General features: G+C 40.3%; 1 protein-coding gene across 1 annotated transcript; it reads left to right on the forward strand.

Moving 5' to 3' along the window:
• Positions 1 to 11,029: 11,029 nt before the first annotated feature.
• frem2b (FRAS1 related extracellular matrix 2b) lies at positions 11,030 to 103,363 on the forward strand. The gene is made up of 25 exons (XM_066677534.1): positions 11,030 to 11,059; positions 11,163 to 16,167; positions 19,921 to 20,010; positions 54,893 to 55,039; positions 63,301 to 63,531; positions 67,164 to 67,289; positions 69,309 to 69,557; positions 84,577 to 84,726; positions 86,643 to 86,852; positions 87,296 to 87,493; positions 88,038 to 88,202; positions 89,763 to 89,945; positions 91,095 to 91,225; positions 91,494 to 91,649; positions 92,623 to 92,926; positions 94,364 to 94,495; positions 94,688 to 95,019; positions 97,737 to 97,929; positions 98,264 to 98,368; positions 98,810 to 98,937; positions 99,139 to 99,273; positions 99,396 to 99,522; positions 100,741 to 100,928; positions 101,194 to 101,340; positions 101,565 to 103,363. Exons 1-25 carry the CDS (start codon positions 11,030 to 11,032, stop codon positions 102,072 to 102,074), a joined length of 9,372 nt encoding a protein of 3,123 aa, XP_066533631.1. The 3' UTR covers positions 102,075 to 103,363.
• The last annotated feature ends 390 nt before the right edge of the window (positions 103,364 to 103,753 follow it).

Below are 103,753 nucleotides of genomic sequence, written 5' to 3' on the forward strand. Positions count from 1 at the left end.
ACTGTTAAGTCTGCTGGAATGAAACTTGACTTTTGGAGCACTGGGCAAGATTAGTGTTCCAGTCAATTACAGGCGAGCAAAGAATGAGGAGAATATTTTTGTCATTCCAATAATACAGGCGGCAATAGCTATGAGCTGTTAATTTAGCAGAGGTCATCTTTGTGGCCACTATCACCAAGTTTGTTTCTATACAGACTCTTTCTTCCCTGATCAAACGGCAGCTGCTCTAAGCGTGTTTTTAAAGAACAAAGCATTAACAGCTTCTCTTCACTGCACTAGAACAAATGGACATAATATTTGTACAAAACCTCTCCTGAGACTCCTGAGAACCAACCATATAGAGTGAGAACCACATATGAGCAAGTGAGTTCACTTAATAGTATCTGTCCTGCAGATACTCACTTTATGGTACTTAATGAAAACAGGTTATTAACGTCTGGTAAATACCAAGTATTTAATTGGTAAATAATTAGTAAGTAATTCTCTAGTAGCAGATACATAGTAAAGTATCTAAAAATATGACGCATGGATAGCAGTACTTACCCTGAAGTCATGATTAAAAACATATTTATAAACTTAAAATCCACAGAAAGGGACATACATGCTTTTAATTGGACAGCAGAATCACCACAAGACTCCATCCAAATCACAGGGGCCAGCAGAGTCAGGCAAGAGAGAGAGAGAGAGAGAGAGAGAGAGAGAGAGAGAGAGAGAGAGAGAGAGAGAGAGAGAGAGAGATCTCATCTTTGTAATAAACTTGTCTTTTATTTTAAGCATGAATAAATACGTAGGATTTATTTGCATTAAATGCTGTGAAACGTCACCTATCTGCAGCTCTAAATATATTTCTGATTTTACTGTAATTATTTAGAAATGTTAACACTTCCAGTTGTTTTCAGGTACAACAAAGTAGCTAAACAATTTGGTTACCATAGTAACAACATGAAGAAGACAGAGAAAATAAGAAAAATGATCACATTTTTTTCATTTATCAGAAAAATAAAAGAGGATTTTAGACAAGGCGATAGTTACCAGGTGGTCAGATGTAGCCACAGAAAGCTGCATCAGATCATATCCCTTATTTATAGTGTTAATCTAATTCATAGAACCCCAGGAATAATAATAATAATAATAATAATAATAATAATGCATTAATTCATTTTTTGAAAATGGATTTAATCCTGATTAGGGTTGCGTAGTTTCCATAGCCTACCAAATATAATTAGGCACAAGGCTGGAACACACCCTGGATAGGGCACCAGTCCATTGAAAGGGATTGCACCTTCACACCTTCACCTTCAATTTCACACATTTACAAAATCAATCACGCTCTACCATCTGTAGAAACTTCACACACTCAACACTTTAGTCACCCACACACTCTTTCTTTAAAGGTGAACACACACACACACAAACATACACACACACAGTTATCAAAAACAGCTCTTTGCCAAGAATAATTAAAATGCTTGTTATGGAACCAATAGTGTTTTGATCAACTTTATTTTTATCAATGTAATCTAAGCTAATTTATATTGAAGACATTTTGCATAGAACAAGAAAATACTATTTTAAAAATCAACTATTTCTAAGTGAATATTTATTTTCAGGACAACATTTATTACTTTTTTTCTTACACTGCATCTCAGTGCGTTCTAAACCTAAAAGCGATGCAGATGTTTTGTTGTTGTTGCCCTTGGAGCATGGCCTGAGACATTTTAGCAGCACCACCTCAAAGCAAACTTTGTAATGAAAAATGATAACACTCACACAACCTTGTCTGTTTAGCCCACCATGTTTTTCTGCATATGAGCAAGACCCTGGGTTGTGTTAATCTCTTCTTCAATTGTCAGTTCTGTGGCTTTTTGCTGCTTAAAGGTTTAAAAAAATATTTTGGTGTGGAATGTCAGGCCAAGAGAGCCTTACCCTGTCAGTGTAAACAGGTTTAATGGGTGTTTATAGTGCATGTTTGGACATCTTTTTTGTCTCTGAAAAGCTCTGGCATGCTTTTAGGAGAGCACAGGGCCGACTCGTGAAGGACTAAAATGCTCCGGAGGATATCTCAACTAATCCTTAAAGAATGCATTAATTTATCCTCAGAGAAAATCCATTTCTATTCAGCCTTTCATTTTCTATTCCCCTTTGTTCTTCAGCCGGCCAGTTTTACTTAAAGCAATATGTGATAAACAAGGCTTTGTATTCAATATTTATGTAAATATGTTGTTTCATATTCAAGCGCGATGAGTGTGATGTTATTGGGCTATTATCAGATTCCACTATCATTTTCTATTAAATTCCTTCAGTTTTTTGCCTGCTGTTATCGAGTATTAGATATAATCAAGCATTTATATTCAAATGTGTTATTTTGTATGCAACATTCATTTAACCTCTTGGTAACTTTTTTAATCGCTTGTGAAGTCCTAGCTAACAAACGTGAGACACTTCAGGTCCTCACTTGCTGAGCTATATATATATATCGTTATGTCCACAGCATTCAACTCACTCTGGAAGTGTTTGTTGGGACGTTTTGGCATGTTTTGGTTTGGTATCATTTTTTGGGATTGTTTTATGTGTTACTGAGTGTTAGGGTTAGTGGGTGGCTAGTGTGTAGAGAGGAGTGTGTTTGTGTGTGTGTCAGCCAATTTACTGTCATCAATGGTTGTGAGGTATGGGATAAGACTCATTTCTCAACACATGCTCTGTTCCTTTGTTCAATATGTCCTTTTAAAGGGCTCCCTAGAGCAGAATGGCTGTGTTTCTTGACGGCCATCTTTGACGCTACATTGTTATCATTCACTTTGTAAATGTTATCATTACACAGACTATTTTATATTTACCATCATTTCATTGCTGACAGTTTATATCTATATATAATGTCATGAATAGCAAAAAATATTGAGTTTAATTGACCAAAGAGCTGTGTTATTCATGTGAAATATAATTACTGAAGTATTACTGAAATATAAATGAAAGACGGTGTATAAAGCGAACATTGAACATTGAACATGAAACGCAAATGCAACTATATTTTTTCCGCTCAAATACAGCACAGCACACAGCAGCTCTATGGGGACTTTCCATGAGGATTAAATATCTGTTAATATTAATCAATATTAGAACTGACTGTTTACAGATACAGTGTTCTGCATCTTATTGATCTGCAGCAAGCTGTTAAAGAAAATATTATCAGAATACACTTATATTATGGCATATTACGGTCTGGAATAACTTGTTTTATTATATACACGGACACTAAAAATCTGCATCATTTCTCTGGCAAGTACTTTGTTACCCATTCTAATCTTGCAGCTCTGCCTCCTTCACCTCTGCCACGCTGACGTTTGGCCTTGGATAGCTAAGCCTGCTGGCAACAAAAATTGTTTTGACAACTTCAGGGGAAACAGGCCTCCCCCCAGCCTGACCAGGGCAGTGCTCCATCAAAGCCTGCGGTCAGTCGGTGAAGTAATTAACTAAAATAGCACTAATGAGATCAGAGAGGGTTGTGGCCTGCATTGTCACCATGCAGAGCTTTCAGAGGAGAAAATAGACATGATAAGCTCCTCAATTGTTTCAGGGGAGAGACAGACGGACAACTGCAGCGTGTGGTGACCACAGGACCCTGCATTCCGTGAGCGGTCATCAGCAGGAGAGACCACGGCTTACACTGACCTTTACAGTGATTAACTGTACAGCAGTATTGCTAATCATGTTTGCACATATAAGTCTAATGTTAATGATCTAATACACTACACTAACTTTATAAAGTTATATCAAATATGTATCCTATATAAAAACATACCTTATGTTACACTATACTTATATATAATTGCTTCAAGGGTGGCACAGTGGTGCAGCAGGTAGTGTCGCAGTCACACAGCTCCAGGGACCTGGAGGTTGTGGGTTCGAGTCCCGCTCCGGGTGACTGTCTGTGAGGTGTTTGTTGTGTTCTCCCCGTGTCCGTGTGGGTTTCCTCCGGGTGCTCTGGTTTCCTCCCATGGTCCAAAAACACACATTGGTAGGTGGATTGGTGACTTGAATGTGTGTGTGTTGCCTTCACAGGACTGGTGCCCCCTCCAGGGTGTATTCCTGCCTTGTGCTCAATGATTCCAGGTAGGCTCTGGATCCACCGTGACCCTGAACTGGATAAGCATGCAATGTTACAGCAGACAGTTGTTTGCACTTGCTCTTGCTTTATTTTAAGCTGCTGTTGTAAACATAAGTTTGATGGCCATCCGTATGTAGTCCTGCTGTCTTGTTGATGGCTTGAAGAAACACAATTCATTCTGATGTATACAAGTTATACTGAGGACTGACAATAAAGACACTTGACTTGTCCTGACTAACTAACTTAGTTTCATTTGTAGTAAATCAGTACACCCAGTCCTGAATATGAGTTTGGGGATGGGTTGGGCAACTGTGCACATTTAAAATTCCAAGGATCAAAAATTCTACTGCGCAGGATTAATTTGGACAATGAGAGACTGTAAAAAATGTCTGCACCTATGTTTCTGATGTTTATGTAAATGTATATGACCATTTCACAATCCCATTTACCTCTTATAGCACTTACTCAATAATGTCTGCTGTGAATTGTGAACGTTACACAATCCATGGAAGGGCTGTGGAAACCCTTTACTGAGGATGATCTTGAAGGCGGAAAAAAATCTGGACGGGGAGAACACACTCAAACCCCTCATAGACCTTCACCCAGAGCGAGGCTCGAACCAACAACCCCAGGGTCCTGGAGCTGTGTGACAGCAACATTACCTGCTGCACCATCATGCTGCCTAATGTGTTTATTAGCCTATACTTAAAAGAATATACAACACTTAGATTAAAAAATAACCTGATGGTCTGATAAAAAGTTTTTTGTTTCCAAAAAACAAATAGTTTTACTGTCTTTATTTATTGGTTCTTACTTCCAGGTCAAAAGTGATAAAACCACTGGATATCATTATTTCTTCATTTTAAAAAGCAACAGCAGAAACACTGTATAATGGTCACATCATAATGGTCACCACATAATGGTCACATCTGACCCTGGCCCTCTGTTCTTGATAATAAATTTGTTTTCATTGCTTAGTCAAGGTAACCCAGATGGCCCTATGAGATGTATGCTCATGAATGTGATTCCATCAAGGCCGGTCATCACTTCCAGTGACCTCTGGGGTAGCTATTGCCAGTCTGAGTGTAATGAAGAAATCAGGTGGAGTCAGCACAGAAAAATTACACATTGTCTTTCACTGTTTACCTTTTGTCAGAAACATAAAGGTTCTAAGATTCTCATAAATAAGCCAGTTTCCTTTGGAAACTTTCTCTCTCTGCATGGAGTTATTCATTTCCTGTTTATCACTTTATTATTAGTTTGATTAGTCCAACAGCCAGCTGTGGCAGGTAGCACATGCTAATTACAGGCAAGTATAGGCACAGATTCATTATACAGAGAAAATAAGCATGCTCTAAATGCTCCACACAAACCAATTAGTTGTGTAAATAATACAATTCATAGTACAGTGTGTTATATGTAACAATAGTATGAGACACTGCAATATGTTACTGGAAAAAACAATCAACACAATGCTTTCTTTTATACTATGTTACCCCTGTCACTGTTAAAAAAACATTCAAGGAAGACATTAAATATTACAATATTAAAGTTCTTTTTCTCATCAGCTGTTTGGCGGAGAGGCCAGGAGAGAGAGAACGACTGAGACAGTTTTTGAAGATGGGGTGATTAGGGAGCCAGAATTGTTCACAGTGCTAGATTTAGCAGGAAATCAATGTAAATGGATCTTCTCCAAGAATCTTTTATGACCAGAGATTCAAGACCTCTGCTTTATGTCTCATCTAAAGGATGGTGCTATATATTCAGTACAGTGTCCCTGTCACTGCACTCAGGCTTTGGGATCCTCACAGATCATATAGGGACAACGCCCCCTGTTGGGCCCACCAATACAACCACTAGCAGGCACCTAAACTGTCCTAGATCTCATGCTACTGGGCTTGGTTCCAGTGGACTGGCATGTTCTGATGTTCACGTGCATGGTGTCATTGATAGTGCCCCTTGTGGAGCATTTCCTAAAAATGTGTGAGTATCTAAAAAAAAAAAATTTCTATTATTTTCTTTTGTGTGTGTGTGTGTGTGTGTGTAATCAATACCAAAAGTATTCCTTATATTATAATTTGTTGCACTTCATTCATTAATTCAGTCATTCAGTCAGTCGTTCTCGAATTACAGGTACAGTTAAAAGAGAATGTTCTCTAGGGAACTAACCGTAGATAGTTTTTAGTGTCTTTCAAAAGTGTTTTAAAAGTGTTTAAAGTAACCTTTATCACAGTGTATTTTGCCGGAATTAACAACAAGATAAAATGCAGTAAAGCTTAAATTATGCATAGAGTAAGGATTTATTTGCATATCACTGAAATAACCACAGTGGGCGCTTCTGCTGTCAAAAGACAAAAACCCTGTGTTGAGAAAACGATCAGCTTCGCAGGATGGGTGCTTTCTTCCTGTAACAAAATGGCATTGAAGAGTTATCTGTAGATCATAAATTTAGATTAAAAGACATAGGAACAAAGCAATAATTATGGGAATGTACGATGAAGACGGATGGAGCCCAGATAACGTCTGGTCTGCAGTGTTATGGAGAGGATGGTGGAATGCTCTGAGTCACACTTTAATTGAAGGTTGGGATCAGTTTGTTGAGACGGATGGCGTTGGGTATCAACAGATTAGACAAATTACTTTCTGTCAAAGTTGTGTTAAAGTTTAATCTTTGGGCTGTATTCCAAAGTAAATGTGTATTTTAAGGACCCACTGCACAAACTGGATTAAGAAACAACAAGAAAACCCATTATGGACTATAAGATGTGTCTCTTTGTAGTTATCTGTATGGAAGGGTAAAGTACAGACCACAATAGTTGATTACTGTCTGATCCTCAGGGAACATCTGCAGTGGTTTCAAAACATCTGATTTATTTTGCAGTGAGGGTAGAACATGGATATTTAGGTGTTTCCAACAGTAATGTGTTTTACTCTCTCATTAGGCTTGGCTACACGGTGTGTTTATGACCATTTTTGTCTGAAATCAGAACCTTTCTGCAGTTCCAGGAAAGCATTACACATCTGACTATTGCTGTGAGGATATGATTGCAGTAAATACATTTGTGGGGTCAGGTACTGATGTTGGAGGATTAGTTGTGGCTCTTATCACTCTCAAAGCTATTGAATGTTCCACTAATCCACAGTCCAGTGATGAGAAGTTTGGAATTTCTACAGAGATTGTAAAAGGTAATCATTCATTCATTCATCACCTGTAAATGCAGGCAGGAACACACCCTGGACAGGGCACCACACACTCACTCAGTCACTCTTACACTCAAAGCTGTGGCACCAGTGGGCACTTTCACTCAGCTAACCCCGCTACCAACAGGTGATTTTGGACTATGGGGGTGAACCAGAATACCCGGAGGAACCCACACATACAAGGAGAACACAACAAAACTGGGTGGCACGGTGGCGCAGCAGGTAGTGTCGCAGTCACACAGCTCCAGGGGCCTGGAGGTTGTGGGTTCGTTTCCCGCTCCGGGTGACTGTCTGTGAGGAGTTGGTGTGTTCTCCCCGTGTCCGCGTGGGTTTCCTCCGGGTGCTCCGGTTTCCTCCCACAGTCCAAAAACACACGTTGCAGGTGGATTGGCGACTCGAAAGTGTCCGTAGGTGTGAGTGTGTGAGTGACTGTGTGTGTGTCTGTGTTGCCCTGTGAAGGACTGCCGTCCCCTCCAGGGTGTATTCCCGCCTTGCGCCCGATGATTCCAGGTAGGCTCTGGACCCCCCCGCGACCCTAAATTGGATAAGCGGTTACAGATAATGAATGAAAAATGAATGAACACAACAAAACTGCTCACAGGCAGTGACCCAAGGACAGAAGCGAATCCAGGACCCTGAGACTCAGAAGCTGTGTGTTAGTATCACTACCTGCAGTGCCACTGAGCTGCTCAAGAGCTGCTCAACAGATGGAACATTGTATATTTGGAAACATAGTGTGTATTAAATGTCTCACAGGCAACAAGGAAACAGGCAATGAATATGATCATTTTTAACAATGCTGCAGAATAAAAGAGTAACACTGCAGCTGTGGACTGAAGAGTGTCCAGTTTGTTGCAGTACCAAAATTGCCTCATGCCTCTTGGCATAGAGATTAACTTAAGAAGCGCTGGCGGTCCAGGACTGGGGGAGATGTGGTGATAAATCACAAGACTACACAATAGGTCTGTAAATCAGACCAGGCCTACGCTAATCTTCTGAGACTGAATCAAACCATGGCTGTCGACAGCATGGAATTCTGGGAGGATTTAAGGAAACCTTTCTTTTCTTATGAAACTGCTAGATGCTAAATCATTTAAAAAAATAATGAATAGCTCTTTCTTTGTGCAGCAGTGAATAAGTCATACAGAATTAAATAATTAAATAAATAAATAATAAAATAACATTGGGGTGTGAATTGCTTGTGTGAAATTGTTCACAGTTGTGAATGTGTGTGTGACTGGGTGAGTGGTTGATATTGTCCATGGGTGTGAGTGTGAGAGTGACTGGGTGAGTGTGTGATGCCCGGTGAAGTATTGACACCTTGTCCAAGGTGATTTCAAGCCTTGCACCCAATGATTTAAAGTATGCTCTGGTACAACTGTGACCTTGAACATCATGAAAACATTACAACAAATGCATTTATATATGTGCTTTCATTCAAATCTTATCTGGCTAACTTTTTATTTCTTGATTTTCAGATAACATGATGATGGTGAGTGTAGGTGTATAGTGAGCCAAATCAGTGAAAATTGTCTTGATGTTAAGGGCACTGTAATAGAATCATGTATTTCTCCTCTGCCCACAGATGAAATCCAGTGGAGAAGTGGAACACAAAACCCAGAAATAGCGTCCATCTTGGGCTGTTTGTGACTGTTTAGATGAGATATGGATAACAGCATAAAGAAAACAGTCTGTCAGATTCAAAGCCAGTTATAACAGAACTAGTGATGTGTTTATAGTGCTACTGATTATGAAAAATCACCAAGTGAAATGAGAAGTACATTTTCTTAGAAGCATTATTTCATATCAAGATGATATGGTGTTCTTGTGTTTACAACAAGGTATTAATAATTGTCATTCACTAGAACAGGCATGGCTGCTTTTTAAATTTATATTATAAGATTAAAAATGATCAAATGCTTGTCCAACTTTTAGGTATTTTTTCTGATATCATGGGGTAAACTCATTCGCTAAAGTTACAGCATCTCTTCTTCATTGAAGAAAGATCTCTAGTTGATTGAACATTGCTGTGAAGATTTTAGGTACATCAGGTTAGGTACTGATTGTGTTTAATTAGTTCTAGATCACAAATGCAACTCCAGTTCACGAAGGTACTGGATAGTTCTCCATTAATTCACATTCACATTTACTGATTTACTAATTAACTCCACAGACCAAAATTTTGGATTTGTAATATTGTTTCTTTATATTGCTAACATTGTCTTTTGTGTATATATATATATATATATATATATATATATATATATATATATATATATATATATACAAATAATATTGATAATCTCTTTACATTCAGCACCTGTCCCCATTCCTCATGCCCCTGCCAGGAGCCCCCACAAAGAGCTGTGCATAACTTATCACTCAATAAAACACATCACATGTGCAGAGTACAGTATGGAAATATTTGACCTAAATAATTGGAATGCCTCTGTTGATACAGTTCCATTTCAATAAAATGCTGAGACTGTAGGTAAAAATTATACTAACTTAAAATTGCAGACTGGAAGGACATAAGAGGAGACAGTCTTTCTGCATCTTGAACAGTCTGAGCGGTTTTCTGTAGCTTTGTCTGTGAGTACAGTGATTGATATTAAGTGATGATACTGATTAAAATGTCGATGATATTAAACAATATGTTTACAACAAAGTGTCATTCCACACATGGATTTGAGCCAAACTTGTCCACAACCAATCACTTAAAAAGAAAGCAATTAACACTAACAGTGACAATAATAACATTGTGCAAAGACTTTGGAAACATTGTCATATGAAATTGGTCATATTTTCTAGATGAGAATACAATTTAGTTCAGAGTTTCTGTGTAAGTGCTGAGTATCATTTCATTAATTCAATCCATTCATTAATTTTCTGTATTGTATATATTTTTTTATCCTGTTCACGATTGCCAGTGGGTCTAGAATCACTGGGTACAAGGCATGAATAGAAGATGTAATTGAATGGGGGTTGTGGGGGAGTGGTTGGTGGTGGTGGTGGTGGGGGGGGGGGGGGTGCGCCTGCCTAAACATTCACACGTATCTCTCACATAGAGTGTACTTTCTTTTTCTAGCAGTAGGGGGAGCTGAAGCATCGAGCAATGAACCCCCACAGCGTCAAATAAATAAATAAATAAAGAAAACAAACAAAAAAAGAAAAACATACACTTACTCTTCAACTGATTGTCAATGGTTATTTAAGTTTAAACTGTTTATTTCTGTTTCTTAATGTGAGTTTTTAATTATTATTTATATTTAATGTTTAGGAACAGAATAAATATATATATTAAAAATAGAACTATTTTTTTTAATTATTTTTTTTACTTTCAAATATTGTTACTATTTACTACCAGCACAACTACTACTACTACTACTACTACTACTACTGCTACTATTACTACTACTACTACTACTAATAATAATAATAATAATAATAATAATATAAGCATGCAAAATAATGTATATTTCGAGTGTTTTTATTGTGTAATTTTCTCTCTCTCTCTCTCTCTCTCTCTCTCTCTCTCTCTCTCTCTCTGTCTCTCTCTCTCTGTGTGTGTGTGTGTGTGTGTTTTTGATGTGCCCCGCCTCCCATTGTGACGGAGCTTTGGTGCCCCAATCACAAGTTGCAGAGCGCAGTCCGGCGTTTGCTCTACGCCAATGGAGATCATATGGGGCACGGCCTCCGTAGTCCCGCCCCCGCTCTCGGAGCATGAAGTTGCTGCAGGAGCGCAGCGGCGGGGTTTGAGAGAATGGTGAAGCCGCTGAGATTAGAGGCGTGGAGCAGCTTTCAGTAACACGCCGCTTTTTCGCCACTAACTTTTCACGCTCTGGATCTCTCTCAGCTCGGCTTCCACATGGAGAACAGCAGCCTCTTCGTGTGTTTGTTTCTGACCGCACTGACGCTAATGCACGGCACCCGCGCGCAGCTTTTTGACAGCTTCGGACTAAGCTATGGTCTGAGATCTGAACTCTCTGAGGATGCCATTCTCGTGGCCAACAATGGAATACGAGTTCCTTTTGGCAGGTCAGTTTTCATTGATCCTGTTAATGATCTGGTCATTCAGGTCCAGCCTGGTGACAAGTGCACTTTGACAGTTCTGGATAATGACCCTTTGTCCCAGAGACCCGGGCAGCTGTCCCCTAAAAAGTTCCCATGTGAATTCGGCCCCAACGATGTGAAGTACTCACACTTTGGATCAAGAAGCCCGTCCAGAGACAGAGTCCGGCTCCAGCTGCGGTACGACACCCAGAGCCACACTGTAATCATACCCTTCATGATGGAGGTGGAGGTGGTCTTCACTCAGCTGGAGATCCTTACGAAAAACATGCCCCTGACTGTGGACAAGCTGCTTGGACTCAGTAACCCCATTGACAAGAAAATCCTGGAATTCACTTATGACAGGAATGTGTATCAATGCAAAGTGACCTCTCTAGCCAGCGTCAGTACTCTGCCCAGGTACGGAAAGCTCATAGATGAAGGCAAACTGAGCAAAATGATTGACTGTGATGAATTTGTCAGACTCAATATCCGTTATCAGCACACATTTGCCCACCGCTCTCCAAACCGAGATTACATCCCCATGTATGTGGAGCTCCAAGACAAGGAGAGTAACATCATAAAACAGGAGTTTTTCCAGATTATGGTGCGCATCAAAGAAGGGGAGGAAAACACTGCTCCGAAGCCCAGCTTTGTGGCAATGATGATGATGGAAGTGGACCAATTTGTGATGACCGCCATAACTTCAGATATGCTCGCTGCCGAGGATGTGGAATCCACACCTGACAACTTGATCTTCAACATCACCTCCCCTCTGTCTTTCGAGGAGGGCTACATTGTTAGCACAGATGACAGGAATCTGCCTATCACCTCCTTTTATCAGGGAGATCTGAAGGATCTCAAAATAGCCTATAAGCCCCCATCTGTGGACTCGGACAGTGAGCGAATTTTCCAAATTGAATTTGTTGTGGTAGACACAGAGGGGGCCGTCTCGGACCCCTTTGCTTTCATGATCGTGGTTAAGCCCATGAACACTTTGGCGCCTGTTGTGACTCGAAACACAGGACAGCTGCTCTATGAAGGCCAGTCCAGACCGCTGTCCAGCTCCCAGAACCTGCAGATTAGTGATGAGGACAATTTAGATGATGTGAGAGTCACGGTGATAGATGGACTGAGGCATGGGGCGCTGACTGTGCTGGGATCTACCAGAAAATTCTTCACAGCGGCTGATCTGGATCTGGGCTCTGTCATCTACCAACACGATGGCAGTGATACCTACAGCGACAATATCATTTTCCGTATGACGGATGGCAAACATGAGGTGGAGTTCCTCTTCCCCATCACGGTGGTGCCAACTGATGATGAGCCACCAATCATCAACGCTAACACAGGCTTAGTGCTTTTCAAAAACCAGATGATGCCTATCTCTGCTTTAATGCTCAGCGCTGCTGATATCGACTCTGAGGACTCAACCATTAAATTTATCATTGAGCCTCCGTTCTCCACTATAGGGGAGGTGCTGCTCCGTCAGTCTGACGCACCAGAGGATCCATCCACGTGGAGGTTCAATTCTGAAGATGAAATGTACGAGAAAGCAGTGACGGAGTGGCTCCAGGAGGACATTACAGATGGGAAGCTGTTCTATAGACACGTCGGGCCTCACAATACTGAAGTCATAATGGATCAGTTCGTCTTCCGAGTTCAAGATGACAATGACCCACCAAATGAGTCAGATCCAAGCTCGTTTGTGATCAAAATTCTCCCCATTGATGACATCCCACCTGAGCTTTACCCTGGCACCACCTTGCAGCTGACAGTCCATGAATACCAGCTCACGTTCTTTCGCAAGAAATACTTACGCTACACGGATTTGGACTCTGAAGACCGAGATTTAAAATATATCATCACTCAGCCACCAACAGACACAGATACCAACAGCCCAGGGATACTAGGGACCATAGTTTTGACTGAGAGTCCTAATACAGAGGTCACAGAGTTCACCCAAGCACAGATCAATCACCATAAGATAGCATACAAGCCTCCAGACCTGGAGTTGGGAATTACACCACATGTAGTGGAGTTCCAGTATACAGTGGAAGATACAGCTGGGAACAGTGTTGATGGATCGTTTACCATTTTCCTGCAGCCTGTCGATAACAAGCCCCCTCAGATCACCAACACTGGCTTCACTGTGCTGGAAAGAGGAACACACATCATCACACACTCTGAGCTTCATACTACTGACCCAGACACAGACAGCACAAAGATATCCTTCACCCTCACCCAGCCTCCGCTTCACGGTCACATCAAGTACACCTTCACAGTCCTCACCAAAGGGGACTCTTTCAATGCTCAAGATATTTCTAATGGTAGAATATCCTATATTCACAATGGAGAAGAGTCAACCAGTGATTTCTTTCAACTGGACGTGAGCGATGGTGTCCATGTGGTTACTATTACTATCAAGATATCTGTAAAGCCTATTGATGATGAGACCCCAACCATCAGCCTTCCAGAAGGCACTATCGGCTCCTACATTGACGTTTTGGAGAATGGAGCTACAGAGATCACAACCAATGTGATCCAAGGACGAGATGAGGACACTGATGACCTCCGGCTGACCTTTATAGTGGAGGACCCCCCAGTGTTTGGTGAAATACTGCTCAATGGGGTTCCCTCCAATAGGTTTACTCAAGCAGACATCATCAGTGGCTTAGTGGTATACGCTCACACAAGTGGAGAAATCGGCCTCACTACAAAAGAGGACTACTTCAACCTGACACTCACTGATATGTCTGATGAGTGGACAGTAGGAGGCAATAAAATCAAGGGTGTTCGAGTGCAGGTAACCATTCTGCCAATAGACAGCCAAGCCCCTGAGGTGTTTGTAGGCCCACAGTTCAGCGTCATTGAAGGAGAGAAAAATGTCATTCAGATATTGCACATAAGTGCAGATGATATTGACACTCCCAGTGATGACCTTTTGTGTACAATCATCGTCCAGCCCACTTCAGGCTACTTGGAGAACATTTCCCCTGCTCCAGGCTCTGAGAAATCCAGGTCAGGGATTGCTATCAGTGCCTTCACCATCAAAGACATCAAGCAAAACCATATCTATTATGTACAAAGCATTCACAAAGGAGTGGAGCCGGTCGAGGACAGGTTCACTTTCAGATGCTCGGATGGCATCAATTTCTCAGAGAGACACTTTTTCCCTATTGTGATCATTCCATCCAATGATGAAAAGCCAGAGATCCACATGAGGGAGTTTGTGGTGATGGAGGGCATGAATGTTGTCATTGACACTCCCATTTTAAATGGCATTGATGGAGATGTTCCAACAGATGAGCTGACTTTTATTATCACCAAACCCCCTAAACATGGCTTTATTGTTAATCAGCTGACCTCTGGAACTCTTCCTGTGACTAATTTTACTCTAGACCAGATAAGAGAGGCCTCTAGTATTGTTTATGAACACGATGATTCAGAAACCACAGAGGACGGTTTTGTTGTCCTGCTCACAGATGGTAAATTCACAGTGGAGAAAACAGTCATCATTATGGTTATCCCAGTGGATGATGAAACACCAAGGATGGCAATTAATGACGGCCTTGAAATTGAGATCGGAGACGTCAAAATAATCAGCAACAAAGTTTTGAAAGCCACAGACTTGGATTCGGAGGACAGTACATTAACTTATATCATCCGTTATGGTCCCAATCAAGGCATTTTACAAAGGAGAACGCCATTGGGAACACTGGAAAACATAACCATTGGAATGAATTTTACACAAAATGAAATTGACCAGAGCTTGATCATGTACTTCCACAACGGACAAGAAGGAATTCGTGACCTCATCAAATTTGATGTCACTGATGGCATCAATCCACTGATTGACAGGTATTTCTACATAACAGTAGGTGGAATTGACATGGTGTTCCCTGACGTTGTTAGCAAAGGCGTCTCTCTGAAAGAAGGTGGAAGGGTGACCTTGACCACTGACCTGCTCAGCACCAGTGACCTCAACAGTCCCGACGAGCATTTGGTCTTCACCATCACTCGTGCTCCTACGAGAGGTCATCTGGAGTGTACGGACACCCCTGGCATGCCCATCACTACTTTCACTCAGCTCCAGCTAGCGGGCAACAAAATCTACTACATCCACACAGCTGATGATGAGGTGAAGATGGACAGCTTTGAGTTTGAGGCGACGGATGGCTACAACCCGGTCTTTCGCACCTTCCGAATATCTATAACAGACGTGGACAATAAAAAACCTGTGGTCACCATTCACGGGCTGGTGGTTAATGAGGGTAAAAACAAGCTAATCACCCCTTTTGAATTGACTGTGGAGGACCGTGACACTGCTGACCGTCTCCTGAAGTTCACCATCACCCAGCTGCCCATCCATGGTAAGATTCTCTTTAATAATACAAGGCCGGTCACTACTTTCACCAAGCAGGACCTGAATGAGAACATGATCAGCTATAAGCATGATGGAACCGAGTCTGCATATGACACCTTCTCCTTCACGGTCACTGATGGAACGCATACAGACTTTTACGTCTTCCCTGACACGGTTTTCGAAACCCGCAAGCCACAGGTGATGAAGATCACCATTCTTTCTGTGGACAATGGAATCCCACAGATTGTGGTCAACAAGGGTGGTACGTTACTGCGAACACTGCCCACTGGTCACCTGGGGTTCCTGATCACCAGTAAATCCCTGAAGGCAGAGGACAGAGACACTCCATATGGAGCAGTGACTTTTAGGGTCACTATTGGGGCACAGCATGGATATCTCATCAACATGGGCAGAGGAAACGCCACCATTACTACATTCACACAAGGTAAAATTATTATTTATTTATTTACTTTAACTGCATCAGATGCAGCGGCACTCATTTCTTATGAGTTTGAGAAAATGAGATTTCTTTTTTTTTGGTAATGAAATGACTAGCTGTAGAGAAACAGAATGTTTCAGAGTGTTACAGGGGTGGTGATAGGAACCAGTTATCTGAAAATATTTAAAATCCTCCTCTTGCAAAGGTATCACATGAAACATAGGAATGTGTTGCCTAGAGCCTGAGACATTGTTTTGCATTAGTTTTGAGTTGAGCTTTCCACCTAAAATGTATTTTAAAGCAGTCATTCCTGGCAGGGAAGTACATGCCTGGGCATGAAAGGCAAAATACACCCCCCTCCCAACCCAATTCATATTTAATATATTTCCTGTTATTAGCATCTATATAAAACACACAAAACGCATGTTTTATGGTGTTACATAGGTAAATATGCTAACTGTTTATTTTTTTTTAATTTTTGAAAAAATGTTGTAGACATAGGGGCCCTTAGCTCCTGTAAATCACTGCAAAATAAATCAAAATGTGTGACTTTCTCTACATTTAATAATGTCATATCATATCCCTTTGAATGTCTTTGTTTACAACTCAAGGATTCAATTATTCAGAAATGTACAAATCAGTACATGTCCTCTTTAACTCAAGGCTGTGAGGAACAAATCTTCAGATTCCTGAGCATCTTTTGAAAACACATTCTGAAACCTTGTACAATTCCTCGTCTCTTTCATGAGGCAGGATAACCTCTAAAAGACAAATGTAATGTGCAAACTTGATATGACAATTATTTTTATATTTTGTTTTATTTTTTTGGCCAAAACACAAGGCTGACCCCAGGGTCACTGCTGGACAGACAGCCACCCACAGACAGAAATTCTTTCAACAGAACTAGTAGCAGACACGATTATTCCAGCACCATTTCTCCTTTTTCAGAAGCCCTCCTTCTTTCTCATGATGCTGCTTTTTTTTTTTTTTTTTTTTTTTTTTTAATATTTCAAGGACATATAACCCGAGTGGGAACCAAGAGTAAATAAAGTTGTTGCTCCCTGGTGGGTATTTGAAAATGATGGGGTTTACATTTTTATGAGCTAGCCTCTTTGAAGAGAACTGTTTTGACATCAAATATTGAAGATAGCCTCAGCTGTAAACTTAACTCTTTCTCCAAAGTGGGGGGTGGTAGAAAATCCAGTCCCATTCAAAAGCACACGCTCCAAAATTCCAGCTTAGAAGGTGCTGAGAGAGACAGATAAGTGCTGTTGTGCCAGCAGGAATCCGGATGTTCTTTAAGGACCCTGTCATTCTGTGGTAAAATTGATGTACCAAGGTTTTAGTGACTCATATTTTTTTTCCAAATGATAAACCCCAGACATCACGCAAAATCGATGCTGCGTAGATGCCAGACAGAATAACAAAATGTACCAAATAAAGTGTAGTACTTTGAAAATGTTCTGGAACATTTGTTAGAGTTTTTGATGCTTGGCTTTCATGTCTTCTTGGCTTTGATACATCAGGTGTACTAATACTTTACATCTGTTATCCCTCAATTTGTCATTATGGAGGATCATATTTAAGAAAGAAATTACTGTAATACTTAAAATAACAGCTTCTTAAATTCTAAGTATTAACCAGGCAATTAAGACATACTCCTCAACACTGTCTAATTAAAGTACCATGAAATATGAAGCAGGTTGAAGACATTAACTGGTAAAGAGTGCAATGTAATTACACTGGCTAAAATAAAGGTCTAAAGACTGTTAATCAAGTTACACTGAGTCTACAGATTCTAGATATTAAACTGATAAAAGACACAGGAAATCATTTGTAGTTGTAGTTGAAAGTATAAACTGTATAGTTATATTAGAGCAAGAAGGTCTCAGACAGATAGATGCATCAAGCAACACTCCTGTGGTACCAGAAACACAACAGAGTGACAGGTGACCGGTCATTACCTACAAGAGCAGGAGATCTTTAGTCATGATTTGGCGACAGGTGGCAAACAACATGGCGACATGTGACAAATCATGCAGGATTTCCACTCGACAAAATGGTTTCAACAGCTCCTCGGGCCAGTCACTGTTTTCATCTGTCTGTCTGTGGTCCCCACTCTGTACACACTCATGAACAAAATGTCCATCCCTGAATACACCCACCAGACACAAACCAAGAGTGCCATGAATGACTTGTCACATTTTGTCAACTTATGGAGCGTGTACAGTAGTGTATAGATGTTTTAGGCACCTGAGATAATGAAAATAATAATACTACATTAAGAATGGGTTTAATTTGAATTAATTTAAGGTTTAAAATCTATTTTTTGTTCATAATACAAACAAACAAACTTAAAACTAATATTAAGATAAAAACACACAACATACCTGTAAGTAGATACCTGTAGTTTTACTTGTTAATAAATATTTTGTTATGCTAAATAAAGTGTTGGACACGCCCACTCAGGGAGGGTTTCCTTTGTTTTGGGCCATTTACCACTGTGATTGTACAGTACCAGTCAAAAGTTTGGACATATCTTCATATCCAAAAGTTTTTTTTTTCTACATTGTAAATGAATATGGAACACATTAAGACTATGAAGGAACACATGGAATTATGTAGCAAACAATAAATTGTTAAACACACCAGTTTTATATTTTATATTTTAGACTCTTTTGCTTTGCACATGATGCTCTTAGCATTCCCTCAGACAGCTTCATGAGGTCATCACCTGGAATGGTTTTCAGTGAACAGCTGTGGCCTCATCAAGAGTTAATCTGTAGAACTGCTCACCTTCTTAATGTGTTTGGGATTATAACTTGGGTTGTTCAGAGGCAGGGGCTGGTACACAGTTCTCTACAATGAACAGCCCTATTCCACCAACAACTAATGAGAAGATGTGTCCAAACTTTTGACTGGCACTGTGTGTGTACATATATGTGTGTGTATATATAAAATGTGTGTGTTTGTCTGTAGAGAGAGAGACAGCACCATACTTATTGAGAAGATATATTATTCGTATTATTATTTATATATAACAGTACAGTACTTCTCTGTGGGCCAGGGAGATAGAGCAATGGCCCTAATTTTGGCTTTACCAGGTCCTTACCTCTAACATTCCTGCCTTTGGCATTGCAAGTTAGCCCGAGCATGTTTGTGCATATCTGCTTGTTGCTCCAGATAATTATCCAATTATAACCTATTTCATCTGATCCTTTATCAGCATAATTGCTGAAACCTGTTATTATGTGTATTTTACATTCAATTGTTTGTAGACGCCTCTTCAAATGAATGAAATCAGCAACTTTAAAGTGCAACTGTTACTGACAGGTTATCACAGGTATCTTCAGAGATAAGCCTAGCCAATATAGCTGTGTTTGACATGGTCTCCCATTGTCTCTGAGGGTTTCTTCTGGGTGCTCTGCTTTTCTCTTACCAACTTGTTTTTGGATTGAGGTTGGATTTCTTTGAAAATTATAACCAAAGGGAAATTTCTCATATATTTTGACATGGCTAATACCTAGCACTTAGTGTACAAGATGGTGTTAGGAATGCTCTGTTCCTCATTTTATTTTTAACCCAGGTTGTTCGTGGCATTAGATGAAAACAGTAACTTCATAATGTGTTTTTCACGTGTCAGTAGAGCCACCAGTATTCAGAATAAATTGTGTTCAAAAAATAAAAACCCTCATCTCAATAGAACATTATTTATTTTTCTGGCGCTGGTGTATTAATGCATTTCAATCTCTCCTTTAGCTGACATTGACGACATGCACGTGTGCTACGTTCTTCAAGATGGAGACAATGCCACGAGCGACACCTTCTATTTCTCCATTGAAGACAATGGTAAGGATTTTTTTTGTCCTGATATATATAGATCTCGGGTCTCTCTCGTTTTTTTCCTTGTTCTTCTTTCTCTCTCTAGCTCTCACTCTCCCTCTCTCTCTTTCTCTCTCATTCTCTCTCTCTCTTGATCTCACTCACAAACTCGAAATATGTGTTGATCTGTGGCTTTCTTCAATAAAAATAAAAAAATGGAATATTAGCCTTATCTCAAGTTTCCCATCAGTGTAGAGGGCTCTGACGTTATTGTAGATTGTGTGTGTGTGTGTGTGTGTGTGTGTGTGTGTGTGTTTATAGGCATGCATTAGAATGAGCATGGTTTTGGAGACCCATACCCAGCATGTTGATATTCCTATCAGCTCTGCCTTCTTTGACTGACACGTGCTCGAATTCTTGGCAACTTCCTACACTCTGGCTTGTTTTTAATCATTTTCTAGTGCAAGCCATTAGCAACTCAGTGAATCAAATGAATGTTCAATTACTAAGCTGCCATGTCCACTTAGCCACTTATTTGCTGGCCTCAAATAGCGCTCCAATACTGCAGTTATTACCTCAGTGCCAGTCAGCATATGGGTTTATAGAACGCTGGAAGAAAACGACAAAACATCAGGCGTTAGAAGTTAATTAATTTTGTGTCAGATAGCCTTAGATTTTGAGACTTTAAAGTGCAAAAGTCAGAGATTTCCATTCTTGTATTAAGGCCAGTCAAAGAGACCATTATAAATAAGTTATTTTTCAATGTCAGAAAAATCATATATTTACTGTAAACCTCAGTGACTACACTGAATTTCACATTTATCTGTATTTACAGTTTCCATTTGTTTAGCATTTATTGCAGTTAAGGTTAGGGTTGGATTAGGCATGGTATACTATTTATGATTAGTCTCTGTATACTGCATACTGGAAGATTTTGGATATTTGTGGTTGGTGGACTATTCTCAGTCCAGCAGGGACAGTGATGGGTTTACAAACTCCAGCAGCACTGCTGTGTCAAATCAGATAATAATTTCTAATCTCATTTTCTAATCTCGTTAGAAAATTAAATTGCTTATACTTATTGGCCATTGTGATTAGAAACTAATAGAGTGATAGGTGGTCTGTGCCTTAAAATAATTTGAGCAAAATTACCTCATTTGATAATATTTTCATCTTCTAGATCATTGTTAAAGGAACACTATGTCATATTTTTTAACTTTAAATTACAACATCAAAATCAAAATGATGCTTCACTGACCTGTAATAGGGAGAACAGAGCCTCTATCATTGCTACTCTGTGCTCAGCACTGCAGTAATTGCTTTATGTAGATTTTGGAGGAGGGTAGGAAACTAACTCCCCTCCCTATGTTTAATTTTAAATTACAGCTTCAAATTTGCCATGATGCTTCACTGACCTGTAATAATGTGGATAGAGTCTCTGTTATTACTACTCTGTGTTCATCACTACAGAAACTGCACTATGTAACTTTGGGAGGACGGTAGGAAACTACCCTTTCCATTAACTAGTGGTCCTTTAATCATACTTTTTAATCATATCACAGATATTATTGTAGGCAAAAATGGTAGCTTTGATGGCAGCTTTCATCACTTTCTGCATATTTTTTCCCTGAGTAGAGCCGTGATGTTTTTTTTTTCCCCACATGTACGGGGCCCACTTTAAAACATTAAAAGCATCCTACTTTTAGGTCTGTGAGGGGTGATGCGGTGATTGCTTCTTTGAATGGCTTTCCGATGACGCTGGTGATGGCATTTAGGTTTGAGTGTCCCTTCTGACAGCTCACCCATTCTTCTCCTCCGTTATGGCTGTGCAGAAACACAAAGCACTTCTCCGATATGGCCCCTTTTTTATCCCTTCATCCGCTGCTCAGCGTGAGAAGATGAGCGTGTCCTCACCTCCCACCAGCAGCAGGGATCTGGAGCTTCTCTGCAGTCACCAGCCTACCATCGGCTGCCTTTGATTCGACTGCTCGAGAGCTAATGCAGATGTTTACCAAGAGGAATTGCATTGACTTTTTAAAATGTTTGTAGAGTGCAATTATGCGATATGTAAACAAATTCAGTCAGGGTGGCTTGATGTGTGTTTGGCTTATAGACACCGATTAGTTTACAGTGATGACAGGAAACAGTGAGTACAATGCCAAAATGCCCATTTCATCTGCTTTTCAGGGCACCCAGGGAACAATTTAGAGCTTTTGTAATATACACGTGAAGCTGGGGGTCAATATTGCTTCCAAGAACCTTGCATGTAATTCTTCCGCCATGAATGAAATAAAAAAAAAGCTAAAATAAAATAAAAAATAAAGAACTAAATATAGAAGAATATCATCAGTTTCTAGTAAATTTGGCATGTTTTCACATCATTGGAAAGGCATGTGTAAAAGAACACTCCATTTCAGCAATGATTCTCACTTATCCTGTGGTCAAATGACCACGGCTCACTTTTACAGAATGCAAATCAAGCAAATTTGTTTCTTAAAAGTCTTATCTTTTAATCTTAGCATTATACCATGGCAACCACTAGACTAATGCACTTATTTTTCACACGTCTGTCAAAATTAGCCAGACATCAGATAACATAGACCTTTTGATCATGTGACCCAACTATGTGACACATTCAGAAAGAGCCTGTGACCCACTTTTGGGTCATGACCCACCAGTTTGTTCTGACACACAGCCCTAGTGTCATGGGGTCCTGGATTCAGTCCTTATCTCAGGTCACACTCGACTACAAACTTGACATCTAAACAATAGAGGAACCATTCTTGGTGCCATATAGAACCCTTTTTTAATTCTCCAAATTCTCCATCAATCTGAAGACCCCTTAAATAATGCAAAAAAGTTCTTCAGGTGTTCAGAGTCCTATTTAGAACCATTTTCTTTACCAAAAAAAAAAAAAAATAATAATTCAGCCTTCAGTCTTAAGTCTTCAAGCCCAAACACGTCACAAGCTCGGCTCATGAGCGTGTCTGTGTGTTTTGGGAAATGGCTTCATGTGAATGTGTGCAGAAGGGTATGAATAGATTTTTGAACAGAACTAATGCACGTCTCAAGTGGCTGACCTCTGTGTTTCGTTGCACGGTGAGGTTTTATTCGTTTTTTATTAAAGTTTACAGTAAGTCCTGCTATGTCCTAAACTACACTGACATACTCTGAGTGTTCTCAGTGAGTTGGATGTGGTTTGACTGAGCCGCGGGAGGTTTTGGGGTTGTATTAACAGAAAGGATTTGGGGAACTATTGAGTTATAGTGTTTGTTTGCATCGTCAGCTTCATTGCTCCAGCACTAAACTACAGAAGCAAAACTGGGACACCAGGCGTGTCTCGGCTGATCGCATGTATCTGGGATGAGTTGGAAAACTGTGTGTGAATCGTATTTTTCCTTTAGTCTTTTTAAAGATTTGTTTATGTCCAAAAGTTTGTAGACATCTTCTGTTTAATGATTACAGCTATATTAAAGTGTACTAATTCAAGACACGTACATTCAGTTACATTTAGTTGTGCATACATAGCTTGTATAAGACATAGAACAGCATGAAATGAAATGGGACACTCCAGAACAGCTGCACATGAGCCCAAGGTTCCTGCACTCAATTGGCTGTAATTGGGGTTGTTGGAATGGGTTTGTGATCCATAGCTAAACATCTAACATCAGTACTTGACTTCATTTAAGGAACACTATGTAAGGTTTGGTCATTTGGCTCCTGGGCTCTGATGCAGAGTGCAATTCAAGTGCAAGTCCTACCCTCCTTTACATAGTGCGGTTTCTGCAGTATTGAGCCCAAAGTAGCAGTTGCAGAGGGTCTATTCTCCCTATTACAGGTCAGTAAAACATCACAATTTTGAAGCTGTAATTTTAAGGTAAAAACTTTCTGAATTATAGCATTAATCTCAGAAGAGAAGTAAAATGAAAACATTGGCCATAGAGTGGATATTTTTCAAACTATCAAAGTTTTAGTTACCTGATAACACCACTCAAAGTTTAAACAGTGATTACACTTTTTCAAAAAGGCAAATTGAAATTCTCAACCCTGAAAACGGAACTGAGAAAGCGCCCTTGAATGTGCACCATTTCTTTAGACAGGATCACTTCTCACCTCCGTAGAGCTCCTGTGGATTCTGCCTGATAGGATCAAGGGGATTAGTGCACGACGGGCCCTGAACAATATGTTTTACCGCTTGCTCACTGATGAGTGTTTAGATCTCCCCCCTGGGACGTCTGGCTTCTCAGCAATTCATGAAATGGTGACCTCCGTCTGAGCCAGTTGTTGGTTGAGTGAGGCTCATGGAGAGGCTCAAACATGCAGACCATCCTGAAAATGACCTTATGTGGGGTTGACCCACACATACTTGTGCTACTCATCACTCATCTTCAGCAGTGGCGCATGGGGCGTACTAACAAATGACCAGCGTTGAAGTATCTTGCAGACATCCAGAACACACACATGCTGCAGAGCAAGGGTCAGAGTGCTGCAGAGAATTGTAACACACAGTTCAGCTCACTAATGGCTTTGTAATTAGCTGTTGGTGATTATTTAGGATGGATCTGATGTGTTAATTCAGGGAGAACACACACTGGCCATCCAGGAATACACAGTGACAGTTGTGTTGTAGATGCAGTGGTTTTAAATGTTACACTGGAGAACATTTTTGGGCCATTGGTTTATTTTGAGCAGAACTGTTACTCATTGAATTCAGTGATATTGAGCCTCAAATCTCAACACCACAAAAAACATCTCTTATTGGATCTTAATCTCATCACATTATGTGATGTTTATGATTTTGTTATTTTTCTGGCACTGAACACAGCTGTGCGCTTCAGTTAATACAGATTAAATTCTCACAGCAATGTCCATTTATCTATTGTAAAGCATTCTCCGAAGAGCAGAAGCTGTTTCCTAAGCAATAAAAGAACTGATTTCCTTTAAATACCTTTCATTTTAGATGCCATTGCGTCTACAGGGTAATTCTTTACATTTGGAAAAATGGTATAGCATGATTTCTTATTAAATGGCAAATTAGCAACTGAATGATAATGAAAGTGGATGCAGCAAAATTAATACAAAGCAATTACACAAATGTGCCCTGCTTTATCAGATTTTTAAGGGATTTTTAGATTAATTACTGTTCATACCACACCATCAGATACTGTCTGGTTTGTGTTGTTCTTGCAGTAGCGCTAATCTTGGGGAGAGAGTGGCAAAATGTATTTTCTCAGGAGCTCAACTGAAAATAATTAACTGTAAGAAACTGAAGGAGAAATACATATTTTTCTCTGCCGCAGCTACATCGCTTTTTTTTTTTTACATTTCTATTCATTTGTGGTGTTGATTTTGTAATTGAAATCCATGTTAAACCTCTCACACTTGCAGCACACTCCAGTGTTAATCAGTGGAGTCTTATATTCCCACTGAATGTGGAAAACTGCAGACATAGGCTATTAATGCAAGATGTGTAGTTTTAAGCTTTGAGTCTATTTTTTTTAATCCCACTTGCTGCCAGTGGCATACTCCTAGATGGATGTATAACTACTTCTGCCATTTTGCCCATTTTTTTATTCTGAAATCACTGTTGCAGCAGGGTATTTGTTACTCTTCTGCAATCTTTAGACTTTTAAAAAGGAACTACACTAGATATCCATAAAACGTTTTCAGGATTTCATTGTGTTTAACTACATAAACATTAATGAGTTCAGGTTCTGATGTTGGGAATTAGTTTTAGACCACAAATTCCTTCACTTATTCCCAGAGCTACTAGATAAAGCTCCATCTGTCCAGATCACACAGTTCCACTGCTCCACAGCCCAATGCTGGGGGATTACTTCCACTCTAGCCAGTGCTTGGCATTGGGATTATGATTTAAGGCTCATTTGCAACTGATTTAGCGTGCTCCATTCTATTGTCAATGCTTTTCTATGAAAGTTTGTGATTTGTGTTCTCTTCCAAGCATGTTGAGCTGTGGTGCTATGTCCTACCCTTTTCTCTGGAAGTACAACAGCCTCTAAACTTAGAAAAAAATATAATAAAAATTCTGTCTGTTTACAATGTCCACTAATCAATTATTTAAGAAGGACCATCCAGTCCTGGGTTAGCAGTACACAAATAAAGCAGCTTGTGTTATTTGGTGACTAGAGAGCTGCTCTGGCATCTGCAGTTGGCTCTTTGAGGGGCTGTGTTGTCCAGCAGTAGCTCTGGGCACAGGTGCATTCGGTCATGTTCCTTTACTCAAAAGCTCTCTGCCGTTGGCCAGGAGTGCTCTCCCACTTAAATAGGGAGGATTGAGGGAGTAGTGTTACTCTACAGAACAAGCCTAAAGTGTACTGCAGCATTGTTGAGCTAGTTTTGCAATGATGTTGGTAAAAGCTTGCATAATATTATGCTGCATCTGTGGGATTATGTGCATAGTCTGAATTGTATTGGGTTTGGACTTTTGAAATTTGTCAAAAACCCAGATGTCCTTCTGAAGTAAGTGAAGTATATGTTGGTAGAACTGTTGAAAGCACTCATGGAAGTTGGAGTGGTGTAGTATATTGATCCACTCAAAATGTTGGCCATTTACTGTAATATATAGTAAGTACCAACATGTTGCCAGACCCTAGTATACACTTTTTCAGAAAACATTTTCCGAGGCATTGCATGTTGTTGAAATGTCCATCGAGTCTAAAACTAGTTCAAAGTTAAAATTTTCTCAATAACCTTCGACCTTCTACAGCTTGAACACTGGCCAAATTCCACCCAGTGGAGATAATTAATCAACATCATTTCATGAAAGCAGCTGAAATTGGCGGCCAGAGAAAAGCTGGGAGTTGACAGCAGGACGTTTGGAGGACTGCCCTGAAGGCTAAAGTCTGGATACCTGATGGGCAGAATAATGAATTTGGTCTTACAGAGGATTATCGACACTATGAGTAAAATATCACTCCAAAAATTTACTCAGATTTGCATACTTTTCTGCTAGTCTCCTAGAGCCTGTGCGTATTAAGCAGAGATGTACAATACTGGCACCATTTCTGTATCAGCAGATCTTTATTTAAAATATATTATTGAGGCTGCACAGATGCATACGTTTCAAATCAGTATTAAATGTGTGCTTGCTGGGCTACTACACTATAATGCATATGCACACTTCAGAAATAAGAGTTATATATTTTTCTTCATAATGCCAGTCCAGGTAGATGTCATTGGCATTGGCAGATGGATATCAGAATTCCAAAAATCACTTTCTAATGATGTTGGATATTTTGTTTTGTGTTTTTCTGATCCAGAATTACTCGTTCAATATAAGTACCTCACTTAACTAAGGTTAATATGGCTGTATGGATTCAATTCCTGACAGCAATATCCCAAAGAAGGGACAGATCTGTCTAATCAAAGAGGAATATACTCCATATTGATGCCCTTTTGATTGAGTCAGTGGAGCTCAATAAGTTTTATCTTTATAATGTAGACATATATTTTATTACAAGTCCCCATCTGATTAGTGATGAATCTTCTATAAACTGTTCAACAAAATGCCATATTTAGAGGTTAACTATCCACTAATGATTTTAAGGTGGTTACGATATAACTCTACACATTTGCCATCATTCAGTATGTGTGGATTTAAGAATAAACAATTCGTTCCTGTCTCTACCTCCACATTGTGAGTTAAACAGCTTGGTTGCTTAGGTTTGTCATGTAATAAACACTGGATATCTGAATCTGCTAGTTTGAGATACTGCAACTGTAAAGCTGAAGTGCTCAGCCATGATGTTAATGGCTATTTTTCACTCATGATACGGCTTCTAGTGTAAAACAGCACCATACAACCTTGCATTTCAATGGAGGGTGTCTTTAAGGATATACAGATTTATATAATTGTCTAAAAATAAAGGCTAGTTTCAACACATTTGAAATGGTAAAGACCTTTAATACACAAACTGTATTTATTCCTCTCTTTTTTATTTATTTATTTTTTGTATAAATGGATATTGGTTTAAAAATGAACGTACTGCTTATTTCCCACAAGATATATATTCTAACAGCACACAGACATTTTAACAAGGTTAAACACTTCACTTTCACTGGAGGGTGTCTTTAACAAGTGGGTAATTAAAGTGTGAAATCAGGATTCTGCTGTACTTTCTGTGGAGAGGTCTGTGACACAGCTTTTTCAGAGGTAATAAAGTTCATAGCTCAACTTGCCTTGCTCCTGCTGAATACCGTCAAATGCTACAAATACAGCACCGTCAACCAAATTATAAGCCAAGTTTAAATGCAGAAATCTACAGTTCAATTCTTGTTTCCATCGAAATGATGTATTTGTTTTTTTTTTTTTTTTTTTGCTTCTTATGGGATGAACAAAGCAAAACTACAACAAACACAGAGACCATGATAACATGGAAGGTTGTCATACGTCTGTCAGGTGTTCAGTTAAGATGTTGAAAAGGCAGAGAGATGTGTCTTCTGCTGAGTTATTGTTTTATTATTACCGGAGAGTTGTTGCTCTGAGGTGAGCTGGAGTTAAGGGAGCATGCTGGGCTTTGAACAGTGGCAATAAGGTGGGGATTAGCTGAAGAATAGGAGATGACGGAGATCCTAGTCTGAGAGGCAGGTGTCATTTGTCATGCTTGTCAGCAAAGGCGATTCACTTTTATTCAGCAAGATCTCTCTTTTAACCCCTGATAATCCTAGCCATATTATTCTGTTATTTACTTTAAGACTAGTTTACCCCTGGTTTTGTTTTGTAGCTAATATAAAGATAATATTCTACTTTAAAGCATTTGTATTGGTTTTGTTTTATAATAACATATATTTACCCCCCCCCCAATAAATAAATAAATAAATAAATAAGAAAATGTATCAGTGAAATAAGCGGTTAACCCCATAGCTGAACATTTCTGTTTTGAAACAGCAGTGTTTAAACAGGCAGATTCAGATAGCTTCAGATAGGTTTTCGTTAAACATAAACCTGATGAACCAACCCCCTCAGCATTTGAGAGGCAGCTTTCAAGCTGTTGACCAATGCTGTAGATGGATGGACTACATAATCTTACACATATTTTTTTTTCTTTCCAATGCAAGGTAAGAGAGATATTTATTCACAAATGTTATGATATCAGATTTTCCTAGTCTCACGGAGTAGCTCCACCTGACTGATTGATCTGATCTGACTCAAAAACTACATTTTATGTTTCAGTATTTGTTATAGTGCCATTGATATAGGCCTTGCATCATGGCCACTTGGTGTCTTCTTTATGATGCAATGCCCTGCACACTCTTTCTTTAAAGCATGTCAGAATAAAAGACTTTTGTTTTGGGTTATGGTGCTGTGCAAATACAAATTTACAGGCAGATGTAGTTTTAATGAGTTGAATACTTATGTTTGTCTTACTTTTTTTCATTACTGACATGATTTGAATGCTTCCTAATTTAAATTCATGCTAATCTATTGTATATGACTTGATTACATTTTTAGAATACAGCAGTTTACACAAACTGCATTTAAGGCTGTGCTATCAACTGAGGCTTAAATGCCTATAATATTTGTAGGACTGCAGAACTGGAGTACAGTACTTTAGTTTACTGTAAATGAGTGGGAATTGTACTGTATCTAAGTGTCTATGTGTTAATAAACTGTGTTCTCAAACTTTTAACCAGCAGTTTATTAGTTTTATAAGTGATTATATCTGTGCAGACACAGTCCCTTAGAGTCCAAGACCTTATCTGTCGTATTCTCGCTGACCCATGTTCTGGAGAGTGAGAGAGGTCAGTTTTGGGCAGTGGATGTCCAGGGGAGACTCTGAGGTTTTTCATTTAGATGTTTGTCTAAGTTTAATTGTGCTCCTTGGTGTCTGAGCTGTCGAAGCTGAACATACCTGAGCTCACTGAGCCCTAAAGGCAGGGTCTGTTTGTTGTTTGTGAAGCTTTAGCTTTAGAGAAACAGTCTGCCTCCAGCTTCTAATCCACACAGGAGACATTCCTACTGACAGATCTCTCACTCTGTTTTCCATTCCTAACGTCTCTCTCTCTCACTCTGTCTGTCTGTCTGTCTGTCTGTCTCTCTCTCTCTCTCTCTCTCTCTCTCTCTCTCTCTCTCAATCTCTCTCTCTCTGTTCACATTGTCATACCTTTGCCTCCACTTTTTCTTTTTCATCATTTTCTCTATAATTTTCCTTTATTTTCCTATGTCTCTCTCTCTTTGTTTTTTTCTTGCTTGCCTCTATTTCATTAATTTGTTAGCCAATCATTAAATCAATTAATACATGTATTAACAAATTAATCATTTAGCTAATTAATTAATTAATTCATTCATTCATTCATCCATCAATTCACCCTTCCATTCATTCACTCATTTGTCTATTTATTTACACATGTTCCCTTGTCCTTTTTCTTTCTTTCCTTTTCTTTCTTTCTTTCTACATACCTTCTCTCTCTCTCTCTCTCTCTCTCTCTCTCTCTCTCTCGTGACTCTGCTGGCCCCAATGGTTAGGATGGGAGTCTTGTGGTGGTTCTGCAGATGAACCTGTGTTTAACACATGTTTAATTATGTGATTAATTAAGAGTTAAAATCTCGTTTTGAGCCAGATTTTCAGTTATTCTCTGAATATTAACTGACTGAAACGGCTTATTTCCAATTTGGCCCAGCAGTGTTTTCAGGTACGCGTCCAATAAAGTGCCAGTGTTGTGTGGGCGCTCTTAAAATATGAAGCTTTGAAACGGTGTATCCTCTTACCCTGTCACTACCTTTCTCATGCATCCGCCAGCAGCGCGGTGTTATTTTTGTGCGCAGAAATGAGAGATGCTCGGGTCACTGTGAAGCGCGTGCGTCTCCCAACACTTCCTTCCAAACTGCCACACACAGCGCCAAAGCCTGTCAGGAGCTGCCTTCTCTCTGCAGGGCTTTCACATGTGAAGCTTTCAATCCCAAGCAATCCCTGACTCCTACTGTGACGTTAAGGTCTGGGCGCTGGGGGGGATCAGTCCATTATTCTGAGAACACCCGACCAGCAGCTTCTTTGCTTGATTTGCAGATGTTTTTGGACTGAGTAATGTTTACAGGAGCTTTATTATTCTCTGCTTTCTCTCAGCTATGAAAGCTTTAAATATTTTTTTTTTTTGTGGCTCTAGAAAGTTTTTCTTGGTTGTTCAGAGTCACTTTTTAACTCAATAAATAAAATTTATCAAAGTTTTGATTTAAGCATCATTTTGCTTATCTTTTATTGGATCGCAGAAGAATTTTGTTCTTTGTTGTTTGAGTGCTGCAGCGTCACAACCACACAGCTCCAGGTCCAGGTACTAGGGCTCAAACCCCAGAGTCATTGTCTGTGAGGGGCGTGTTCTCCCTGTGTCTGTGTGGGTTTCCTCCAGATGCTCAGTTTTCCTCCCACAGTCCAAACGCACCTTGGAAGGTACACTGACTGTGTGAAATTGCCCATGGGTGTGAGTGACAGAGTAGGACTTTTGGACAGTATTGCACAGCAATTCTATCAGCTTTAAATACCCTGTGTAGATTCTTACATCTTGGTGTCTTGCTCCAAAGACCCTTTCTTAGCATTTTTAAAGTGTGTATTCATAGCTACAGAGTGCAGAGTGTGTTTATGAATCTAGCAGTTTGCTCTGTGCTGTAATTTCAGACGGGGAGGGTTTAATTCAGGTTGTTTTTGCAGGAGAACGTGTTCTCTCATGCACCTCCGGGGTCAGTCGGAGTCCCTCAAGCTCCTTTCTCCTTCAGTCTGAGTGCGGATATGTCGACATCAGCATTTTCCCATTCACTCTCTTGCCTGTTTGCATCCTGTTATTTGTCAAACCACTACCTAGGGTTTGGCAGAAAGAGTGTCTAGTGCCATCCTTTCCACTTCTGATGCTTCTTGTCTGGGTTAAAGCCAGGATAATTACAGTTTAGCCCTGGATGGTAAATGCTGGGGGGCCTCTTTGCGGGCCATCTATGCAGGGGAAGAGGAAGTGTATCCTTTCCATCAGCACCTTTCCATCTGCACCCATCCCAATAAAACATTAAGGTGGGATTCCTGTAAGGCATGTGCGGGATTATAGACTTTGTGCAGGTAACAGCTGTTGACCTCAGAGCTCTCATCATCTATTTTTGGGGTCTGTGCACTTAAAACATAAAGAGATAATCTCTCACTGTAGTTTTGTTCCTTGAGCTTGGAACAGAAAACTGTCGACCACAGGTGCCCATGGCCTCACTCTAGGGCTACATTCACATTACCAGGCTGAAGTGAATTAGATCTGAGTTTTTTTATTTTTAATGTGACACAGGCCTGATTTTTTTCACGTTTGAGAAGCAGCTTTGCTGTTCAAGTGTTTTGGTATCATATCTAGTCTTATGTAAATATTTTATGATATAAGTTTCTCACTTATAGCTTTGAATATTCCCATTTTATTCCCATGAATTCCCATCCTTACCCATTCATTTTCATGGTAAATTTCCCAAATTCCTAGAATTTTCCTACCCGACTAATGGCATCGTGTTTGGGGCAGTCCCAGCTGAATGTGGTTGGGGAGAAAATGGTTATAAAAAGTATATCAAAAAAAGAAAGACATTACAAATGGTCTACTTTGCATGGACTTACCACAGCTTATATATTGTTTGTACATTACTTGTGCATTCACTGCCCTCCAGCACAAACTGTTAAAGTCCTACCACTTAATAAATATTCTGCCGTATCCTGGGGCTCCTCTGCAGTTTACACACTGCAGGGTTTAGCAGCTCGGGTCATAAACATGCCTTTAGTGAGAGGAGTTAGCAGGAGGGTTTCAGTGCTGAGTTACAAACTCATCATGGCTCAGCTCCAGACATTCGAACCCCAGAGTCTAGCACATGAGACACTCTCTCTTTTCAGCTAAACTCATTAATTCTCTGTCTCAGTCTTGTGAGCGTCCAGCTGCTGGTAGTAACATTTGTGGCATCTTCAGTGTAGCATTTCATTTCAAACTCTCACGGAGACCACTTTCAGGACCTCGTCTGGAAGCCCATCATTTCACTTACATCATGTTACGAAAGTACTGCTCATTATGGAAATAAGATTTCTAAGTTGTGTTTATTTTGACGTCTCTGTGGTAAATTCTTACCCTTAGTCCAAAGTAGTAACACAGCATATTCAGAGTAGAGTAGTATATTTACACCAGTCAGTAACAGCATCAAAGCCTCTGCCTTGTTTCTACACTCATTGTGTATTATATCAGCTCCACTGATCACATATAGGTGCACATTGTATTTTAACAATAAAAGACTGTAGTCCCATTTGATGCAATTCATACTTTCTTACTCCTTTTTCACCCTGTTTTAAATAGTCAGGCCAGAAAAGACCACTGATGAAGGAGTAGAAGAGTACTGACACAAACTTTGAAAAAGTGTAGCCACTGTCTCTGACTTTACATCTGCAAAGTGGACCAACAGGGTAGGTGTATCTAATAGAGTGCTGAAAAACTCCAGCAGCACTGCTGTGTCTGATCCACTCGTCTTTTGGGGCTCCTGACCATTGAATAACAAGATGAAATGGGGTAAACAAAGTGTGCAGAACAAAGTTTTGTGCCATGTTTATACATGAATATTTATTATTAATGCACATTTTTTATCTGAAATGAATGTGGGATTGAAGTTTATAACGAAAATCAGAAGCATTTTGTAGTTGTTCATTAAAGACTGTAGTCTACCAGTTGCTCTGCATACTTTGTTACCTCGTGTTGACCCTGTTCCTCAATGATCAGGACCTCCACAGAACAGCTGGATAAAAACAAATGTGATTGCTGCTTTTTGTAACAGAGTCTGTTACTTTTTGCTTTATATATGGTTTATATTATGGGGTTTGTTGTACCCACCATCTATAGTGTTAACCATTCCTCCATCAGGGAGAGGGGGCTCACATGATCATGCTGTGGTGTCAGTCTCTCCTTTTAAGGCCCCCTAGGGTGCTCTTACTGAAGAGACATTCTCCAGACGGTGGTAAAGCCCAGGTCTAGGCTTGTCCCACTGAATTATTCCATGTGCCGTCACCACTCGCCTCTGGCAGAGGCCTGTCCCGCTCCAGGAGGGGCTTTACCTGAGCCCACATTCCTTTGTAACTTTAAAGTAGGGCTTCTTTACCTGGGACAGTCATTTCATTCCACTCCAACATGTTCCCCACAACACAAATATAGTCAAATAAATATGATCAGATACCACATGTTTGGTGCATGTAGCTTATTGGAAAATGACAAAAGTAATGCAAGCATTGAAACTTACAATTGTAATGAGTTTTTTTTTCTCAGGAGGCTTGGTGCAAACTAGAAGCTAGTCTTGCAATGTGATTGTCTGAGAGTCCTTCCAGGAGTACCAGAATTGCATGAAAATGGCACTCTGACTTAACTATGAAAGTATTACTCACCGAAATACACGCAACATGGACGGCAGCGGTTACAAGACAGAGTGTGTGGGGAGGGTTGTGGTGCCTGATCGCCTGATAGCCTTGCTCCACCAACGTGGAACTGGTTTGATTCCTGATCACGTACCTAATTTTGCACCAACATCAATAGGTTCCGCAACTCAGATACTGATGTGAGAAGATTAGTTCTGGTTAGATTAGATCCATCACTCCAGACCTGCTTGGCAGTCCAACAATATGAAATTATAACCCCAAGCGCCCCCCGCATGTCATTCAGCTGATTCAGAGCATCCCGTTTTCATCATTAGCTGGTTTCACTGTTGTTTATGTAGCTGAATGCATGCATTCTGAATACTGCAATCAAAATATAAAAGCACTGCTCCAACTTTTAGTGTAAAGCTTTCCTAGAAGAGCAGAGGCTCTTATGATTGTTACATGATAAGAAGTGTGTAAGAAGTTGCTGTGTTTAACTGATGTTTTCAGGGTCTTGTGACATGTTTTTTTTTTTTTTAACTTAAAGTGATTGCATTTCTTTAAGACTGTATTGCAGCAGCTCCATTGGTGCTGTGTGTGTTTGAGAGAGAGAGAGAGAGAGAGAGAGAGAGAGAGAGAGAGAGAGAGAGAAAGAGAAAGGGAGAGAGTGGGTTTGGTGCTATAACTCAATAAATCAGGCTTCCTAATGCTCCTCTGGCCCTCAGGGGCTCCCCACTGCCTTCCTGCTGCCTTTGAGGCTGTGCTGACAGAGGCTGTGCTCTCTCTCTCTCTCTTTCTCTCTCTCCGTCTGTATCTCTCTGTCCCTTGGTCTTTCACTCTTCTTTGCCTCTTTAGTGACTCACCGCCCCCTTTCCCCTTCCCTCTCTCTCTCCCTCAGCCTCTATATCTTTTCCTCTTTCTCCCTCTCTCTCTCTCTTTCTTTCACAGACTTCTTTCATAACTCTCTTTCTCTCTTTTTCCCTTTCATTGGTTTCTTTTCTACTTTGCTTTATCTCTTTCATTGGGTTTCTCTCTCTCTCCCTCCCTCTGTTTTACACACACACACACACACACACACACACACTCCTGAAAGTGATACCCTGCTGTATGGTGACTCACTGGCTTCAGCCTGAGCAGCACTTCAGGGTTCACAGAGAAAAAATCTTTTAATAAAGGGGTGCTGAGCACTGCAAGCGCTCTAAAGCTGTGCCCTTCTCTGCCTCTCTTTCTGAGAGTTGACAGGAAGGAGATGCTCAAAAATGTTGAAAAGAAACTGCAAGGTCCTATAAGGACTCGCTGAGCTTATAAATACTTGTAGTTACAAGCTTCTTTCTGATACATTGTGGGTTTCACTGAATGTTTTTTGGCACTACTGCAGGTTTTTGATAGAATAATCTCTGCTCATGCATTTCTCTAGCCTCTTAACACAGCCCCCCGAAGGCTTATAAGGTTCTTATTGTCACTGTCAGATCAAAACCTTCTATCTGTGACATTCATTCATAAACCCCAGTGCCCTTTGCATAGGATCAAATATTTTACACTAACTTCCAATGAAGTTTTACATTTTTTTTCTAACAGCAAGGATCGAGTACATGATGTGGAATACAGCCAAAAATGCTAATGAATTCCTGGAAGTTCTGTCAGCATGCAAAGTCTGAATATTGAATTGTGATAGGATGACACAAGAACTGTGAAAGATGCAAAAAGTGTGAAAATATGAATTATGGATATGTATCAGTCAACTCAATAATTCAAACCTCAAAGTTAGCAAATAATCAGCACCTGACTCCAGCTCTGTTTCTTGGGCTGTTAAAAATAGTCAGGTGGTCATTGTTAAATGATGAACACATCATTATCATGAATTACATAAATAGGCTGAAATTATGTTATACCTTTATTTCTGAAGGGGCCTTTGTTGACAACAATTTCATAAGCAAAAATACAGTGATATATTTATTGATTTATTCATGTATTGAGAATTACACATTCCTTGTCTTTCTGAGTTCCACAAAAGTCTGTTTTAGGGCCACTACTGTTCTTACTCTACGTTACTTCTAGCAGCTGGCAATTGGTGATTTGTGTTTAATCATGTTTGTTTATTTATATATATATATTTATGCACTTGCCATGCATTTCCAGTGTTTTGTGGTGATGCAAACAGGCTGTACAAGTAAGATTTTCTTCTGCTTGATTTTGCATAAAGCTTCTGCACAAACAGATTAACTCAATACATAATTTGTATGCATGATGCATTGCTAGGTCTATACCAAACACAGCTATACTGGACTTATTGCGTGATTTGCTCTCGAAGTTACTTCCTTGGCCATGTTTATGTACTGTTTGTTTGAGGAAAATTGGTGGTCTGATTCATATCTAATGATGCACAGGAAATCAGACTGGATTATGATGAACATCAGGTGCCAAAGAGAATAGCTGGAAACAATGACAATGTGGCTTCTCTGAGAATAGCATGGGCATACACATACACACGCACACACACACACACACACATACACACACTTGCTTTTTCATTGTGTGTTTTGGCTGTGTGCCATGAAACAGACATGACAGATGCATGGATCTCCGGCACTCTCAGGGGATTCAGGCGAGAGACACTGGAGGAGCATCTGCTATTGAGTGCCCTCTCCTGGGATCCAACCTGTGAGAGCCCCCCCTTCTCCCCCTATATCCCTTCTTTCAGGATATGGAAACACTTTGGGATGTGAAATGAAACGGAGGAAGAGACTTAACTAGAGCGAGAAACAGGGGAGAACATGAAAGATAGACTTGCCTCACTGTGGCAGAGAGCAGCTTCCCAGATCCAGGGCCCTGCTTCAGTATTCCTGCTGTAGTCCCCCACCATCTAGTCCCTGTCAGATTACAAAGGGTGTTTGTAGTGGGTGGGTCGGTGGCACTTTTGGGCCTGTTTTCAGTTCAAAAGATAGTCCTTACCTTTTCACATGGTTCGGAGATGTGTGACTAGCATGCTTCAGTAACTGAGTGATATTTTAGAGTTGTTTGGAAATTGTGTTTTCCCTTACAAAAAGTATAGTAATATCCTCTATAGAATTGGTAGTAATTACATTAGACAACTGTAAATATGGAAATTACAAAAGTCTACCTCTATAATAATCTGTCTTTTTTTTTCTGTGATATTATATTCCTGATGTGAATGCAGTTTGGTTTCCATTCCACATTAGCGTTGTAGCCACACAGCCTCAGGCTTCTGGGCTCAGTCCTTGACTATGGTTTTGTGTGTTCTCCATTGTGTTCTGTCTGTGTGGCTCTAATCCGGGTTCTCCGTTTTCCTCCCATGGTCAAAATACACATGTTCATATATTGAATGGCTACATGAAACTAATCACAAGTGAGAGTGTGTGAGTGTCCCTGCTGCTGTGATTGCATGTCCCTGTGCGCTTTTGTAGTGCTAGCCAATGGGAGGGCATCCAGCATAACACCTGTGCCAAATATATGGTTTTATTAATTTATTTTCTTGTCTGTTAGCTGATGTACAAAATTGTCAGTTAGCGTTCAAGCGTGTTGAACTCTCTAATTACGCTGCAATATTGTCACTGATGCTCTACAATTCTCAGAGGGAGTAAGTTCTTCACTCTTCCAGTTTAGCCATGCTTGCATTAAAGGAAAACTATGTAGTATTTATAACTTGAAATTACAGCTTCAGATTTGATGCTCCACTGACCTGTAATAGGCCGCTTAGACTCTGCTGTTGATTACTCAGCACTGCAAAAACTACACTAAGTAACTTGTAGAGGAGGGTAGGAAACTGCCCCTCACGTCTCCTCCCAACTGATTTCAGGAGAGTTGTGTAAAAGTGAATTACACTCTGCAGCTGCAGGGGGAGCCCAGGAGCAAAAATACCAAATCTTAAAAGTTTGGGTTTGAGTGTTTCCTGTAGCTGAAAGAATGTAATACACCCATACGTTTAGTGTTTACATTATATATATATATATATATATATATATATATATATATATATATATATAGTGCTGATACTCGTTTGAACCTTATCATGTTATTATTTTCACAACTCTTCATCATTGCACTCATGACATCATTATGCCCTCAAAAGTTCACAAAATGTTGCCACCTACATTGCGTCATATCCCTTAAAACTTTAGAGATAGAGCCAAACAGTCAGCGGAATAAGAGTGTGGAAATATAAGGTAGAAAAATAAAATTATTTGTTCACTTACTTATACTTATTATCACTCATCAACTGACATTAGTGTCCCCTCCCCAAGCCTACACTAAAATAAACCACACTAATCAATCAGCAGAGAGCTTTATGCCTTTAAGAGCCTACCATCAATCATGAGGGAGAGCGTGCTTTCAGACTGAATTCTAATGCACTTTTAGAGCCTCTGTCTGCAAAAGTGTAGGTCGCACAGGGGTTTTACAGGCAGCTAAAGGGAGTTTAGCACGTCTCTGACCATGGAAGAGCCATCAACAAGTGCTGTACATTCCCAGCAAGTGAAAGCCTATCTGCCAGACTGTAAATGTAGCCAGCTTGCTGTAAATCGAAGTCATGTCTACTAACTGACCCACAGACAGCAGTGATAAAGCTTTGACTGGGCTGTGATGTTTTATCTTTCTTGTCCAGTGTTTCTTGTGTACTCCTGACACCAGATTCAATCAGAAGTAATGTAAGTAAGAGTTTAAAGCAACACTAGGTGGTATTTGTACTTTAAAACTACAGATTCAGAATTGTTGTAATGATTTACTGACCTGAAATAGGGAGAATAGAGCTTCTATCATTGCCACTCTGGGCATTGCACTATGTCATATTTAGAGGAGGGTAGGAACCCCAACCCCACACACACCCAAATCTCCATCTTGATTTCTGAATATTATGACTGTGCTGTAAATGTTAATTACACTCTGCATCTCAGGGGAGTCCAGAAGCAAACATACCACAATCTTATCTAGGGTCCCCTTAAAGGAGCAATTAGCCATTCCCCTGTATGTGCTACCCCTATATGGGGCACACAGTGTGGAGCAAATAGGGTTTTATTCAAAGAGTACAATTTGATTCTCATGTGAGTTGGTGGTAAAAATTACTTACTGCTCCTTTAATCCTGTCTGAAGGATTCATCATCCCCTTTTTTCCACCCAAAGACATTGGGAAAAAAATCATCCCTGTAATTCAGTCACAAATGATCTTCCCACAATTAACTAGCCTTTGCTCTTTGTGTGTAAAGGAATGGAGTTAAACATTTCACCATCATTTCATTCTAGAAAATGTAGGGGGTGGGGGGACAATTACAGAACGAAAGGTACATTTCCTGCAGCAAAATGGCCTTCGGAACTGTCAGACGATTGGCCTTCTGCTGCCAGCGGAGTTATTATTAGTGTTTCATTTCCACGGTTATTAAAGAAACAATTATTTCACAGGATTGAGATGTATTTCTTAGAGTCACGAAGCTCAAAACCCATATATTCACCCTCTGCTTTAGTTCTCGCCACTCCCACCCAGCTGAGCTGCCATTGTATTTAACTCAGGCCTCAGAGCAGAGTGCTCTCTCTTCAAATGGCACCCCATGTCGCTGAGTGCTTTTCTGTGGAAAGGTCACAGACCGCCAAGCATCACTTTAACACCCCAGAACAGGACTGTGGCGTCTCTCTCTGATTAGATCTGGCCTTTAACGTATACACAAGAGGAAAATGAAAGTGTATAGAAAATGTTCAGTCCAATTTTGATCTCTGTTGAGGTTTTGTCAGACCTTTTTCGAATTTGCTTGTCCATGGTGGTCCAAATCAGGACAGTTTTAGAACCTGAAGCCCTTTAGTAATGCATCTAGGCTTGTGAAAGCATCTGTAATATAATGTCACCCCCATTATGGAGGTATGTATAAACTTTGCAAGGTCAATTCCTGGTGATTCCTCATCTATTGTATGGCCTTGCTCTGAGTGGTATTGGCTGGAGCTTCATAACTCCAATGAATGTGCTTCCACATGCACTGGGCCCCATTCATTCAGAACAATGCTACCCAACATTGCTGTCTGTTAAATTATAGAACAGAGCTGACCTCAGATGATGTGAGATGGTGTTAGCAGAAGTAATATATAAAAAAGCAGTCTCTGGCTTAAGATCAGGCTAATCGAGCTACGCCAGGTATAATTAGGGTCATTCTAAGTGCTGCAGTGACACTGACATGGTAGTGGTGTGTTAGTGTGTGTACTGCTGGTATGAATGGATCAGACACAGCAGTGCTGCTAGAGTTTTTAAAGCTCTCAGTGTCACTGCTGGACTGAGAATTGTCCACCAACCAAAAATATCCAGCCAACAGTGCCCTGTGTCTACTGATGAAGGACAAGAGGGCGACCAACATACACTGTGCAGCGACAGATGAGCTAGCTACTGTCTCTGACTTTACATCTACAGGTAAGAGTTTCTAACAAAGTGGACAGTGAGTAGACACAGGGTTTAAAAACTCCAGCAACACTACTGTGTCTGATCCACTCGTACCAGTCACTGCAGTGCTGAGAATGGTTCTCCATCCAAATCATACCTGGGCTGTGGGGGTCCTGGCTATTGAAGAACATGATGAAATGGGGATGCAGACTATAGTCTATAATTGTAAAACTACAAAGTGCTCCTGTGTGGCCAGTGGAGCTGATAAAATGGAAAATGAGTGTAGATACAAGGTAGATGTTCCTAATCCAGTGATTGTTCAGTGTAAAACCCTATACATTGCATTCCCCATCAATTTGAAATATGCTTTCACCATGGAAATGACACTATAGTGCTATATAGAACCACTGCCTTTACGTAAGAACCATTACAGAACGTAAATGCACTCACATGCCTCAGTGTCCAATATAGGACTTGAGCCAGCAATCTTCCCAGGGCTGGTACGGAGCCATTCCCAGCACACTGTCACCTCTTCCCCCTTAAATTTGTCCACCTAGCTATAACTGTCATTGTTTATATGGGTTCCTGACCTTCTCCCATTTTCAGAGATGCTGAACTGCTGACTTGGTGTTTTCCTTCATGTTCTACACTGCTGCGTTTCAGTGTGTGGGTGCATTCTGAGTTCATCACATTGCTGGGGAGTGCCTCTTCTCATGAACCCATTCTTAACCTTGTGTCCCACATCCATGGCTGGGAGCCCACCACTCTGGTGTGACAAAGGTTCTAACCACCCAGCCGCCTGTTCTGAGGTCAGAGGAAACCAGGAGCTGATGCGGGGGGGATGTTAAAGGTTTATAATGGGTCTTTGGGTGAGATGTGAGAAGCTCTGATTTTCATAGGCAATGGGCCAAATAGGGGCCCGGATTGCTGCAAATCTCCAGACAGTCCCAGACAGATCTGTATAAATGATTACAGGTGTGGTCTGATTAAACACTGATTCTTGCACATAAAACAGGGCAATACAGGGCATAACAAGCGACTAACAAGTGACCAATACTATTCAGGCATGCCCTGGTGGGTCAGACTGCTATTTAGGAGAATGGGGGTCTGTACACATTAGCGTGAGGCCCTCCAGTCACAGGGGCCTTCTCTTCTCCCTCTAAGTCCTCATGTTGCCAGCATTCAGCAAACAGCCGGCCTTTCTTCCGCCTGACCAGCTAGAAAAAAAAAAAAACCTTCACGGTCAAGGAAAAGCCTGGCCTCTTGCTCATTGTTCCAGCCCTTTTTGTTAGGTTCTGCATTATTATAGGCTTGTGGGTTTTATATATTTGTTTTCTTTGTTCTCACACCAGATCTTGCAGTTCTAATCTTAGCCACTTCTCAAATATGTATCTGTCCCCCAGTCTTTTGTATGTGCAAACAGGTCAGTAAATGCATTGTGTGGTAATGGTGAGATGTGTGGTGTTATATTCTGGTCCATTCTGACTACTGTGCCATTTAAGGGAGGATGTTGACACAAATTTTGATATTACACTGTAGAAAATTGGCTCATAAACCAATTAGAATGATCAGGGCTCTGACAAATCACATTTCTTGCTACAAAGAAAGTCCAAACACCAATAAACCAACTAAAAGAATCATTTATATTACTCCCACCCTCACAGCACACAACAATGAAAATAAAACCTCAAGCTGGGAGCCCCTCCTGAGCGTACCAAAGCCTTGCCCATAGCCATAACTCACAGTTTCAAGTTCATTTCACTCCTTCACATTTCCTCTTCACTGGAGTCATTTAAAAATTTGAGTTCAAAGGATGAAAACTTATAAAATCTAGTTGAAATCACAAAACTTACTTTGTAAATGACAAAAATATGTTGTCATGGCTTATAGCTTAACAAATGTTTAGTAACAGTTAGTATCAACAGCAGCATAGTGGCCTTACAGGTAGTGTTGCCGCCACATTGATCTAGAATCTCTAGGTCTTGGGTTTGATCCCTGTTTTGGGTCACTGTCTGTTGACCAATTATGGAAGGTTGATTGGCTATGAAAAATTGTCCAGAGGTGAGGTGTTAGTGTGTGTGTATGAGTGTGTGAATGTGTGTGTGTGAGTGACTGGTTGAGTGTATAAAATTGACCACAAGTGCTTGGAGTAACAGGTTGAGTGTGTGAAATCATCCACAGGTGTTAATGTGTGAGTGACCGGGTGTGTGTTTGTGTAATACACTGTGATGGACTGGTGCCCGGACCAGTGTATTTTCTTGCATTTCACCCAATGTTTCTGGCTAGGCTCTGGACCTGGTGCGACCCGGATGAGGATGAACTGGGCTGAATCGGATACAGAAGATGAATGAATAATTGAATTAGTATAAGCCTCACAAAGCACAGGCCAGTCCATCTTTCCCTTCCCTGCAAACACATGGCCATTCACTAATCCCCAAGACTAACAGCTTCTTGGAGCCTGTCCACCACAGTGTGACAAAGCACTGAATTTGACCTGGAGGTTTCTGTTTGTTTGGCAGAGTAAGTGCTTATGCTCTGTCAAGTCGCCTCAGCAGTCTTTCCCCTGTGCACTAAAAGCCAGCTTGACCCCTCTGTGAAAGATGCAGATCTCTGTACTCATTTGCATGCCTCTTATGCTGTGCAGAAGTGAATGGATATCATAGATAAGTGTTTGTGATTCAGCAGTAACAGTGCAGAGCTTTGGTGAAGTGTTTAGTTAATGTTAACATCGGTGAGTGTGGCCTTCTGGCAGCCCCAGCGGTCATGCATAATTGACTGGCAATGAGCAAGGGACTTTCAATATTTAATCTTCAACGACCTTTGTGTGTGAGCGAGCGACGGCGAGTGTGCCCCCCCCCAGCTGATAAAGAGCCTTTTTGTTGTTGTTTTTTTTTTAGCTCCATGGAGAATTCAGGCTCTCTTCTCTTACTACAAAGCTTCTTCCTGGCTGTAATTAAGGAACTCTGTGGGAGGACTTTCCAGAGAAGCTGAATAGTGCAGAAGGGCAGAGAGGAGTTCTCATGTGACCTCGCTCACTTACTATGACATCTAGATTACTTAGTTTGATCCAAACAGTGTTCAACATCTCCTGTCATCAACTTTCTTTTCTGTTCTTGTCCATGCCCACCTTTTCTGGGACCCCCATACTCATGCACAGTGCCACCAGCCTGGGAGAGTGAGAGGGACAACACATGTTTCTAAGGAAGAACACAGCTAGGCAGTTCAACACGCTTGGAGGAGAACCCTAACTGGCCAGATATGCTAGCTAACAAATGCCTGTACTGATTCACTGTTAATGTGTGTGTGGTGTGATTTAACAAAAAACATCAGTAACTTAATATCCTTTCAGATTGATACATGCAAATGAGCGCTCTGATTGCTTGATTGGCTGCCCTCAATCAAGTTGAGCCTCTATAAAAATCAGTGGGAGGATTGAACACACTTGATTCAACCTGAATGGGCGGAGCTAAACTGCTCTAGATCAAACTGGAGGATACATATAAACAAGTGCAAAATTAACTGAATTTGTATATTTATTTCTGTGCATTTATATTATTCAATATAATGCTTGTAATAAGTAAATATTTTCTTTACTTACTACATTTTTTTTATTTAAATATACTATTGGTATTATAATGTTAACGGTAATGTTGTTTGTTTGTTTGTTGGTGATTGAAACATTATATTGGCCCTTTATAATTTATTCCATTCAAACGTGTAACATATAAATAATCAGTGTGATGCAGCTTCACCAGATTTCAAATAATATATTCTTCATCGTTTATTTATTATTCAGACACATCATCATTTAATCCATGAGTAAATGGACTCCCATGGTAGGTTTGAGCATTTAATTAAGTATAAGGAAAGTATGTAGGTTACCACGGATTTTGCATCATTTGATAGAGGTCTCAGTGTGTTGTACCTCAGCTATTGATGCAGGCCACTTTTATTTTATTTATTTATTTATTTTTGGTACTGGGTTTAAGCAGAGCTTGGCCTTCCAGCAGCAGTTCATGAACAGCGCATTCACCTATGAACAGATACAAATCCAAAAGAAAGAAAACATTGTTGAATAGCTTGTGCCCATTCAGGTCTGGCCTCTAATCTTCCTCTTTTAATGAGCAGCAGCAGGGATAAGGGCAGAGCAAGGGGCTTTGGAAGGACACTGTTTCTCTGAGTCCCCTCGCTGCCTCTTACTGCCTCTCACTCCCTTTATACCTCCCTTTTTTTTCTTGCTGCTTTTCACTGCCATTTGCTGCCTTTGAGCCTTGCTGCCTTTCTCTGCCTCTTCTGCACTTCCTTACACTTAGAACCTGTGTAAGTTCAGGGCATCAGTGATGTACAGATACATGATAATTGTCTACATTGGAAAAGCTGGGGCAGTAGGAAATTTCTGACAGTGGAAAAGTGTGAATTCTTCGTGTTAAATGGCATTTTTGTTTATTTTTGTTGAGAATAATATACTGAAAAAAATATAACAGTATAAAATGGTCCATAAATTTTGCCCATACCATATTTTAGGGTATATTTATTTATTTATTTATTTATTTTTATTTATTTTTTATTTTTTTGAAGACCAGGGTGACAGACTCTTTATTGCTGCAGTAGAGTTTAAATGATTGCTGTGAGGATTTTATTGCATTCAGCCATGAGAATATTAGTGACGGACTGATTCTGTTTCTGTGATTTCAGTTGCATAAAAATCAACTTTGGTGCTTGAAATACAAACAATGGTCATGAGTGAAATAAACTCATGTATAACGTAGGATATTGGTCCTTTAACTTTGTTCTCCGTGCATTGTTCTTACACAGCTGCATTCAAGAACCATTACAAACTACTGACACACATTAAAACCATGTTTGCTTTTTCAGTTCACTTAGACATTCATTTTAAGATTGAAACACCTGCAGAAAGTGGAGGGCTAATCCTTAGGTGTTCTCTGACTGCTAGCATCGAGCTGATATGCTGAGGCTAATGCTAATAGGATTAAGCTTCAAATTACGGGATTTTCTTCTTTTGTGCCAGTGTTCTCCAGGCATATGCAGAGCACTGACCTTCATAAAAGTCCCCTCCTTAGTGAGTTAGCAAAGTGTAACTGAGTTTAAAAATGAGGAAACCTAGTACTGTGCAAAAGTCAGAGGCCACTCGTCATTTCTAGTCAGAACCAGCATTAAATCAGTGTAGTTAACAAGGCATTTCTAAAGAGATTAGACATATGATACCTCACTTGCATTAATATAATACTAAAACTTTGTGAAAATTGCAGCTTCCAAAATGGAATTAAAAACACTTCTTAAAATTCATAGGCAACCCAGGACAGTCTGAAACAGTAAAACTAACTGTGAGTTCCATCAGATTAGAAACTGTATTATTTTGTGTTTGTGTAACACTCTCACAAACCGATCAGAGCATTGTTTTTGTACCTCTCTGTAACATAACTATCATAGTTATGAAGAAACTATATTACAAAAAATTTCAAAGTGTATCAAAATGTACATGTTATAAAACATGCTTACCATTATTTAGTCAAATATATGCTTATTTTTGGAGATCTTATTTCTGTGAAAATGTCATTTTTAAAAACCTAACCTAAAACCTAAAAACCTAAGTGTCTATAAAAGAATAGAAACTATAATAATGGCAAAAAGAGCTAAGTACTGAATCAAATGTAATTATATTTGTTATTAAGGCTAATGTGTAATTTTCTAGGGATTTTTTATGTGGTTATTTTGAATGGAGAGACTTCTACACAGCAATGTAGCATGGGTATTTTGATTAGAAATAATGGTCTTTTGAGGATTAAATATAATACCTTAAACCTAAGTGTTGATTTATATCTTTTTTTTTCAAGTAGCCGATAGCTATTTCACAATCTGTATTTTAGAATAATGAGTGAAAAGATAAGCTTTGTTTTTTTGATGAGCTGACTGTACTTTTTAAAGGATTAAGCAGTTTTGAAAAGTGTGAATGTAGGCAGTTTCTCTGAAACGATAACAAAGGAAGATGTACCCGCCTCATTATGATTGGGGTCAAGTGAAATCATCGCAGAATGCAGAGTTCTGTAAAACAGGCAAAACCTAAGAACAGCTCTACTTTCCCAACATTATGACACTAAATTCATACATATAAAACAAATACAGTTGTAACATTGCAGTATAATTAATATTGTCACTGTTGGGATAAAACCACATATTTAAGAAAGGAAACATCACCGGAGAGAAAATCCTTTTCACTTTAAATGCGAATTAATGCCACTGGAATGTTCTCCAAGGAATTTAAGCCAGCTATTGGGTATTTATCATGAAATTTTATCACAATGTAGAGAACAGGTTGTATTTCTGAATTATGTCAAAAAAGGAGATAGAAGGTTATGATTTGATAGTGACTACTGATAAAATTTGTAGTTAACTTTGGAATTTCATGCTCTGTAGTCTTCTCCAATGGATTTTCTCCATCCATGTCAGTGGGATGTTAGGCAGTGTGTCAGTGAGCGAGAGCTGGACTTGCAAGCACTGGAGCATGGAGCAAACTCCCAGGACCAAGACTGACCTTTAGCCACATCCACACTGTTCTATTCCCTCTGTTTCCTCAGCCACTCACACATTAAAGTGCTTTGCTGAAACAGGAGCTGTGTGAATTCCACATGGTTATTCCCCACAAAGGTGACCCACCAAGTTTTTGTTCATCTATACTGTTCTTACTGGACATGTACAGCAGGAGTTTTGTATTACACAATTCTGTCTAACAAGAAAGAGTTTGTTATGCTGAATTATTGCCTCCCCCACCCCCCAGAAAAAAAAAAAAAAACAGATATTCAATATTTTAATATTTCTAAAATTGCACATGCCTAAGTATGTGTATGGGTTGTACTTTTCCCATTGTTTATGGTGATATTGTGATCTCTGGGATAAAGAACAAAAGAATCAGTTTTTAGTAGCAAAAAATATAATTTAAATGTGGTAATATCCTAGCAGCTGGTTAGTGAAGTGGATAATACCACTGTCTTCCACACAGTAGATTTAGGGTTCAATTCAAAGCTTAAGCAGGAAATCCATATTACACCAGTAGGAGTCCTCAGTCAAGAGTTTAAAAACTGAATTAGTCAAAATTTTAAATATTTCTCTATAAGAATGTCTTGGATCACATTCTATGAGGAGTTTGGTGTGTTCTCCCTGTGCCTGTGTGGGTTAACTCTGGGTGCTCCTTTTTCCTCCCACAATCCAAAAACTCATTTTAGTAGGTGGACTGGCTGTGTGAACTTGTGAATGTGAGTTTGTGAGTGAGTGGATGAAGCAGTTACAGAAGATGTATGAATGAAGTACTTAATAAATTAATGGATAAGAACATCTGCTAAGTACCCTAACAACAAATGGTAGTTAAATGAGATGGTACCGTGCCACCGTGAAACACTTCTTTGAAGTCTGAAGAACCTTCCAATAATGTAGAACCAATAGCAGAATAAGGAACTATTGAGGTGTCTCAGGGATACACACTTATCAACACCAGTTCTTTGGCAGTTTTACAGGAGCTAAAACTGAAGGGCTGGTCTGATGTGTGTGGTAAGAGGTGTAAATGAGATTGCTAAGGGGTGTTAACATTTAAATTACACCTCTTGTTCACTGCCAGAGCCATTTAGGAGTAGATACTTTTTGATTGAGAGCTCTGGTGTTGACATGAATTCTAATACATTCCTTTGTTTGCAGACTAGGAAATAGTCATTTTGTTACACTGACTGAAATTCAAAGTTCTAGATCTCTAAACTTGTGGGATCATTTTGTAGTTGGCATCATGCCCATATAAAGAAGGTAACACATTTTGTCCTCTGTGCACTCTTGCCCATATTTCACTTTTATCTTCAGGATGGTTTTCCATTAAGAATCTGTAGATTGCAGTTTATTTATATAATCAAAACAGACCAGGAATAACTGTTGCAAGTGAGTTGTCTGCATCTACACTCTGTCTTCCAGCAGGCAGGGTCTTAGCAAATCTTGTGTGATTGAGTGTGACCAGGGGCACCAGGGGCCCTGCCTCTACACAGTGACCAAATATGGTCAGTCCCTAGGCCCTCAAAAAAGGAGACAGAACTGGCACAGCTCCCACTGCATGCTCTTCGTCACTGGCATTCATAAGTAATCTGTCCATCACATTTCCATGTGGTCTGTATCATTTAGAGTAGACTATGCAGACTCAGAGAGCCTGGAGTCAGGGTCTCTTCCTTTGAGAAGTCAATCAGAAACTTTTGAACAAGTGAGTAATCATGAATACCTGATTACAGCATGTGTTTGTTTGGTCATTCACTTTGCATTTGAAGCGGCTCTTCCGGTGTCATCTGTTACAAATGTCTCACCACAGATGGCATACAAGACAGATCAAAAGGTGTTTCACTGAAACGTGGTCAAATCTGAGCTCCACTTCTCCATCGTTGCAATTTGGGTAGCGCATGAAATACATTCGTATGCAAAACATCCATTTAACAACGACATATGTTGTTGATTTTCCATGTAAATTTAAGTAAACATTCTCAAAGAACAACCTGTAAATATTAATGCATTTTTTTTCTTTCTGCCCATTTGTTGAATTTCACATATTAATTTGATGGCATTCAGCCATAAAAGCAGGTGAGGTCAGCCTCTAAAGTTAGATCATTGGTTCTGCATCCTAAATAGCTCTCTAACTTATTATGATGGTATTGAGAAGTGGTCCACAGCTCCAGAGAACAGATTCTCTTCTCCACAAGCCAATTCTTGGGAGCACTATGCCCCTTCTTCAATGGCCAGGACCCCCACAGAGCAGGTATGATTCTAGTGGTAGCTCATTCACAGCACTAAAATGACACTTGACGTGTTGGTGGTGGTGTGTTAGTGGGCATTGCTCTGGTACAAGTGCATCAGACACAGCAGCTCTACAGCAGTGTCACTTCTGGTCTGAGAATATTCTTGTGGTCAGTGTTCTTTGTCCAGTGATAAATGACTAGGTTCATGGTGGACCTATTAGGTAGATGTCTAACAGAGTGGACAGTGAGTGAACAGTTTTCACAGAGTTTGGCTTAAATTAAAGTTATATTAGGGATCCTTATAGCTTATGTATTCACCTTTGAAATATAACTAACTAGAAAGAGAGAAATGATGTAATATTTGACTGACTGATATGCCGTTCTTGAAATAAGTAGCTTGGGAAAAATCCTGGATATGATCAGTGTCAACCAAAGCCGTGTTCAGCAGCTCGAACCAGAGTTACACATTAACTCAGACGCTTTCTCTCAGCGCCCTTTGAAGTGTCTGCTACTACTGTCTCACACGCCGCGGAAAGGAACTGAGGGGAGGGAACCTGAGAGGCTGGTTTAACATTATGCTTAAAGCATTCTTCTAGATTAAGCGCCTCAAGAGGATCAGCGTTCGTCTTATGCAACCGTACAGACTTTGAAAACAGAGGGACTGTCCTCTCAAAGGGTGGTCTAGATCTCAAAAATCCTTCCATGGTTAGCATGGTGAGTAATGGCGTTAGTGCTGGAATATTTCTATAAGTCCAAATGTTTGTAGACACCCCCTCATAATTGCAGGCTGCATGGCAAAGCATGGAACACACTCGGCAAGAGCCACACAAGTGCTTAAACTCACTGACCTCAATGCCAAGGGTCTGCCAGAAGGATATAAAGCAACCTATCTCCTGTATAGCCTTGGCTAAAGCCAGATAAAGCTGCTCTACCATCAAAGTATACATATACATCTCACTCTGGTCATTTTGTTTATATGAGGCAGACCTATAAATGGTCTTAGAATGTCCCTAGTGTGGATGTTTGACCAGGCACCTCACTCTGCGGTGAATATTCTCCTCCTTTTGAAGTCCTGTCTGGCTAATAAATGCTAAAATGAAGGTTTCTTTTTAAGCCAGAGCAGCCCCCCATTACCCAAAGAGCATGAGTTCGTTCAGTTCTTCTGCTGGTACTCACTGAATGGCATATCTACAGCAGCGCACTTGGCTTTATAAGGAGATTACCCTGGCTCTGCCTCAGGCTGAGAATGCATTTACTGGCTGGAATGATTCAGAGATCACTAGGGGTGGAGGATAAAAAAAATCAACACAGCAGTATTTGGGGTGAGAATGTAGTATGGATACATGTAGAAAATGTCATCAAACTTGGAACTCTGTCACCAGATTAAGTAGGACAAAGTTGGTTCTGTGTGGGAAAGGTTGTGATGCTGTGTTGAGCTGTTAGAGAGCAATGAGGGAGAGACGTGCTAGAAACCCACTGCAGTGAAAATGAGTTGCACTTCAGAAATCAAGGATGCTGAATGAAGAAAAGCATACATTGCATAATACAGCTACTGTCAAATGTATTGAATTTACTTAGTATAACATCTCTTCAATTTTTACTGTGCTATTATCATTATTTTATTATAGCTATAATTTCCTTAGTTCACACCAGAGTTTATCCCATAAATCCAAGGCTTATACCCTCAACCTCTAACATGAATTTCTCAAATTCAAAGAGTCCAGCTTGACCTTCAGGAATATCATAGTATCTTGCTTTTGGCCAGACTTTTACCCTAAATGGACACATGAATACAAATTTCTTCAGGCCACTCTCCCTCTTGAGTTCACCTGAAGCTAAAGCAGAAAATCAGCTGAGATCTTCCATCCTGTCTCTTCCGCTCTAACACTTTATAATTGAGGTCAAATGTTACTCTCTTTAGCCATAAGTTTGTGGACACTTGCTTATCCAACATTTCTTTTGTTAAAGGCATTATTAGGGCATGTGTCCTCCTTTCTTTCTAGGCTCTAAAACATCAATTTTTTTTTTTAGATTCTAGACTAGACCTTAAGACATAAAGCCACTCTAAACCATTTCAAAGCGTAGGGATGCGCAGCCTTGGGCATGGTGACCTTTGACTTACATGCAGCTGCATCAGAGAATCCTATTCACTTTTTTTCTTGGACAGTGTATTTTGGCTGATGTTTTTGTTGGAATAAAAAACAAATGTCATAGGAAGATTCCTTGGCTTGTTTTTTCTTATGGTGCACAATGTGTTTAAAACCACAACTCGTGCAGCAACTGGAAATCTTTGTATTTGGAGAAATCTTGGATTCTCTTTCATCGAAAGCCTTTTGACAAAGTCAATTTTTTTGCAAATAGCAGACTTTGAAGGGGAGCCAGGTAGCTCACCTCACGCCCGAACCTTTTATCATCCACATTTTTTCTGTTGTCTGGAGGAGCATTTTGGAACTCTCTTTGTATTTTTTTACACCTCTCAGCAGATCTTTGCTCCTACAAGTGCTCAGTTGAGGGACTCAGGTGGGGATTTTTTTGTCAGGTTTGATCTGAAAGAGTGTCTTCTGATCTTCAAGAGAAGAAATATCTTCTGTTAGATGCTAAGCTGTATTTGTCCTATTTTGGGTGTTGGATTTTGCTGGTGACACGCTTCTCGATGTGAATTTTCATAGTACCCCAGAGTCATTGTATTTAACCCTCTCACCTGTTACGTTGCTGTTAACATTTGTCTTTGTGCCCTACAGGATTCATATGGCTATATCCCAGTGAATTCCTGTCAGGGAAATATGCTTTGCTGTGCTGATCTAACAGAACTGTATGCTATAGGACAACACTCATCCACGCATTCAATATATGGCCAAAAATGTTTGCACACCTGCACATCCATTTTTATAGGATACCGTTTGGGTTTCTCCCCCTTTTACCCATCTGGGAAGACTTTACATGAAATATTGGACCATTGCTGTCAGGATTTGATTGCATTTAATCTAAAGAACATTGATGAGGTCAGATACTTATGTTGAATAGTAATGTTCTGTGTCATAAAGCCCACTCCAACTCATACCAAATATTAAAGATGTTCCATTCTATTACAGCAGAGATGAAAGGTCTCGATTTAAATTCAACCAAGGACCTGTGCTAAAAAATAATGCAGTTCCACTGCTCCGCAGGCTAATGCTGGGGGCATTATTCACCTTCAGCCTAGGGCTGGACGATATGACCAAAATGTATATCATGATATAGTACTTCATTTTGGTTGAGTTGATATAATTCAGATATCAAAACCAACAATATTAAAGCCACAGAAAACCTGACAATAACAAACAAGAAACACGACATCACGGTCAAACATTAAGCTTGTGGCTTTGTCAATATTAATCATTTTAAACTAAATTTAAAACTTGGTGCAATGAACTGAATGTCAGTCAGTTACATATGCTGTAAATAATGCATATTGAAATATTAAAAATGTGTTTAATTAAATATTAAAAATTGTTATTGAAGCATTTTACATTTCAATGTATATTGATATAAAATTACTGTCCAGTCCTATTTTAGCTTTATGCTTGGCATTGGACGTAGTGAATATGGGCAGCTGCTCCAAACTTTTCCTCTATGTTGAGTATTGAGTTCGCCTTAAAGTTCATGAAAACACTGATCAGAGGAGGTGTGTGTGTGTGTGTGCGCAAAGTTGTGAAGGCTTCTGTGAAATGTTCTGTTCTGTATATTTCTCATGTTTTTTTTTTTCTTTTTTTTTATTTATTTATTTATTTTTTTTGACCGTGACTTTTGACTGGACGTGAAATGAAAGGGTGGTCTCTTACACTGACCCTGTGCTGTACACAAGCATTAAACTATCCAGACACAGTGGGACGTGTGTGTCTCGCCCTTTTCATGAAAGAGAAATGGGCATAGTGGAACGTGACTGGTTTATCAAGCGTGACAACTGGGGGGGGCATGAAGGGGGGCCTGTGTGAGGTTAAAGTCTGTGTAGTGCTGCCAAACTCAAACAAACCGCAACCCACTGATAGACTGGAACAATGCAGGTGGAACTCTGCTCTTTTACTATCTCTCGCTCTCAGTCTATCTCTCTTTCTCTTGCTCTCTCAATGAGTGACCAGGTCAATCAGGTGGATCATTCCTCGCTCTATTCAAGAGTGGAAACGTGTGTGTGTGTGTGTGTGTGTGTGTGTGTGTGTTTGATGTCTGTGTGTAGCCATGTCTGTGTGCAGATTGTAACTGGCAGGGATGCCCTGCAGGAGCCAGCTCCGGCTTTGAATCCTACTTCAAACAGGAATGATAAAATAGAGGAAAAGCAGATAGGAAGCACACAAACCTTTTGTTTCTAGCCTTAATTAGAAAAGGAGCAATTAGATCAGAGAGCCTGCCTTTCGGCTGCATCAGGCCTTTGGAGCGATAGCACATGGTTCACGCTGGACTGAATCAGGTACCAGCAGGAGAACTCGGCTAGAGCAACTTTCAGTGGATTGTATTAGACATAGAATGCTATACGTCCAAAAGATTGTTGGCATTAGTTACTAAGGTGGTTCCGTTGTGGACACAGATGTGGACTCAGTGGCAGGTGTCAGCTAGAGGAGTATGAATAACTGGGGTGTGGGGCAGTGGGATCGTGTGTTTTTCAAAGTCATCATCTAGCATCTGTTCCTGACCTCACAACAATCGCTATTGTTGCTAAATGCTATCAAATCGTCACCTGGATGTTCATATAATTTGTTTAAAGCCCTCCCAGAAAAGTTGTTGCTACTTCCAGTGGTGAAAAACTGCCTGTTAATACTTTTGATTCCATGATTCGATGACCATACAGTCTAGATTAAAGAATGATCATATCCTGGAAGATACACACTTTGTGCTTTCCTTTGTAAAATAAAGTGTAACTAGATGCCTGAATTTAATGAACACACATCAATACATTTCCCTTCTCCAGGTTCTGTAACAATACCTTGGACTCAGGCTTTTCTCATGGCTGAGATTACCCGTTTTGTCTTCTCACTGTAATGAGACTGATATTGGCCTTTGTTGTAATTTATAATACACTTCAGCAAAGCTGGTTTTAGGTCCAGAATGTAAAAATCCTTCCCAGGTTTTTGTTCCAATTGCTTGGCTTTTCTCTGTAAACTCAAACAGCACAAAATCTAACACTAAATCCATGACAGGTTTGTATATTTTGGACCTGAATTAGCAGTCTCTGCACTTCTGATTAATGAACTAATTAATAGACAGATACACCCCTGCTTTCAAATGTGTAAAACTATGGAATTGTCATGTTACTGTTACTGTAAGAGGTTTTAGTTTGAATTTATGAAACAGTAAAAAGTGAGTAAATGTATATACATGTAAAAAACAAAAAAGATCTGAGTGATTAACCGTGATGTGATTGTGGTTCTGTGCAGGAGGCAACAAACTGAAGAATCAGCAGTTTCGTCTGACCTGGGCCTGGATCTCTCTGGAGAGAGAGTACTACTTGGTGGACGAGGAGGACAAGGTACTAGAGGTGGTTCTGAAACGCAGGGGGTACCTTGGAGAAACATCTTTTGTCAGTAAGTGTACCACCCTATTATCATTAGCACACTGTTAAATACAGGATTTTTAAAATGTATTTATTATTATTTCACATGCAGTACAGGTGCCATTTGTTAATGTTACCATGGTGATGTAACCGTCAGTCATGCTGCACTTTTATGCACAGCAGTTCTGAGCAGACAAAAGATAGGGTGATTTGAGCTTTTAAGTACTTGTAAACAATTAATATCTAGATATATATTGAATATTAATTTGGTCAATACTTATTCTGTGGCATAACTTTAATCTAACATGCATTTTATATGCATTAAACAGGTGGACGGTGGCTTTAAGGCCTAAGACTCATTAGTAAGCTCCATATCATTTTGAAAGCAGTCCAGTTCCTGAGTGCTTGGAGCTATTATGAGTCAACCATCTTAACAAAGGCGATTTTATCTCCAAATGAATCACAGCCCCCTCTCTTCCAGAGGAAGGTTTCTAGTCTATGAACATTCAGTCTGAGACCACTGAGGCCTTCTTATCTCTTACAGTCAGTTCCCCTGAGGGAACTAACAGGGCAGAACCATGCCCCTGGACCAAAACACCATCATGGGAAAAGGGAGGTTTCAAGGATTGGTCATTTGTTGAGCCCTTGTCTGTAGCCTGTGTCGAGGTACGGGAGAGTTACAGTGTTACACCAGTGTCACTGCAACAGCGATAATGATACACCATCCAAACACCTGATAACCATACCTGGTCCTGTGGGGGGTCCTGAACACTGAAGAACAGTAATAAAATGGGTTATCAAAGTAGGCAACTGAAATTAACGTGTGAAACTGTCCATGAATGAATGAATCAGATAATGAAACATAGCAACATTCACTAAATGTATGTTGTAGGAGTTTCGACTAGCTTTTGGACACATAACATAACACAAGCATGCCTTTCCTCTGACTAATTTAGTTGAAAAACCCCTGCATCTTTCTCCAGGGGCTGCATTCTCGTCCAGAATCTTTCTGTAGCTTTGTACAAAAGAAAACTTTTGGAGATCAAACCTCAAAGGAGAGATAGTGGTGAGCTGTGACGCTAATAGCCTAAGGTTTCAGAGCACTGGAGTGGACAGACAACTATCGAACATGGGCTGGAGAATGGGCCTCTGACTCACTTTGAAATAGGTCTTTCTGCTCATTAAGCTTGGCTTAAAAGGTCCATTTATTGTCAGGCGTATGCTGTCAGAGTGTTGAGAGTGTTGGTGGGGTTGCCCCTGCTAGAAATCTATGTTTGTGTTTATTTCGCTGTCTAAGAAAGTCAATAATGCTACAAACTGAAACTACAAAAGAGGCCAAAAGAAAAATGCATCCAGAACTGACCAACAGCATCAGTCATGTTCCTTTTATTTAACTTCCCAAAGGTAAATGATAGATTAAAGTGTATGTTATATAGGGCAATGTGTGAGAATACTGACTACTTCTCTAATTGGAGCAAACTGCATGCTAAAACATGTAAATAGTATGTGGAAATCCCAAAAAACAATATGTAACTGAAGCATGTCCTCCACAGTGTCAAAGCCACCTTAAAGCTTATTTATGCTTCTGCATTGGCCCAGTGCAGAGATTACACCGTAGCCTGTGCAAGTGCCTTACCCTATTGTGTATTTGTGTCTGCATCATTCTGCATTTACACCTCCAAATCACTATGGCTGAATCACAAATTTCTTCCTCAACACTATGTAGTAAAGAATGTAGTGGTGCACTTATATTTGTTTTAGAATCTGTGAATTACACAATTTAGGGAGAAGGACACTATTAGGAACAGAGTCCAGCCTGATCTCAGCTCCTTGTATTGAGGTGTCCATATTTGTTCCATAATTTCCACATTTTATTTTTTGCATGATGTCAGATGATCAGTGTCCTCAGGCTCTGCAGTCTCTGTAGTGTGAAGAAAAGGAGTTCATGTTTCTGGACTTCCATATTTCAACTTAAACCATGTTCATCTGACTGTAGACCAATCACAGTCGTTGCGCTAATGTTGCATGTCAGGCTACGACATAGGGTATAGTATAGGGTACAGCATATGTTTTGCGTTTAAATGGGAACTGTCTTGTATTGATTACTGACTGAGTATTGATTACGTTGTAGATGTGATGCAAAAGCATATATTGGCCTTAACAGTTGTCTGTGATTTTCTGTTTAATTGGGATATAAATATGAATTACCCCACTATGAATACCATTGCTGTCCAGTTGAAAACATCTCCCCAATATAGTAACTTTACAGGTGAAGGAAAAAACCTTCTTAACTTTCAGTGAAAATGCATTGACCTTTAAAAATCATATAATGATTATAAAACATGAGCTATAAATCTGAAAATGTCTGGACAATGTTAGGACAATGATTAGGCAAAGTTTAAAAAAAACTAGAGCTGTTGGGATCCTGCTTTGAAGAGTATGGCTGCTTATTTTGCTACAACATACAGGGAGGCAAAAAGAAAAAAAGACATTTGCAGAAGATCATAACATCTTGAGGTCATCGTGTCTCCAAAACTGCAATTAGACTCAGCCTCCATGCCAACAAAGCTCCACAGAACAAAGCCTTTTTTTTTTCTTTCATCTAACCACAAACACCAGTGTAGTAATTATGGAGGTCACTGAACAACTCTCTGTTAAAATATGACCGCATTAGAAAGGTGAATATCAAAATCTGAAATCATAAATAACACAAGGCTTTGAGGTGAACATGAGGTGAAAACTGTTGTTTTGTCTTTGTTTGGATATGTTATGTGTTACATTAAGGTGGCATGGTGGTGCAGCAGTTAGTGTCGCAGTCACACAGCTCCAGGGACCTGGAGGTTGTGTGTTGAAGTCCCACTGACTGTCGGTGATGAGCTTGGTGTGTTCTCCCAATGTCTTCGTGGGTTTCCTCCCATGGTCCAAAAACACACGTTGGCAGGTGGATTGGTGACTCAAAATTGTCCATGGGTGTGAATGAGTGTGTCACCCTGTGAGGGACTGGTACCCACTCCAGGGTGTGTTCCTGCCTTGCGCCCAGTGATTCCAGGTGGGCTCTAGACCCACTGTGACCCTCAATTGTATAAGCAGTTACAGACAATGAATGAATGAATGAATTAATGTGTTACGTTTAATACACTTGAAAGAACATATGGATGTCATCACTAACTAAAATCCTCACTGTCTCTTAACTGTAATTTTGAGTCTTATGTCACAATGTCATACACTCACCCAGTCACTCAGACACCTCTGGACAATTTTAATCACTCACACATTCATATATATGGACAATTTCACATACTCACCCAGTCACTCACACTCACACCTGTGGACAGCATCACACAGCAAATCCACCTACAAACATGTTTTTGGACTGTGGGAGGAAACCACGGCACCTGGAGGAAACCCACACTGACACAGAGAGAACACACCAAACTCCTCACAGACAGTGACCCAAAGTGGGATTTAAACCCAGAATCCCTGAACCCTGCAGCAGTGAGTCAAAATTCATTGGACACTCCAATGCTATAAGGCAGAGCTGTTTGACTCTTGCTGAATTTGAGGTGTGAGATCTGATGCTAGTGAGAATGTCTGTTTTCAGAAGTTTGAGTTTGACTTGGAGTTAAGGTCATAACCTCAGGAATCTGAGGTGGTGTAAGGAGGAAGCATCCCTTAAATTTCCATCTGGGTGGTCATGGAGTGGAGTTTCCTGGAATGAGATCAAGGAAGAAGAAAATCTGATCCTGATCCAGGGTTGGAGTTCTCAGTTCCTCTGCTGCTTACCCTGGTTCTAGTAAGGGCTGATTCTCCTGCTGTGGATGAACATAAACTCCGGACTCTTCTCAGCTCTGATCAGAGCACCGTTCATCCTGAAGCTCCATGTGCTTGGATGTTAACCTGCTGCTTGACTCTGTGAAGTTGTGTGCTTCCCCTCCTGTAGTGAAGAAGATCTGGTTTGAAAGCAGTCATTTCTTGCGTCTCTTGTAGGCTCTCTCTTTGAAGGCGGACGTTTTCAGGCCCCGCCGAGCTAATTTTATTTTATCCGGGCACGTGTGTGGGCAGGCCGAGGCAGGACTGATCCTCTCTCCTGCGTCTGTTCTTCCATATCAAAGCGTGCCTTTCTTCCTTCACTTCAAAGTCTAAAGTCTGAGTTTATTTTTTGTTGTTGTTATTTTTTTTTCTTCTAGGGGCCCAAATTCTCTGTCGGTGCAACAGCACATAAATACGCATCCCATATTTTATCCTTATCTCACACTGTGCATATCTCAATTAATTTCCAGCAAGATGCAGTGAGTGGAAACAAGTGTTTTATATAACACACCTCCACTGTATGAATCCACTTCTGATTTATGTACCACTTTTGTATGAGAAAATCTGTGTTAATGTGCGAATTTAAAGCCCCCTCCAGTGAAATTCATGTGTGTTTATTCAATAGAAGAAGAATACTGTGTGAAATAAAAAGCCATGGTTGAGCATTTCCACTTTGAAATGGCATGGCTCCAAAATGGGCTCAAGTGGGCGGATGCAGACGGCCAGAGTTTCTTATGTCATAAACCTAAGGAACCAATCAATGGTACTAATTGCATATTCATAGATCTACTCATACTGAATGATGGTGAAGGTCTGCAGTTACAGTTTCTCGGTTCTGATGAAGAAGAATGTGTTTTCTAAAGGGTTTAATCAATGACATAAAGGGGACTTTAAAGGAACACTAGGTAAGATTTGGTATTTTTGCTCCTGGGTTCCCCCTGTTGTTGCAGAGTGGTATTCACTTCTACAATTTGTCTTGACATCAAGGGGGAAGGAGAGGGATCTTTTTTTACCCTCCTCCAAAACTTAAACATTGTAGTTTCTGTCGCACTGAGACAAAACAGAGCAACAAAAATTAAACATTTTTTAACTATAATAAAACTTTGGTTAAATATAAAAAAATTATGAAGTAGGAACAGAACAATATCTGTCTTCAGAACTGTCTTCAGGTTCCCGGTGTTATATGAGTTCTTTTGGTGAACTCTCATTCACATTCAACGTCCTTGTGTCTGTGTGTTTTTTCTTTGGTTAAATAATATTTAACAGTGCAACATAGTAAATATTATCACAATTAAAAAGTAAAAAAAGTAATGGCATGGTGGCGCAGCAGGTAGGTGTCGCAGTCACACAGCTCCAGGGACCTGGAGTTTGGGGGTTCAAGTCCCGCTGACTGTTGGTGAGGAGTGTGGTGTGTTCTCCCAGTGTCCACGTGGGTTTCCTCCGGGTGCTCCGGTTTCCTCACACAGTCCAAAAACTCATGTCGGTAGGGGGATTGGCGACTAAAATGTGTCCCTAGGTGTGAATGTAGGAGTGAATATGTGAGTGTGTGTTGCCCTGTGAAAGACTGGCGCCCCCTCCAGGGTGTGTTCCTGCCTTGCGTCCAGTGATTCCGTGTAGGCTCCAGAGCCTGAACTGGATAAGCGCTTACAAACAATGAATGAATGAAAGTAACTTATTGACACACAATTAATAATAATAATAAACTAATTCACTACTAAAACTACTAAAAGACACATACTTACATCACAGTAACTCGTGACAGGGATTCACTAAACAGTGACTCATGACTTGACTCTGAATCACATCACAGTGACTTGTGATTGAACCTGGGTACACATCACAGTGACTTATGACTCCTATAATAGTGACTCATTAATCAACTCAGACTCACTGAATTGGTTAATGCTGTGGATTAAATAACAATAACAAATAACAAATATCAAAAAAACAAAAACCCATTTATACTTTGGGGACTTTTTCCTCACTCTGTGCCCTTGACTTGTCCACATTATAAATTCATCTCACTTGTGAACTACCCCTGCCGCTGTTTCTCCAAATGACCACTGCTGTAGACTGTAGGGAAATATGTTTATTTACTCCGGGGACCCCTGCTGAGTGTTGGCTTGCTGGTTGACAGGAAAAGCCTGGCACTTATGCCATGCTGCAGCTGGCACTGGGAAGACACTGCCTGTCCAGCATGCTGGACATAACCCCAGTGGACAGAAGCACTCACAAACAGCTCATCTCCAAAGAGCTCAATATGGCACTAGGCTTCAGAAATATCTTGATTATCTTGCTCCCTCTCCAGTGGACGCATGGCGATTTACTTTGAAGCCACATTGGCTTTATTGCTGGAGAGTTGCATCACATGAGCCTCAACTGGGGCCAGTCCATCCCAGCTGCACTGTGTCTTTCCCAGGCATCTCCACCTTGATGCAGTGAAGTGCTGGATGGATAATATGAAGAGAAATAATGTTGCAGGTTTCGTGGCAGGTGCCAGTGTCTCCAGTCAACTGAAGCGACTGAGCTGAGGAAGGATCCTGGGGAAATCTCTTAAAACGATCTGTCACAGCTTGATAATGTCTTCTGATTTATTTTGCATGTCTACTGGTTTGTAACAGATGTTGTCCTCAGGGCTGACGTCTAGTGAGAGGGCAGCTGTAAAACACAAACAGGGAGAGAGACATATCTATGCAGTAAACAGTATTTAGTTTAAAATAGCACTACTGTCCCAAACACAAGAAAATACATGTATATGTGATTGCACAGTTCGGCTAAATGTAGCGTTACCGCCACTCAGCCCTGGATTCTGGGGTTGTGAGTTTAAGCCCCACTTTGGGAGACTGTCAGAAATGTAGTTCGCTGTGTCTGCGTAGGTTTTCCTGCAGGTGTTACAGTTGGCTCCAACAATCCAAAAATACATGTGAGTGACTGGGCAAGTGCCTTTGATGACTGGTGCCCTTTTCAGGCTTTGTTCCTGTCTAGCACCCAATGAATATCTGTAGGTTAACCACAGCCCATTAACAAATAAACATAAACAATCATAAATAAAAATACAAAAGCACATTTTGCATAAAACTCGAAGCACTGAGAGCCAGTCAGTGGACTAAGTACTGTGAGCGACGTGTTGGTTTGGGTTGCACAGTCTTCACACTGATTAGAGTAGACAGTCGGTTAAATAATGTGCAAATGAATATTCAAATATGAGTAAATAAAAAAAAACATATATATATATATATATATATATATATATATATATATATATATATATATATATATATATATAAATGGTAAGTAAAATGGCAGTAAAAATGGTGGTGGCTCATTTGCCTTTTGCCTCACAATCTTCTGCCTCTTCTCCCTCTCCTTCCATGTTGTATTTCCATCTGAATTGGAGCCTAATAAGTAGAGACATTTAAGGTGGACCAGCTTAATTCAGATGACAAAAACATAGCAGCTTCATCCTCTTAAAAAATCTGCACTCTCCTCTACTAGCTTCTCCTTATAGCTTCCAGTTATAAAACTCATCACTTATATAACCCTGCTGTTGACATTTAAGGCCTTGCATGGCCTTGCTGCCACCCATCTGTCCCCTCTCCTGCACCCCTATGCCCCTATGTGCAAACTAAGGTTTCAAACTAAGGCCTTCTAGCCATTCCTAAGTTTAGTCTTTTATCTCTGGCCATCAGGTTTTTCAGTGTTACTGCCCCCACACTTTGGATCTACTTACCCGCTTCTATACACTCTTCTTTCTCTCTTTCCATCTTCCGCTCAAATCCTATCTTTTCTCAGAATACTTTCATATTCTCTGATTATTATTTATTAATTTTTTGGGTACTAAATTGTAAAGCATCCTTCGGTATGTGAAAGACACTGTATAAGTTTAACATATTATAGTTATCATTATTAATATTATTATTATTATTATTTTCCACAGCCAAGTTTGGATTTAAGTTGATCAGTCAGTCAGTTTGCCAGTAAGAGAAAAATTCTCTTCTAGTCTGGCCCACTAATTGGCTCATAAATACATGTTTTAATGCAAAAGAAAAATCATGACATCATTTACATTTAAATTATTGGATTACTGTGGACAGTGGAACAGTTCCAAGGTCCTGGGGTCCCAGGTTTGATCCTCACTGTCTGTGTGAGTGTGTGAGTGATGTGGTGATGACCCACCATGGCCCTGATCAGGATGAAACGGTAACAGAGAATGAATGAATGAATAAATCAAAACAAAGATGCTCTAGTTAATTGCATCTGTTGCCATTTTGAAAAATGCTGCTGTTGATTGTGACATCCCAATTAAGGTGGAATTGTTTTTTGTTTTTTTGTATGATATATGCAATTGTCTAATTTTTGAGAAGTATTGATAATATTAGTGACATAATCAGAAAAGTGTGTTATGACTGAATTGATCACATTCATATTAACATGTCATATTGGCCACACTAACCTTCTTCATCACCCTTACTCACTCTAAAGGCATTGGAACCAAGGACGGAACTGCAGAGAAGGACAAAGACTTTCGGGGCAAGGCCCAGAAGCAGGTCCAGTTCAACCCTGGTCAGACCAGCGCCACCTGGAAAGTGCGGATTCTCAATGATAACCTGTACGAGGAGTCTGAAAGCTTTAAAATAGTTCTCTCTGAGCCTGTGATGGGGGCTCTTGAGTTCCCCAATGAGACCACTGTGGAGATAGTGGACCCTGGAGATGGTGAGTAGGCTGAGTGTTTAGATTCAATGCTTTATGTACAAGCTGATCAGTTAATTATCTCCCACTTGTAAACTTGTGTGAGGGTGTACCTGGAATCGAAGTTATAATTAGCTTTCCACTGTCGTGTTTCTAAACCCTTGTCAGGGTCTATTAATGAGCTTGGGTGCAAACTCTAAACAGTGTTGTTTTGTGAACAATTTGTTCCAAAGATAGCCCTAACTAACCCGCCAGTACTTGGCAAAAAGTCTCAGGTTGTGGTCCAACAAAAGTGAATACGGAATGCATAGTAGAAGTTGAGAACAGTGCCCGGCTCTCAACTCAGGGGGAGCAGAGCCTTCAGCTTTTTAATGACCTTCAGCACATTTTAGCCACTCCATTTCTAAATAAATATACCACTGTAAGATCCCATGTTCTCTTAACAACACTTAAGGGATTGAAGACACCAATTTTCCATTTTTAAAAGGGAGTGTGTTATGAATATATCCCTTGTTAAATGCATGTGCACATTAGTTTTGCAGTCTGGAGCCAACCAACCTACAAACTGGGAAATAAAAAAAAAAAACAATTAGTTTTTGAGGGCTGCCAAGAAAGAGAACTGCAAGAAATGAGAGAACTGAGCTGGAACAGCTGAAAAACCAAAGCAGTGCTGCTTGCTTGGGGGTGAGATGTTGTGTGGCTCTTTGTCATTTAAAGGAACAGGTGCTTTTTGGTCCTGTAAAGAACTGTCAAAAATCACCTGCCCATCCTAAGAGTAGCTCTGGGTCCATTAACACTAGCCATGGGAAGGCAATATTATGGTGGTCAGGGTCTAATGGCAGCGCTATTGTGGACTACCAATTGCAGCCATGCTGTTTAGTATTCTCTTCCTCCAATGACGACTGAGCATAACGCTGCATTCCAAACACCATATGCATAAATCATGGGGGGATATTTAGCATAATGTTTCATAACATTCTGCACAAGAAGCTGTGCTGGTGTTAACTGTGGGCCAAGTGCTGTTTTGTTCACTTATGTACGTGAAAATAGCTGCATTACTCCACTGATGTATTTGCAGGAGTCTCACATTGGTTATGCTTGCTGAGTGCCACATTCTTTTGAAGTCCTGTAAACAGTGCTTCCTCGGGGAGGACAATAAAAGCACCATTGTAAAGCCTCATTCCTCAAGACGATAAAGAAATGCTCCTCATCTTTGCCTCCAGTTGTGGAGATTCTTTTATTTAAAACAGGCACAGAAAGAGTTTAGAATGCATCAGTAGTGCTTACACAAAAACAGAACAATAAAACACACAGAGTATAGAAACATGTGATAATAAATGAAAAGTTCTGGATGTATTTGAAAAATATGATTTTAAAGTGCATATAAACACACACACACACACACAAATATATATATATATATATATATATATATATATATATATATATACATATATATATATATGTGTGTGTGTGTGTGTGTGTATTCTGTATTTATTCTAGGCACCACAAAGACATTTTCAAAATCTTGAACAAAGGCCACGTGTGCCCTCACACACACACACACACACACACACACACACCTAGCAAAGACTGATTACTAGGATGCTTGCTGAATGACAGTTTATTCTCAAACCATCTTTCAAAGTGTTTCTGTGCTGCACCTGACAGAATGTTAACTCTATGTGGTCTGTCTTCTAAAGTTCTCCTTTAAAGAAATACTAGGTAGTATTTTTACCTTAAAACATTCATTCATTCATTCATTATCTGTAACCGCTTATCCAATTCAGGATCGCTGTGGGTCCAGAGCCTACCTGGAATCATTGGGCGCAAGGCAGGGATACTCCCTGGAGGGGGCGCCAGTCCTTCACAGGGCAACACAGACACACACACATTCACACCTACGGACACTTTTGAGTCGCCAATCCACCTACCAACGTGTGTTTTTGGACTGTGGGTGGAAACCGGAGCACCCGGAGGAAACCCACACGGACAGAGGGAGAACACACCAACTCCTCACAGACAGTCACCCGGAGCAGGAAACCTGCGCCACCGTGCCGCCCTACCTTAAAACAACAGTTTCAAAATCCTGGTGATGCTTCCCTGAGCTGTAACAGGGAGAATAGAGACTGTTATTGCTACTCCAGGCTCAGCACTGCAAAGATTGTACTATGTAACTCTTGGAGGAGGGCAGGAAACACCCCTCCCCATCCCTTTGATTTCCAGGGAGCCCAGGAGCAAAACAAAAAAAACCTTGTGTTCAATCTCAATGTGTTTCTTAACGAACTGTTCTGAAAGTTCTCAGCTCACTCTGTGATGAGGCCCTGTAAAACATAACTTTACTCTATGAGTCAACTATTATCTACTATTTTTTGTCTATTAGTCAACAATTCCAAACAAATATGTAGACACAGCAACTGTACACTCTGCAACAGGTCATATGTGACTGGAAACATATGATAAGCCAAGCTTAAGAATCATAAAAAAAATACAGTGATTAAATAGATGCTCTTTTGTAAATTTGCGACAGGTGGATCCACAGAGAAAGCACAGATATCATCAGCATATATAAACAATCATCCAGATGATCTCCAATATTATGCGTATATGGGAAAATAGGAATGGTCCTAAATCAGAACCCTGTTGTACTCCTTTAGTAATATATATAATGCTTATTTTATTTCTAAATATGTGAGTAAATCTTATATAGGTCATCTGTGTGCTTTTAATTTTTATTATTCTTTTATTTTTTGTCTTATTATTACTGTTATATGTTCTGACAATGCCTTTACAAGAAAAACAATTATCTTGAATTAATGAAGAAAAGGAACTTTTCAAACCTTGTACAAAAATCGTGTGTATCAATTAGGAAAGTGTTCATCAGTGAATAAGAACATATTTACAATAAATACAAGAGATGAATCAGTATAAATATATAAATAAGTGTTCAGAAATATGTATTTTGGTACAGAATATATGATGAACAACAATGTTGCCTTCTATTATTAGAGGACCGATTCGAGTTTATTATTAGAGTACATGAGTTGGATGATTAGTTCTGGATCTCAGACGCACTCCAAATCATCCCAAAGGAATTGGATGTATCCCCATCCTTCCAATGTTCCACACCCCAATGCTGGGACTTTACATCGCTCTAGGCAGAGATTGAATTAGTCAGGAAGGAAAAAGAAATGCCCCATTTAGGATGTTTTATGTTTATCTCAGGCCAGCACCCCTGAAATGTAAGTCTTCACAAAAATCTATTTACTATGGAGTACATGCAAAGGTTATAAACACAAAACATCAGGAATCCAAACATATTCTAACCTGTGAAATTTCACTATAGCCTTTAACTCCTCTCCTTTGCCCAAAGCAAGGAGCTGAATTAACATCACACTCAGTATTTCTGGCTTTTGTAGCTCATTCCAAAACCCTGTACCTCCAGGAGGAGAACTGTTAGCTTTCGATTGCCCTTTGCTACATGTTTACAGGTTTGAAAAGCACTGGGAGATTCAGAATCTCAGGGCAGTAGTTTCTAACATTAAACACAGTGCTGTTGTTTTTATAGCTCCCACTCAGAGTGATGTGTTTAAATGCTTTCCCCACAGCTTTGGGCTAAGAGTGTAATATTGTGGGTTCATTTTCTCTCTCTCCAGAGTCAACTGTGTTCATCCCCTCAGCTGCGTACTCCATCGAGGAGGACATTGGAGAGCTGCTGATCCCTGTTCACAGATCAGGAGACGTCAGTCAGGAGCTAATGGTCATCTGTTTCACGCAGCAAGGTATGACACTGCTCAAGTGACCCAGCCAAGTGTAGCACCACAAGGTTTCATATGAACAAAAGATGAAGCAGAAGATGTCAGATTAGTCTCAAAATAATGACTTATTTTCTTATTTTCCCTGGATCAACATATGTCTGTGGCATTTTTTCATCTCCAATTACAGTAGTGCTGTTCAACAGGATTCCAATCAGTTTGAATCACTCATGGATTCAAAAACTAATAGAATAAGAATGTTTTTATATTTTTATGTAATTAGACTCTTTCTGCTTAGTGAGTAAATATTGACATTTGATGTTTTTCATTTATTCATACAATCTCAGAAAAAAAGGTATGGTAGAAGTGCATTATTAGTCACTAAAGGAACAAACAGTCTAAGTGTACCTTTAAAGGCACAACAGTGTTTAAAGGTCCTGCTGTGTTCCCTAAAGGTACATTACATTCTTTTTTCCAGAAGGAGAGGGGGATATCTGTTAGTTTACATTATAGAACTGTGTCAAAAAAACATAATAAAAGTCTACTAAAATAAAATAAGGTAAAATTATGTTCCCTAATTAAAGGTACAAATATGTACGATTGAGGGTACCACCACAGTGACAGCAAAAGTTACCACCACAGTGACACATTTTTTTTGACAGTGTACATACATCCATTCGGTCATTAATTAATTCGCCATTTGTCTCCTAACACTGCATTAACTATGAAACAGTGCAATAAAAGGATGGTTGAGGCATAACCAGAGACTGAACTCCTGATCCTGGTGGTTTGCTGGTTACATCTTTAGGGAGCCCGTGAATTACACTTTTAAAGAAGGTTGCAGTTTTCTGCTGTTCCCAGTGTTTTCACTGAGTTCCAAATATTAGATGAAATGTTAATTTACACCTTATTACTAACCTTTGGGAAAACAGGGCTGAACATTGGCAGTATTTCTGGATGATATTCAATAAAAATGTGAAGATTTATTCAGAGATAAGACAACACTAACACTTTTTTCAGCCAAGGGTGATAACAAACACACACACACACACACTTGTGCACTTACACCTGCATGCTTGCATGCACATACATCTACACAAATATACACATAAACACACACGCACACACACGCATGCACACACACATGCACTGAAACGTGCAACCTTGCGCACACACACCTCTAATCTGCCAGTGAGTGATATTGATCGAGTGATAGTGGAAGAGATGACAATTTTCAGAGAACTGCAGGCTTCAGAATCACTTCTGCAGTTGTTTGCTACACAATTATGAGAGAGAGAGAGAGAGAGAGAGAGAGAGAGAGAGAGAGAGAGATGGATCAATCCATATTGTAAGATATGTGAGAGATTATTACATTTTTTTCACACTTTTTCCCTTTTTTGAGAATGAACCAAAGAAAGCAAGAGAGAGAGAGAGAAAGAGCATGAGCTAGACGGAGAGAAAATAAGAGAGATGGAACTGCAGTCTCTGGAGAAATGGAGCACTTCTCTCCATTCTCTCCATTTCCACTAGGATGCTCCCTCTGTTCATGGTTCTAGAGTATTCTCTCCATTTATTCTAGATCACTGTTTACTGTTCACACTGTTCTGGAGTATTCTCCCCATTTATTCTAGATCAATGTCTATTCACACTGTTATAGAGTGCTGTCTCCATTTAGTCTAGAAATCCGTCTCATTTTCACACCATTCTAGAGTATTCTCTTCATTTACTGAATGCATTTCTTTATTCACACTGTTCTAAACTGTTCTCTCTGTTTACTCAAGAATGCTGCCCCCTATTCACATGTATCTACAATGTTCTCTCTTGTTCACACTGCTTCCATTTTAAAGCTGGAACAGTATGAATCCACTTACTATTGTTTGAATATAGTGTTCTGAGGGTTAATTCGGCGTTATCCTAAGGTGGAAACTGCTCTAAGTTTATAACCATCTTCAAATTTAAGCTGGAACTGAACTAGTACCACCCCTTAAACTCTAGAACCATGCACATAAACCACCCTCTCTATCTCTAACCTAAACCCTCCAGCAGGCACAGCAACTGGCACTGTCCCCACCACTGTCCTGTCCTATTCTGACTACATCTCCCGGCCAGAGGAGCACAGCAGTGTCCTGAGGTTTGACCGGGATGAGACGGAGAAGACGTGCCGTGTGGTGGTGATAGACGACTCTCTGTATGAGGCTGAGGAAAGTTTTAACGTCTCCCTCAGCATGCCCATGGGTGGCCGACTGGGTCAGTTCCCCAGCACCAGGGTGACCATCCTGCCCGACTCGGACGACGGTAAGAAGTGAATGTAAAATTGACCTCAGATGTAGTGAAGCCTTCTACTTTAATTTTGCACTGGAGGGCCGTGACACAGACATGTCTAATCAATCAGCACTGGGATCGGTTCATTAGATTTGACATCAGAAACCCTGTCAGTTTTAATCTATGTTTTTTGAGACTGGAACACAGCTGTTTCAAAGCAGAGATGCTCATTCATGGCTTTGATGGCTTAGTTCACTCATGATACCACTCATGTCTCATTTCATCCAACGTATTCCATCAATTTCCAAGTATTCCATCATTTCCCAAGCCGTGTCTAAAAGACATCTGTTGTACCTGGAAGACTGTGCTAAATATGACAACTCCTTTTTAATTGCTGTCTACGCTCTTGTTAAGTTCCTCTCTGTACTTGGCCATTCCCTTTAGACCACGGGGAGGTTCTTGATGTCAAAACAAGTCTTTCCGTCATTTCTTATCATGCTCGGCAGCTATTTGAGAAGCTGTTGGAGGCTTTGTTTGAGCGCAGCGCGGGAATATGAAGGAGAGATTACGCGGAATGTTTAATTTAAATTCATGGAATTTATTGAACACCACTGCAAACCTTGAAACGATTTTCCACCCATAATTCATCAAGCGTGAAAGCAAAGAATAGGAGACACACACCTGAGGCGAGGGCGAAGAGATTATTCGCCAATAGAACAGCAGTTGTTATTTCAAAAATGGTGTGTTTTTTGGGGTGTTTTGATGTGCGAGCGAGCGGCGAGCAGCATGTGATCCTTTGGAGGCTAAACATGCTTCGCTTCAATGATCAGCAGCTGTTAAGTTGTTTTATTTTTTTTGTTGTGTTTTGTTGTGCTTTTGTTTACTGTTGATTCTTCTCTCTTTTATAAGGAGAACACGAGGAGCTAAGGACACAGTTTAGAAGCGGTTTGAGGGTTAATTGATGTGAAAAATTCAAAGCCTGACCTTCATCTCAATGCTGGATGTCTAGTTACATTTTGTGTTTGGTTAACACTAGGCACAATCCTCTTTTTTTATTCTTAATAACAGTTCGGTACACAGGGCAATTCAATGATGGTCTTGTGTGTGTTGCACTAAACACAGCCCCAACACACTGTCCACTCTGTGAGACACTCCTCCTTCGTTGGTCCACCTTCTAGATGTAAAGTCAGAGATAGTAGCTCGTATGTCACTGAACAGTTTCTGTTGGTCGTCCTGTAGTCCTTTCATCAGTGGACATTGGTGACAGGATACTTTTGGTTGGTGGACTATTCTCAGTCCAGCAGTGACACTGAAGGGTTTAAAACTCCAGTGATTAAAATATACTTAAATCAACTTTTACCTAAGGATTAGAAAAGCATTTTAATGTTTTGTGAGTGTAATTTCAAAGCATTTCATAGGCGCTATAATGGGAATGTGCTACAGTCCTGATATTTTTTCTCTTGGCATAGAGTACAGAACTTACCATCTGGTGTAGGTTCTGTAAACTCCAAAGAACTGATTGTTAAATGTTTCTCTGTGGAACCAAACGTGGTTCTTCTGTGGTTTCTATGGCTTCTTTGGCTGCACCAAACAGCAGTGAGTGAACATAGAAATGAAGGTTGATGCTCAAGTTAAGGTGAGATTGCAGTTAAAATGGGATCAAAGCACCAGGAAATAGTCATTTAACCAAGGAGGAGAATAGTGTGTGTGTGTATGTGTGTGTCTGCCTTTAAGGGCTTCCTTATCGTCCATCTCCAGGCATAGTTACGGGGGCTGTTCTCTATCATATCTCCCACATGGTGCCTCTTTTGTTCACCAACACCTCTGGGCCTCCATTGCACCCCCCGCAACCCCCACCCCCAGCTCCTGTCTAACGTGACTTTCTCTAGAGACATGCCCTATCCAGTGCAGACCACATCCAAAGCAGGTGAAAAGACCTTGCAAAAAAGTGCTGAAACCTCATCTTTCCTCTTTGGAGAGAGATAATTGGGGTGACTACATCTTCATCTTATTTCCCCCAGAGCAAATAAACACAGAAGTGCTAGGTTAAAGGCCTACTCCAGCATTTATAAACCTAATCTCTGTTTACTGCATCTCCATCACACCACTGTTTACCACAGTTATTGATTCCTGTCTTTTTCGCTGTACTTAGAAAAGAAATGAAAACCGTGTAGAGTGCAAGGCATTGGGCAGGCACTGAAATCCATTAATAAACATTGGAAATGCATCAATATATACCGCAAATCCAGTTTTCTCTCTAACACTACATCTCTTTGGGTGAGAAAGAAACAAGGTCTTACCATCACTGAACTTGTGAAGTTTTATCCAGCATTTTCTGTGAGGTTCTAAGGCTTTATTCATCTGTGAAAGCACACGGTCTGAAACATAACTCAACGTCAGTATCTGTAATATACCAGTTCAGATTCATCCCTGAAAGAAAGAATAATAAACATTCACAATCTTGTTTGCAAAGAGCTTTGAAGAATTCTCATAATTGTTCTCAAGCTTCAGTAAGGTTTGTACATATTGGTTAATATAAACACACATTTCCTTTCAAATAGGTTCACAACTCTGCTACAGCTCATAATAGCAATTTTTTGTGGTTGATATATTGTCCCAGGAATAATTGCGATTCATTATTTTACTGTCTTTTTAAGGTTTTTTTTTGGCACTGATATTAAAATATCATAAAGGTAAAATAATGAAGTTACGCCTCTTTAAAAAGCAGTGTAATTAAAAAAAAACTTGCTTATAATATTCAGACATAGAATTTAGAGCATAAAAAATGTTTAAATATCCTAAATAAATATAACATAAATCACATAAAACCACTGTTGTCAAACAAATCATACAATATTGGTCACATTCATTCTTATATGAACTAACACAGAAGTAAAACAATGGGTGATATTGAGGTTAGCAAAAAAAAAATGATTTGCGCTAATGTCCATATATTTTATAATAAGTAGGTCACCTTGCATTTATAGCCCACTGCAATGAGAATTAATTAAAAGTTCCTGAACATTTAAAAGAAATTTTAAGCATTCGTGATTTCAAAATCATAAACATCATGTGCTCATGAATGAACCAGGAATATTTTTTTTCTCTTTTATCCTGACGAAGGGAGACAAAATACAGGTTTAAACCCTGCCAGCTTTTCTGGTATAATCTGATAGTCAAATAAAGATGGAAATTAAAGTGTTATTGGTGTAAAAACAGAAGTTTTCTTAGAAGAACTTTCCTTGTCAGTGAGGTGTGTTTTTCCAATAAAATAATAATCACATGGCTGTGCTGGGGATGTTGCAAGTGTGTCGTCAACTGTTCTGGTTCTGCTGCTGTAACCTAAACCAGTGTGTGTCTGAAGGAGTCCAGACTGCTTGGTCAATCTGGGGGATTTGTTGCGCTGATGCAGCTGTTGCACTGGCTGGGGTTCTGTCTAAGGGTCTTTATGAGGGTGGGCTTTAGAAAACTCTGCTCAAGCCTCTGTGGAATGTCAGAATTGTAAGAAAACGAAACCCTGACAGAAGGCATTGGGTCAGTTCACAGATCCAGTGGCTTTGAGGGTCAGCCTTTTTAGATGGACGACTATTAGTGAGGATTATCGCTTTTGGAATTGTTGTTGAACATTTTGTCTAATGCTTTTGACCATGGACTCTCCAGCCTGGGTTTGTAATTGGCTGGTTTAGAATAGAAATAAGGGTACTGCGCTTTTTGTTTTTTTCCCTAGGAATAACCAATGGAACAGCAGTGGCCCTGAGATTCTGAAATGCAATAAATTCACTTTTCATTTCAGTTTTAAAATAGCAGTGTGGCAGTGTGGAGACTGGGTGGATGGAATCAGTGCTATATTTAAAAATATAAAACTGTAGTGGAATAGGGTACAGTTATCTTCCTATAGTACAGATAATGAAGGCAAACCTTTGTGGAAACCACCCAGGTGGTCATTTAGCATTGTTTTAATAGCTTAAACATTTTGTTTACACTATATCTAACCATATCTTATCAAAATGTATGAGTATTACAGTTTGTTAAGTTTATGGAGAAAACAAGTAAGGGACCAGGCTTATTGAAAGTTGTTTTACAGTATTTACCAGCAATAACATCTTAAATATGAGTACACCCACTGCTAAAAGCCACACCCCAGATATTCATGACATTGGTACATTTTGATTAATTAGGCTTAAGTTCGCGTTTAGTGTTAGGGTAAGGGTGATTTCACATGTGCTGTAGGTGTCAAAAATTTATTTGTAAAACAATGAAGGGTGAGCTATGGTTAGTACACATTGTACAAACCCTGGCAATGGTCTATAGCCAAATATGTATTAATTTATGTTGAGACCTGGCTGGTTTTGCCTTATTTTGATTACAGATCAATTTCATGATCAAGCACTGCATTCCCAAAAACATCCTGTTAAATCCTCCATTGCAGGGCATCACACACTCACCCAGTCACTCACACATACCAAGATGTGTTTTTGGTTTGTTGGAGGAATCTAGAGCCCCAGTAGGAAACCCACACAGACACAGGGAGTACACATCATGCTTCTCACAAACAGCAATCCTTGGTGGGGTTTGGACACAGAGCCCTGGAGCTGTGTGTCAGTGACACTCCCTGTAGCGCCACCTTGCAACCATCCCAGGTATTGTGCACTGTGCTATAGCAACCTATAACTGCATTGATTGACTTTTGATGACAATTTATTATAGCTTTGAGATGAACCATGTTTGTGTTGCCTTATATGATCATCGTGAACATGGCTCATGGGTTTGAGTCTGAGTTTGAGTTTGAAGAGTCCCCAAACTTCCCTTCTTCCAGATAAACGACAGAATTAGCAAAAGGTTTTAGGCTCTTATCAGGGAGAGTGCCATCCTTGAAGCCGTGCTGGAGGTACTAAATGACAGTCGGAAGCCTCTTAGGCGTATCAGCCACGTCCTGATCCTGTCTCATACGCATGACTTTGTCTGGAATGAATACACAGGGCGTGGAACAGCAAGGCTTTTGTAGAAAGCACTCTTTGTGTGCGTTTCTTATTGTTATCTTGTTTTTCCAATCTCGACTCCTGGCTGGTGTGAAAACTTGTGGTGCTAGGGAGAAAAACAAGAGTGAGAGAGAGACAGAAAAATTGTGTGTATGAGAGAGATAGAGAGACAGAGAGATGGAGAGAAACATGGCCCGGAGCTACTGTCTGACAGCAACTCTCCTTCAGCTCCGCCGACCAGGCATGCACCTGAAACCCGATCGACTGTTTTTAAGCATCCAGACGCACGTCAGCTTATTGGGACGCCACTTCCCAGGAGCAGCTCTCATCAGCCGAGGCGTCCAGTGCTTATGGTGACAATGTACACTGCTGAAAGTACGTGGCTGAGGCTCTGAGTAACGCAGTGACTTGTCAGCAGAGTTATTTTCCTTATAACGTCAAGTAGGCACTGACATCAGTTTTCTATTTTCCAGCCACCATCAAAAATCTGGTTCTCTTTCCAGTGGGGTTTAGACCTCAGCAGTGCTGTTACGGCAGGTACTGTCTTCATTAAACTCTAAGGCTTTCAGGGCAATCTACAGCCAGGTTGTACTTCTGAAAAGATTAATGTAGGCATATATGCTAATGCACTATAAGTAGTCTAATCAAGGACTATCCTTGTTAGTTTACCAGGTGTTAGTCATTCATTCCTTTATTTTCAGGTGTGTGGTGGTGTGTAGTGTGGTATAGTGTTGTGTAGCGTTGTTATGTAATGTGGTAAAGTGTGTTGTGTTGTGTAGTGTGGTGTTGTTCTGTTGCGTAGTGTGGTGTTGTATCCTGTGGTGTAGTGTGAGATGATTTTGTGTTGTTGTGTAGTGTGATGTGTTTTGGTGTGGTGTTGTATCCTGTGGTGTAGTGTAATATGATTTTGTGTTGTTGTGTACTGTGATGTGTTTTGGTGTGATGTTGTATCCTGTGGTGTAGTGTGAATTGGTTTTGTATTGTTGTGTAGAGTGGGATGTTTTGGTGTTGTGTTGTATCCTGTGGTGTAGTGTGAATTGGTTTTGTATTGTTGTGTAGAGTGGTGTGTTTTGGTGTTGTGTTGTATCCTGTGGTTGTTGTGTTGTTATGTATTTTGGTGTTGTGTTGTGTGGTTATATGGTGTTGTGTTGTGGTGTATGGTTGTGTTGTATGGTGTGCTGTGGAGTTGTGTTGTTATGTGGTATGGTGTTGTGTGCTGTTGGTTTGTTGTGTAAAAATGTGTGGATGTGGTGTTCTTATGTAGAGAGGTGAGGTGTGTTTTGTTGTAATGTAGTTTGTTGTAGTGTTGTGTTGTTATGTAGTTTTGTGAGGTGTGTTGTGTTGTTATATGGTGTGGTGATTGGTTGTTTTGTATAGTGGTGATGTGAGTGTATAGGAGTTCTGAGTATGTTGTGGTGTTGTGTTGTTATGTAGTTTGGTGAGGTGTTGTGTTTTGTTATATGGAGTGGTATGGTGTTGGTACTTTGTGTAGAGTGTTGTGGTGTGTTGTTGTGTAGCATGCTGAGTTGTGTTGTTATGTGGTATGGTGTTGTGTGGTGACGGTTTGTGTGTAAAATGGTGAGATGTGTCGTGACGTTGTATAGAGTGTGGTGAGGTGTGTTTTGTTGTTATATGGTGTGGTGTAGTGTGTTGGTTTGTTGTGTAGAATGGTGTGGTGTGATGTAGTGTGGTGTTGTGGTGTGTTGTTATGTAGTGTGGTGAGGTGTGTTGTGTAGTTGTGTTATATTGTTTGATGTGGTGTTAGTTTTTTTTGTGTAGAATGGTGTTGTGAGGTATGTTGTGTTGTTATATGGTGTGGTGTAATGTTGGTTTGTTGTGTAGAATGGTGTTGTGAGGTATGTTGTGTTGTTATACGGTGGGGTGTTTGATTGTTGTATAGAATGGTGTGGTGTGGTGTTGTGGTGTGCTGTTATGTAGTGTGGTGAGGTGTGTTTTGTAGTTGTGTTATATTGTTTGATGTGGTGTTTTTTTTTTGTGTAGAATAGTGTTGTGAGGTATGTTGTGTTGTTATATGGTGTTGTGTTTGATTGTTGTATAGAATGGTGTATTGTGTTGTAGTTGTGTTAACTGGGGTTTGATTCCTAATCATGGCAGCCACACTGCTCCATACTAATAACAGTCCTTGGGCAAGATGTCTAATGCTGCATTTCTCTAGGTGTTATATAGTATAGGTGCCATTACTTATAATTTATGCAAAAATCATTCATACACCAGATATGGCTCCTCCAAAATGTATGAAATATAAATAATGATTATACCTCTCCCACACATTTCCTTGGAGTATCAGTGAAACCTTCAGCTAACACAAAGTCTAAGGCTGATTACTTGCATTCAGTGGATAATCAAGCAGAACTTATGGGAGCAAAGAAAGGCAGCTACACTTGATCAATCCCCTGGTGTCTGTTACCCTTGTAATGCACCGAGTAAAATATAAAAGGCTACAAGCTGGCATCTGGATAGAACTATAAATAAAGTTACACGGTGCTTGGCGTATACATATCCAGATTTGATGGGAGTGTAAAACAGCTTTATTTCTGCCTGGTCCACATTTCACTGTCGTAAAAGTGAGTGAAGTGAAGAGGAGGGTGTTTTCCAGCATCTGCTCCTGTCAATAAGGCCTTGCTGTCTGTCAGTCAGTGTGTGGAGGGCTTTTTTAGTAACTGTACCAGGTCCTACACTATTGTTCAACACAGCCTTCCTACTAAGACAAGTTAAGTCACTTAGAAGGAACTGCCAATACATTTATTGTTACAAGCAGACCTCAGAATAGAACCAGACGTTCAACAAGCATCACTCAACATGTTCAGCACACACACAGACACAGCTGGGGTTAGCTTCCCACACACTCCTGTGCATAGGTTAGGGCACATCTAGTCAGATGATCTGTTTTGTTGAAATTCTAAGTGAAAATAAGTGCTCTACTAAGAAAGGCACTCTCTAGTTAATGACTGCCCTCTATCCGACAAGACGCTGATGGAAGATTGGCTGCCATAGGCTCCTGCTCACCTGCCTTAAGAACAATTATCTGCCCTCCATCCACAGCATCTGCTCCATTCCACACTGCTCCTGGATATTTGATAGGACTGGCGGGAAAATGTAACAAATAAATAAGTAAACAATATCTCCTTAAATTTCAACATAAATCAATGTAAAATGATTTTATTCCAAGTAGTTTTGGAGCATTTCTATTGGTTCAATCATCATGACATGTTTACAAATGTGGTCAGGGTTCCCCGAACTCTTTTACCTCTGTATTTACAGTAAACCTGTGTATCCAGGAGGACTGCGGAAGTAAAGACATGTCCCCTCATGCTGTGGTAATTACCATATGAGCCCTGCTCTGCCAGGATCCAGGACTACAGCAGTGTGGAGATTGGGTAAGCTGTAAAACATGAGGACGCTTGTATGTGAGGATCAGACGCGCTAATAACCGCCTGATGTCAATCACCGGCGAGTGCTCTGCGGATAATATGCTGTGATTATGGAGCCGTCCGGAGCGATGGATCACATCCGGAGAGGCGGGAAGGAGCTGGAGCAGCTGGAGGAGTCGGCAGCCTGTTATTAGCACTTTCTCCATCAAGACCTTGCAGCTGAACCTGAAGGAAAAGCAGCAGATGTGCACAGGCTGAACCTTTACTTCAGTAACCTCTGGGGAGCTAGAAGTACAGCCTTATTGCTGTAGTACATCACTGGCTTGATGTCATTATTCTTCCTGTTATACTGGGTGTGATTATAGACTCAGAGTAAGCTTCATATATCAGATCCACTGCGTATTATGTTGCTTTGTAGTTGAGCAATTTCATGAGGTACAGATGAGGCTGCTTCCAAACCTGGATTTACAGTACTTTGCAAACTAGTTCATGCAATTGTTTTAACTACTCACAAAGTAGAAACACTCTAGATTAGTTTTCAAGATTAAGCCTACCGCTGAAAATCTTTGGGTACAGTCTGAGTCTGGGAAATTGGCCCCAAATAACCTTAGAATACATACAGATAAAAATGAAAGTAAGAAAAAGTTGTGTTTTCCTACAGAAAGCTTATATCCAAAGTATTCTGATATACTGTGTTGATAAGGAATTGCAGGGGCAATGCGCATCAGGTGAAAATTTGCATTGAGAGAGTATTCTGAGAAAAGTTATGAACAGAGATTTAAATATGAAAAAAGTGGAAGAAAATATTTAAATCAAACTTATATCAAGAAAATATTTAAATCAAGCTTATTGATATTTCATGTTGTTTGTAAGAGTGCAGCTCCATAACGACTCTTGAAAGAAGACAGTATATAATTAATTTAAGCCATAATGAAACTATAATGTGGCACAAATCCCTCTCCTGCACGTGAAACAGCATTGTAGATCAGTGGAGGAGCAGTCCTGCTGTTGGCGGGTACTTTTTGGGACTGTTTTTTTAACGAGGTGGAGTTTTGATGTTTATGCAGATATGTCCGTGTTCTGCATGTTGTGTCTAAAATGGGATTAAATCAATTCTGATTCATCGAAGGCTTCTACTTGACAGATAAGCTTTGCTCTGTGGGATTGCTGTGAAAAGTTTGTGCTGTTAGAGTGTGTGAATGTGTGAACAACACCTAACACTCCGCTGAGACGTACTGGCAACCATAACCAACACCCCCCCCCCCCCCCCCCCCCCAACACCACCACACTACCTTGTGCTCGTCTTTGAAATGAATGAAGATGCTGACATCTCCCTGGCCTGTGCCTATCTTTTCTATCTCTCTTATTTTCCCACTTTTTTCATCAGGTGAATTCATTCCAAAGTGGTGAAGTAGGGAGGGGGAGGGCCAAGGCAGGGCTGGCTCCGATCTCATAGGAACTGATGAACTGTAGGCAAGTGTAGCTTTTAAGAGCATGAGAGCGCGACCTGCTTCCCAACTGAAAACAAGTTGTGCAGCATTAATGCAAAATGCAGCATGCATGCCAAAAGAAGAGCCAAGGGTGGTATAAGGGTTTTACAGACTCTTAAAGAATTCCTGATGTGCTTGTGGGCTCCCTCAGCCTCGACAAGGCCTCTTTTGTTGTCTGGAGATGCATCTCAATATTGCAATCAGAATAACATTTCAAAGGGTACTGATGGACAGTGCAGCACTTCAAAGTGTAAAGTGTGCAGACCCCTCAGTAGAATTAATACAAAGGCTGTTATGTAAAATGCCCCACTCCTGGGACTGAGGGGAATTCTAATGTTTAAGTGAAGCAGATCTCTGTGGTTTGGACTATAACCATAATAGGTAGTCCTCTTAGCTGCTAATACAACAGTTTATATAATAAAGTATGATGTTGGGAGGAAAAATTGGGGACGGGCAGAGTGAAGGAACAGCACTTTCTGTTACCACAACATCCACAGCTAAAAATCCCTTGGGCCAGGCACCAAGCCCTCCCCTAGGCACTGAGGTGGCTGACCATTTCTCCCAGTAAATGTATATTTACTGCCATAAAACATATTTCTGTGTGTCTGTGTGTGTACCAATTATATATCACATTGTGGAGACAAAATATTTTTACATTTGTACATATTTGTGGTGACTTGTCTTCCTTGTTGGGGCTGCTAGCAAGTGAAAACATGTTTTAAGTTTGGGTTATGGTTAGGGATTAGTTGTTAAGATAAATGGAAGTCTATGTTATGTCCCCACAAATCACATATGCAAGTGTATGTGTGTGTGTACATTGGGTTTGTTTTTTGTAAATCTAATTTTTTTTCACATTTGAGAATTACAGGTGATATTACGTATAATTCTAATAATGAATACAATCCTTCATTGTTTCAGATCATTAAAATCAAAGATGTGTTAAGTTATGATAATTGTCCAATGACTGGAATCTGACAGTGAGTCCAGCATTGCTTGTGCTCCAACTTCAGAAATACTCCGCAATTTCATGAGAAATGTGTGGTGGTTCTATGGAGAGACTGTAATGGAAAGGATTTTAATTTTCTACACTCATAAGAAAAGCAAAACCTACCTGATATTCATGGCTGCGAACCCAAGAGATAAAAATTAATGGACTCGCTCTCTGGGTAATATGGTCTCAAGGTGAGTTCATCCATATTTGATGAAAAGATCTTTCCCAAGATTTGTACAACACGTACTGTACTGTAATGAATTTCTGATGCCTGCCCAGCATGAAACATCATCCTGGACAGGGTTCAACTCTACACTTAACCATAATCTAACACATTAACTTTAATATTAATCATAAATCTAACCGTAACAACAAATCTGATCTTAACACTAACCTTAACAATGAAACATAACTCTTTACCCTAAACCTATACCAATAATCCACAAGTCTAAATCTATGCTCCACTCTGTGTTCTACCACAGCAGTTTACAGCACTGTTTCTGTAAGCTTTCTTCTGGTACAAAATAGAAAGTTTGCATGAATTTAACAAAACAGGCAGTGTACGGGAGTTCACTTAGTGAACATAAAGAAAACTATGAATTAGGACCAATTATTACACAGTTAGTCCTGACCTTTTTTTTCTTTTCTTTTTATTGAGAGGCGTTCAATATTGCACAATAATGCATTCTGACCAAAGGTCTTCAAATATTACTCCACCATGTACACATGTATCCTGACACCAGCTCTTTCAAGTTGGTGGGGTTGGGGTGGGGGATGCGGGATGCTTAAGCAGAGTAAGACATGTGATGATGTCTGAGAGCATTTCAAATTAAAGCTTTACAGAATCTAAAGAGTTAAGGTGCAGCAGACCCATTATCTGCTTTCTGATTTAAAAAAGAGAAAAGGGGTTTTGAAATTAAATAAAAGTCCCACCTGTTTGTTTTCCGGGGCTGTGGTCGGTGTGACTTGAGGCGCGTTCTGAACTTGTTGTAAACAGTGGATAAACCATGACTCTTTCCTGACTCTATCCATATTGGCACTGGTGTAATGACCTTCCACTGCAGTACAACTATACCAGTATCTCACATTATAGCACCCCCGTCCACTGTATTAGTGCTGTTAGTGTTCTCCAAGTTTGACTGGCTTCTCATTCCCTGCCTTTATCCTCACAATTTTGTAAAATCAAGCGATGGGAGATGGGAGATGAAGCAAGCAAGTGTAACTGAAAGTGAGAGATCAGTGTGAAAAACAGCAAAACTCCAATCAACTAAACCATTAAAACCCTAGTTGATGATTATGTTTAAATATTAATATGTTAGCTAGAGCAGATGATAAGTAGAAAAAAAGACCTTGGCCTAAATCTGACCGTAAAGTAACAGCACTGGTCATTACGTATCATCTACTTGAATAAATATAGAGAATTGTAACCTTAGCCATAATCTGAATGTGAGTCAGGTCATATAAAGTTGAACTCTTTGTTGCCTGCCACTCCGGTAACTCTACCTGGGCAGTGAAGGGTTGAAATCTGGGCATGGGCAAACCCAAGGATCCGGTGCTTTGCTTCTGAGTTAATGTGCCGTATCCCTGTGAAACTTTTCTGTTTGTCTCCTGTATGAATTAACCTTATCTGATTACAGAACTGTAGGACCCACACATACTCACACATCAAGCCTTTCCACTGCCAAAGGCAATCAGTAGCTATCAGCCCCCAAACCTGAGCTCTCCCACAAGATTCAGAGCTTGATTTGTCTGCAGGGAAAGACTCAGGCTGTGCCCAGAAGCCTCGCGCAAGTCTATCACCTCGAATTAGGCCAAAAAAAAAAAAAAACGGACGAGAAAAGCTCCCTTTTCCGCAGCGTGCACTTTGTAACATAATTGCCACCGCAAGGACAATTTTGTAGCAGTTTGCAGCATTAGCCACAAGGCCCAAGGCTTTGCTGAAGGATGTATTCGCCTCGGGTGTTCGCTTTCTCACACCTTGCAAAAATGTAAACTAATTCGCACCTCAAGGTAATTTGTAGAGACTTTTTTTTTTTTTGCTGTTGTGAGGACTTTGTTGTTTAAAATTGGCCTAGACTAGATTAGTATGCAGCACGCTTCAGAAACCAGATCTTCCAGTCTTCAGGTGCCACCTGACACGAGAGTAAACATGTGAATCTGAGTGGTCAGCAGTCTAAGCTTTAGCTCTGTCATCAGGACATCACACTGTTCAAACCCAGGTGATGTTTCAGCATTCAAGGCCAGGAGTCCAAGAAAGCCCTGGACTTGCGCTTCCTGGGTGGGTAGGATGACTCTGCCTCGGCCCAATCACTCAGCATCATGTTAGACAATACGGGAGTTTGTTAGCTAACATAACAGTTCTGAGCATGCCGTTTGTAAAGAAGGGGTGGCTGGGTAAAGCACATAAAAAAAATTAAATTGGCCATGTTTATTACATGTTAGCAATGTGCTTTTAAAGTCTTTAAAACTTGGTTCATAGAAATGGTTACCAAAGTTGCTTTGGTGAGTCAGAAGATAGGGTCATTTTTATTATATTATATTTTATTTAATTTTATTTTACTTATTCATTCATTCATGCATTCATGTATTTATTTATTTACCTTGGGGTTGTTTGTTTAATCATTTCAAAGTGAAAATGGATGTTTCCTTGGGAACCCTTTGGATTCATTACTGCATTCCCTCATTATAGGAAAATAGGGTTGGTGTTATCTCAGTGAAGTAAACCCCACTCCTCTGCTGTTTGTGGGAGGACGAGCAGACCTCCGGCATGGTTTATTTTCCCTGGGTTTAGTTGCGCTTCCTGCAGTGGAGATGTGCGAGGACGCAGTCCATCAACACTGCGTCCCTCAGAGTTAGAGCATGACAGCGCATCTCTCAAGAAAACACATTTGGAAGCCAAGTGTTAAAGCTGTCTTTTTGCAGCCATCAGAGTGTGGGCTGTGAAGGCGAAGTGTGTTGGGTTGAGAGGAGCGTTGGGCCATGGTAATTGTGAGCAGACAGGTCCAGACTAGCACATCGATCTCAGCTCCCGGACCTTCTGTCATACCTGATCTTTGCCTTGAGCTTGTCGAAGTCTACGCCGGTGATCTCACAATGTGGCCAACAAAATCCCACCCTGAGGCTTTTACACTATATAAGAGAGTTATGTCCAATAATATGGGCCAGTGTCAGGTTTTCTGATGTGAAAAACAGTAACACGTCCTCTACAGGGAACACCGGTGTGTCATTGTTCAGATTGTTTTTATTGGTGGAGCTGTACCAAAATCCATATGCCATAGCCACTGCTGTCATTTGACAGGTTTTGTTGAATTCTTTAGAGGACAATATTCCCCACATCCTGAGAGACTGTACAGAATCCCTGAGGCATCCAGGCCACTAGATGTCATTATAACTGCTGCATCGGAACTTAAAAGAGAATAATTATATAATGTATATAGTAGTTGTAGTTGTTGTATACAATTAAAGTGAGCCTCCAAGGAACACAAAGGATCTGTTATAAGTCAGAATATGTCATCACATCAGCACTAAGTTGGCAAGACAGATCTTGTTATTACATTTATTTAGCTCTGTTTACAATTACTGCTGTAATAAATCACTATACACTTGTATTAACTTGTAATAGCAGGAAAGGTATGTCGATTATACCCCTCAAGGTTTGTCCTACATTCCCAATGCCTTCACATTTTGCTTTGTTGTGCAGAGAGATTCTTTTAAACATAGTCATTTCTTTGTCATCTTGTATTTGCCTTGGGTGATTTAAACCTTTCAACATCTGGAATGGAAGTGGATTAAGGTTAGTCTGGGACTAATATAAAAACAAGTAGTAATTCAGCGTTGACGGTTCCCTTTATCTAAACTTAATTTTAAACTAGGTCTGGGAAACTGCATGGCCTGTGGATTTGTTTTCATTTTTAACTATACTTTACCTTACATAATTATTAAAATAATGTTAGCCACAAAAATATGTAATAATTACATTTAAACATAACTTATATTTAGATTTATTTTCTCTCCTTGTTTGAGTGAGATATGAGCACAAACTATTTACTCGCAAAGGACAACAACTTTATACTGTGTTCATCCTAATGTAATCAGGACCACCCAGCATGCTCCATTATATTGCTGTTGCTAGAGTTGTTGATGAGCCAGACACTAATGGCCCATAATATCACTACTCCGCCTTTCTTTTTGTTTCCACAGCTCCAGTGTTCTATTTCGGGGATGTACAGTACCATGTGGATGAGAGTGACGGTTATGTGGAGGTCAGGGTGTGGAGGACAGGATCTGACCTCTCTAAGATGGGAACAGTCACTGTGCGCTCCAGGAAAACTGACCCCGTTTCTGCAGAAGGTATATAGGCCTCATTTTTGAAACAGTGGCAAAAAAAAGAAGGCTATTTCTACGTGCTAATCTACTTAGATTTCATTTGATAAGTAAATAACCTGATCTAATGCAGCTGTCACGCCCTCGTCCTGTCATGTCTGTCTTCCCCGCCATGTGCTCTCTCAGCACATGGTTCTGTTTGTTGTTGCCCTAGTCCCGCCTTTGTTCCGCCTCCTCGTTTGTGTCTCATTTGTTACCCTGCCCTCTCATTATCTGTTTCAGGTGTGTCTCATTTGTGTGTGTATTTAAGTCCCCTTCTCTCACTTCCTCGTCGGACATTTCACATTGGTTGTGTCTCGTATCCAGTTGTTTCATTTCTAAGCCGTATCGCTCCCATCAGTTTGTCAGTTCCTCATTTTGTCTCGTCCGTGCCTCGCTTCGTTTCCTGTCATTGTTTTGTTTCTCCGTCGTCATTGAGTCTCACGTCTGTCTGTTTCTACTTTCCCTCGTTTTGGTTTTTGTCCTAGTCCCAGTCTCTGTTTCATTATTGCTTTTTGCAAATAAAGTTTATCTGTGTTTTAGCGTATGCGTCCGCCTCCGTCAGTCCGCCCTCCGCGAGTCCCTGACAGCAGCCCAAAAATATCATTAGCCTTTGTTGACTTCAGTGAATAAGAAATGGAGAGCTGGACATACCAGTAATTTTACAAAATCCACAGTTTATTTCACTAATGGAACACCAGAACATGACCCTTATAGAATAGGGGAACCATCACTTGTACTGTAAATGAACACACACACAGCCTGAATTAACAGTCATATTTGTAAATCCTTAGAAATATATTTAATGAATAGTGTAAAGCCTCCTTAAAAGGATGATAAATGTCATGGCAGCAGTGAGCAACAAACTCTGGTCGTAGTCTTAATTTCATAAGAAATGTGGGATGATCAGATTCCTAAACACCTTCTTTTTGAGTTCAGAACCTCTTGACTCCACCTTCTTTTCCTCCTTTGTGAATGTTCTCTCTTCTCCAGAGCTCTCCTCAGCCCACCTGTCCCTGATAAGGGCAGATATTGTTGCTGTAGTATCTAATCTAAAGCTCCACAGCCTAAACTCTGCACATTGAGTGGAGCATTGGAGAGTTGTGGGGGAGTAAACAGAGCGCTATCAACAGCACAGGCCTCAAAAGCCAAGCAAATGAATAACTCAGACTTTGCTTCAAAGCTGTGGTTTCAGGTGGAGGGGAGGAGAAGAAAGGCCTGGTCTCCACCTGCTGAGATTAATCAAGATTTTCTTTTGTCTTTTTTGACATTAATTATTCCATTCTGCTATTAATCACTGGGTGGGACAAGCATGACTGATGGTGGTTTTCAATAAAATGGTATTGATTTGTACATAAACGTGTCACGTAAATTGTACAGCTATGAAATATTGATATTAAAAAGCTGTAATATAACAAAAAATATATATTAACTACATTTATGAACACAGTTGATTATTAGACATTGTTGTACATTAAGTAATTACTGTAAAGCATTGATCAAATTCATAGAGAACAAATATCTATCCGTGAAAACATCAAAACCTCAGTAAAAAAATAAGCAATAATCAATATTAAAATTAAATACAACTATAGTAGTGGCTGGTTTAGAATTCTTAATAAGATTCAAATACACAAGATTATTAATGCAAGTTACTAAGGCATATTGTAAGAATATAAATATATATGTGAGTGAGTAAGAGGGTTACATTGCATTTCCAATTTCATTTTTTATCATTATTCATTTTTCTCAAAGCTTTGAAGTGCTGTAATAAAATATTTATCAATAAATGTGTGGTTTCCTTTGTTGATTTTCTTTGTTGTTATGGACATATGATGTTCGTATTTATGTTTTGTGGTTAAAACCCTATAACTGGAGACTCATTATGGTGATGTTGTCCACAGCTGGAGAGGACTATGTGGGGATCAGTAAGAACCTGGACTTTGCTCCGGGTGTAAACATGCAGACGTTTCGGGTCACTATCCTGGACGACCTGGGTCAGCCCATTTTGGAGGGTCCAGAGAAGTTTGAGCTGGTGCTCCGTATGCCCATGAATGGCATTTTGGGGGAGCCAGGAAAAACCATTGTCTTCATTAATGACTCCATCTCCGACTGTAAGTTTACAGCTGATCACATTTATGTCTTTTGTTTCATACATTTATTTTATAATGCAAGAGGTTTTTTACTAATGAATGACAAATAAACTGCATTACATTTTCCACAATTGTGAGTGTGTGAGTGACTGGGTGAGTGTGTGAAATGCTTCACAGATGTGAGTGACTGGGTGATTGTGTAAAACAGGTGTGAATGTGTGATGCTCTGTGATGGTCTTGTACACCATTGTCCCCATTGTGACTGTGTTTAGGATGAACCAGTTGCAGAAAATGAATGAATGAATGAATGAATGAATGATGAGCAAAGAACAGTAATCATTCCTTAATTAAGGCAACAGTATAGTATTTTCTCACTATGTCCATCTGTCTGTCTTTTAATTGTCTTTTCCTTGACCAGCTTTAAGCTACTGAAGTGTGTACTGATGTCTCTATTGTTTGTCCAGTGCCGAAGGTGCAGTTCCGTGATGCCATATACACAGGAAACGAGAACGATGGGAAAATCTCTGCCATCATTTACCGTAGTGGTGACCTCAGCTACACATCTAGTGTCCGCTGCTACAGCCGGCAGGGGTCAGCTCAGGTCATGATGGACTTCACTGAGAGACCCAACACAGATGCGTCAGTCATCACTTTCTCACCAGGTCAGCCTCCCTGCTGCCTTTAGCTCTGAGGGATCCGATATGAAAATTCCGATGAACAATTGATTGGGTCCACTTTGTTTCAGTTGCACAGGCATTCTAAAGTGTGGAATCCTTGTTTTCAATAATCTTAGGCCATATTAGTCATTATTGCACTGAAAGAATGTTTCTAACTTGATGCTAATATTCGTTGTTGTAAAACAGAAAGAACTGTTCTATCACAGAATAAGCTGCACTTTCTTAAAATAACAACAGCACAGAACAAAATTCTTATATAACAACAGCAGAACACTTTTTGTTGCCACGTAGAAACATTTTCAGAATGGTTATATACAAAACCATATAAAGCACACTCCATCGATATGAAAACCAATCTCACCATACAATTAACCATTTAAGCACACCAGTGGTTCTATATAGAACTCTAAACAGAACCATTGTCTTAAATCAAGATCTTTTGAAGATCCATGTTTTGTAAGTGTGATGCCTACATAATCATTTAAATTGACAATGATTGTTGGTGTGTGTGTGTGTGTGTGTGTTGTAGGGGAGGTGGAGAAGCCATGTACTCTGGTTCTAGTTGATGATACAGAGCATGAAGAGGTGGAGGAATTGAGACTTGTGCTTGGGAGCCCCAGGAGTGAGTCTCCATTTGGGGCTTCAGTTGGAGCTCAGAATGAAACCATCATTAAGATAAAGGATGACACCGATAGTAAGACCTTAACCTTCTGTCATGTTCACTCTGGTCTGTTGTAATAGAATGAAAATGTGTCAATAAATAACTACATTAATACATTTTTAAAAATAATAATCCATTTATCCATCAAAAATTAGTAAACAGTAATTCACCATGATTAGGTAACAGCAGAATATGGCACTTAGTGTTCTCCTCCAAGTGTGTTGTGTTGAGCTCCAGTGCCACTGTTAGCAGCAGTTTCATGAGAATAAAAGCCCTTTTGTGCTGTGATTTACCAGTGCAGTTCTCTCATTTTAACACACTTACCTGGTATAAACTGTCATGAAGGAGCAGTACTATAACACTGTTTTAATTATCATGTTTTTTCTACACCTGCCCCAGATTGAAAAGACTGTATCTCACCTACAGACTCACTACCCGTTTAAGAGATCTCTCCTTTTTCCTTACATGGCTGAAAGAGCTCCTGGCTGTAAATTCTCGTTTGCTGAGGATATTAAAGAGCTGGTGGTGGGCGGCTATGACACGAGCTGGAGGATGAATGTAAACAGTGGTTTACCACTCACCTCTGATTCCCTACGCTGAGTTTACCCTCAGTCTATTCTTATCTTCTCTAAAGGTCCTGCTGGAAAAGATTACGTGGAAGTGTGGAGTAGAAATGTCAAGTGCAGTGAACATAGAACATGTAACACAGAACTGAGCCATGGAGACTTTTTTGACTCGGAAACTGTGCTTAGAGCATTTAAAAATAGACGTTCAGAATCAAAAACAAGACCTAACATAGGGAACAAGGGAAATATATTGTTGTAAAACTAGTTCTATTTCCAAATGTTTGAAAAATAATAATGACCAAATTCTGCTGTCGTTTTGTGGTCATTTATTTATTTTATTTGTTTGTTTACCATATTTGTATAGTGATGGGCTAATGTGCTGCATTGTTCTTTTCTTAATATCAGACCTACCAAATGTCCACCATTAGAAACAGCCATGTTTGGAAACACAGCTGTTTTCCTCAAATGAGTGTAAAATATAACCAATGATATGCATTCTGAGTGTGAGTGTAGGATAGAACCCAGTTTCCCCACATCCCATCCCCGAACACTCTTTGTGATATTAGCCATCTGTCAGTCAACACAAGAGAACTGGTCAGTTAATGCTCTCCTCCAAGCGTTCAGACGTCCAGTCTTGTTGTGTTAGAATTGGCTGGTTTCACACATCTCAGTGGGAGCTTGTGCTCATCCTCATCCCAGCTTTGTAACATTGGGTGATTGGGGGAGTTAGGTAATGGTGGGGAAAAATTGGGTCATTAACTAAGACAGAGGAGAACACACTCAAGTCTCATTAAGTTCTTTTGGGGCAAGTCATGGCTCAACAACAACACAACCCACTTTAGTAGAACTGTAAACTCAAACTCTACATTATCTATCAATTCTAAAAGGTTTCAACAGTTTCTCACTGCACTGAACAGATGTGCTGCCACATGTTCAGGATTTGCTCTGAAGGAATGCACTTATGGACATGTTTGGTTCCCTACATTTGATTGACATCTCACTCTTCTCTGGTCCATCTCTTCCTCAGAGGCCATTATCAGGTTTGGAGCGACTAAGTTCAGTGTGAGTGAGCCCACTGAGTCTGGACATGTCTCTGTGGTGAAGATCCCTGTCCAGCGAGTGGGAGACACCTCTAAAGTGTCGGTGGTTCGTGTTCACACCAAAGATGGCTCAGCGTCCTCTGGAGAAGATTACCACCCAGTGTCAGAGGGTGAGTGCAATTAAAACTTATATATATATATATATATATACCTTTATAAAGCATGAGAGCTCCTTTAATGATTGTATACTTTATCTCCTTTTAGCACAGTGTCCCCAAAAGTATTTGTACATTGGTGTCATACCTAATATATACTAGATCAATTGTATTAGGGGTGAAAAGGCTCAAACTAAGTCAGTTTCATTTTAAAGTGACCATTCCAAGACTGTCCATTTTAAAACATACTGTCTTATAAGATTCTTTTATGTAACTCAAAAGCCTCTGTAAAACTATTCACAATCTCATAAAACCCATTGAGATGTGTGTAATAACAGCAGTTCCAGTTGTTTGGTGTTTGCACCTCTGTATTCACAGAGGGTGGGTTGGTTTGTGCAAACAAATCAAAGCAGATCAAAATGATCATAAAATGCAGCTCTAATGGGTTCAGATACAAGGTAAAGTATGCTATATAAATGTAACAGGCTTATATCTCAAATATATAGTTAACCATTATATAAATCATGTTTATTTAACATCTGATTTTATTTTTTGCCTGATACTGAACTAAATAAACCTACACAACTTATTTAAAATGTCAAGATGAAGAATAAGCCCAGAACTGAGAAAGTGTATTTAGTCATTTCATATGTTAAGATACATTGCATTATCATCAAAGTTTAAAAAACCTGGTGGTTAAATGGTTAAACATATTAACAGATTTGGCGAGGTCTGAGGTTTAGGGTAGATGGATGTGGTTTCACTATTTGGCAAACAACAGGTCACTGCTACCCTTTCTATCTCTGTTATATCTGATTATTAATGAATTTCAGTGTGTTTACCACTTGATTAATAATTATTAATAACTAGATTGTAATAAAATCATGAACCTTTATAAGTGTAGTCTTATTTAATCTTGTAAGTGTAAGTCTTTTTTATTCCCCACAAGGGAGGGTGATAGCCTAGCTCCCTCTATTGACAAACCATGCCTGCTTATGAACTTTATGAAAGTGTACCCATGGTTCAAATTCTCCCATACGTTTGGGGCCAATGTATGCAGTTCTTTTTCACCCAGACTGTGTCCTCAAACAGGTGAGAATATCTGGTGAAAGAAAAAATATTTTCTGTGTTCATACTTAAGTCTTTGACTTTCCCCTCTCACAGACATTGAATTTAAAGAAGGAGACACAGAGCACACAGTGGAGATTGAGATTCTGTTTGACGGCGTGAGAGAAATGAGAGAAGCGTTCACAGTCCACCTGAAGCCGGATGAGAACATGGTCGCTGAGATTCAGGTGCTCAATTTTATGGAGTAGGGGTTACATTCTAGACCCATTAAAATATTAGTGATGATGGTTGGTTGGCTTGTATTGGCTAAGGTGAGATGAGCTCTACATTGGTCAATGCTTTTCACCCTGCTTTACAAGGTCTAATCTTTCCAGTGTATAATAAGAGTCCTTGGGCAAGACACTTAACACTGCATTAGTATGACTCTAAAATACTATACACACCTTGTCATTTTTAATGATGTGTATTTAATAACCCACCCTGGTTCTTATGCAGATGACCAAAGCCATCGTGTACATAGAGGAGATGAACAGCATGGCTGATGTGACCTTCCCCGCTGTGCCAGTGGTCATTTCCCTGCTGCACTATGATGAACCCAACAGTGCCCAAGACAGCCCACCAGCTGCTGGATACCCTGTCGTCTGTGTCACAGTGTGTATCAGTCTCAACTAAAGTCAGTCTAGATGTGTATTAAAGAGTTCTACTGTTAGCATCACTCACAGCTGGAGTTCTTCCTCTCACACTTTCTCTGATCTTACAGAGATTTAGAAATTCTATCATGGCTTGCTCTTATTCTTCTTATTCGTATTAATTTGTATGACTGTATTTTGATGTGCTTTCTTCTGTGGAGATGATGTGTTTTCTTACTGCCTGCTGTTTTATGTTCACTTTGCTTGATCACATCTATGAAGCTACATTTTGGGGGGAAAAAAGACACTTTAGAAAAGACCATTTTCTTTTCTACTTTTTCTATTATTATTTTATAAGTATTTTATATATTACATTCTAAAATGTTGAAGTCATTATTAAAAATACATTTGAAGATGCTAGTTTTTAATTACTCCACCAACTATGTAGCGTAATGCTGCCACTGTCTAAGGTTTGGGACAGTCACCTAAAGATTGCAGGTTTATTCTGAATTCCTGAGATCCAAGTAGAAAATTTCAAATGGAAAGTCCCCACATTACCTACTCAGAAAGTGTGGAGAGCTTCACCAACCCTGAGTTCAGAATCCAAGATGGCTGCCCACACATCAGCAGTGTGTAGAAGCTGTCTTATCATAGATTTTATTAGCACTTCAATTTGTGTCTATTTGTATTTCTGTTTCATTTAATCAGTCATACACAGTCTTGTCCAACTTTGTATGTGGATGTGTTTCCATGGTGATTGGATGCATAAAATGCTGCATAATGCCGTTATCAACTGGTATCACTAACAATGTTAATCAGGAACAAGCTAACATTGAAAACCAATATAGTATTATATTTTGGGTTACAGTACTGTATTGCTATTATAGTCTCCATGAAACAACTGGACCATGCATATTAATTAAGGCTTTGCAGCTTCTACACTATCATTGTTCTCATCTTCAAAACCATCTCTCTCTCTGTCTATCTCTCTTTAGGCCTGCAACCCTAAGTATCCCCACTTTGACCGGACTGGTTCTATTTGCACTGACGAGCAAATAAACAACACCCTAACCCAATACCGCTGGCTGGTCAGCGCGCCAACAGGGCCGGACGGAGTCACCAGCCCCATGAGAGAAGTGGACTTTGACACCTTCTTTACCTCCTCCAAAAGCATCACGCTGGACTCTGTGTACTTCCAGGCTGGTTCCAGGGTGCAGTGTGCAGCCAGAGCAGTCAATGCCAACGGCGATGAGGGTCTGGAGCTCAGTAGCACCATTATCTCCATCAGCGTTGAGGAGGGTGGGTGATAAGGCTCTGTACACTCTGCTGAGGGATTAAGTATCAGCTACAGTGGAGGATCACTGTAAACAGCGCCATTAAATCCAGTGTTAGCCTTGATCTGAACCATGTGAAACCAATGCATATGCATATCAAACAAAAGGGCACATTCACTAGAACATTTATAGTGAAGAGAAATTTGGACCCTGCATTTAACACTGGGTGAATTTAACCCAATTTTTTCAGGGCTGTGTGAACATGTCAAATCAGATTTATTCAAATCAGATTTGAGTCACTTTCTCAGTTGTTTGTATCAGATTGTATTTCATGCATCTTTTTTGCTTTCACGCATCAGCCAGCACCGGCAGCGTGGCAAGACAACAATGGAGGTGAAGCTCGGCCCAATCCCTAATTGTGACATACTCCCTGCACAAGTACACTTCATGAAATTTATAAATGGATTCACAAGTCTACATGCACCACTTCCGTGTAGAAACCATTATGTTATGACCTACATTGTGCACTATGTAGTGTGGAGGTAGACATTTGAGACATAGCCAAACTCTTGGTGTAATCTAGCAGTAATAGCAGGCTGACTTTTTTTTTCTCGTTCTCATCCTAGTCATGAGCAGTCAGCAAACTGTTTGCTGTTCTCCTGAATAAAATGTGATGCACACATGAGCTACTAATGCATTCCTTTCCAGTCATCCCACAAATAATGTGAACAACACTGAAGCCCTGCCCTTATAGCCTGTCATAGGCAACAGAATATGTCAATGGAACTGTAGTTAACTGTTCCATCATACAATGCAATCATACAATACAGTCCTCGGATTTTAGGCTCTGTGTGTGTTCTCCCTGTGCCTGTTTGGGTTTCTTCCAGGTGTCCTGATTTTTTTAATCAGTAAAAAACACATATGGTAGGTGGACAGGTTGTGTGAAATTGCCCATGGGTGTGAGTGTATGGGTGAGTGTGTGATGGAGTGGCATCCTGTCCAGGGTGTGATCTTGCCTTTAACGAATGTATGAATGAACTCTGTTCCTCAGTAAAATTTATGACAAGATCATTTTTGACAGATTTCATAATCCCATTTTTAATGTGTCTTAATTGAAAGGCCAGTTTTCTGAGCAGCGCAAGATTAATTTATGCTGTCGTTGGTGTTTCTCTGTGTAAAACCCATTTCTCTCCAGGAGCAGTAGGTCTAAGCTGTGTCTGGGAAGACAGCCCATACAGAGTCTTCCACAGAGACTCTCTATTCCCCCTGCAGTTCCGACACTATGACTACAAATGCAGTTCTTAGGAAATGATCCAGAGCTGGAACTGCACTCTTTTATCACTCGGCTCTCTGAGGTGTTGATAACTAAATTGATCTCGACAGCGGAAGTGGATGAGAGTCCTGGGCTGGTTCTGATGGACTGTGCTGATGGAGTCTGATTGTGTTGCTGTTTTGTTGCCAGGTTTGTGCCAGCCTCGTGTGCTGGGCGCTGTGGGTGCCGAGCCATTCTCCGCCAAACTGCGCTACACTGGACCCGAAGACCCTCATCATCCCAACCTGATCAAACTCACTGTCACCATGCCGCACATAGACGGTGAGAAGGTTTCTCAGTAATTTGCATAAGGAGGGCATATTTGGTGCATGGATGATGCGGCTTGACCACCTGTTGTGGTTGCAGTGTATGGAAATGAAATGAATGTGGCTAATTAAAGCTCTGCCAGTCATTTTTAATGAAGGAAAAATGGCCCACGTGTATCCATGTAGTCTCTCATATTTGATCTCATAGGGATGCTGCCAGTAGTGTCCACTCGTCCACTGTCTAACTTCGAGTTGACCCTGAGTCCGGACGGGACACGGGTGGGTAATCACCGCTGCTCTAATCTTCTGGACTACAGCGAAGTCAGAACACGCCACGGCTTCATCACCAAATCCACAAGCAACCCAGAGACCACTGGGGCAACAGCTCCTTACCAGTACAGCACCACTCTGAGGGGGGCCAGTACACTGCGCTTCTACCAGAACCTGCACCTGGAGGCCTGTCTGTGGGAGTTCGTCAGCTACTACGACATGTCCGAGCTCCTCAGCGACTGTGGAGGGACCATCGGAACAGATGGCCAGGTGGGAGATTGATCAGTGTCCTTGGCTTGGCCACCTGTTGTGGTCACAGCATATAGAAATTAATGTGGGCAATTACAGTTAAGTGTCATTGTCATTTTTAATGAAGGAAAAAAAGGAAAGTTTCTGTACTGGATACTGATTGGCTGAGCCATGTCCATTATAATATGTCATTATGATCATCACACACAGATCGGCCATAACATTAAAATGATCTCGTTTCTACACGTATTGTCTTTTTTAGCTTAACTGATCATAGGTGCACTTTGTAGTTTTGCAATGACAGACTGTAGTCGTTTTTGCTTTGCATAGACCCTTTTACCTGGTTCTTCAATGCCCAAGACCCTCAGTAAGCCACCACAGGGCAGGCATGAGCTGGGTGGTTCGTAGTGCTGCAGTGACATGGTGGTGGTGTGATCAGACACAGCACTGCTGTTCGAGTTTTTAAACAGTGTGCTCTATTGGACAAACCTACCTTGTTGGTCCACCACACAGATGTAAAATCTGACACAGTAGCTCATCTGATGCTGCACAGTTTGCGTTGGTCATCTTCTAGCACTTCATCTGTGGCCACAGGGAGCCATTTTATGAATGTGGGTGGCCATTTTTACATCACAAAACAGAGTGGAGAAAAGTAAACATTTTTTTATATTGTTCCTGATGAATTCCGAGGATGAGTGAGGGCCCATAAACACCTTACAACTTCATTAGAAGTCTGACAGAGAGTCGGCTTTCACTAGAGGTCAGCTGTAATGTCCAGTTTCTTTACAGAAAGCTCAGGAACTACATGTCAGAAAGTTGGGACGCCTCTCCATCCAACATGTTATAATGCATTAATAAGGTATGTGTCCCAACTTTGCTGCAGTAACAGTTTCTTCTTTTATAGAAAGCCTCAAAAGTAAAAAATGCACATAAACATTAGTGAAGTCTGGTAGTGATGTTGGATGGATAGTTACGTGATCACTAACACTACCTAAATGCATCGCAGTGTTGACAAATTGCAGGGGCTGTATATCTCTCTAGGCTTCGCTAGAATGACCCTTTGTTCTGATTATTGCTTTTCTATGGAGATTATACAAGCTGTGTGAGTACAACTGAATACATGGGTGAGAAATGCATGCATCTGAACAGAGATGTACTCACTCATGTCCACAAACCCCCTGGACATATTGTGTAGCACATAGAACCTGATTCCCCCCAGCAGAGCCAATAAATGCAAAACACTACAGCACTAGTTAACTGCTGAAGTTTACTGGCATTGACTCTGGGTTTGTGGACCCCCACATCGTCCTGCGAGGCCCACTGTTTGCTTTTCTACAGCAGTGAATGTAAATTCACACTGGGATCATGAAAGGACTTCTGTGTCGTCTTTCCTCTGTTTTATTTTTTTCTTTTATTTTATTGCTGTGTGGTGGACAGGGACAGTCCCCAAAGCACTCTCTCCACTGATTACACACACACACACACACACACATGCCTACACCAGCCGGCCATTCGCTCTCACCATGGAAACCACAGCCACCAGTTCTCCCTGCAGTTAATTAAAGGAGACAAGTGTCATAAAGGGACGGCTGGGTGCAAAGGCCATGTTCTGTGAGAATGGACCTTGTGCCACAGCCGCTGAAGTCATTCCTATTTAAAATCACACTCTCCACTGGACCTTTACACTCCTAGACTCTCTCTTTCTCTGGTGACTGGAGGTGACCCGAGACCCTGCAGAAGACCAGGGGGCTTGTAATTGTCACAGTTAAGCAAAAGGTCATGTCGCATGTGCTTTCATATCATCTTTGTTGGAGTATTAAAAAATCCTTTTATTTCTTATTATTTGAAACTGCTCTTTGCAGACGGGCCCTATGTGAAGCTCTAATGGATTGGCATAGGATATTTTACATCTTATCTTGTGTATGATTATAATTATCTCTTATTAATTAACTTTAGTAATAATGAAAACCAAAGATTACCAAAGCTTCTAAGACGTGCTACAGAGGATAATTTTTAAAGGACTATTTTCAACAAGTTTTCTGTCACACAGAAGCATGCACAGAATTAGGTAAGGACTCCATGGGTCTTTTGGATGCTCAGGGTTCTATTTAGAATCACTGATGTCTGCAGAACTTAATATTGGTTTTATTTTTCTGATTTCAAGGAATAAAATGAAATGAAGGGTGTCAGTGGATTCACTGTTTGGTTAATAACTATGCTGTTCTTGCCAGTTGCACTCAGTGTATGTGAATGATAACTGGAAATATGTGTAACACTGGTATAAATGTAGAATGAATAGTTGGACAAAAAGGCCCTCTAGCGGTGGAGAGGGTGACTGACACATTTCCACATCAACGTATGCCTTATAATACGGAACCATATAAACGTATAAATAACCTGACAAGTCATTTACTTTAAATTGGTAAAATTCAGAATATCTGATTATTAATAGGTTTGCAAATGTCCAGGGTTTGTTTGTTTGTTTGTTTTTTTCTGTGATCTCAGACGACCACGATTTACTTAACTTTGTATCTCATTTTTAAAAGGTATTCCATTAATAATTATAATAATAAGGAGTTTGGCGTGTTCTCCCAGTATCTGCGAAGGTTTCTTCCGGATGGTCCTCCCACAGGGGCCGTTACTAACAGTAGGGTTTAAGTAATACATCATTAAATCTGTATTGTCCATAGTATAGTGTATTGAAAAAAGCATGATGTTTTGTTTGTGTGTGTGTGCAGGTTCTGAACCTGGTGCAGTCGTACGTGACCCTGCGTGTCCCTCTGCACGTGTCCTATGTGTTCCACTCTCCAGTGGGCTCAGGGGGATGGCAGCACTTCGACTTGCAGTCCGAGCTTAGGCTCACGTTTGTGTACGACACCGCCATCTTGTGGAAGGATGGCATCGGCAGCCCACCGGAAGCAGAGCTGCAAGGCAAGTCTCAATTAATAATAATAATAATGGACAATAAATGCCCCATGGAATCTCAAGTCTTGAGATTTACAAATAAAAAATTAATTTAAATAAATTAAAATGCCTTGTATTCGAAAAGTTGCCCTGTGAGGGACTGGCGTCCCCTCCAGGGTGTATTCCCGCCTTGCACCCAATGGTTCCAGGTAGGGTCTGGACCCCCCGCGACCCTAAATTGGATAAGCGGTTACAGATAATGGATGGATGGATGGATGTATTCGAAATATCGTATGTATGGCACAGAAACGACAGCATTTCAAAGCCTGTTTATGTCATTGTGATTTTTGTTACTTTTCAGGGGCTCTGTATCCCACCAGTATGCGGATTAATGAACTAGGCCGCCTTGTTGTTAACTTCCGCACAGAAGCTCGCTTCAGGGGTCTGTTTGTGACCTCCCACCCGGGTGAGTAAAGCATTTGTGGCAACTTTGACAAGGGCCTTATTCTGCCAGAAATATTGTTTCAGTCAGAGCATCTAAAGACTGCAGGGCTTCCTGGTGTGTAGTGGTTAGCACCTACCAAAAGTACAGTAGTATATAGGTGCAAAAATGCCAGCCAAAGCACACAAAGCAGAAACACACACGTAAAAGAAGAACAAAAACTGCATAAACACACACAAAATCAGAAAAACACCAACATTAGCTTGAACAAAAAGGATAGGTCCTTACAGGAACATGACTTGCTCATTGCTGAGAATCATGTCATTATTATCCATGGTGGAAAGAACCAGTGCTGTACCAATGCTGTGGACAGTTCTAAACTCTGGAGACTTCCTCTAAACCATGTATTATTCCTGTCTTTTGTTTGACCAAAGCTATCAGACCTGACCACACTTGTCTCCACAGCCTCGCCTCTGACCTCCATGATTATGTGCCCGGACCACCCTGGGCTGACCTTTAACCTCAGCCTGGTGAGGAATGAGCCCACCTACAACCAGCCCATGCAGCAGTGGACCTTCATTTCTGACTTTGCTGTGAGTAAAGACTCTTCTCTTCTTAATTCACCATACTTCTTCATACTGAAAGTTGTTAGGAAGGATTCAGAACTGGACCAATCATGGTAATAGTAGTAGTTGTAGTAATATTGCAAGTAGTTATAGAATAATGTGTTTTGAATAATTAGTTTAAATATTAAATCCCATCTGATGTGTTTTTGCTGAAACGTTCTCCTGCAGGTGAGGGATTATTCTGGAACCTATACAGTGAAGCTGGTTCCTTGTACAGCTCCTCCCAGTGTGGAGTACACTGTTCCCCCAATGTGTAATCCCAGAGATCCTGTCACCTTTGATCTGGACATTCGCTTCCAACAGGTCATCACATAAACATAAACCGTCACTGTAAAACTCATTGTGAACTCATCAGATTGTGTAATTCTGTTATTACTATCGATGATGCTGTTTATGTTATGGTTGCCGTAAATGTCTGCCTCTAGGTGAGCGACCCAGTAGCGGCAGAGTTCAGTCTGAACACACAGATGCTGCTGTTGTCTAAGAGAACTTTGTGGCTGTCAGATGGCTCCATGGGCTTTGGACAGGAGAGTGACACTGCATTCTCTGAGGGTAAAGCTCAGGACGTTTCAGTTTCCTCTCATTATATTTAATGTATGAGACCTTTAAACAGTAACATCATGCATTATTATCTAGTATAATACATTATAAATGTCAAGAACAATATATACATGTATACATACAAATCAAACATAACATTATGACCATCTCCTTGTTTCTACAATCACTGTCCATTCTCTCAGCTCCCCTGACCAAACAGAAGCACTTTGTAGTTCTACAGGTACAGAGTGTAGTGCATTTGTTGCTCTGCATACGTTGTTTGCACAGATTCTACGTTCTTCAAATATCAGGACCCCCACATACCAGGTATGAATGATTTGGGTGGTGGATCATTCTCAGCACTGCCGTGACACTGCGGTGGTGGTGGTGTGTTAGTTGGTGTTGAGCTAGTAAGAGTGGATCAGACACAGAAGAGATCTTTGAATTTTTAATCCCTGTATCCATTCTGTTAGGCACACCTACATCATTGGTCTACCTTGTAGATGTAAAATCAGAGATAGCAGCTCATCTGTTGCTGCACAGTTTGCGCTGGTCATGCTCTAGTCCTATATCAATATTTGCAAGACATTGTCAGCTGGATAATTTTGGTTGGTGGATTATTCTCAGCAGTGACACTCAGGTGTTTAACACCATAAGCAATGCTGTGTCTGATCCACTCATACCAGAGCAAGACGCACCACCACCATGTCAGTGTCACTGCAGCTCTAAGAATGATCCGCTACCCAAATCATACCTGCATCTTGGAGGTCTTCTTGGGGTCCTGACCATTGAAGAACAATGTATGTAGAGTGACTACAGTGTAGAGTGGATTACAGTTTGTGATTGTAGAACTCCACATTGTGCTCCTGTATGGTTAGTGGAGCTGAGAGAATGGACAGTGAGTGTAGGTGGCCATAATGTTATGTTTAACCAGTATGTTTATTTTTTGAATAATGTAAAAAAATATAATATATTTATACTGTATTACAATGCATAATGCTCCCATTATAATCCAGTATGACCCGTACCTACACAATATCATCATGTCCTGCTGTTTATTTTAGTATGTTAGCCATAATAAGTAGTAAAAGTCCTGTACAGATTTTTTATTATTTTTTTGTTATTAACTGGCAATTGGGGATACCATATGGTTATAATCCACTATGGTAATATTATCATATTGGATTAAAATGTTTTCCTTCAGTAAGATGTAGTTCTGCTTATGTTCAGGTGATATAATCTATGGACGTGTTATGGTGGATCCTGTACAAAACCTTGGCGACTCATTCTTCTGTACGATTGAGAAGGTTTTCCTGTGCACTGGAACTGACGGATACGTACCAAAGTATAATCCGGACAACTATGAGTACGGCTGCCTGGCAGACGCTCCATATCTGCTTTACAGGTTCAAGATCATCGTAAGTAAATGATTAACAGATTATGAATAACTACACAGGAGGGGATGGGATGGCACAAGCTCTATAATATTCCAGAACTTTGGCACAGGCCACATTTTTTGTTTTATTTACTGCTAATATTCAACATTCAATCAATTCTCGAGTCACCTTCTGGTCACTATTATTGCTACCTGATAACACCTGTCTAAATTGTGTCTTCACAACATAGACATCTTAATTCTGCTAAAAGTAATCTTATGCCAAGCTAAACGCCTTTTATCTGCAGGACAAAGCTCAGCCGGAGACTCAAGCGAGGATGTTTGGTAGCATCAGCTTCAATGCTCTACTAGCTGTTGATGACCCTCAGGCTTTGGCTTTGGTCAGACAGCCAGGATCAGACGGGTTTAGACTGGACTCAACCGCCTTGTTTCAGGTAAAATGAGTGTGTGAAATTCTCCACAGGTGTGAGTGTGTGTATGAGTGACCCTGCGATAGAATAGCACCTTGTCCCTGCTGTGTCTGGCTTGTATCCAGTGATTTCAAGTAAGTTCCAAACCCACCATGAGGCTGATCAGGGTAAAGATGCTTCAGTAGATGAATAAAACAACTAATGAGTGAATGAATGAACAAACAAACTATATTTGCTGCTCTTTACAGGTGTCTTCAGGCAGGGAGTGGTACATTCACACCATCTACACCGTCCGCTCCAGAGACAATGCTAACAGAGGCATTGGGAAAAGAAGTGTGGAGTATCATCAAGTAACTCAACATCAACGGACTCTTCAAAACAGCTTGACTCGATCCAAAAGATCTGCCAGTGTTCAGGTTCTGTCAGAGGAGATTGGTACCGAGAACGATCGAGGAACCAACATCCTTCACATAGCGCTGGAACGCAGTAACCAACGACAACTTAAGCCCGATATTAACATCCAAAGTGTGGTCCATCCTACCAAGGGGCCACCCATAGAAACTGATGAGGATGACCTCATCACAATCATTGGAATTGTGGTAGGTGTTCTCTTGACTGTACTCCTGCTGGTTCTGGTGGTTCTGCTGGTGCGGTTCAGGCAGGAGAAGAAGGGCAGCAAGCCTCCGAAATGCTCCAGCAGCACTGAGCCCATGATGACTCCTCATTCCCTCAATACTAACGACAGCTCAGAGGTCTGACCATTTTTTTTTTTCTGAGATCTTCACCAAGCGGACACTTTAGAACCGTCATTAGAACCATTTTTGTTTTGCAAGTGCCTCTTATTTATGAACTGATACTTTGACAAGTAAAAGCTTTGAAGTGACTAAGAAGATGTAAGGCCAGAAAACGCAGACACAATAAACACAGACAAACACAAACGCAAGACTGGAAGGTTGTAACTGTGTTAGGTTATCCACCTTTCCAACTGTTCTAGAACGTTCTCTCCTCTTCATATCGCACTAAAATGCTCATTGGGTTACAATTTCCTCTTTATTCATGACACTGTAACATGTTCTACCAAATTAATACACTTCTAGAAGGTTTTTTCTTTCTAGAATGTTGTAGAACAGTGGTTCTCAGACTTTTTAGACTAATAACCACCCATTGTTAAACCAAAAGCTCCAAGTACCACATATAAGCCACATCACAGAAACACACACACAACACAAGTTGTACACAGTAGACATGCAAATTTATTTACCACTTACCATATTAGTGAAAGGGGCGGCACGGTGGCGCAGCAGGTAGTGTCGCAGTCACACAGCTCCAGGGGCCTGGAGGTTGTGGGTTCGATTCCAGCTCCGGGTGACTGTCTGTGAGGAGTTGGTGTGTTCTCCCCGTGTCCGCGTGGGTTTCCTCCGGGTGCTCCGGTTTCCTCCCACAGTCCAAAAACACACGTTGCAGGTGGATTGGCGACTCGAAAGTGTCCGTAGGTGTGAGTGTGTGAGTGAATGTGTGTGTGTATGTGTGTGTGTCTGTGTTGCCCTGTGAAGGACTGGCGTCCCCTCCAGGGTAAATTCCTGCCTTGCGCCCGATGATTCCAGGTAGGCTCTGGACCCCCCGCGACCCTAAAATTGGATAAGCGGTTACAGATAATGGATGGATTGATATTAGTGAAAGGTTTGAGCCTAGCCCTGTAGCGGACGGGACTAGATTAGTAATTTTAAAAGCACATCTGGCTTGGTCTTGGTTTGATCATATCTTTGGCAATTGGCAAACAAAGTTCTTGACCAATTTTGTATTTGCTTACATAGGATTATATGGGTTTTGAAAACTTGAACGGCAGTATTCTTTTGGTGCTTTTCCACCGTTTGTGTCCTTCTGTACACGACTCGACTCGACATGGCTCCGCACACTTATAGCTTCTTGCTTTTCCACTGTCGCTGTTCCACAGTTTGAGAACCAATGTTCTAGAATATACATTCACCCTCACATTGTTCTAAAATATTCTGTCCATTTTAACAGCTTCAGAACATTCTCCAGTTATTGAGACCACTCTACACTTCTCTCCCATTTTGGGACTGATCGTAACTTACTATTCTTTTAAAACATGTGGCCTTGCCTGCACACATGTGTATTTTAAATATATATTTTTATTTTAACATAGATTTTTTTCTCTGCATTTTAGCCAATTTTTTTATGTTTTAATGTGGACTGAGATCTTTTTTGAAATATTGATTGTGTTGATGGGAGAATTTTCAAACCATAGGAAGAAAACATGACATAAATATGACCCTTGTAGATGTGGACTCACCACTCATCTAATCTTTTTGGGATGTTCTTCTCATTCACACTGTTCTAGAGTGATCTCTCACTTTCACCCTGTTCAGAAATGATCACTCATTCAGAGTGTTTCAGAATCTTATCATATATTCTC

This window comes from Hoplias malabaricus, chromosome 1 (genome assembly GCF_029633855.1).
Source record: "Hoplias malabaricus isolate fHopMal1 chromosome 1, fHopMal1.hap1, whole genome shotgun sequence".
Classification (NCBI taxonomy): Eukaryota; Metazoa; Chordata; class Actinopteri; order Characiformes; family Erythrinidae; genus Hoplias; species Hoplias malabaricus.

Bases quoted from the DNA above. Each gene is read 5' to 3' on its own strand.
- frem2b (XM_066677534.1), top strand. From the start codon at position 11,030: ATGAAGTTGCTGCAGGAGCGCAGCGGCGGG. The intron at 67,290-69,308 runs GTATGACACTGC...ACCCTCCAGCAG, and splicing joins CATCTGTTTCACGCAGCAAG to GCACAGCAACTGGCACTGTC. The intron at 94,496-94,687 runs GTGAGAAGGTTT...TTGATCTCATAG, and splicing joins CACCATGCCGCACATAGACG to GGATGCTGCCAGTAGTGTCC.